Here is a 108,559-nt window from a genome sequence, read left to right as displayed (position 1 = left end):
GGGGAGGGGGATGTCTTAATGGGTGAAGGATTAATATGATCTTCCCTTATTATGCATATATCTTTCCAAGAAGATATGGGCATGTCAAACTGTGGTGTCGTACCGTTAATCTGCTCTCTCCAGAGAGATCAATTTAAAAAAAAATAAATTCCATAAAATACAGATTATACAAATTAAATCCAGAAGGTTTGCACTCTCTCAGCCTATTAATTCAAAACCCTTGTAAATCCATGGGTGTTGATGGAGATACTTCTCACTCACACCCTATATAAATCATAGGAGAACTGGAACCAAAAATGTTAGCAGAAAAACAAATAATTCTTGTTATCACAAGCTGATAAAGAGTGGAAACAAGAAGTATGGGACAATGGGGCGCAGTGCCTTCCAGGGACTGCTTTGTACTTTCCACAAGCATCAGCAACAGTGTCTTAAGGCACTGTGCAAACGCAGCCATTGTGATGACACACACCGTCCTTAACGTGATCCAAAGGCGGGAGAATGACAAGAACATTGTTGCTCACTCAATATGGTGATGAAAACTCCCGCCTACATTAGCGATCCACTGATTTCTTAAGGAATTTTCAAAGGATGAGAAAAATGCAAAAGACATTCATAAATTATTCAAAATCTCATTAAAAGCTTCTGGGGTTTGTTTCTCTTACATTTTTTCTTTGAAAGATGGGGTTTGTTTTTAAAGGTACTTCTTCATGGGAAGCTCTGAGTGCCCCATCCTCCTTCTCATTCAGGTCCTTAAAATGACTCATCTTCATCTCTTAGCTTTCCTTCCTTCCTTGTTCCTGAGCCATTCAGAAATGCTGCTGTTTCTACCTACTTTGTATTGTCTTATCCAGGGTGACCCTTTGTATCTAAGAGCTTTCCAGCTATTAAAACTAGGCTTCCTGTTTCCTCTCTTCCTCTCTCTCTTCATTCTAAGACCACCAGCTTGCGCCTTTCTTCATTTTGGCTACAACATTTGAAAGAATAGAATTTAGCTCAGGGATGTCCTGGGCTGAGCTGGGAGCCTGGCTCTGCTGAGCTCCATTTTATGCTGCCACTCAAGTTTTATCCCAGTAATGGGTGCATTATTCCTCTTTTTGCTCCCAGAAGGGGTGTTACAATCTCCAGTCCTTGTCCCCTGGTTGAGCAGGTTTTCATGATGCAAGGTTGGGACATCTTGGCAGTGGCAGTGGTGGTGGTGGGATGTAGTTATGGCCAAAGGCACCAGAAGCAATGGTGCTAACAGAAAGCCTGACAATAAGAAATGTTAGCCTGAGATTGCTGCTCTGCCAAAACATGGATCTGTTTCTGCTGAGACAACGGTCCCCACACATCCAGAAGCTAGCCCTACTTCCACCCCTTTCTCTCCAGCTTGTGATTCTCTCCAGCCACTTAAACCTCAATGCAGTCAGCATGGCAACCCACTCATGTCGAGGAAGACCATGCCCAGATCTCAGTAAATATTAACCCTTTTCAAATGGCCACGTTTTACGGGGTGGGGAGAGAGGAGAAGGGTGAGAGAATGAGGGTGCTGGGATGCCTCCCACCTCCGTAAATACCATTCAGTGCAGCTCAATACAGTTTTGACCTTATTTTAGTCTTTTTCATAAGGCACGAAAGTATGAGATCACAGCTGTTTTGTATGAAAGCCTGGCCTGAGAGGTGGACTTTGCTGTTAGCAATATCAGCACTCAGCTTCCTCCTAATTTTTATCTCACTCACCAGTGAATTCACCTAGTAGGGAAGTCTGTAAGAAAAATAAATTATCTCAATTCCTCTGCTGGTATAAACTGATATAATTCATAGCAGTTAACATCAATAAAGGTCAACCTTTTTTGCTAAAACTTTAATCCTTACTCTCATTTTCTTTTTTTTCCTTCCTCCCCCTCCCCCCCCCAAAGGCTACCCTTCAAAATGCATTTGCTGAGATCATATTCTTTGCCCATCAATGGCCCAGTGTCAGCTCCTCCTACCCTCTTTGAATCACTCTTCAGAATCCTTCGGTTTCAGGACATGAAGGTCAGGCTTTTTGTATCCACTTTGAATGCCCTCCACAGCCTGATCCTTCTGCCTACCTGCCCTTATAAAGCCTGCACTGTCAGAGGGTGCCTGAGTTCCCACCCTTTATGAATAGGAGCAAGCAGGAGAGCCGATTGCCCTCTACGCATTGGGAATCTCCAAATGAACAATGAAGCAAGTCAAACTAACCATCCAAACCAAATCACAAACCCAACAGATCGCCACACAAACTCTGCAGGATTTCCGGAAGGGTTTGTTATGGTCTGTGAACCTGAAACTATTTCTAGCATGAAATACCCTCAAAACACAAACCTGTGGCAAAATTGGCCTAGGAGAGTTTAATGCAGTGAAGAGCAATCTTGACAATGTGTGGTGGAAATGGCAGCAAGCTATCCATTTTTAGCAATTTTCCCTTTTTCTGTCTGAAAGTCAAAGTAAAACTCAGAAGATATGAGCTCATGCAAACCAAAACTGGGAGACAAGCTGTGGCCACAGAAACCACACCAGAAAGAGCTGCAGATCCCCAGCACAAACTCCCCTGCTTCCCTCTACCCCAAGAAGGACACCCGGCTGTGATCAGAGGGCAGAGCTGGGCAATCCCCCTGCAGCACCGGAGAAGAGAGGGCCAGGATATCCATAGGATGCCACGGGAGCTCACCTTCATAAAGCTTAAACCTGAAGCCCTGGTACTGCCAGCTGTGTGTGACATGGTTCCTGGACAGGCCACTGGCCTGACTTTTCTTTACCTGGAAATTAGGAAACAGGGATGGAGCATGGGAGGGAGGGAGGGAGGGAGGAACCTGGTCTAGGCCAGCTCTTAGCCTGACATGGGTCTTAGGCTAATATCCACACCACTGGACTTTCTTTCCTTCTAGACAAAGGACGTACATAAATTTAAAGCAATGGAGGATTTGCTAAAAGGTCTTCTGAATGAGTCAGATCAGGTCTGTTCTGTTTTCTGTTCTGTCTGCTTCTTACAAAGGCTCTGGCCATGTTCATTGCCAGTGCTTTTTTTTCCCCCTGTTACTACATCATTTAACAGGCATGAAGAAAAATGTCATTTGGTTGCCCTTTAGACACTAGCCAGAAGTGACAATAAATTTAATGCAGAGTTTTGGGATAAAGCAAAAACTATTTCTGAAGAATGACAGTATGTGTAAAGCGTAAAGCTTGAAGCTTAGCAGCTAAATTCTGAACCCATGTGATATTATGCTGCCCTGTGTCATTAACAAGCTGCCAAAATGACAGCAAACTGGATTATCTCCTTCATAATGTAGTCTGTTCAGCACAAAATAAATGACTACTGAATTTTAACAATGCACAGCACTATTACAGTGAAACTGTGTTGTGACCAGAGGCAATCCTACATGGAATTACCTTGGGAAATGAAGCTGCAATTAATCTTTTCTAGCTACACATGTTACCCCAGGTTTTTCTTATCAAAACCATCTAATTAACACTGTGTTATTTCCAGTTTCATACCAGCCTAACTTCCTTGATGTTATTGGAGTAATACCACTATTGACGTCGAGCAACACAGGAGGGAAGCAAGGCATATTCCCCAGCGCAACCGCATCGCCATGGTTTCTCCCACTCAAAAGGTGTCTCCAATACACTTTCTGGCCACCACCTTCCAGGAGAAATTCAAAGTTTAATTCTGGTGCTCTCAGACTGCAACCCCAGAAGCTTACACTGTCAACCAAGCCAACAGAAGTATTTGTGCCAGAGGGGAATGATGACAGATCTTTAAACAGCCGCTCTCTGGTGTTTTACAAAGCCTGTTTTACACTGAGTCATAAAGAAACTGTGTAGAGATCTGGTCTTCTAGCTGATCATGAAACTGAGCACGAAAATCCAGCTGAGGTTTTTCCAGGGCTTAGCAGAACAGGATTCCTCACACCTTCAAGCTGAAAGATTTACGGAGCTGTTTGTTCAAGCCCAAATATAGCATCCTGAACTTGTTTCTACTGAGTTTCATCCTACTTTCTGCAGTCTGTTTTTCTAAGCTGATGAGATAATTTTAAATTCCACTCCTCACAATGATGCACTGCAGGTGTCCCAGCTTTGTGTCTTCCACAAATCAACCAAACGCCATCTCTACCCACCCTTGACATCACAACTGAAGACACTGAGCTGTGTTGGAGCCTCAGGTGTCCCCCCTTAAGGACATCCCTCCAGCTGCGCAATGAGTTGCAGATAACTGTGCCATCAAACTGCACCCTCAAAGCCACACTTCCTTGGTAGTGCAAGGTGGCACCAGAAATGGTGCAGATCCTTGGCAGCCCTGAAGGAGGGTCCCAGTGATGGGTGTTGGTTGGACCTTGGCAAACGTCTCAGTGGGCACCTGCTGGGCTCATTTGGGTCTGCGAAACAGAGTGGGGCAGAAGGATGGGCAGCATTGTACCTCAGACAGTAACTCTACCTTGTGTTGGACCCATCTCTGTTCTCTGGGAAGCCACAAAAATGTTGAGACCTGCTCTTCTCCCCATGGGAACAGGCACAGTAAACAGCGTCTCCAAAGACAACAACCAACTGCGGTTGTCTTCCTTTCCAGGAGAACGAAGGCAGTTGTTTTTGTACACAAGTTGGGTGCGTAATGCCAGGCAGGCCCAGGCAAGTGGGCTGTGTTGCATGTTCACCTGCCTTTTTGGCCCTTCCATGGAGGCCGAGCGCATATGCATGTGGGCTGCCTGTCACAGCATCAGCTGGGCCATGGCTGCTTCCAGATTCAGGAGATACAGGCTGCTGCCCGCCGAGCATGCTCCCTCAGCAACCCGGCCCCTTTGGCAAGGCAGGTGTTTTGCTAATTTTCTACGTGCACGTACACATCTCCCCATGGGCACTTGGCTTGTTTGGCTGCATCCAAACCTCCGGCACCTTGGAGGAGTCATGAGGGAGTGGCTGCCCACTTCACTGCTGTCTGACTCATTGGTGCCGACTATGTATGACCCCCAAATAAGAATTCATCATGCAGCAGAGTTGATGTGATCTGAAAGAGGATAAAGATGCCCAGGGTCAGCCAGAGGTGTTCTTCCTACCCCTGTCCCTGTTTTAGAAGAAACACCTGACTACAGAAGAAGAATCCAGATCCCAGGCCTTTATCTCTTCAATTGGAATTTGGAATAAAAACCCCAAAGAAGCTCTTGGATGATCCAGATTAAGGTCTCTGATACGTTTATTTAAATTATAAATCCTGGAGCATTAGAGGTGGTGTGTGAACAGGGCCTGGGGCAATAAGGGTTTTTCTATGATGGGTGCACTAATAAAACACAGAAGCCCAGATTTTCAAAAGCAGTTAGGTGTTTTATTAAGAATTAATATTAGATCCTTGTGAGTAGCAGAATCTGTGGCATCTCTCTGGGTGGCAATGAAAATAGTTGTGAGTTGTTTGGGTTTTTTTTTCAAAAGGACTCAATGCACTGAATTTAGAGGTGAACATTCAGTGTTCATCTTCACGATACATTATCGATGTCTTGCTGCATCTCCTCATGCTTGGGATAAGTCCTTCGTGTTGCTGTACTCAGTGGAAAATTGCAGCTAAAATGGGGGTAATTTGGCTGAAAAATATGCTGTGACTCCCCTGGTTTTGCATGGATACAGTACTGTTCATATGTATGTGTCTGAGTTTTCAGCAGAGGAATGGTTCTGTTACAGACTGAGCTGCTGAGCCAGCACCTGAATTCATGGAAATTCCTTTCACCCTTTTCGGTTCTTCAGCAAAGCTTCATTCACACTAGTGACTAAGAAGATGTTTTTACTTTTGCACATCTGTCGTTGATCTATTGAGTATTTTCTTCTAACAAGCAGTCACCAAAAGGGCATGTGTGCGTGCAGGACAGTTTTGCCTAAATAGTTGCCATGCTGCCTTGATGTCATTAGCAGAAAAAAGGATTTATTGCTGCAGCTCAGAAGTCTGAAGAGCTTAATGACAGATGTAAAACCCAGGGATCCTGATTCAGTTCTGGGGAAATAAAAGTATTCTTCATGCATATTTCACATCCAAGCAATTGTCCATCCCTTTTTCTCCGCTTACCTGCCAGCAGTCACCAGAGAAATGTATGCTATCCACTGAAGTAGAACCTACGTCTTTTGCATGTCAGGTGCTGGTTTGATGACAGACGTTTGGGATAATTCCTGGAGACTGAAATACACCCGAAAAGCTGAAAGGTTGTTCTGCTGGAGTCTGAGCTACGGATTTGAGGTGTTCTAGCTAAAATGCCAAGCGACTCATAACTTCTGTAAATTGATTAGCAAAGAGAAATCTGGACCACATGCACATAGACACACACAGACTTATTAGTGATGGTATCAGAGCATTCTCTGGTCAGCACAAGGCCAGAAATAGCTGCACCACTTTAAAATGACCACGACTGAAGGAGCTATGCTGGAAAAATATCCCCTAGAAACTTGTTGCTGAGGGACTAAATGGATATTTATTCCCTTTTGGTACCAGAAGGCTGGAGAATTGCATAATGGCACATACTGAAGAGTTTCTGAAGAGGAAGTGAGTCAAAGTTTGTTATTTTCAGTGCAGCCAGGATTGTGTTTTCTGCCACTTGTTGGGGGGGTTAGGTTCATTTACCCAGCATAGCTGGGCTACAGGAATAACAGCCAGGATCTGGAGCAAACGTCTCAGTTGCGACATCCTGGCAAGAAGCTTGTTCTAACAAGTAACTATTTTGAGAAGAGGAAGAAAAAAGAACAAAAGTTGGCAAGAAGAGCTGCAAGGGCTGCACTTCACGCAGATGCTCCCTTCTGCTCCCTGGGCCCTGCAGATCTGGCCGTGCTGCCTGGGCTCCTGCTCCCTCTGCTCTGCCAAAACAACCTCGCTGTCCATCTCTAAGGCACTCCTGAACACCCACAGTCTTTCTTAACTCTGGTGCTTTGCTTCACAACACTCCTTGAGCCTTGGTTCCTTTTCAACTCCTGGCATCCCCATGTGCCGCTCTGCACAGCGTGGTTGCGTGCAGCTCTCCTCTCTCAGCTGCAGTTTTCCCTGCACCGTTTATCTGCTAATGCCTCAGGGCACAGGTGTGCTGAGGGGTATTGCACCATGTACCTCAGGCAACACAGCTGTCTGTCACTACCCACAAGATCTGAAATATTCCTGTAGGGCTTAACTCACCAGTGCCAGGTCTCTCTTTTGGTCATTTACATCTGGGCAAAGGAAACAGGAGGTGGCTGTGATATGTGACCAAATGTGAGCAGCCGTGAATTGACAAGGGCCATTTGTCACCGTTATTAATCCCCGAGTCACACCACTTCCAGATATTTCCTGTATCACGGCTATTTTTATTTCTTCACAACTAAAGACTGTAGACTTCAGTTTGCTCCTGCTCACATCAGGCTTGACTCAAGCCTCTGACAAGCAGAATTGCACCAGACCTGCCCCAGCATGGGGCGGAAACTGCATCCCAAGTTTTGCATCATTTTGCAATTATTATGAAATGTATGTTGGTGCTGAAGTACTAAACAGCACCAGGAACTAATCTGATATATACAGACTTTCAAAGACTGACCATGAAAACAGACTTAATCTATAACCTTGAATATTTCAGAAAAATTGGATTCTAGGTTCAGTGCTGACCTTTTTTTTCTTCTTCTTTTTTATTTTTCCACTAACTCACTTAACACTATCTAACATCAAAAGAAATACTTGCTAGCATTATCCTGAACAAAATCTCTGCAGCTGAGGCACAGCAGACATGAGGCAGTGCAAAGTGCAGTAGCCTGCAAGTGTGAGAGCCATCCAGACCTTTGACATTAGCCTGAGGTTTGTTAAATCACCTACTTAGATGCATGGCAAAATGCTTCACACTGAAATAGCCCTCAGTTGCTTGCCACTGGCAATTGGTGGTATAATAATTAATGTTTGTGATATTTATGTACTTGTAAAATATGAACAGGCAGGATTTGGTTAGCACTGGTGGGAGTGTACTAGCAAAATTTAACCTTTCTCCCAAAATCTTACGGTATGGTTTTAAATTTAAATTGAGATCTTTACTAATTAGCATTTCCTTGGAGATCCCTTGACTGCACAGTACAAAAGTGAAGACAGAGAAAATCAAGATAATTGTTCCCTCGTATAATGGGCTTCAGATTAAGCAAGCCAGGCACACACTGAATTGCAGTGACCCAGAGCCCTTATCTAGCTCAAACAGTACAGCACAGCTCTGACTAAGAAAGGTTTCTAAAACTCAGGCTTGTACTTGGTGAGACAATGTTAAAGAGGGTGCCAGGATGTGCCTCAGATATACCAGCGTCGCTGAGTCACAGGAAGGGATAGCGGAGCCTTAGTGACTTGCGTTTATAATCCTGTGGTTACACTCGTCTGCTCAAGCAATATTCTTCCTTGCCTCAGACACAACAAGTGACCACTTGCCAGCTACTGACCATAGGGAGAACAATGTGTCAAAGCGGGAACCCAAAAGGAAAAGGGAATATTTTTGCTCCATGCTGCATATCCTTTGAGAAAAGAGGCTTCGGGAACTTGGCTGAAAAAAAGCCCTCAACATACGCTCCCAGGACTCAAAGGTATCGCATGGAAATCAACTAATTCTGCCTCTCACAGCTAAAAAAATTCTTTTTCCTCACCAAAAGGATTTAACAGGCCTTTAGAGGTTTGCAGTCAACAGAAAATAACTTTATAGAACTGGCAGTTTTCTGGCAAAATATTTTATTCCGGTTAACCATTCTGTGCATTCTCGGAATTTGGTGTGATATGGATATCATGTCTGCCTATAGCTCTGTTTTTCTGACTCTGGCCATCATATCCACAACACCAACAGCATACCCCAAGGACTCATTCAGCCGTTCAGCCCAGAAATCTCCCCACTCTCTCTTCCCTCGAGGAGCTCAGCAGCTAGATGTCCTCACTGGTTTTACCACTCTCCTTTCAGGGAATGGGGAGTTTTCTACCCAGATGGAGGGTTTGGGAAATTAAGGCTCAGGTAGATACATCATTATATTCGTCTGCTCAATATGCAGTGACATGAGAAATGCCCTTATGCACCACATTTCAGCATGCAGCCTTTCCTGAGAAGTTTCCTCATTTTCTCTTCTATCCTTGCCCATTTTCCAAATCCTTCATGCTGTGCTCCTCGGGCAGGAGTGATTCTTCTGCTCCTCAGAGTTTTGGAGGCTGCTCCTGCCCAATGGTCATGCCAGCACATCCCAAACACTGGCCCAAAGGGCTGTCATGTGCTTGGCTCTGCTCCCATCTCCACCCCACTCAGCACCACGTAGCACCATTGATGGCAGCAGGATCACTCTCCAAACAGGACAGCCTTCAGAGTTGGGTTTGTCACTGAGTCTCTTATGCATGCTCAACCTCAGATTTTTCTGATTCCTGAATTCTCCCATCAGGTCAGGGTTTCAAGGCATTTTGCTCTGGCCCCAGTGTGACCTGCTGTATGTTGAAGGCCATAGACTTGATGCTCTGCTTCACCCGAGCCCCATAATTTCTGTTTGTCTCCTTCCAGAAAGACATCCAGAGTTTGATTAGGGGACATTCAGAGGTGAAGACTTCATAGTTTCCTGAGCAGTTTGCTTCAGTGGTTAATTACTTTGACCATTAAAACTGCTACCCTCCATTTTTTAGTTGATCTTGTCTGATGTTAGTTTCCAGGCACCCATTTTGTTGTGCCTTCAGTTGACTTTGTACCTAGTGTTTTCTCCAGTCACCCCTTTGAACTTCCTGTTGACACCTTAAGTCTCTGCCTGTCAGGCATGTTTTCCAGACACAGTGCCATTCTTTTTCCTGCACTCATTTTGAAATTTTCTAGCTCCTTTCGAAGGTAGACACAGTGCCGCCCAGTGCAGTAATGCAGTGGCAAGAGGAAGACATAGAGACACGAAGCATCTTTGTCTTTGTGATAAAGCTAAAGCCACTAAGCCAGCCTGTAGTTCCTTTGCAACATTTGCTTTAGGTCTTGGCCTTACCCAAAGCTTTCTCAAGGAAACCAGAACAGGGGAAGATGTTGACTTGGCTATTTATGTGAAAGCCCCCGAAGACCCGGTCACTAAGGATCCTATATTTGTGTTTACACTTGGCCCTTCAGATAGGACAGTCGTAGCATCCAAGGGAAGAATTTGGGCCTGAGGGAGTAATTGTACACTCCTAGTGCAAGGAGTATACCTAGTAATTATGTATTCCCAAAGTGTATGACGCTTGGTAATCATACACAGCAGACCCAAAAATACCATTTAACACGTGTGCTGGTTTTTAAGACAAAAATAATGGTCAGTTTACTTTGTGATTACATGGTCCTTACCACATACACTCTCTGCCAGTATTTGATACTTACTATGTCATTAAATGGTCAGCAATTGCTGCAAAGACTGCTTAGAAAATTGTTCCCTGCAAAATGGAGCATTATTTAAAAATCATTAACATTTTTCACCACAGCATTTTTCCTAAGGGAAAATATACAAGTCTTGCAATTTGACTTCAGCTTACATTCTTTTGGAGATGTGTTGTGTTCCTGTTGTTCTGAGAAAGCATAATGATGCTGCTCTCAAACTCCTTCTGTTGGCTTTAATCAATGTTTCTCTCCATCCATTTTCCTCTCTAAGCCCTTTCCTCCCAAGCCAGAAATAATAATTGAAAGCTGATTGTAATTTTAAGCCAATAATATCCCTGCTCCTCATGAAGCCAATGGATGTGGCAAAGTTCCCATTGACTTCAAAAGTCCAAGTTCTGTTTTAAGGATCCTTGCCATGCGGATGGAGTAACTCCACCAAAGTCAACAGGGTTGCATGGAAAATGCCTGGGTACAATAGCAGCAGAATCCATCCTAGCAGTAGGAGGATCTCCTCCAATTTCTTCTGACCCAGGCATATCTACACATGCACGCACACACACCAGAGTGGAGCGTTCAGTCCACGAGCTCTCTTTAGCTTTGCCAGCACAGTATGGTATTTTGTTTGATTGCTGGGATGCAGCACAGAAACATGAATCAGCCCAATCTGGCATGACTGCAAATTGAAGAAAAGGTAGCCTAAAAGAAACAAAGAGGCAACTTTATTCAACATATTCTGGATCGAGACTTACAGGGCTCTAACTAAAGTAATTTTACAGCTCCTAATTTAAGTACTAAATTCCTATTTAGCTCTTCTGCTTCTCCTTGAGTTTTCTATTTATTCCAAGGAGCACTGAAAATATTTTGGTAGTGATTCATAATAACGTGACACCAGTTAAGTTATAAGACTGGAATTCACTCATTTTCAGAAGACCAACAAAATGGTTGTACATTACTGCGTTGTCAAAATAAGACTGTTAAGAGGCTGTGGTAAAGCACGCACCCCATGCTGGCTGCCTTCGGAGGGGAGAATTTCATCCTATTCTTTTGTAGATCTTCGCCAGCATGGCAATCTTCAGGACAAACTGTACCCATAAGCAATGCGTGCGTGAAAGACATGACTCTCATTAGTTCCTGTGGGCATGGTATCCATCCCTAAGTCTGCAAACACAATCTGTCGATTTGTAACGGCTCCTACAGCATCTTGTTTTCAGGCCTGGTGAAAGCAATGAGCGGTTTCTGAAAGCAAAGACCAGACAGTTAATGGCAGCTTCGGTGGAAAAGGAAGATATGAACACAGCACCTTAGCCACAGAACTACTTGCTGACTGGTGGGTGCAAACAACTGATTTTAATAGCTACAATGCTGGACCACATGGGATAGTTCAAATGGCAAATGTCAGACTAAAAATGTTTTGTGGACTGGATTCTTTAATAATAAAAAAGTATTCCTCCTCTGAAAGCCACATGCTTTCTTTAGCCATTTTCCTTTTGAGGAAAACCACCCTTTTTCAGATGTTTCTCAGCTGATGGATTGCTACATCGCCTGTCTTAGAAAATGGGTGCATCTTGCCTGTGCATGCCTCTGTCAGAGGAGTGAGTTTTAAAATAGCTGTCTCTATTAAAAATACCTCCTGATTATATAGCAATGCAAAGATACTTAAGGGGTTCAAAGTAACTGTTCACCTCAGGCATCTTTGTCCAGGTCCGTGTAATACCATAAACTGTTTTCCCTGGAATCTGTTTTTTAATCGCTAAGGACAAGCACTGGTTTGGGGAATCCAGTACGGCCACAGAATGACTGCTCTCAAATGCTTTTTACCAGCTGAGACAAAACCTAGGCTTTGGAGCACCTGTATTTTATAATATTACTAAAAATACTATGTGAGCCTTTGGGTTTCATCCTTTGCCGGCTCATACCATCCCAATTCTCTCTGCTCTCCCACAGAGAACAAAGTCTACCCCTGTTTAACTAGCAAGAAGCTCCAAAAAGCATCACTGCAAGCTCAGCCAGCAGCAAAGCCAGCAGATCTGCTCTGAAAATAGAAGCAGCGAAGAGAGGGACGGGTGATGACTCACGGCTTAGCTCTGCTCTTGTTTATAGTGGCACAAAACAAGAGTAACTCCCTTGAAATTGGTGAAGTTAACACCCTTTCAAGTAGCTACGCTTCTTGAGCAATTTTAGATCAACCTACACTGGTTCGGCATGATTCAGCTTTGATATTGGATTGAATCAGCTGGTTTACAACTCAGCGCGTCTCCAATGCATCCTGATCAATTAAGAGCAACGAGTGCAACTGAGCTGAAGTGTACTGGTGCAAATAGTGCCACTCAAACAGACCCATTATGCAGTCTAGGACTCCCCCAAAGAGAAGTTCCCCTGCAGTCACTGGATGGATATCTGTTTAAATCGGGTGGTAAATAGTTGGAAGAGAGCTTGACTGAGGGAAGAGTGAGAGTGATTTGCTGTGTTTCTTACATTTCCATGGCATTACACAACACAATTTTTGCAGCCTGGCTAGATCCTTAGCTGGGGGAACTTGCTGAGCACAAGGGTGGTTTGAGGATTTTGCTTGCTTGTTTGTTTTCCTCTGAAAAGCAGGAGGTTTCTCATTAAGAGTTTATGGGAAATTCAGTTATACTAAAGATGTTTCCATTTTAGTGAAAATATTCACCAGGGGAAAAATATTTCTCAGCCATCTGTATTGTGTGCTTTAAGTTCCTGAAAAAGAGAAAAGAAAGGTGCTTGATGTCTTATGGGAAGTCCCAGAAGAGGAATATATAGCATATGCAAAACAACACAAAAAAGTTTGGCAACAGACCTAGGGCAATCAGAAGCACATAAAAAGCTCTAAACTATGGCCAAATTACTGAGTTATCCACCATCGTTAAGCCCATGTAGAGGCTGATGGAGGTATTCTGCTGATTCAGTAGTGTACGATGCTCTGGCCAGACCCCCCACTTAGATTTCTGGGCCACCTCATAGCAAGCAAGAGAAGTTATCAGACATTGTTGATTGTCCACAGAGGAGTGGAAATGAAAACAGCTAAACATCTGCTATTCTTCACGGCAACATTACAGCTCAGCTATGCAATTCACCTAGCTAATTTCTATGCAAACAAAAGGGTGTGCCAGCATTTCCAATATTATAAATCAAGGTTACAAACTGAAATGCTGTTAGAAATGCTATAAATAAAGATAAGTGTATGTGGGGTGGGGGGCAAGCTAATAAAAATGATCCTGCATCTGTGCGGATTTGTGTTGTTACTCAAACAAAGGGATGGGATTCAACAGGCACAGCAGTTCCTTGCCTGTTGTTGCCTCTGCCCATAAGTTTTAAACAATATCCATATTTAATTAAGCATTCTCAATTATATTTTCCCAAGTGCTTTTGAGAAGTCTGTTTATTTCATTTATCCTTGGCACCTTTATCTTCCAGCTGCTAATTTCCTTATTACCAAGGACTCTCACTCACAGGAGGTCTAGATCTCGACTGCTTCTGCATTCAGCACATTTTAAAGCTGATGTGGCAGGATACTATCCATTGAGATATGATGGTATTTTTTAAAAGTTATTATAGTCAGATTATGCTTTGAAAGATGTATGTGGGAAAAGTCAATGCCCAGGTTTCGTCCCCTTTGGAGCAGCAGTGAGTAGCATGTAAGCACTGTGCTGTGCCTGCCTCCGCACCTCCTTTTGGGCCCATCTGCATAGTAATTTGCTGCCAGCAGAAAATGGCAACTTGTGGCCCTCCCTGGATTTGGCTACTGCACTGGGGAGCTGAAGCCTTGAGAAAAAGGACACGTGCTGCACCTATACAACTGTGTGTAGAGTGAGGTGAGGACACCGGAGCTGGGGCAGAGCAGCTGCTTGCAACCCTCGGCACAGCTTGCTTAGCCACTGTGCTGGGTGAAGGGGTGACCCTCACCCAGAGTCTGGGCTACATCACATGGACTGTCTCTGACATCTTTGTGGTGCCGCAGCAGGGGAACAGAGGTCCACAGAGAATCAAATCCTCATATGTCTTCATAACTTCTACTTTTGTTATTTCACACACCTTTCAGCTGGAACCTAACCCCCCTGCTAATGCCCTTTAAAGTCAGATATATAAGGCATATGAAAGGCAAGGAGACCAATGACATCTTGGAAATGAAACTGCTTTTACAAATTTAAAGTTGCTTTCATTTTTGCTAGAGCACTGTGCAGCCAACTCTGGCCTGTGATTCCAACTCCATGCATCAGGGCACATCTGGAGGTCCTGGGGTGAGCACTGCTCCACAGCCAGTTCTTGTCTTTGTGCGCACGGGAGAGAAGAAGATGATGGGGGACTGATGAGACATCTCAGACAAGGGAAATGTTGCTACCTGAGGAGCATGGGGCAGAGACACCCCAATGTCTCTGCAAGGAGTCAACCTGGGTCACCCAACCTCAGCTTCTCACAGGCCACCCGCATTTGGGGCTATCTGAGCCCAGATAAGAAGGGCTGGCAGCTGTTCCTGCCCCAAGGGCCCTGGCCCACGAGTGGGGCAGTTGCAGAACACCAGCAAACAGGATGCATCAAGCATAAGATTAGTGTAGATAAGAGCAAGAGATAGTCTAGTTCTCCTCAGAGGTACAATGTCTTTGTTCAAAACAATGACGTTTTGCTCAACAGACTGTACCGTTTCAGGGTCTATGCTGGGATGACTGAATAAATTCATACTTTAAATTCAAATATTTGAAAGGAATCACATACTAGATACAGACAAAATCATCTAGAAGGTAACAGATGCTTTTTATGTCTTTAGTCCTCTTTATGGCTCTTTCCATCAATTTCAAAGCTGTTATCACCTCCTTGAAATTCAGCAGTGCTGGAGGGCATGATTGGGCTGGGGCTGAATAACAGGATAGAATTTTGAGGGGAATGAAGATGTGAAGCAGTGGGAAGAAGCTATTCAATCTGCTCTGCTTCTTGCATATCTGCAGGTAATGGATGTGGCTAACACTGATCAGAGGTAAGGGAAACATATTTTAAATATGTAAAATTTATATTAAAAAAATGTGCCATAAGGTATATAATCAAGAAGAATTGTTTGCTGAAATGTATGGTTAGCACACCTGAGATGTAATTGTTTTGTTCAGTGTTATGCTGTACTTGCAATACCACTACAATCCATTCAATTGCCCAAGGGAAACTTGGGAAGGAATTTAACGCTATCTGGATGAACACACAGGAGAAGGATTTGCCCTCATGAGCTGGACATTTTTTATTACTCAGGACTAAACTGCAGCATCACTGACATTTCTTTAATTTTAAAATGCCACATACTAGGAAAGTGCAAGCATAGGAAAAGCTACCTGATAGATATTGCATATGTCTGCAAAGGAAGGCTCTTTCTCTTTTTAATGAGCTAAAAAAACCCAAACCCCTTTATAATCCCAAAACGGGATTGCACATCTAATCTAATTATGCACTAGACTCTGGAAAATCCTGAGAGTTTCCTGTTAGGCTGTTTGGCTTTACCCCTCATCTAGGCTGAAGCCTCTGAGCTCACTTTAAGGCTCTGTGACACCATGGATCTGATTCAGCGAAACGCTTAAGTATACACTCAGCCCAAGCACTTTGAGGACTTGCATCCTTGTTTGGCAATACTTTTAAGCACTTATAGAATTTTAAGCATATACTTAAGTCCCTTCAGCTTCATTGAAGCATAAGATCTACTTAAGTACTTTGTTTAATGAAAGTATAAGTGATTAGAATATCATAAATGCAAACTGATTTTTCTCTGGTTTGCATTGCTAGCTTCTTTTCTACGTAGCCTGGCTTGTCAGATCTGTTTGTTTATACTCATTTTAAATGCAAAGCTGTGTGGGGGAACTCTACAATTAAATTCTCCAATCTGTTTGTTTGCTTTTCCCTGCAGATGTGGGGGTTCCCAGCTCTTTTGGAAGTGCTGTGCTGCAAAGGATTTAGCACAATGCTGAAGCAGAGCAGGGCTACATGTCAGGTTCACTGCACGTGGCCGAAGCAGAGGAGTAAACTAAGTTCTGTTTCAGACCTCTTAGGCAAGATTTGTGCATCTAGCTATTTATCTTTGGCTCTAATCTTGCAAGCCACGTACAAGCAAATAATCTTCATCCACTCAAATATATCCTTGAAGTTGGTGGAAGCAGCCGATGCACAGAAAGTTTGCAGGGACTGATGGTCATAAGAGCAAAGAGAAGAGACAACAGGGCAAACCCAAACCAAAAGAGATCATGTCCATCTGCCACTGAAGTCAGTGGCAATTTACTAACACTGTCAGCAGAACCAGACTCAGTGCCGGAGGAGGGGCTGGACCCTCTGCTGACTGTGCCATCCATATAAACAACCAGAAAGATTGCTTTCCCAGACTATTGTGGCATGAAATAAATGAGCTCAAGCAAGACCATCTACAAATCTTCTTTGCAGTCGCTTTTATAAGGCTGGGTAATTATATAGGAATTACTTCTTGGCCTGATTTTTGTTATATAAGACAAAGACGACAGGCAAGATACAGTACAATAAAGCTGACTGTGAATGAACAGTTATTAAGAGCTTCGGCACTCTTGTTAGTGTGCGATGTCCTTACAGGCTGGCTCCGTGGGTAAAAGGTTACACGGAGACATCAGAGGACGGTGGAGCCATGGTGGCTTGCTTTGACTCTCAGCATATATCATGTTCTTGCAGTGCTGGCCGGTGGCTATACAGACTGACTCAGGGCTTTGTTCTCAGTGCCAACCCTATCCCAGCGCTTTCTTCTGGGAAAAAAGAAGTCATAAAATTTCAATTGGCTTGAGTAAAACAGATAATAAAAGAAATGGAAACAGAGAAAGGCTGTTATTGCCAAGTTTTGAAGGAATTGATAGAATGGCACCTGAAAAATACAAGGAAGACATTCGACTCTTTCAGAAAACATGTTTTATACTGCAGAACTGTTGTGTTACATCTGTGAGAGAAGCCCAGGCTGCACAGCCTATGTGTGAAATTATCTCCCAGTAGTCCTTCCCCTTAGTGGAGGAGTCCACCCTAATTTCTCCCTGACAAAAAGACAGCTTGATTCCTAAAGCTGCAGGATGACATGCCAGCTGCTGGGAAATCTGCCAGCTTCAGTGAAGCAGGAGGGATTTTGGCATTGGATCATGCCCCACCGGAGAGCAATTCCAACCTGCAGCTTGGCCAGAGAGAGTTTTAAAGAGGGATCCTTTCTTAGGACATACTTAAGAGAAAGGCCATCCTGGAGGAGGTAAAGGCAAGTGGTAAAACTGTACCAGGTTCAATAAAGTATGTTGACAAAGACATTGATCTCAGCACTAAAATGAAAAGAAGATTAATCTAGCTTTAGTGATGCTAATGCATTGGGGAACCAGTTAGTACAAAGGGACTGCATAAAGCCGTAAAAGCTCTCACTATACAGAATTCTTGTTAGAAGGTTCTTTCAGGAAAGACCAAAACACCCAGGAAACCAGTAGCTTTAAAACAGATAGAGGTACACAGACAGGTCAGCCAGAGGAAGAGAAATACTACTTTTTCTCTTAGCTTTGAAGGGTTTTATCCTTTAACAGAGCTGGTCAGAAATACCAAACAACACCTGTAAAAGGAAGGGCAGCTAGGCACAAGACAGGCATCAAGAACCCCCAATTGTACAACCATCATCTTAGCTAGAATACCTTAAACCTGATTTAATCTCAGGCATCTTGAGTAATTTATCTGAAATATCCATATAAAGTGTTTTGTGGCCTAATGTTTCTTTCATAGTCAAAGGAGAGAGGATGATTCAGCTCATCTCTCTCATGTGCAGCCTCGAGTGATGGCTGAGGCAGTCCGGTCAGGGAAGGGACTTAAGCCCTGCAAGTTGGGTCAGGGCTATTTTCCTGTCTTACATTCTTCACAAAGAATGATACTACCTCTTTGTCCCACTCTCCCTTCGATTTTTCTACTTGATTATGGAGACTCTGAGACAGGTAGAAATCTCCAGCTATTACAGTAATACATAGAGTAAGTCCTACAGGAGAATTGCTCTTGCCTAGGACAGAAGCAGTCGAGGACCCCAGAAATGGGGGCTGCTTGTTTCTATTTTGAACAAAACTTTCCAGTGGGCCCCTTGGAAAGTTATGATGTTCACCAGCTAATGTCCCTGCAATATTGTGGCCACAGTTCCAGGGGTCTCAGACAAGTCCCATTTCTTCAGGGGCATCTTGACAATATGGAACTGAAATATGTTTAGCTTCACTCCCTTATTGATATTCCTTATTAGGCATGTGTATTTTTTTTTAATATTTTTATTTACACTAGTGTCTGACTTCACCTGTGTGAATATCCTCTGTGTATTTGTTACATAGTGGTAAAAAGAGGGCCTAAATCTTCAAATGATGAGAGGAAACAACACAGAGTTTTCTTCATGCAGAAAGTATGGAAAACACCCGCTACTATTTTCATGAAAATGGTGGGAGGTGAGGAGAATTTCTAGAAAATTACACTTTGCCTGGATTTGGTTAATATTTACTTTTTTTTTTTTCCCCCCTTCAGAAAATGTTGGTTTTCTAGCAGCCAGCATTTAAAAAAAAACAACAAAAAGAAAACCAAAAAAACCCATAACAACCAAATCCAAGCAAATGCAAAAAGAACATAAGCTCAGAGCATCCATGCCTGGTGTTCAAACTCACAGAATTTAAATTTTCCCCTTGGCCACTTCCACCGGTAGCCTCACCTGTCACAGGCGGTTTTAATTCCTTGTGGTAACCTGAGTAGCAGCTCCAGCCCCACACCCTTTGGCCTATAAAGCCAAAGCAAAATTGCAGCCTAAAATCAACCTCTTGAGTATGAGAGCAGCCTGGGCTGTGATTTCTTTATTTCTGGGCAGTAAATTCAGATCTGTTAGAAGCTTTTTTCCTCTCTGAGACTAGAGAATCAGCATTTTTTAATACTCTTCTTTCGGCTGGCAGTGGGGCAGGAGGTAGAAGTCCTCAGGCAGTGTTTCCAAGAGGAGACAGCTGTCCTTTCCCTGACACCCTTTGGGGACAGTGGGAGAGCTGTGGGGACTGAAGCCCAGCTTCCCCTCCAACGTATCTGTCCCAGCTCTGCCGCTGGTCCCCTGGGGCCGTAAGTCACTTAAAAGACCTAAATTTCAGAAATGCTGGACACCCGCAAGTCTCCAGTGGGAGCTGCCGGGGCTGCTCATGCTGGCAGATCAAACATGTGAGGTCTGCGGCAGTGGTGTGCGTCAGCCATATGCGGCTGAGGCCTTGTTGTGGGGTCTGTCTGATCAGCATCCATGGCATGCTAAGTGAAGCCCTGAGTACTCTTTCTGCTATTGATAAAGGGAGGTTTTTCACCAGACAGGGGTCCCAAGGCAAACCCCAAAAATGCCTGTGTGGCGGCGGGACACCCTGACGATGGCCCACGCCGACCTGAGGCAGCGCCTGCGGGGAGGCCTCAGTGCGCCCCTGTCAGTCCCCACCTTCACCTCGGCCTTCTCCCAGCCTGTGGGGCTGCGCTTGTGCACCCCGGGGTACTTCCACTGCCAGTGGTTGTCGGCTCCCTGGAACAAGCTGGGATACCCAGGGCTGTCCGCCACCCTCCCTGCAGCTGCAGGTTCCCCTCAGCATTTCGCAGGGTGTGTGGTGCAGCTACAAGCAGGCAGCGGCCATCAGCGCTTGCGGCACGGTACCTTATTTAACCTTGGTGAGGGAAACACCAGCACTTTCCCCTCTCAGCATTTGTTTTCAGTTGCTAATCCAGGAAGCACACGTCCTTTCTATTTACTTAGAAAAGAATGAATAATAACCACGTTTCTCCTCGGCTCCTTCCCCCTCCCTGGTCCTCTTCTCATCCCCCCCAGCTCCTCACTATTAAAATGGAAACCCCTGTGTTACAGACATGGCCAGGCTGCTAGAGCACTTAAGCAGCACCCTGTGAGCTGCAGCCATTTACTATGTGTGATTGTTTCTGCGAGACCTAATAATTCTACCATTGTTATTATAACACTGTGCACTAATACAAATGAGCTTGTAAATAGGGGTCCAACTAAAATAAAACCATTATAATCACAGCCCAGGCCGTAAATCACAGACTAGTGTGTTCTGCTGTGGTTTGACCGAGAGCCAGGCAATAGTCAAATAATCAAACTGCAGATGTTGGGATAGCAAATCTGCTTAAATTTAAACAGTGGCAAAGGTCCAAACAACAGGGGGGGCAGAAAAGAGTCCTTTGCACAATGTAGGAATTCCCCCCACCACCACCCCTTCTTGTTAACTGGGTCTGTAAAGTAACCAGACATGTTACCCGATAATAGTGCTGTTCCTCGGCAGCTTGCGCACACCAGTGCCTGCTCACAGGCACGGGAGCTGTGCAAAGCAGCTGCAGAGTGACTGATAATTAGCGCTAGCTGCCAGGCTTGCTGAAGCATCCTCTGCGCCAGCCCCATGGCCACTGCCGATGGCGAGATCAAGCCCTCCAATCTTACCTAGGGGAGAAGCCCAGGGGTACCAAATAAGGTACTGTACCATGAACTTCATCAGGGTTACCCCAAAAGTCAATGATATGCGGTCACAAATTGACCCTCTCTAATTTCTTGAGCTTCTTGCTATGACTAACCTCACTCCCTCCTCCGTCTCACTCTCGGATGACCCTATTTCCCCATGGTGCAGCCCAGGATGCAGCTGTAATTTGAATTCTTGCTCAGGGGTTTCATGGTGGGCACTTACCCACACTATGCCAGGCCAAGGGCTCATGTCCCTGCCCCGAAGGACCCTCAGTTGGGGTACACAGAGAGACCTGCCTACAAGCGACCCACTGAGGGTCATTTTACTGAGCAAAAAAGCATTCAAGGGGCAGCAGGAAGACCGTGCTGAAAACGTGGGGCAGCTGAGAAGAGGAGCCACACCAGGCTGTCACACTCTGCCAGCTGTTTCCACAGCTGTGGGAGATGCAGTGCGGTTGCTTCTCCTTCTAGCCAGAAACCAGGGTCTGTGTCGGTAGTGCTCAAACACAGGCAGTGTGTTTTCGTTTCGAGAATACATGAGCCTTGGCTGTTGCCCCATGACATTTGAAATGATGTTATAAGCTTCTTTAGGAAAAGTATACGGTCATTTATTTCTCTGACAGCCCGAGGCAAACAAGTTGGATGGGTCCTGTTGCTCACCACGTTGTCACATGTGGTCGCAGGAGGGCTGTTAAATGTGAGAACCTCCTTGATGTAACTTTAACTTACCATGCAGGAATTTTTTATGCTATTTTTTTTTAATGTAATATTTAAGTGGCTGCTGGGCAACAAGTCATAAGAACAATCAATCACACAAACAGATGCCATGTAAATACTTCTTTTAAGCAAGTAGCTCAAGAAATCATTGAGGGGATAAAACAGTGATCTCTCCAGGGGTAAATCAGCAAAATGAGCTCGCCAGCCTTGGATGAAGGCTGGACAGGATACAAACCAGTCATCCTCCTGAAGCTGCTGCTTCTCTGTGGCACTGACACAGCAGCTGTGAATATTAATGTTATTTCCCTAAAACCTTGTGACTAAATTCCACTAGCAGGACAATTTGCCCTTCCTGCTCAGGAAATATTTGCTGTTAAAACGACTCGAAGGCAACATGAACCAAGCATGTTCCAGCTCCAAACTCCAGAGACCCCAGGAGGGGATTTTGGTTATGAAAAGCTCATTCACTGATTTGAAATCTTTTCCTTAGAATTTGAGTAACGAACTTGGACGAACATCCTCTTTCCTCCTTTTTTCCACTCTTGGTTCTTTTTAAAGGACAGTTTATCTCCTGGAGGCTAAGAACTTTTTTGGCCCAAGTCTCCCTTCTGGAGGGAATACAATGTCTGAAGCAGAAAAATGTGCCACTCCAAGTACATATTGCAAAATTAACACCTTGGCATGCAGTTCTTGCATATCCATTCTGCTGGATCCAAATCTCCACAGGTTTTCCTGCTCTTTTTGTCAAGGGCACCATTTTTAAAAAGTGCTATTCTTTTCGTCTCAGACTTAGAGTAAGCCCATTGCTCAGAGGAAGCCTGCAGAGAAAACCGGGTTTCCTTTGATGCATTCCTAAGTGTCTTGGTGAGAGGAATCGTTCTGGTGTGTGAATCAACTCTGCTTCCTCTGCTTGTCAGAAAAAGAGCACAACCTTGTACTGCTGATATATGCCATGCTGCACGGGATGTGGTTGATCGCTGCTGCTGCTCCACAGAGATCTGTTTCACAACGTGTGCAGTAACCAGATTAAAATCAATGCTGGAGGTTGTTGTGAACATTAAGCGTTAAATAAACTCCAACATTGTACCATAATTCCTCATGAATGATTAGATCATCCTGCTGGGAGTGCTACCATTATACATAAGGCAAATGTCACTGGGTGCCTCATAAATTTAGCACACAAGTACTAAACATATTTCGTCTGATTCACTGCTGCCTAGCTTCAGTTTATCCTAGTATGAGGCAGAGGAGTTACATCGGCATAAATGTGCAGTGAAACACTGGTTCCCTTCTCATTTTAAGGGATCAGCTGTTTCCACTGACTGTCGTAAGACCAACACTAAGTAGATTCACAGTTGCTCTACTTCAGCTATGTTGTCAGTTGTGGTAGATCATGCAGGGGAGCCAGTCCCGGAAAAAAATATAGGCTGGTATTTCTGGCATAGAAATTGCATCCCCTAATAGTGAAGGTAGGTCTAGACTGCAAAAAAATAATGTGCTCTGGAGTTGGGCTGACAAAATCAAATTAGCTGATTTAGGTTAAATAACCCACAGATGCAAGGCAGGTTGGCTTTTGACACAGGATAGCTGCTCATATGCAAGTCTACCATGGAGCTCATGTTGAACAGGAGCTACACACATGATCCAAAACCCAGATTGTCTCCAATTTCCTGGCACTTCAACCAGAGCTCTCCTGTCACCCTCGCTGAAACTTTCCTGGAGAAAGGGAAGGTTGGTGTGACAACATTTTGGTGTGTTGCACAGCTCCAGTTCCAAATATGGTGACTTTCCCTCGATGTTTCAGATTTTCCATGAAAAGAGTAATTTCCCTCAAAAAGAGCTTTCTTCCACCTACTGTTATTCAGGGTGGAAATAAATGTCTCCTGCCTCAAAAACATTGTTGGGAAAACCTTTAAAATCACATCCCATTGACAAAAGCACCAACACTACAGCAGAATGTGGCCTCTGAAGCTCCCTGGTCCTTGACTTTCTTACCAAAGGATTATTCCCCACCATCCCCCGCCAGCGCATGTTGTCTAAGGTATTTTTAATGAGGTGTCGACTCATTCCCTTGGGAAACTTTTCTGCAGTCTGACAGGTCTCATTGTTAGCATTCTACCCAGCCTAAATTTTGCTTTACCAGACTTTGTCTCAAACTATTTCCCTCTTTCCTTGGTGTATTTTGCATCTTTCAAATATTTGTAGGCAGTTATCATATCCCCTTTTTAGCTGTCTGTCAGCCAAGTTAAACATAATTAGCTTTTTTAATCTTCCTCCATAAATCCAGCTTGCTTTCTTGAAATCCAGTCCCCTTCTTCTACTTACATTTCTTTTTGGTATGATGAAGCTACATATTTTGTGGTTGGTTTTCACACGCCATTACTGATACCAGTAGGAAGAGGCAACAGAAAATCAGACAGTAGATCAGGGATGGTTTCTATTCTAAGTTAATTTTTTGCTCTCTGTAATATAAACTTACCTTCACTGTCAAAAAATTTAGGGTTTCCTTTGAATATTTATATAAATTAATTTTACAGAATTCAAACCCAGTGCAGTATTTTCAAAGCTAATTGCTGTAAGGGATTAATTAGGAATTTTATGCACATTTGTGGGTAGACTGTGCAACAGTAGAACATTTCTGGAAGATTAATTTACCTGTCATGAAAATTTGTTAACTGATGGGGAAAAAAAGATGTTTTTTTTTCAAAAACAATTCTAAAAAAGTTATCCAGGACTGTTTTTTTGTTTGGCACGAGTGTTTGGCTAGTGGTCCAGTGTCCCAGCACTCACTCTCTGAGCATTGGCTACATGATGCCAAAATGCCATTTTTCAGATCTATGTAAACGAGAGGGGAGCATTTCCCAGCATATGCATCCCACAGGAGTAGATGGAAGCTTAACCAGAGAAATGGTTTGCACGCCTATTGATTTTGGCCACAGGCAATATCTGTTTACTCATTCAGTCATTATTTAGTATATAGCTAGATCTCTGGGGAGAAAGGGGCGGGGGGTTAAGTGCACACGGTGGACATGCACTGGGTATTCATATTCTCCAACCATTTTTGAAATTTCTCCTTGAGATCAAAAGACTTCAAGGACTTAATAACACTTTCCATTTCAGACATATTCCAGAGAGACACTATTGAAATGCTAAAGAAATTTGTCCATATGGAGAATTTCAATCCTGCCTTCAGGATTCGGGCTGCTCAGTTCTCAAGGTGAATCTGAAAATCTTGGTTCCATGTATTCGTAATAAATGACTGAAACGCTTCCCTAAGTAATGCAATTGATTCTTCATCCATTGGAATGCTTGTACCAAGCTTGGTTATTTTCTAAATGATAAGCTGTAATTTAAACAGATGCGAGTCATGTCTGGTAAATCTCTATAACTTCTGTTTAGCAAAAAGGGCAGATTAGAAGCTAATCCTTTGTTTGCCCTTAAGCATATACTAACAGCTCCTTCCTTTCTTGCATGTGTACAGATTTGTAGATTTTCACTTTGTCTCCCTCAAATACCACAGCTATGGCAAAAAGTGGAAAGAGGAATCCAACTAGTCAAAATGCCTGCAGGGCAAGTAGCAAATGAAGCAGGAAAATCCCTGCTGCAAGAAAATCCCCTGAAGCAGGGGTAGAAGCATGCTCAAGTATAGTCCTCCTTCAATTTTAATATCCTTCCTGAGGGCAGAAGTCTTTGTTCTTCAGGCCTCTTATTTACAAATTCCCAAGTCTCCTCTAAATACAGCTGCAGAATGAGTGATCAGTGTGACTGCTTGAAGTTTTTGAAATTTTGGAATTTAGACAAAATGCTTCATTTACAATTTTAAGCGAAGCTGGGAAAAAAGTCTCATTTTTCCAGCAGCTTATATTGTTTTCACAGCTTTTCCTGTGAGAACGTGTCTGTACCCAAAATCACTTAGATAGCAAATGTGCTATGTAGGTCTCCAGTTTCTTTGATTTAGCTCACAGTAAGTTCATAAAAAATACAAGCGTGGAAAAGTCGAGAGAAAGATCGAAGTCCGAGCAGATGAAAATCAAAAGAGTGGGAGCTACTTTTGTTATTACAATAGCTGAAAATACCCTGAACAGCAGATTTCACTCATGGACAGAAGAAATATCCTAGCTGATTTTCATTTCTTTTCCTGTCAGTCTCACCTTTGTGCCTGGTAAGATCGTGGAGCAGATCCTCCTGGAAACTCTGCTGAGGCACATAGAAAACAAGGAGGTGATTGGTGACAGCCAGCATGGCTTCACCAAGGGCAAGTCATACCTGACTAATTTTGTGGCCTTCTATGAAGGGGTTACAGCAGCAATGGATAAGGGAAGATCAACTGATGTCATCTACCTGGACTTGTGCAAAGCGTTTGACACTGTCCCACACGATATCCTGGTCCCTAAATTTAAGAGAGATGGATTCGACAAATGGACAACTCAGTGGATAAAGAACTGGCTGGACGCTCGCACTCAAAGTGTTGTGGTCAATGGCTCAATGTCCAAGTGGAGAGCAGTGACGAGAGGTGCTCCTCAGGGATTGGTACTGTGACCTGTACTGTTCAACGTCTTTGTCAGTGACATGGACACTGGGGTAGAGTACACCCTCAGCAAGTTTGCCAATGATACCAAGCTGTTTGGCAAGGTAGACACACTGGAGGGGAGGGATGCCATCCAGAGGGACCTGGACAGGCTACAGAGGTGGGCCCAAGCCAACCTCATGCAGTTCAACAAGGCCAAGTGCAAGGTCTTATATCTGGGTTGGGGCAATCCCAAGCACAAATACAGGCTTGGCGGGGAATGGCTGGAGAGCAGCCCTGAGGAGAAGGACCTGGGTGTGCTGACTGACGAGAAGCTCAACATGAGCCAGCAACGTGCAATTGCAACCCAGAAGGCCAACTGTGTTCTGGGCTGCATCAGAAGTGTGGCCAGCAGGTCAAGGGAGGTGATTCTGCCCCTCTACTCCATTCTCATGAGACCCCACCTGGAGCACTGCATCCAGCTCTGGAGTCCCCAACATAAGAAGGACATGGACCTGCTGGAGTGTGTCCAGAGAAGAGCCACAAGGATGATCCAAGGGCTGGAGCACCTCTCCTATGAGGAGAGGCTGAGAGAGTTGGGGCTGTTCAGCCTGGAGAAGAGAAGGCTCTGGGGAGATCTTATTGTGGCCTTCCAGTACCTAAAGGGGGCCTACAGGAGAGCTGGGGAGGGACATTTTACTAGGGATGTAGTGACAGGATGAGAGGGAATGGCTTTAAACTGGAAGAGGGCAGGTTCAGATTAAACATTAGGAAGAAATTTTTCACTTTAAGGGTGGTAAGGCACTGGAACAGGTTGCCCAGAGAGGTTGTCGAGGCCCCATCCCTGGAGGTGTTTAAGGCCACGCTGGACGTGGCCTTGGGCAACTTGGTCTAGTGAGAGGTGTCCCTGCCTATGGCAGGGGGGTTGGAACTCGATGATCTTCAAGGTCCTTTCCAACCTAAACCATTCTATGATTCTATGACAGTGGTACTTCTGCAAGATCTGCCCGGTGCCATTCCCCATTGTCATCATGAACGCCACCTTGACACATCTGGCATGAGTAATCATGACATTAGGTGGAGTTGTGCTCAGCTAAGGACGGTGGTATAAATGCGCATAAAAACTGCATGGCTGTATACCTGTTATTTGTACCCCTACAAGGAGTTTGCAACCTGCAATGTGCTCTGCACAGGCAGCAATGATCAAAAAAGATGCAAGCCCACAGTTTTATTTCTTACTTCATCTTTTTTTAATAAAACTAATATTATAACATTACTCATTTTTACGAATAGGAAGAAAGCTGGATGAGCAGCCAGGAGCAGACTCTCGACTGAAAGAAATGCATCTGGATGCAGGCAAGCTGCCCTCCCCATATGCTTTAGCCAGCGGAGCAGAGGCCACTAGCTCAGCAGGTTATTGCAGGTCTGAGGTGTCCCGGTATCACTCTCCATTCTTGCTCTGTAGCTCAGCAAACAAGACAGCCTTCGTTCAGCCTAACGGGGATTCCCAGCACAGAAACCAACTGCTTAGTCCCCCCCTAGCCCCTCCTTCCTTCCTGTACTTGGCTATCGACTTTTAAAATAAATTGCCTGCCCCAGCAGAAGGTGTAAATTAGCCTTATCTAAGGGGAGCCAGTGAGAATGAATGATGGGATGTGATGTCCAGCTAAAACTCAGACCCTGTTATTGCCTGTGCAAACCCACAAATCAAATTCGCTTGGAAAAAATGGAGGAAAACACATGGTCCTGATGCCCTGGCCCTTGATTAGCAATGAGTTGCAGTGGGCGAAGAACAATGAAGAAAAAAAACAACCAACAGTGGAAGTGGGGTACAAAAAACCCCCAAGGGGATCCCCGAAGTCATTCAGCTCAAGGTATGTGTGGAGCAGAGGATGTTCAGAAGGGACGATGCAGCAGGCACTCGGGAGGTTTCCTGGGCGTGATGGCACTTCTGGAGCAAGAAGGTCTGGGCTGGTGGCGGAGGCTGCTGCTGCTGTGCCTGCTGTGCGCCTGTGCTGGGACATGCTGCATGGCCCATGGGGTGACAAGGAAAGTCAGGACAGAAAGATGTGTGGAGAGACTCCCTGCAATATCCATTTGCTTTGAGCTCTGGCTTTGCCTCTTTTCTTTCCTTCAAAGACTGTTTACTTTACTTTGGTACTTAAAAAGAAATCAAGCAGGTTAAAGGTCAGCTTTATTATTTTTGTTGGGTTTTTTAAGAAGTTTAAACCATAGCCTAAGGAGATTACCTATGCCATTTGGGAAAGAAAAACCTGCATATAAAAACCAGCCATTTTAGACGAAGGTGAGGATGACCTGTCCACTACAGCAGGGAAGGTTTTATGGGCTACAAAATTAAAAAATGACAGGGACCCTGGATGTACTGGAACAACCTCTTCAGCTTTTCTCTCCATCACTAAGCTTGCTGATTCAATTCCTTCTGAATTCATAATTATACAAAAGAAGATCAGGGCTACCATTATAATCTTGCCAAAATGTTCCTTCCTTATGCAATGACTCCTATAATGATCCTACCAGAAACAGGATTGTTTTCTTCTGGGGCAAAGGCATAGGGTAGGCTCTTAAGGGGCTATCTGCAGAAAAAGAAAAAAAAAAATCATAGGAGTTTTTGCCAGCAACTTGAACAAGAACAGAGCTAAGCTTGTGCTGAATGTTTTTGAAAATCTCAGCTTTGATTTGTTAATGACCATTTGTATGATGGACTACTGCAAGCCATTTATCTGCAGAAATAAATACTCAGAATAGAAGAAAACAGGACATAGCCAGGCAAGCTGTGGTTTGTACCAAAGCTTCAGATTTGCTGAAAGACAGATATATAATATTCCTTAGTTTTTTTCTAGAAAACCACTACTGAAGAGTTTTTGCCAGCCTCTTTGAGTTCATGTCAAAAAATAATACTGAGAACTGACCTTTGGGGATTTTCCTGGATAGTGTTTCATAGTCAGATAGAAAGCCATACCCCTGAGTCAGCAAGGAATGGGCAGACCTGCTTTTAAACATGTGAAAGTTATTTATAGCAGTAATTTACTGAATCAGGCCTCATATGAGAGAGATAAGGGGGAAGATTTCATAAAAAGACTAAACTACAGGAAATCCTGGTGGAGTTAGATTTGAAATGTCACATGTCCCCTCTCCCCACCCTCCCTTTGAAAATGAATTTATTAGTTGTAGCAAAACACTTCTTTATAAAAGTGGTGGTGGTTCACTGGAAGATGGACTTAATGTGGTTGCTGCCAACCTGGTGGTAGACTCAGGTTAACATGGAGTATGAAATCCAAGCAAAGCCTCCAAATATCAATACAGAACAGATTACTGGAAGTCTTTCCTAGTCTGATAGCAAGTCGGACTCATAATTTCCTGAATGCTGACAAGCACCAGGCAAAGAAGCAACTAGCAAGATCTGCAAGAGAGATCGAGTGCCTACATTTGTTGTTTCCTTATAGGAACTACTCATTCTCTAAAAAGCAAACCTTGCTAGGGTGTCTCAAGTAGGACACTCAGGAACCACGGTACCACTAGACATTTTATAAAACTCTAGCCTGAATCTACAGTGAATTAGTCCAAAACAAGAATAGGTATCTCTTAACAAAAACTTGCCTGTTCTGCTGAAAGACAATATCTGTAATCACTGGTAAGAAGACCACATTTGGTTATTTTTTGTAATTCTTCCCCACTCCTCGAAGGAAGCTGAAATGACCTTCCAACAATAGTTTATTTCTTCTTGACTTGATCTGAACAAAGGCTTTCTATTCACATGCATGTGAAAGAGAGTGTGGATATTTTTGTGGTGAAAGATCAAATCTCTCTTTTGAACTTTGCAGTGGACAGGCTAATTGTAGCATCTCTGAGGCTTTCACTGTCCTTTCAGAAAGCAGCCAACTAAATGTTTGTTTGGAGCGTTTACCCAGAGCAAGAAATCTATATACCAGGGCAGAGGACTAAATTAATCTAGTCTCTTCTGCTGCTTCCAACACATTTCCTACTGGTGAGCAGGTATGGCCTCACAGTATTTCTGGGAATTTGCCACTAGATAAGCAATGTTCAATGCAGGCTGGGTGGACAAGCTGTGACTGGTCATAAGTCATGAAATTTTTATTTCATTTCTCAGGCTGATTTGAGCATTGTTTCTGTAACTGGAAGATCTTGCTTCAGCTTTTGACCAGGGCTTCTTCAGAAGGAACAGTTCAAGGAGGGGAGATATATAAACGAGATGCAGGAATTCCTTTCTCAGCAGTACCAGCTTTGCCAAAAGAAAAGCCAGATAACTTTATGATGTACAGTTTTAATTATGGTTAAGTGACTGTATTGACAAAAATGGCTTTTCTGCCATTTGAAGCAATCAGGGTGTCTCACAACACATGCATTTTTTTAAGTATTTTTAGAGATGGCCTCTGTGGCAAGGGTGATTTTGCAGGTGTTCAGGGGCATGCTTGTGTCAGAGGGGAAAATATGCAAATCTTCCCTTCTTTGCATGGCAGAACTTTAACAAAAGCTGTCCCTGACAGCCCCATTCAAGCACATGATGGACTCTGATCCCTCTCTCACGCTACAGTTGTCTTTGTACCAGGGTTCCCTGGAGGGGCTCTAAGAGCTCTCCCTCTGCCTGTTATCAAGCAGGATCCTATCCTCCATGCAATACTGTAGTTCTGCTGCAAACGGTGACAAGGTGCAAACTTGTAACTCTTGTGAGCAAACCTAACCCCTTGTACTTGCCATGGGAAAAGTAACGAGGGAGGCTCCAGTAAATCTGCTCCAATTTTAGAATGGAACACCAGGAGGAAATTGATCTATTCACTCATCTCCAGCGCAAGAAAAACCTGTCCCTCTGCTCTTTCACCAAAGTGAAATGTAGCCCCCACTCTGCCTCATTTTCTGTAATTGTCAATAGTTTTGTTTCTTCCAGAGTCACTTACCTAAGTCATTGACCAATCAGAGCCTTAATTTGGAACTCAATTTGGAACTTTTCAAAAAATAGCATTTTGGCTCTGGTATGAAGCAACTGTGATGGCCACTGCCATTATTTCTTCATAGACCAGGTGACTTTGTACATGTCCTACCTATCTGGGCTGTTTGTGCCTTCTCCATTAATGTCAGAGGAGGGCAATTTCCATGCCCATGAGACATGGATTGATCTGCATGCTATTGCCACTGATCTGGTGGGACACACTGGGTTAAGACCACATTAGAAACTTGACCAACAACACCGCTTCACTTCCCTTCGGAAAAAGCAGATTTATTGAACTGTAACACAAGTGCTTGGCTGTCAGAAGCTTTGCAAGTGTCTTGTTTGCAAGGGGCTGAGGCTGCCTGCCCTCTAAGCAGTACTCCAAGTCATCGAATCCTAAGAAATTAAAAACATTTTGATTTCCTAAAAAAATACCACTAACAATAAATCCTGTTTCAGCTAAAGAATTAGGCAATTTCCCCAAAATCTTGGAAGCAGGGACTGACTTACACATTGTCCCGGTGTGTCAATGATTTGAAAGACCCCTGACAGCCAAGACAAGGATAAAGATTTCAAAGTTACTCGCTTGGAGTATCTCCATTTTGAAATGTCCAGACCGAGGTCCAGTAAGCCTTATCCTTGTAAGCACCAAGTGACCACGGCTCAGGCTGAGGTCATGAGGAGCAGAAGGTGGCCATCAGCTTCAAAAATTCATGTGTAGGCAGCTCAAAGTGGCTTCTCAGAAACAGGTATTTCTAAAACCACTTTTGAAAATCCGGAACTCTTCACGCGGGGAAATCAAATGGTGAGTATGTGCGACCTGAAGCCATCCCCACTGAATCCAACCAGAATTTCACAATTATATTAATTTATATATATATATATATAAATTTATTTTTTAAGGCTGGATGCTTGTCTAGGTTGGGCCATCATCAGTTTGCACTATCTGGGGATCTAGTACTTGACCACTACCCATTGCCTCTTTCCACTCTGACACAATTTTTTCCTGGGAGCGCAAGGGAATTAACTACCTTGGGGTTTCTAAGGGCCGGAGCTGACTGAACATTCCTCATGGCACTGAGTTGTATGGGAATTTAGCAAACCTCTCTTCTCAGGCAGCAGATCCCTTGTCTCAAGAAATCTTCTGATTAAACTGTCAAGCTCTGGGACGTGCAGCTAAAGAGAACAACAGAGTTTGAAGGAACATTTAAAGAAATATTTTTGACAATTCCCAGTGAGGCCAGGATGATGACACACACTCTGGTCCTAGCAAACTCGCCTGGCAGGCAGCTAGGGCTTTATATGTAAATATAAACATATATTTACATATTTTCTAACATCTGGTTTGAATTGTTTTTCCCTTTGGTTCTATTTAAAGTATGTCTTGTCCTATTATCTCCAAGGCTGAAGTTTGGAGGAGTCTGTTAATAAACTCTATCGCTGCAGAGCCACAGGACAAACTCTCCCTCCTCCCTGGCTTTTCAGCCAGTTCCTTTACAGCTGTTCCTTGCTTGTATTTCTAAGTGCAACAGTATCTCCCCAGCCTATGAAAGGAGCACAGTTTTCTAAGTGGATTCCTGCTGGCTAGGGTATAATCTCACCACCAACTTCCAGGGATTTATATTCGGTTGGTCTAACCCATTTGTCCTAGCAGCCCAGCTTTTTAATTGTTCCTCGGCGTGGTGTCTCTTTCAGAGAGCGCCCTGCCATTAGCTCAAGGTCCCGTCCCCAGTTTCTGTGTCCAGGAAGAAAGGTTACCTGCTGCAAGGCTGGAGCCACGGCCGCAGAGCAAGATGGTGCCTCCGGCTGGCGATCCAAACAGCCTCCAAAGTGGAGGCGAAGACATGGCCAGGGGTTATTATGCAGTCCACGCAGCAAAACTAAACAGGACAGTGAATGAGATTTGGACTACGTGAGAGAGTGAGGGACATTATTTGTGTTAAACAAATAGAATAACGTGAAAGGAGAAAGGGCAAAAAGAAAATGTCAAGGCTGGTTGATGGCAGCATATTCAGACGGCCTCTGACAGAAAAGGCTTCAGCACTGAGTGCGCATTGTGAGAAAGCTCAGTGCCAAAAACCCCAGAGTCCACGATGGCAGTAGAGCTGCTTTGCTGCATGAAGAAGTAAGGTGATGTCCTGACCTGCAAGTGCACCTGTGGCCAACACCCACAGCTGAATTTTCTTTCTTTGATGGCAGTCAGCTATCTAATTCCTTCATGGTCCTGGGCCTGGTGCACTTCCGAGCGTGAACTCTAAGCTTACCAGACGAGTCAGGATGAGGAGCCTTCTGGTGACTCACAAAAAAAGTCTTGTAAAAAAATGCTTTTCCAAGGAACAATCGAGCGTCAGTGCAAATACATGCACTGTCCTTAATGTACAGTGCAGGGTTCTCTGTGCCCAGGTGATAGGCAAACCAAAGGTTTTTCTGCACTGGTGAAATTCCAGGCAATATGGGGCAGGGGGTAAGGGCTAAAGAGAGATAGCCAGAAACAAAATGCTCAGATCACCTATCCATCCAAAAAAAGTTGCTTCTCCAGCCAAATTACTCAGTCTTTTATGAGAAAGATGTCTTGGTTTGGCAAGGAGGAAAAGACAGCTCCACCAGACAATAATAATAATAATTAAAAAAAGAGCCCTATTTGAATACTGAATACCATTAATCCAGGGGAAACACAACTTGTTCTCTTCTGTGGTAAAACTTTCAGTTGAAACCCTGAAACCAGTAACCCTGGGACAGGTACCAGAGAGCCTGGGCTGATGCTAGCAAACGTCAGATTTTCTGTTGGCTCAGCATAAGCATTCCTGCAGCTTTGTCTCCAGAAGCATCTCATTGAAGTGAGATGTGAATCACTCAGATAAACGCTTAACTAAACTGATAGGCTTCTCATATACACCAAATTTACATGAGTATTGGACTGGTTATGACTTACCCTGTAGCTATAACTGAGGCTCTGGTGTTGCAAAGTTTATTATTACACATGCTTATGGAGTCACTACCAAATTCCTCTGTAAGCACATCTGTCTGCAATAACTGAAAATGCCACCTCTTCACCTCAATTTATCACCTTACTTTCACAGTCGCTGAAGTCTCTGAACGGAGACCAGGCGGAGCTGTGAGAGGAGTCACAACTACAAATCCAATGCAAACCTCTATGGCTAGAAACTGTGCTGTATCACTTCGCTCTGAATTTTGCTTCTCTTGCCAGCACTATGGGGTGGCTGTGGGCAACACCTCAAAGGCTGTGAGAGCACTGGAAGAGAGCTGCCTCCCGCTGTGTTGGCACCAGTCCTCTCCCTCTGAACCAGTGACTTGGGGCTGGTGAGCTTTGAGAAGCAGCGTCAAGCTCTCCTGCAAGTTTTTGTGCTGGCCTCTAAGCGCTCTGCTGCTGCACGGCAGGGCCGGGCAGTGCCGCTCACATGAGCTGGCCCCTGGACTTCAGCGAGCCTACCACAGAAGGGAGAGGGATCCCTGACACTATCACGTTACGCACACGCACAGGCTTTGCAGGATCAGAAATTGTTAATTTTTAGAGGTAAAGGAAGGGTTATAATGGACAAGACTATTTATGGCTCTATAAAGAAAACACCGCTGCTTTTGTCACTCGACTGCGTAGCTCCCCAGGCTCCTGTCTGGTTTCCTTGCTCCTGCCTTGCCCAGCCCATAAAAATTCAACAGCTCCTGAGAAACACTGGAATCCCCATGTAGCAAACATAAAAGAAGACCAGGTCTGGCTACAGACTCACTATGTAACTTCAACTAAGGCATATCACTGTACCTTTATCTCCTTTAATAAATAGGAAAATTAGACGCCCACCTTCCCACCCCACCCCAGAACTGTGCGCTCTCAGAGCTGTACAAACATGTACATAACTGCTTCTCGGTCTTTGCCACATAAGCGCATCATACCCAGCCATCCAGAACTTTCTTTCTAGAAGTCATTATTTTTAAAACAAAACAAATGGTTTGCCTTCACCTTCACTTTTCTCCTAGTGTGTTAGGAAAAAAAAAAAAAAAGTAGTTTCATAATTGCTGTTGCAGAAGAGACTTGCATTACATTTTCCACCACCCAGCACCCACACAGTTAGACCTTATTCACCTCAGGTACAAGCACACTCGTGCTGACTTTGAATATATACCTTACAATCTCTGACTCAGCTAGCATACAGCAGCTAATCATTCCCTTTGTAATGTATTAACGGCTGTTTGCCTTTCTGCATCATTGGCTTTTTCCCATTATTCCCACTGGTTGTTAAGTGGTGATGATGAATAAATCTAGCACCTACAGCCATGGCTTCTTGCTTTAAAAAGCTCAAGAGAGAGAAAATGAATGAAAGCCTTTTTTTTTTTTTTTTGCATGATTTCCAAACCTTGTATCCTAATCCAAACCGCCTGTAATTTAAAAAGCAGAATATACACCACAGGTATCTTGGCTGGCTGCATCAAGGGTGAAGTTTAATGGTGTCTTGCTCAGAGCCAACGTTAGGACATTGCCAATCATTTCCTTTATTTTAACAAGTCCCCAGCACACACAGCATACGTAACACCCAGTTTCCCTTATGATACCTACCCGCTTTCCAACAAAAACAATCTAAAACCTTCTGGTTATCAAGGGGACTCCAAAAAATGAAAATTTACTCCCTTTTTCCCTCTCACCAGCTGATTACACTGGCTGCTCAAAGCCATCTGACTGAAACAAACCCACATTTGACAGCAGCGGATGGCCACCAGTCTTTTTGGCCCAAACAACCCCTAAATTATACCAATAGGAACTTTTAAATTGTTAACAAACTGTCTTTCTCCCCGTCAGAGAGGGGAAAGGATGGTGACCGTCTGTCTCTGGGCTGCAAATAAGTTGTGCCGTGTCTGGTGAGCCAGTCTGCTCTGTCGCACCTGCAGCACACCTGGCCCACAAACCCCATTCATCTCCAGCAGACAAACCCCAGTCAGCTATTCTTCTCCACCAAACACTTCTACAGCTGAAAGCTCTGGGTGTTTTGCAGTGCCAAATGCTTCGTAGCACGGGAGTCTCTGTGGCCACCCACATTATATTCAAATGCAGAAACGAGCCAAGAAGCTTTGCATAAACAACTTGGTACAATGTGCTGAGATGCTGCTGTATTTCTGCATGACAAGTTCATTACCGTTTGGCCTCGGCTTATACTGATGTACAGTGAAAAAGAAAAGGGAGAGAGAGAGAGGCTTTTCACAGTTACATTAATTTCATTTTATTTAATAAAAAACAGTATCAGATTAAAAATACAAACACTTTGGGTGATTATCCAGCGTTTTCCCCTGTGTGCCTCGTAGAGCTCAAACCAACCAAGGATTGGGAGAAAAAACAAAAAAACAAAACATAACACCAAACAATTTTGGCTGGAGCTGTAAAATAATGTTGCACCAATTAAATTACACCAAATATATTATTATACCTTTGAAATGGCTTTCAGACCAATAAATAAAAAAAAAGACAAATTCAAATAAAAAAGTCGACTTTGTATTACAAAAAAATTAAATAAAAATCACAACACTAATAATAACAATGTGCAGTCAAGTTTTTTTTTTTTTCTTCTCTTCTAGGAATGATAACATGCCAGTAAACATGTAACATGCCAGTAACATGCCAGTAAATCCCTACATAACATTTCCAGTTTGGCAGCAAGCAGTCACTCACTCATTCACATTTGTAGACAAGGAAGCAGGCCTGGGCAAAAGCCTCGGGAGATACAAGCCTTCGGGGTGCTCCTCACTTCCCTGCCATGGCCGGCCGAGTTCCCTTCCCTTCGTCCTGAAACCTCTATAAACCCATTCAAGGTTTAGTACCAGATCTGCAGGGAAGGTGTCAATCAGCGGAACCCCACCAAAGTGAAGCTCCGTCATGTCAATGGGACAGCGCTGATTTACACCAGCTGAGGATCTGGCTCTCATGCTCCGGGGCACGAGTGACAAGCCGTGGCTGCAAAGCACATCCTTGTTTCACAAAGGCCACAGAGACTATGTCAAGTTGTTTTAAAATGCAGCGTGGCAAACTTGTTAACTCAATAGACTGCAAAATGGGGTGTTGATTTGGGATGGGCTAAAGGAGCACATGCAGGGCCTGTGAGAAGATGGGACGTCTGAATATCATACAGAGAGGTACACATCTGTAGAGAAATGACCCGCAGTTGCCTTTCCTGAGCAAATGGACATTGAGCCAAATTCCACTTGACTGCCTGAGAGCACGTCTCTCATAGATTTCATGGTATTGATGCCGTTTACTCCAGGCCCAAATTTGGTCCAGTGTTTCACAATAAGTGAAAGTTCTCCATCGAGGCAGATTAACTGATTTAGGAAATTCAAGCTCATTCATCTTTTTGCTAGGCAGCCCAGTTGATTTTTAGGAGGAAGCGGCAGATTAAAGTACCATGATACACTGCATAACGAATCTGCAAGTGAAATAGCTTCCTGTCCCAGATGCCAATGATTTATGGGGTTACCCCTGATTCCCAGGGAATCCCCAGAGGAACTCTATTCCATTTCCGCATGATCTCTAGGATTAGGGACAGAGTGGACCAAATTCTGCTTTCAGTTCCAGTTACAGGGTAGGAGTGAGAACAGAGCTTGCCCCATGCTCCTCTGCTCTGGGTATGTGTGTAGATATTAAGTTTTGCAGCTGTGGATCGTTTGACATCATAGGCTGAAACCTGCCACTTATTCGCACCAGTGCACCTCCAAGAAAGCCAGGGGCTATGTGCTCATGGAAATGAGACTGAAATGGGCCTTAAGATTCCAGTTTGCCCAGGCCTGTCAAACACACAGTGCCTTTCCGACATAGGCTTACATTCAGGTAATCCAGTAGACCCATGTGGTACCTTTATGGGAGTTGAAGCCTTCAGTCTGGAGAGTTGGATATGTCTGAAAACACAAACACATATCCTTCTCGGGTTTTTTTCAAACTGGTACCATTGCACACACAGTACCAGCTACACTATAAAGAGAGAAGCCTGCAATTTTATGCAAACTCTGTTATCAAATCTACCGTTATCATTTCATCGCTCAATTCTTTCTGCTCCATTACTACCTACCTAGAAACATTTTCATTTGGAGAAAGGCATCTTCCCACTAACTTTCTGACCTCTATCCATTTCCTACATGCTACAATCTTTTCCTTATCTAACATTCTGGTCACAAACTACCTGTCACCCTCAAATACTATAAGCTACCAGCAAGGTGGCACCATTTGCTGACAGTGACTGTACTCTAGATTGGAGGGTCAGTTGACCCTTGAAACCCTTTGTTAGATCCGTCTTTGTCTGGGAATTCATCTGGTTGGCCATTTTGAGAGTCACAAATTGAACACATGGGTTGAAATGCCTTAAAAGGTCATTTAGCTGCTGATAACATCCATTCCTTCCTGTTCCCTTTATCATTTCTGTGACCGTTTTTGCTGGTATGAGCAGTAGTTGGCAACAATTTTATGGCCCCCTGCTCACTGAGGAGCAATGGCTGTGGGAGGGGCCAGATCTGAATGTCTGCTCCACCACTTGTCCACCTACAACATGTGAGGTTACTCTGGGGTGAGCCTCTCAAATTATCTGTACCAGAATGAGTTCAGAACCTCTCAGGTGACACCAGTGGAAGGGACCATGGTGCCCACCTAGCCTGGCCTCCTGCATAATGCAAGCCAAAGATTCCCAGTGTGCAATGCCTGTATCCACATGAATAATTTCAGGAGAAAATAAAAGTTCTCTTTCTAAAAGACATCCAAAATTTACTTGTAGAATTCAGCTCATCTCGATAAAGCTAATCTGATATGAATTACAAACCTCTCAAAATGTGTGTCCCTCACTTCCAGTTTTAATTCTGTCTAGCTTTGACTCTGAGCCGTTAAATCTCGATGCTTTTGCCTGTTAGATCCTGATGTGCTTTCATCACATATACAAAGACCAAAGGTTTTTCTCTGGTAAGGTAGGTAATATTTTGAGGACACAAAATTAAGAGAAGTGTGAGATGGCTTCAGGGCTACTTTACTAGGAGTTCAGCTAAGTAGGTACAGTCAGGTCCTTTGAAGCAAAACCTACCATTGTCAGCAAATCAGTGACCTGGCTTACTCCATCATAAAGGTACACAGAAAAACTCCCTTCCCTCCCTTTCCATCTTCTCTCTGCTAGTTGAGCTTGTTGCAGATCTCTAGGGCTTTCTTGTAGACCTGAGTCACATCATCCATGTCTGTGAGAAGGGAAAAACTGCTGTCCCCCAGACGGTTGCGATAACGTTTTAGATACTGTGGCCGTGGGCGGTTCTGAAGTCCTTCGAAGTCTTGGATCTGGAGGAAATTTTCAGCAGAGACACAGCTCCGTATCCTCTGTCTGTTTGGCCTGTTCTCTTGCAAATCCAGCAAGTCAAAGGAGTCACTGGACAAAATACTGTCATCACTAATCACACTGGAAGGGCGACTGTAACTTCGAGGTAATGCATCCCCAGGCAGGACAACTTCTTCCATGGCCTCCAGCGTTGGTGTGTCAGGGCTAATCAAAGCAGATTCAGTGCTGCTGGTAGAATACTTGCTGTTATGTTTCAAGATGCCCTTACGCCTGCAGGAATGGCTGTAAGACCCATTTCTGGATGGCTCTGTGACCCCTGGAGAAGTGTCACTGTTTACTGTCTCATCATTATTGTCCAAGAGTTCAGAAGATTCGCTTCGTTCTGGAGAGGAGTAATAGCCAGACTCCCTCTGCTGAGTCTTCTTTAAGATTCCTTTTTTTGGCATTAGTGAAGACTGCTTAGTGCCATATTTGCCCGCTACCTCTCCCTCCACAACACTTTTAATGGCTACGCCAGTCCTACACAACTCTTGCTCCAGCTTAAAAGCAGAGGGTAACACTGGGCTGACCACTCCTTCAATGAAACCTGCACTGTGAGATCGATGTTCACTGTTGCTCCTTTTCTTCAGGATGCCTTTGGGTCTCTTGGAGATGGGTTTGGATGCATTTTCAGCTCCTCCTTCCTGGATGGACTGTGCAATGTCATTTTCCTTTTTTGATTTTTTCAGAGACCTTTGTCTCTCTAGTGTGACTTCAGGACCTTTGGGCTTAGAAAGGCACTTCATTTTGGTATCAGTCTCTGGTTGGAGGCCAGTAGATCGGTGATGCCAATCAATGAACCTTGCCAGCAGTGGGGACTCGGAGTCCCTCATGGCATCACAGTCACAAACACTACTCTTGTAGCCCCAGTTAACCCACCAGTGGTTGGCAATGTCTTCAATGGTTGCTCGGCGTTCAGGGTTTACCATCAGCATCCATCGGATAAGACCACGAGCATCTATGGAAAAAGAACAGAATAGACAATATTTAGAATATGGGCACTCTTGGTTTTCTCAGTTTAAAATGGAAATGCGAAGCTAATCAAATAAGGACAAATAATGCTTCTTACTAAAGAAGAAGTGGAAGGGGGCAATGTTTGGCCATCAGTCTGTGTGAAAATGCATTTGAGAATTACTTCTTATCAGAGGAAAATTATTCACTCTGAGAAATGTACACTGGGTTACCAAAGAAAGTAATATTTGTACCATATTAGTCAGTGAATAGTTCCATATTACTGAAGGAAGTCACCAACCTATCAACTCTAATAACTACAAAACTTAGAGGAAAACAAAGGGGAATTGGGATATTTTAAATGATCTACACAATACTGCTTTTGTATTTACTTTTTTCCATAAACAGTGTAGTCTTCTGTACATTTTAAAGGTATATTTTCACAAAGAGAGCAAGGCAGAAAATCGAAAGGGATGGCAAACAAATGATACAAAAGAAATATTTGTTTAAATATATAATATATACATCGATGTTTAAGGCTGGAAGGGGTCATTATAATCAATGACCCAGATTTAGTTGATGCTCTTCTGTCAGGTGACTGCTTAATGTGTTCTCCTCTAAGCAGAAGTAAATGCGAACATACTGGCATGAATTCAGATTTTGGCCTGCCTTCTCGGATAAGAGGCTGTGTCGCTGTGACCATTCATCTTCTCTCTGCTTGTGATATACCACAGTGTAGTTAGAGGACTGATCTGTACCAGTATGCTGTATCGGTTTACAGCTTGTCTGAACAATTCCACTTGCAATAGCTAACAGACCTTCTGCTGTCACAGATCTAGTTAAAAGAGCCCGTTACAGCTTCCCCAAGGCAATAAAATGTATGTGCTATAAAACTTTCATTTCAAAAAGGCTTTTGGTAAATGCTGTACCCAGATGGGAATTGATAGCAGATGAAGTCAGTAGGGGAATGAGGGATTTTTTTAACTCGTCATTCTAATATGACACCAAAACATGCTGGAAGGAGCCAGGCAAACCCTCCATTCTGAACTCCTGTCAGCTCAATACTCAGCCCTCGCTCTTTCTTTATACCTGAGGTCTGTGTTGGCTCACGATATTCTCCACTGCTGATCTGCCTGATGAGATTTTTGTGATCGAAGCCATCAAAGGGCATCGTTCCATATACCAGAGTGTAAAGCAATACACCAAGGGCCCAGCTGTCAACCTGAAAGACAGAGACAACGCACGTGAAGCCCAGGAAAGCTGATCCCCACTGTTCGCCCTGCCATTAGCACCACAAGAGCAGCATCACCTCCAGCTGCGCCTACTGATGGGCAAGCCGGTATCCAATATCTGACTAACCACAGGCAAAGCAAAAAAAAAAGCAAATGAAGGCAGCTTGAGAACTTGCGATATGGGAGAGACCCAAGCGAGACCACATGTGGCAATGCTAGCATTAATACTAACCCTCAAGAACATTATTGTCAAAGACAACCCCATACCACCTCTAAAAACTGACCCTTCTTACCTCTGGGCCTCTGTAAGGTCGTCCATTAACTATTTCAGGGGAAGCATAGAGTGGGCTTCCGCAAAAGGTCTGCAGAAACTTGTCTTTGTGATAAAGGTTGGAGAGTCCAAAATCAGCAATCTGCAAATAGAATTGCATGAGGCATCTATAGTATTAACAATATATTAATGCAACAGAAAATCCTCTGCCAGGAAGGACTTAGCCGTATTTGACCCTGCTGTAGGGTAAGGATCTTGATGTAGATAATTTCTCAAGTTCCCTTATCAACCCATTATTCTATGATTATTTTTTTTACTTTTCTCTCTAAAGACCATTCAGAGAAGGAGAAGGGTCCCTAAGTAAAATCCTCCAGGTTAGGAACAAGGATGCTTTGATTCCATTCACAGACGGGTCACTGACTGACTACACAACCATCAGCCAGTAATTTTATCCTGGACTAATTGCTTATACTTGCAAAGACAATCTCATACTGGGAGGCACTGGGCCTGATTGTTCTTCATCTTGTGTAATCATTAATACCAAAGGAAAGCAAGCAGAAAGTACTACCATTCTTATCATGCACATGCAAGCCGAAAGCCAAGACCTTTAAATCCAACAGGAGGAGTGAGGCAGGAATGTCACAAGAAACTAAGCACTACAGAAGAGTCATGTTTGAGACCATCTGGAACTTAGCTACGCTTGAAAGACAGGGAAAGTGAGGAACTCGCTAACTCTTCCAGATTCAGGGACTCTGGCTGAGGAGTCTGAGCTGTTAACACAAGACACAAGATGTCTATCATGAGATAATAAACACAAGTCTGGTTCCTAACTGGAAACAATGGGCCCAAATCCGGCTTTCCCAACACAAACAAAACTTCCCTTGAGACTGTTGGGAATTTTGCCCATGTAGGAATTGCAGGATCAGGTCCAAATATTTTGTTTACTTCAATTCTCTGTTCTTGTTCTTACAAAACAAAGGCTGAGGATAGCAACACTAAATACTCCCACAACCTTTGCATTTCCTTTGTTTCTCCAGCACAAGGCAACACATTTCATTTTTTATCTCGTTTGAAACCCAAACATTTCTTTTTTCCAGAGATAATTCTATTACTGCCCACTATCAATATAAAAGACATTAAGCACAGGCATAAAAAAGGTATTATCAATTTATAGCTATAATAGACAGGGGTTTTCTCTGGCTTTTCTTCACCTTATTCAGGTCTTTTCTACCAGAAAGAAATTAAATCCCAGGAATTTTCACAAGAGAAAAATCAAGAAAACACAAAGTGAATGAAAAAGAATGGATTTACCAGCAGCATCATTCACTCTTGGCTTGCTAAAATGTGTATCATCAGTGCTGTTAATACCTGTTTAATTGCAATGTCTAGTGAACTCTTGGGAAATATATAAACTTTGTCTCTACTATCCAAACTCCTACAGCTACGCCTAAAAATGTCACAGTCGAGACCAAAATGAACAAAGTTGGTGAAGTATGGACAGAAGTTCCTGATTTTCTTTCTTTACCCCAAAACAGAAATATATATATGCACACCTTATCTATAAATACAGATATAGATGGGTATAGATACTTTTATGTTAAAAATAGAAACTTAATTTAAAAAATATCATTTTCACAAAATTTTTAAAGTTGCAGAGCAAATATGAGATTTCACGCTTCACTCTGTCTTATTTTGATGTTCTGCTTGTGCAGGTGTTCCACTGACAATTTGGACTCATAATACCCTGCTCAAAGAGCAGCTGATTCCTGTTCATTAATGTTAATTCATCTCACCATGTCCATTCATAGTTTGAATTCACTCAGTCCCCCAAACAGCATATTATGAACCCACAGCAGAAAATTCAACCCTTAAACAAATGTGGTTTGTAAAATCTTCATTGTATGGCTGGAATGTCATTGAAAACAGCTGGTGTACAATTGCAGTCTGCAAACATATTCTCATGGCTCAGATTGCACTTAATTGCCCTAAATTCCACTTTCTTATCAAGTCACCCTGCCTGGCTTGCAGGAAGTTGGTTTTAAGCCTTATGAAGTGTGCCCTGTCAATCTGGGGAAGAATGGGATCGTTTCAGTGTTAAAACTTCGTGCTGGTCATCGAGTTTTATTTTAGTTCAGGATGCAGCTAAGACAAGGACAAATACTGCACAGTGTGATTCCTTAAGAAAATACATTCCCTTAACACCATGGAATGTATAAAATGCATGTGGATGTGCATGAATATATATATATATATAGGGATACAAATACCATTGCTCACACTAAGAACTCTCAGACTTGGACATTCATGTTTTCATTTTGACCATTCAGGAAAAGAGTATGTTACAGTCCACTCCCATACTCACAGACTGATGTTTATCAGCTTTTCCCATTAAAACTGTCATGCCCCGCAAAACAAGATTAATAGAAGCCAGCATTACTTCATGTTCTTGGCACTTAAATGGACCTAAGGCATCAAGTCAAAAAAACTTCCTAAATTGGGAGGAGCGGGGAAGCGGACTTTTATTCCCCTCGCTTCAGAAGGTATATGTTTCATATTTACTGTTAGCTATGATAAACCAGATGTAATTTATTGTTTAAGTGTGGACTATAAATTCCATGAAGTTCACACTCACGGAAATTGTCAGTTCTATCCCACTTAAGAATCTGTCTCTTTGTACTGTAGATAGAGAAATAATTAGGTCTCTTAAAGCAAATGAAACGTATGTGCAGTGGGTGAGACTTCCAGCATGGTAAATCCCAATTACATATACTTACTATGTATATATGAAACCCTCATGGGTTTTTAGTGGTTAGTCTGATTGGTGTCCCCTTACCAGCTCAAGAGAAAGTGCAGTTAGTAGGATTATGTTACTATTATACTTGCATTTTTCTCTCCTTCTGTCACTTTGGGGTTGTTCATACAGTTTACGTCAACTTCTGCTAGACATCTCTTTTAGGTGCAATTCCCAGCCCAGGAGCCACCACAGCCCTATGGTGAACAAGGAGGCCCCCTCCATCGTGCCAGGCTGCATGACAGATGTGTCCCTAGGGATAGGTTGTGGCACGGGGCAGGGACACAGTATTTGGACAGACCAGCAAGAGGCACTAATTCCCTAGCTGCTGCACTGGGCAGCAGTTTCTCTCCATCTCCCTGCATGCAGTTTTGGGAATTTGGGCACTAGGGGAGAGCTGCAGCGCTGCACCAGGGCCATGTGGTCCTCATCAGGCCAAACTGTAGGAGCTATGGGCAAACAGAGGCAGCTACATCCTTGCCCCATTGATATTTCTTCTAGTAAATTCACACCTACAAGGAACAAAAAACTAGCATCTTCAGACCTTTTAAAACTAATTAAGAGAAGATGACATCACCAGAAGGCTTTTTTTGAAGACCACCAAATGCAGATCGTAGAATACCAGGTTGGAAGGAACCTCAAGGATCATCTGGTCCAACTTTTCTTGGCAAGGAAGATGCCTAAAGCTGGTGTGAATCTCTTCCCACAAAGAGCTATCTAACTCGCCAACTCAAGGCAGCTCTTTCGGTGCTTTGGGGCTGCCTTAGCCCTGCTGCCTGTCTGACCCAGCCCACCCCGCTTTGTGTTGGGATTATGAACGATGATATCCTCTCGATGGGATGAAAATACCAGTGAGAGGATGCTCTCACCACTGCGTGGTGGGGGAGCAGTTGTACCCACCCCCGGGAACCTGCGGCAAGCAGAAGGGGCAGCTCCAAGTTACCCAGAGCTGGAGGGTGGAAGGCAGCAAGTACAGGCAGCTGAAAGGAGAACAGAGTAAATATTAAGGTGAACTGTGCTGTTAGCAGCTGGCACATCAATGTGAGGAAGGAGAGGCTTGTACGTGCTGCAGAAACCCTAATTTCATCACTGTGTTATTCCTTAAAAGAACACGGCACCATGAAAAAGGTAAGAAAGCAAACAACATTTTTCTACCCTGGGAGGCTGCAGCGTCTTGGTAAGGTTTAGCTGTAGGGTTGTGCCTCACTGTTGACCTGCGCAGACAGGCTAGGTCCCAGGAGAGACATTCCCACTGTGGTTTCTGCCAGATAGTTGGGTGTTTATCTGGGGAGCAAGGGAAGGTACCGTTTGATTGATTGGCTGGATGAGTTCCTTGTACCCCATAGATCTGCATGCATGTTCAGTCTCTCAAGTGTCTAAAACTCGTTTTATTCACTTGTGTTTGCGGCCTTTAGGGGTTTTAAGTAATAGTTTGTAGGAAATATTACCGCATACACCAAGTCCCTGAAAAACGTAATTATATAGCACAGATCAGATCACTTTCTTCCCCTTCATCACCCTCCACCTCTGGCCTGTGGACCTGCAGAACTCTTCAAAATGTATAATTTTTTGTCAGCTTTCAGACACTGGTGCTTCTTAGTTGCTGTACTCCAACATATAACTCCATTTCCAGAGACTTTTACTCACTATTGTAATTTTAAAAAAAAAGAAAGTTGATTATATCTCCATACAATCCTTCATGACCTTCATTTAATTAGCTAAAATTTAAGAACCGTTTCCAAGTTAGTGTAGTACCATGTAAAATGGCTTGGGGCCCTTTTAGGTTGACTAATAATTTCTAATGGATTACTTGTCCTCTTTATTTCCACTTCTAAAAGTATTGCTGAAGTAGCTAGCTATACATGGATCTATTTTTACAACGTCTCATCTTTTTCTTCACATTACTATGACATGTTTGTGTATATCATAATGTATAGATCACTGTCTTCTTCAGAAACATGTATTTAATTGCACATTGCACCCAAGAACAAAGAGATTCCTTTCATTTTCTCATTCTTAAAATTAAACTGCCAATTTTCTGAGTGCTTTGTAATCCACTGAATGAAATATAAATACTGGGAAAGTACAGATAAGACTATCACTCCATTTCTAGAAAACGCCTTCCCCTGAGCATTTGAAGCCATCAGTCAATACCAAACCCCAAACTGCATATTTCTCTTTTCTGCCTGAATAAACCATATATAAATACTCTCAGAATGAGGACCTGATAAATTTACTCCTAATAAATAATTTACAGCTCCATATGTGTTTCCTTGCCAACGGTTACTGTTTAGTCAAACAAAGAAAAAGTCGGAAGTAAAATTCTGTGCAAGTAGCATAGAAACCACAGTAACATTCAAAGCTTCAGTATCAGAGAAATAGTGGCAGTGTGCTCAACATCAAGTATTCAAAGCTCATCTCAGTCACGAGGTGTAAAAAAAGAGCAGGGAGAAAAAGGAAAATAATACAAAAAGACATCTCTTGAAGTAACCCGAATTCAAACCTATTGATAATAAGACGTATGAAATACCAACGGCTCACCAAGCTTGGTCTGTGGGTATAAATAGCCCCTTGCTAATAAATAAAGACCCTTCGCAGAAACAGTTGCCAGGGGACAACAAGGGAGCTTGCAGCCACCTACCCACGCCGAGGCAGCCTTGTCCCTCAGAGGCATGCCTTATGGATTGCAGAGAAGTAACTGAGGAAAGGCTGGAAATACGCAAAATACCTACACGGCAGCTTAAACACAACGCGGTTCAGGAAAAAGAAGCCTTCAAGAAAGAGATGTCCAAATGATTGGAAGGGATGTGGGGAGTTGCGGCTACCCAAATTTCTTCCACAGCAATGCCACTTGCTATGGCAGTTGAAATGCAGCTGTGGTTCTCAAGCCCTGGGTCACCTCCCCGGTCCCCGTCCCTGCCCCGTCCTCCTGCTCTGCCCACAGGATGATTAGACTCCCATAAAGGAGAGAGGGGAGGGAGTGGAGCCTTCTGACAAAGCACAGCTCCCTGGAGGCTTGGGGAAGTGATTGGTTTTGCATATGAGGACCACAGTGCGGAGATCCAGGCCACCACAGCTAGCAAATTCCCCAAATTCCTCTTTTCTCTCAAGAATTCTCTGATTAGCTGGGAAGATAGTTTGGTGTGTAATGCGGAAAGAAAGGTCATCCTGCCTGCGGAAGCCTGTTTCATATACAACGTCCTAGAAAGGCTACTTTATGTTTTCAGCGCTGCTGAGAACAGCTCGGGCTGCTGCAGCCAGTGTCCCTGTTGGAACAGGAGTGGGGAGGTTCGCTCTAACACTGGATGTTAACAGCAAAACGTCCAAGTATTGCATTGGATGGGCCTTCTGTAAAAGCCTATTTTTAGAAACCACATATTTATCTGCCTTTAATCCACTAGTTGATCCAAGTTAGCTTCTGTCATCAGCGTTACACAGATGGCAGCTACCATATGTTACTTTCCATTCCCATTGCACATCAGCTTAAAATGAAGACAATCTCTCCAGTGTGAAGCGCAGAAGGCAGTGCATGCAGCCCCGTGGCTTTGAGCGGCAACAAAATTAATATCCAAGCTATTTAGATATTTGGCTACGCAGTGAGCTCCTTGATTACTTTGTTAATTAAGCAAAGATGCCCAAGCATCAGCAGAAACTCTTTAGTGTCCCTCCCTCCGTTTGTCTGCCCATAGATGAGCGCACCCAGCCACCCTCACATCCAGCTACCCAGGGAGGAACAAAGCTGCAAGTGAAACAGGTTCAGCCACCTGGAAACTACGCTCATCTCTGTATTATTTGTCTTTGTGCTACAGCAATTAGGAAAAAAAAGAAGAAGAAGGGAAAAAAGGTCATTCCCATGCTTTCACTGGGGAGAAATGACATGGAAATGACATCACTGACATCACTATCCAAAGTATACGTTTGTGTCTGGAGTTCCAAGGCCATTTCCTAATGAAGCACATGTGCTTTACTAGGTTTATTTTGAAACTCTATTTGCTTATTTTCCAGCCATGATCAAAAGGATATTCAGAGTGTTCTGTAGGAGGCACTTGAACCCTGTAGACCAGGAGAGTTTTTTCCTAGCCCCAGCAGCAGCCAGCAATACTATCATTCGTACAATAGACCCGACTGCACGAAACGCTCTGCTGTTTCCTGCCAGTAAATAAATACTGCTTTGGGAATTGTGGCCCTTGGGTGGCAGGATAGGGCCTTCTCCCCCAAATTATGCAAAGCTTCATTTAGCATGTATGACTCTTCACCAGTGGTGCTCTTTCCCCAATCTCCAAAACCCCTGAGCCTCTTGCCAGATGCTGTTGCTTAGTAGCTGTTGCCATAACACTGGCTCTTCTAATACTTTGGATAGAAATTTTACAAAACATGCAAATCCATTCTGAGAAGCTGAGAAAAAGAATCCTACCTTAATATTAAAATTGTCATCAAGAAGGATGTTTTCCAATTTTAGATCCCTGTGGACAACACCGTTCTGAAACAAGGAAGGAAAAAACAGGGGGGATAACATGAGAAAATATTGGGAAAAATAAAGGTGAGCTGGCAGGGTGGTCTTTGCATCTACATTTCAGGGCTGATTTCACTGTCATAACACTCATGGCCCAGTGACTAGTGACAGGCGATGTATTAGTCACTTGGTGTGCAGTTGAGGGAAGAATGATTGGAATCTGTCCTCCCACAAAGCCTCTGAAACAGCAGGGGGGGTGGGGGGTGTCTTTTCCGAGCTTAATTCCAGCCTGGATCCTGCCCCCACTGCGTGAAAGCAATATATTCTTCCCAGGCACCAGAAAACAATATCTGTCAATGACGTTAGTCCTCACAAAAGCCCTCGTTCCTCCAATGTGCAGCCACGTGGATCAGGGGAGTTATAATCCTCAAGGACTGTAAATGTTAGGGATGGAACTGAATAAGCTGGGTTTAGGTCAGTGCCTTCTTTAAAGAAAATTGGAAAAAAAACAACTGCACAGAAAAGGGCGCTGCAGCTTTTCAGTGCGGCACAGAGAGGACTTTGAAAACCGTCCTTGTTTATCAAAATTCAAGTGGAGATTAAAGTGTTGAAGAATTCAAATTAAAAATTGTTAGCTGCTCATTGCCTTCAGCCTCATGCAAGTTTCGGCTCTGTGCAGTTGGTTCATAAGCAGGGATAAAAGGTGCGTGATGAGAGCCAGTCAGCTACCTTGGGTTTAATTGCTTAAATTGTCATTCTAGTGGGTACCATGATGGATAAATTCATTAGCAAAGGTTATCTTTCTAGTGCTTCTGCTACATCTGGAAAAGTTGGGTTTGTGTATCCAGAATGAGTACATGCTAAAGCTCATACATTAACACCCGTACCTTTCCCTTTCATATATTTTATCTCCTATTCTAAAGTTGTTCACTTGCATATTCAAATTGCAAACTATAATTAATTTGATTGTATTAATAACAATGTTGTAGAAGTTCTGTGAGGTGCCCTTTCTAGTTTATGTTGTTAATTATTTTTTTTAATGTCAGGAGAATTATTGCCAAGGCAAAAATGCAATGTAGGTCTAATGTAAGGGAGGGGCTGGTATCTGCCATAACACAGAAAAACATCCTCAGTCATTAAAAACAGGCAGTGAACTACTGTAGCAGTTTTAATGAAAGTTGTGCTGATATAATCACATGCTGTCATACTTAATAATGAATGCTGTTGCCCCAGACATGCTTTGAAATATATGTCACTACTCAGCCTTCAAATAGCATTTTTAATATCAAATCCTTTGCTCACCTTGTGGCAGTAATGTACAGCAGAGACTATTTGTCGAAAGAAGTGTCTTGTCTCTCTTTCGCTCAGTCGCCGCCTCTCACTGATGTAATCATACAACTCTCCTTTACTTGCATACTCCATGATGATCACAATCTTATCTTTGTTCTCAAACACTACACAGGATAAAAGAAAAAAAAAGAACACAAAATACCACAGTTGATTCAATGCATTTGAAAACTGACACTTGAACTAGTGAAGACGACTTAGGATGACCAAACACATCCTATGCCATCACCGCAGCCTGGAGAGACATACTACCAACCCCACCGCAAAAAGCAAGCTGCAAAGCTAAACTTTTCCAGAGGAATCACAGAATCATAGAATGGTTTAGGTTGGAAAGGACCTTGAAGATCATCGAGTTCCAACCCCCCTGCCATAGGCAGGGACACCTTTGCTAGACCAGGTTGCCCGAGGCCACGTCCAGCCTGGCCTTGAACACCTCCAGGAATGGGGCCTCAACAACCTCAAGGAAGTTTACAACATTTCAGAACAAGAGAAGGAAGTTGAGGCTATTGTCACTTTCATACAGCTACATGAAAGAAGGTCTTTGCCTCTATAACATGGGCTCACAGGATGGCAAAGTCAACTTGATCCTAATGAGGTCAGGTGGGCTTTTGTCCCAGTGACATCTGAATACTAACCCCAGCTCCAACAGGGACTGCCTCTTACCAGTAGTCCTCTTGAGGCCAGAGGACTGAAGGAAACATGAGCTATCACATCATTTGGAAAGGGTTAATAAAAGGCATAATAAACCTTGTCTTGAACAACTGGCTGATGCAGAACTGCCATTTGGCTTATAACGACTGTTGGTTGGCTTTCACCTACCACCAAAATCCAACAAGTCAATTGATGCATGCATCCACTTCCAGCCCAAATCTGTGCAACAGCATGGTGTGCACAGACACCTGAGCTAGCCGTGGCTGCAATGTCTCCAGAGCTTGTCAGTATGGCTCTGCACCCCACCTCGTGCACCCAATCCACCCTCAAGCTTACTTATCTCCTGCCTCTTCCGCATGTCCCGTTGCATGCTGTAGATACATCATTTGCCACTTGCGCAGAGCTGGCAGCAGTGCGCAGCTCTCACGTAGGCAGTACAAGGAACGTTCATCTAATACACATCACAACTTGACTGTTCTTTGGGGCTGAGGGTACTCTGTGCCACATGCTGTCAAGGACTTCACTGGGAGTTGCAAATAACTGAACACTTAATCTAGTAAAGCAGGCTGTGAGTAGTCTCGAATTGCCATAATGCCCTGGCCGCTAAATAGCCTTTCCCTTCTGACACTGAAAATCCTCTGCAACGCACTGGAAACTTCCTGCACCTGCCATAAATAACCACTGCTCGTATTAAAACATGGTGATTTTCCTTCTCTTTTTATCTGTGGCAGCAGCCTGCTGAGGCCAGTTCACACTGGCAGAAAAGCATCTGCAAGTTAATGAGGTTACAGGGGTTATTACAAACGGATGCTAGTTTTGACCAGCCCTACTGGAATGATGCCTTCCCGTATCTCTTCAGCAAAGCTCAGCTAGTAGTCTCATAGTGTTTTTCTTTTTAAAACAAAAAAGCACACAAAAACAACCTTCAGCTTTTGCAGTGAAATGCGAAGCAGCCTCTCTCAACACGCGGATATTTGCTGCTCTTAGGCTTTGTCTCATGTCCTCTCACACCTTGTCACTCAAGTCTACAAGCCAAAGCCTCTGCAGTTCCCTCTAACACCCCTGAACCCCAGCCAAACAGCTCTGATAAAAGGGAGAGCGAACAGCCAGATAAAATTGGCCGCTTACTTGTCTGCTGGCCTCACTGTACCCCGAAGCAGAGGCTCCTGCCAGTGATTACATCCTATGTGCATCCTCATTAGCAATAAACTTCGGAAACTGGAAGAGCCGTCTCTGGATGGATTATACTTACAGTATCCTCTCCAAGAATGACAGACTGATATTGTCTGGGAAAACTGGAACATGCCCTGTGTCATATAGGGAAGTGCTGTGATGTGTTACCAATAAAGCAGTAATGCACACACTCATTTCTCTAAGCTTGGAAAGGCTTGTTAGATACATGGTTGTTTAGGAAGACAAAAAGAAATAGCTTCAGTAAGCTGAGAAAAATCACTAAAAATGCTCTTATTTAAGCGATTTGATTTAAAACAAAACAAAACAACATCAATCCCCCCCAAATCTCAGCTGATTTAATGACTTAAGGTTTATTATACTACGCACATATAGGTGAAGTCCCCACGTGGCACCACTGATCTCAGTGGACTCTCGTGCAAGTGCACACCCTGAGCAGTACCAGCCGATGACCACCCTGAGCTCAGGGAGACGTTCACCTCCCCAGAGGGGCACAGATGGGGACGAAGGGGCCCTCGGCTCTTCCTGTTCGCCCAATTGCTGATACCCTACCAGGTGTTCAGTGCCGATGATGACAATAACAGCAATAACAGCCCTGCTGCAATGGAACGTTCTTCCAGACAGTGTTTTTATTTAAGTTTTGCCTTCAGCACTCAGTCATGAGAGCTTTCTCAAATAATCCTTGATGTTCTAAAGTTTTAAATTCCAAAATTTAATTTTTCTGGACTAAAATTTGCCATTTTAATACAAGTTCTGATTGAGCCACATTTTCCTGCATTTCTACAGAAATGAAGCGGAAAGCACTTGGTTTGGAGGAATGTGCATTTGAAGGTACTTTCCATTTCAAATTTTCTCTTATGCACTCTAGGAAACTGAGACAATACCTTAAAACTGAACTTAGGGAAGCATAAATCACTGTTCCAAATTTTGAATTTTTGTCAGAAAACTGCACTACAGTCAATGAGAATAGAAGCACCCCAGTAACTCGTATGTGAGTTTCAGTTTGCCAACATACTCATGTCAAATCGGCACATTTTTTTCTTCATGAGGGAGAATTATGAGTAGAACGCTACCCTTAGCCTTAGATGACATTACAGAGGCCTCCTTGGCATCATCATAGCTGAGCGATTACAGAATTGAACCGCAATGTATCTGTTCACCAAGGAGCAGAGGTGAATGGAGAATCTTTTTTTTCCAGGGAGGCAAGAGGTATTTTTTTACAACTGCATCATTTCAGTTTAGAGCATCTCCATTGTATCAGCTGAACCTCATGAGGGCAGGCAGCTACTTTTCTGCGGAGAGGGAACTGAACAGCAGACAAAAACATCTTAAATGGGAGCTGCCACGGAAGGAATAGGGAGTGGAAAGGCAGTAGGATTTATGTCTACACACACACAGTCTTAAAGAGGAATGTAGTGGTCAAAACAATCAGGCTCGTGACAAGGTGGTATTCTGGCAAGTCTCAGACTATCAGCCACGTACACCATGAATTTTCACAGCAGCAGTCAGGATGCCAGGCAGGCTTCATACAGACACTTCTGAATTTCCCTTCTGAGCACAGTAAGCAGTTTCATAAACATATGCTCCAAGAAAGCATTGTGGCCAATGGCTCGAAGAAGAGAAAAGGGCATTAATTAAAGGCTGGACTGACTTACTGCAAATAATAATGAGGTAATAAATATACTGCCCTGTTAACACCTGGGCCGTAACCTGCGGGCTGATGACGGACGGATTGCCTCCATATAGCTTCTGGGACTGCTTGGTTCACTCTTTGTTTTCGTTGTGGATGATTTATTACCTGCCATCCTACTGCATATTCATTCTGAAACTCACCCCCGCCTAGAAGTGTGCCTGAACCCCGGCTGCAGCTACTGCCAACAGAGAAGCACGGCTCCTGCAAGATACTGCCCCCCAGGAATGCCCTGCAGCTTGCTACTGATGGGACAGCCATGTCGTACGAGCCTGCTCCTCAACCCTGACCAAGGTCAAGGGAAGGAGGGAGGTTATGTATAAGAAAGGTGGGGCTGCTCTTGCTTCTTTCAAACCATCGACACTCTGCAAACAGAGCTGGCTAAGTAAGATAAGTGGAGAACTGTCAGTATCAACACCCAGATAGATGGGTGGAGAGATCTTCTGTCAATCACAAATCAAGATATGGGGGTTGCTTAGATATGAGGCATGAGCTCCATGTATTAGAGGAGACAGCAGCAGGATAAATGCTTGCTACGACCTGCGCGTCATTTATTTCTGAGCCACTGTATTTGTTTCCACCACTCTGCAAGCGGAGTTACGCTGGGAGAGCTGCAGCAAGACCTCGGTGTGGTGGGAGGGATGATGCACTATCTCAGCCACAGCAGTCAAGCAGTGCAGGGTAGCAGTGGCTGCAAAATGCTAGCACTCCTTTGCAGACAGAGCCTGCAGGGTGAAGTATTGACTTCTGAGATGGCTACACTTTCACCTGGCCACAGGGGAGAAGGGAAGGACAGCACTGTGAGAGCACATCAGGAACCAGGGAGCAGGAATGGGATATAGCATAAGGTGCGAGGAACAACATGCAAGAGTATTGTGTTCATGTACTAAGACATGGGGGACAGCAATGTGGAGAAACAGCATTTTCCAGTAGGCTACAAGCTTGGTTGGGCTTGGTCTGTTCATCCCAAGAGCCTTAGAAGGGGCTAAGAGCAACTACTCCACCCAAGCAGCAACGGGTGCTTAAGATGCAGTGGTCAAAGAAAGATTTCTTACAGCTTTTCTTTAAACTCCCTCCTTAACTCTAACGTGTTTGTTTGGTTATTTCAAAAAAAAAAAAAAAAAAAAAACAAAACACCAAAAACACACACAACCAAAAAATGACAGACAGTTCTACACTTCTAGGCTGATAATTGAAACCAAATCTGCTGGCTTCAGAGCTCATTGAAGAATATAAATGTGAAAACTGGGAAAGAACTTCACTTCTCACTACCAAAGACATATCTGAGACAAAGTACATTTTGTAACATCAACAATCTGTCTCTTTCACAGGCTGTTCTACTATAGCAATAATTCTTGGATATAATCTCTCCACTTATTTATATTTAGAGGCCATGAAATGATGAACTCAGTTTCTGTCTACAGCTTTCCATTTTCCAAATAGCACTGGTTGCGTAGGGACCTCTTGCTGATCAGCACTCTTTTCTTTTCAATCCTACCGCTAAATTCTTCCCTTTAGCTACATCAGAGTCATCACTGCTGAAATTCCACGGGACAAATTTAACACTGGATGAACATACTCATTACCCATCTTAAATGCTCCTGAAAATGGACTTCACCCTAAAAGTGTTGAAAGCCCACACGAGCATGGTTTTGTAAACACCAGGCAAAAAGATTTAATAGTACGTTGTACACCTCTCTATTAGGACAGTTTGCTTTGGACTTATTTACTACTGAATTAAAAAAGCAAAAGAAAGCACAATGCTTTTGCCCTTCCTCCAAGCTTACAGGATGCTAAAGTCAGACAGAGTGCCGAGGGCACTGGATTCCCCCCCACCATCCCTTAATGGACTACCTCCTTGTGGGTTGATTCCATTTGGTTTACATGTAACCCTGGGGTAAGGATTTTAGTTTGTTAGTTTAAGAGGGACGGCCAATCTCTTCGCACTGGAACCATTTGAATTCTCCTCATGCCTTTGCTCTCTATCAGAGCAATCTCCTAAATTAGTTCCAGTATGTTGACATTCCTTCCATCTGGTGTCTTTCCATTCAGCGGTATTTTTATTACTCTCCTAACAGCCGCAGACAGAAGTACCTTTCCACTGCTACAAAATGCTCTTTTATTAAAGGTCAGCCAAATCAAAAGAACAAGCAAGTTTGTTTTTAATTTTGAAGATGCAGACTAGAATAACCTTTTCATTCAGAAAAGTCATGTATGACCCAATTACTTCACTTGTGTAATAAGGCACGAATTATTCTTCAAAAAGAGATGAGGGTACTGAAAAATGTTTTTTACCTTAGAAATTCAGCCTGATGTGTATTCTGTGTTCTCGACTGCTTTGAAAACTTTACAGCCCTTTGGCGTTTTTGGTTTGTTTTTGTTTTTTTTTTTTTACTATTATTTTATGATTATTTTTAATAGACCATACAGCAGACATGAAAATATCCAAGGTCCAATGTAGAAAACCACTTGTATGCATGTGCATAAATTTATACATATGCTTAATTATAATTGAAGATAGCAAGATATAAAGTATGTCTTTTAAAGCTAAGCTGTGTTAAATTGTTTTCCTGAATTATGGCCTTTTTCAGCTGAATTGCATCTCCTCTTAAATTAAAGGAATGTAGTTAAGATCCTGCAATAATCATTTTAAATCAGACAGCATGCTAGAATTTACTCCCAAGTGAGGAGATTAAATCAGAATGAGAACTATTATCTTTGCTGAGGTTGTTTCTCAGAGAATGAGATTGAGCATATGCAGATTTTGATGCACCTTTAAAAAGGAAGGAAAAACGAGAGTTGCTAATTTGGCCACAATAGCATGTTACATTAATTGTCTTTTGTTTCAGCAAAGAGTACAAGAGCTAGTTCCCCCTTTTTTTTTTTAAAATTATGATTACAAATTACTGAGGAACTTCAGCCAAGCAAACATTTACATTGCAGTGGGAGGACTGTATAAATGGAAAGACAGAAATTTATCTGAATTGACATCTGAATCGAACCTGCCAGTGATCTCATGCATTTGAGTTCATGTGATGTCTGACAAAGTGTTGTTTAGGCGATCACCCTGAATGACAGGAAATTCATAAAGGTGGGGTACAGTAACTAAAGAGTTAAGTTTGTTTACACTTGTTTCATTACTATCGCCAGACACTTGAAATATTACTTTATGTTCTTGGATGTTATCAACTGAAAACAATGGGAATAAAGCACTCGAAGGTCAAAAGCCTACATAATTAGAGGAAACCAATTAGAAATGTGGATAAATGGTGTCACTGCTGAAGTACTTTGTCTTGGCTAAATAAAAAAAAAAAAAAAATCATTCCAGCTTTCCAACTTTCATCATTCTTGTTTAAAGCCCAGTTGTCCACGTGATGTTTTAAGGGACTGTTGACTTTTTCAGGTGTTTTGCACACAGAAGAGATGAGGTCATTAGGCACCAAAGTTTGCTTTGATTACGTCTGAAAACCAGGAGATAGCAGAGGCTGGGAGAGAGGCTGGGACTGCCTCCCCAGCCCCGTCAGCCAGAGACACATAACTCTGCCCATGCACAAGCCCACAGGAGGTGTGAGCTGCCTCCTTGGTCCCCAGTTGCCCAACCCATCCCAGGTTGCACACTGCAGCCAACAGCAGGGGACAATTCCCTGAGCTGGCATTGACGGGGGACAGAGTTTGTCAGCAATGGCTCACACCCGCGCACCTTGCCTGATGCCACTCAGGCAGATTTTCGGCAAAGCGGCGCTTTTGTTGATGACATGGTGACTTGACTGACACAACTCAAGGAGCCCTGCACTGGAGACAGGCCTACGCGTGCCTGAAGCACCAAGCATGCATTTGCTTTCTGTTGCATGAAGTCTGGCACAAAGTGTGAGACTGAACATGTATTTGGCAAGAAAGGTGAGCATTGTGAAATACTATGCCACCACCATTAAGCACTGTCAGACCTTCTTCCATTTGGGATTTGAAAGTACAGAAGAGATGAACCAGTTTCCTGATTAACCAAAGCATGCAACCTAGATCAACTCATTGTGGACTGGTAGATACATGACAAAGAATCTCTGTGCTTTTTCTTAAGAGTACCAAAAATGCAACCTAAAAAAAAAAAAAAAAAAGTAGGAAGTCCCCCTCACATGGGAAATCCATTTGTTGTGCCTTGCTGCTGTGAAGGGTCCAGCACTGTTCTACGCATCCTGGTCCCAAACCAGCAAAGCATTTCAGCATGTGCTTTCCTTCAGTTACTCGTTCACATTAATGCCATCATGTTCCATGGACACCAAATTGTGATCCTAATATTTATTCATTCCTCAGGGAATATCTTCATTAAGCTATTTCTACAAACATATTAGCTAATAATCTGTTGATTTTTAAAGGCATTTTGCAAATGGGTGGACTTTTCTATAAGGTTATGCTGACCAAGGACAACTCTTCCAGCACAGAAACACTCACGTAGGCACTGTATTTCACACTACAAAGACTCAAGAACTCACTCCTGAATGTACCAAGTGTAACTTCACTCTCATGATTGGTCCAACACATGTTTAAATGTTTGCAGAATCAGGCCTGATGCTCTTTCCCTGGTTTAACTTTTATAAAGTATTGCCAGATGGGATAGATTTTGCACTCAGGCTACCCCTAGAAAAATATGTTAGCTCTCAAAGGCTTTATTATCAAATCCTGGAGTTTTCAAGGCAAAAAAGAAATAGGGCAGGGGAAGGTGGGGTGGGGGGGAGACAGACAGATGAATGGACAGAGGCATTATTCTATAAATTAAAATTTATGTGCTGAAATCAGAACACTGCTAGCAAAGCCAGCTTCATTTATCCAGTCCCTTTCAAGGAATTTAAAGTCACTTGAAAGAGCATTTCCCTCACAGCCGCCCTCGACAGATTGCCAATTACAGCCCTGCTGAGAGGATGGAATTTCTTTGGAGTCACAACTGTAGGTCTGCCCTCACAGTAAATGGCAAGGTACGTGCCTTTTGATTAGGTTACAAAAAAATATCTCTAAACTGGAAAGCTTTGTTTCCACACTTCTGAATTTGCTCAGTATCAAAAAAAAAAAAAAAAAAAAAAAAAAGATAAGCTTGTGTTTACATCAAGTTGACAAATTCAGAGGTTAATTGCTTTTAAGCAGGCAGGTCAAAAGGATACCTAAACAAGGATCCTACTTAAGGAAAACACATGTTTGTAAATGCAATTCAAAGAGCTTTCAAAGATATGGGGAGATACAGCATTGTCCATGCCAGGTAGATCTGTGCAACCTGGCACCTACAGAAAGTGCTGTCAGACGTGCAGTGGCAGTCTGAAAACCCACAGTAAAAATTCGTGAGAGAGGAGAAAAATATCTGTGGGGTGGCTTCAGTTTAAAAGTTAAGCATCTGATCTAAGTTAGTCAGCTAGACTCCATCTATAGCCAACAGGAGCCTCCAGTATGTCATTTATCCCACCTATCTGAAAAAATATCTCCCAGGAGGGAGCAAACCACCCTGCGTAGATGCTGATCTCTCTTGACTAGAGAGGGAAACTAGATTTCCAGAGTACACCAACTGCCTAAATGTTGGACGTCTTAAATTTGGTGAGATTAAGCCCGTCCCTGAGGATTGAATAACTTCAACATTTTGTGTCAGAGGATAGCAGTATTACCACTCTTTATGCATCACTCAAGAGGAACAGCCATGTGTTTAAAATTCAACTTCAAGAGGATACAAATACTTCAGTCCTAGATGCAGTCCCTTAACTTCACTACAAGTACACTTCAGCTTAAAGTGAAGCACACACTTACGGATCCCTGAGCTCACATCCCGATGTCTGGGCAGTCTGTAACTGCTCCTCTGGATTCAGCTGTGCAACCACACGTTTTCTCAGTGCTACAATATCTAAGTAACACTGTCAGCTGCTAACAGTCAAATACTGACTGACTGCTTGGAAAGGCTGGACAGGCTGTAGAGCTGCTATAGCTCTGCTCTATGTAACTCCTTCCAATGGACACAAGTCCAACCAAGAATCTGACTTCCACTGCCCATCCCTTCAGGCCAGGAATTAAACATAAGAAGCCATGAAAGGCTGCTCTGCTTTGTAGAAAAAAGAAAAGGAAGCAAACCAGTAACAGAATGGAAAACTTCCCAGAAATGAGAGAAAAAACTGCCTCCAGGTTTGCCACTGCAAAGTCCTGCTGCTGGCTGTCAGACCACAAGAGGACCATATCACCTGCTGTAGGCGCTTGCCTCCCTGCAGACAGGATGAACACTCCATCACTGAGTTTGACCGGCTCCGCTGCAGAAGCACTGCTCCTCCCCCCACGGGGCCAGAGGGGAAAGTTTTGCTCCCACAGGACTTTATTGTCTGCTTCTTAAAAAATGCTGTAATCTTTTTAACTTTTACAAACGTTTTAACTCAGTAAAAACTATTTAAAGTAAGGACGAGAAGGGCAATTGGTCAAAGGACCTCAGCATGCTTAATCTTTTTTTCTTTCTGAGTTCCCGTGCACATTTGAAATAACTTTTGTTCCATTTGCAACCCACATGCTGACACAGCATCCCTCCCCTTTTCTGTTCCCAGATCCTGTTATGAGTTTATTCAATAAAAAGACAGATATTCATCTCTTTTCAAGTAAAAGAACATGCTTTTGAATAACTCAATATGCGATACTGTAACAGTACTCCAAGCCAGCTCGTTTTAATCAGTCATATCAACTCTCAGAGCAGAGCTGCCATATACATATCATCACCTTGTGCGTTTACCTCATGGGTGTGTAAATATGTAGGGCTAAATTTCGGCTGCCTGTTCTGCACATAGGGGAAGAGGTGATCCCCGGGGATGAGGCTGCCCAACCCAGGTCCCTCCAAACCTCTGGAACCCACAGCCTGGATCCGCCATGCGGCTGCCCTCCTCATGGCAGCAGACCTCTCAGCCAGACGGTGTCTTTTAGCACGTACCCGGCCTGAACATCCCAGCTAGAGCTAGAGCTGGGATGTTACTTGAGGAAGGAAGGAAGGAAGGAGGAGGAGATTTTACTACAGAGTGACACTCTATAAATATATAAACAAACAAACAGGCAAATCGGGGAGGAATGCCCCTGGCTTCCTGCTCCTTGCTGTGGGAGCAGGGAGCAGCTCCCGGAGGAAGGAATTAGCAGGCTTCCCAGCTGTGTCCCAGGAAGAAAGGAGTTAGAGGGAAAAGACAGGATGAAGAAACAGGAACCATAAGCCAGAGACCAGACTGACAGGAAAGCATGCAGAGGTGGATAGGAAGGGGATGCTGGGATGCAGGGTAAAAAAAGCAGCGATGACAGAACCAGCAAGACTGACCAGCAGGTAAGGGAAGACCGAAGGCCTAGAGCAGATGAGAATGGTCTTGTGCACTCCAGCGAAAATAAAGCATACGAGGACTGGTTTAGAGGCTGGGGACATAAGCAGACATCGGGCTGGAGTGTGAGTGAGGGTGAAATTAAACTGAACTGTCCAACGGGAGCAAGGAGATGAAGTGATACATGCAACAATTTCCCACCTGCCATGGACGCAGTGCGTAAGTCACACATGAAGGAGCTCCCCCAGGCAAAGGCTTATGCATCTGTGAAACACTGGTGGTTCAGAGAGAAGGTAGTGCTCAAAACAGGGTTACACTAGGAGTAAGAGTCTGTTTGGTGCACGATCTCAAGAAACATGAACATCAGGTCTACAAGAATGTAACAGCAGTCAGGAAGGAGAATCGCATTCACTAACCTTCATATATGGTGATGATATGAGGGTGGCTGAGGGATGACATGATCTCAATCTCCCGTCTGATGTGAACCATATCTTGTTCGTCCTTAATTTTGTCCTTACGAATGGATTTTATTGCAACCTATAAATTCAGGAAATCAAGCATTATTCTTGGAACTGAACAGATGCATATAATCCATTAAGGAGAGTTCAAAAAATAAATACAGATGTTAGATGTTGGCAGAACATGGAATGACCAAAACAAAGCTTTAAAATACAAACCTCCATGCCCCAGCACTTTCATTTTATAGCAATAAATACACTCCCATTACAGTAGTGGGTGACATGAGGTTTTAGGGTCTTCAGGTCCTCTGAAGACTAGCACTTCACTGAGGGGAAACGCAGCATCTTTTGGAAGGATCTCTGTGTTAGCCTAAGTACTCTCTGTCTGAGGCAAATGGCAAAACTCCCAAAAGATTTTGATGGGAAGTACGTTTGCTTAGACATGATTGCGCCTGACAATTTCAAACAGAAGCTTTGGAGACAATTTCTCTGAAAGAAGGTTGAGATCTCTGATGGAATGGAGGCAGGGAACCTAGGGTGCCAATTACAAATTTTTATTTGTCCACGTCAAAACATTGAGGATCACATTAACACGGGTTGTTCCATGGTTCTCTAAAGCTGGCAAACTGCTCAGGAGTTATGACTTATTTAAAAATCGGAAGAAATCAATCTTTGAAATTCACATCTAAACTCGTCCTCATATAAACCCAAGGCTTTCAGGTCCTACACAGCACTTATGCAATCACTGCAAAACCATATCCTTCCTGCATCCTTCCTCAATCAGCAACCTTTTTTCAAGCACATCATGTGACTGGGTATCTTTCCAAAAGGCAGGGTGGGAACAGAGGAAGTGATAGCTGAACTTGCAATATAGGTTCAAATTGTAACAGCCCTTGTGAGTGTGTGTATGTGTGTTGCCTGTGAAAAAAGGGCTTATCTGAACAACACCATAAATAATTGCAGAGGTCAGCTCATGCCCTATGAGAAACACACAAGCCAACAATGGAGAGAAGCTGGTGGGAGAGGGAAGGTGAGGGCATTGTGCATACTGAATGGCAGCACAGCCTTTAGTATACTCAATATTTGCTGTGCTTTATTTTTGTAAGCCAGAGTTCAAGGAATAAATTACTAGCTAGTTTAAAATCAACAATACATCTTTGAAAAACATCACTGACCTGCTGAGATGACCACCCTTTTATGGGTAAACAAAACTTTTGTCATTCTATGCAGCCAACTACTGTGGACCTCTCCTGGGAAAACATTTGTAAATCTGTGATTTATGTGATTTTCCTAGTTCCTTCAGAAAAAAATAATTTCACCGCCTACTTCAGTAATTGCAAGTGGCATGACCGTTATTGTTTTCATTATATGATGTAGCATCGAGGATATTGAAGAAAGAAGGGAAAAACTTATAATATTATAAAAGTGAAACATACATAAACAGGAGCTAGTTTAAAGGATCAGGTTTCCTACAAAGCCTTCAACTCTGAAAAGCAACATTGTTCAAAAAAGCATTAAGCACATGCCCCATCCCCTTGATTTCCCAAAGATTTCAGCACATGCTTAAAATTAAGCTCATGCTCAAGTGCTATACTACTTTGGGACAGCAGAACAAAAAGTAGAACTCAAGGGACAAACCAATTTGCATGACAAAACCAAAACCATTCTTTTCTTCCTCTCAATCCAAATATTTGGTATAGACATTTTAAAAGTAACCACATAACTATGGTCTTATCTACATGGCACATATTTCTAGAAAAGGTAATACAACAGTTTTTAATCGAATGAGTGATCAAGATAATCTCCAAGCAATTCTAGAGATGGAGAAGGCAACTAACACTAAAGATTAGGTTGGATTTTTCCCCCTTCCCATGTTTGCACTGGGACAGGCTGCAAATGCAAATACACCCTGTATACAAGAAGGATGTGGGTGGCTCTTGGAGCAGCATATGCATTCCTGCAAGAAATAAATATAGACATGGGTAAAAACACATTTTTTATTAAAAGACAGCCTTGTACTTGGCGCTGAGGAAGAATTTAAGAAGGGTTTCATTGTCAAATATACAACGGGGAGCAAATTCTTCGCCATTCATGGCTGGTAAAGTAATAACGGCACCCCAGAGGGCATGCCAACCTCCTACTAACTTGACTCTGTGCTTCACAGACAGGACTTTTGTAAGTCTACATGTAATTACTGCAAATGGCCTCCATGGAATAATTGCACATGTGAAAACATGTATTTTTAGATACAAAAATGCAAATGTGATTGAAAAGCACGGCAGCACTCTGTGAATATATGTTTGGATTAATCTTCAAATGCAAACAGATGTGTTGCTTGGGAACATATTTTTCAACAGGACCAGAGAGTTTAGTCTCACAACTCATGTTGAAAAGCAGTTAAGGCACCTAGGAACCTTAATTTATAAGGGCTATTCCTAAAAGTTTAACCAAATTTTGAAGATGGTACTTAAGCTCTCTTGAAAACATCACTTCCCAGTTGCAGGGGTAAAATTCAGCAGCCCAGCCGAAGTACTTGGGACTTTGTCAGTGACATCCAGGCTGCAAGACCTCACCCCAACATAAGGAGGGAACGCACGTCAAACACATCTCTCCAAGACTTTCTCCTCCCTCCCTCAGCTACTTCAGATCACAGTGACCAGCATTTAGAAGCAGGGAACGACACTCGGCAGGTGTGAACTATATTAACTCCAGCGGTGTCAACAGATCCTGCTAAGCATCCACCTGCCCGCGCTCAGACCATACCCTGCAACCCTGACAAACTGCAAGTGTGCTGTGGGGGAGGCGATGCCCCTTAGCCAGGGCACACAGCATGTTACCAGTATGAGCACTCCGTACCGGAGCAAGGTTTCAGACACTCGCATGTATGAACAAAATAATATCACTGTCTATTAACACAGCAAACGAGCATGCTCAAATCACAGTGCAGCTGTTTATTAATTAAAACCTGGCCAGCAAGTAGTGAAACCGCACTATTTATCTGCTTTTAGGAGATGAGGAAATCAAAACAGAAAGCCGATGTGACTCTTAGAGGAAACAAGGACAGTAGCATCTCAGAAATTGCTGCCTGCATCTCCCTCCCAAATGGTGCAACACATCACAGGCGTGCCTTGCTCAAAAAATCATCCCATTGCTAAAGGCTGAATTCTGATACCTTTCCCCACGTTCAACTGCTATTTTTCCCCTCAAAAAGAGCCTCAGAGAAGTGAAAGGTTCGAACACATCTCAATAAATACGTTTTACCCCGTGCCACCTGCCTGGTGGCCTACATGATCCCCAAGTGGACAGGCTCCACATCTCAAAGCCTATGAGGAGTGCACAGCCTTGCCGGTGACCTTCTATAAGAGGCCAAACAGCAAGCGATCACTGTCAGCAGAGTCACTGTCAGAGGCGGCATCCCAAAGCAGGATTAGCGGAGCAGCAGGGCAGCATTTGCTCCAGCTCCCCCTCTGAGTAAGGGATTTCTGCCAGCCAAGTGTCTTTCACCTGTACCCGTCTGCTCAGATCGTGTCGCCAGGGTACATGGGCTTAAGTTTACTAATGTGAAAAAACCAACACAAACAAGAAAGCAGTCCAGTATCTTTTTTAGTATTTCACGGAAACATTATGAGTCACGACTGCATTTTAGGCTTTGGGTTTTTTTTCATCTCTTTGAGCAAAATAAGATCCCTAGCTGTATGTTATGGAAACAGGCTGTAAAACAAGTCTCTCTTCTAGGTATTCTAAAATATCAACAATGGAATTTCTTTCATGAAATGTATTTTACTCAGCAATACACTCCAGAAAACACATTTTCGAAGTATGCTTATGCTTTTAACACCAGACAGAGCCGGCTCCGTTTTTCAAAACCCCACTCACAGGACTGCTGCCAGACATGGTACATGATGAACCTGAACAACTTAAGCCTAATAAGAAATAATCTTAATTGAGAAATACCTTATGAAAGAACCTGTTTGTTCATTCTTTAGGTCCTTTTTTCTTTCTTGGTTGCCTGCTCACTTTCCCTGCTTTCTCTGAAAGCAACAGCCCCACTGTGTGCAACATCAAAATTTATTAAGGGTCACAGCCTATGAATCAAGAGTAGGGCAAACGCAACATGCTTTTTTACATCACCTACATTAACTACTCCAAAGATTCCAGTTCAAGATCTGCAAAGAAAGTGCCGTTAGTCCCTTTGGTACACTCAGAACACTGTACTTATACCTCTACCACACTTTCTTAATATATTTGATTGGATTTAAGACTTAGATAATTTAATTATAGTATTTTTAGTAACTTTACTAGTGGAGGAATTTGTACTTTTCCTAGCTTCTTGTCATAATGAGAATTTCAGATAACTCCAAGGCCTTGCACTCAGACATAGTAACATATAGGATTCTTAATAATGAAATCTAAAGCCTCTCACTCCAACAAAAAGGGTTCAGGTTCACCCAAAGCCCCTACAGACAGAGTATCCAATCTGGCAAAACACTTTAGCACATGCCTAACTTCACACACGTGAGCAGTCCATTGGCTTTCTTGGGATAGCTCACACACATTAAGTTAAATATATGCATAGGCACCAAGGTCACGGCTCAAAACTAGGCCATGTGATGGCCCCTCCGGGGACCGATACTGGCTGTACACATCAGTTAACATCCTCGGTATCTCTTCCGCAGCTCTGATGGCAACATGGTCCCACAAACAGAGTTAGAGAGGGAGAAAGGAGCACCAGAGATGGACTGAAACCACCTCCACCTGCACTGCCAGTTCTGGTACCAGCCACTGCTTAGAAGCAGGTGGAGAGAATACCCTCTCCAAAACGTAGGGCACAGGGGAGAGAAAGCAGGGGGTTGTGAACCTCTACTATTGCCAGGCATTTCTAAACATCTTTGCACAAGTACAGCCCCTGCTCCACCACTGCTCTGCCTTCCGGAAGCAGATTGGAAAAGAGGGAGCACAGCTTTTGGCTTCCCATCCCTCCATGAGTCAGCTTGCAGAGTTTTCTGGGCAGGAAGCGTGGAGAAATACGCTGTTCTCTGCAAGGCTGCAATAAATTACCTGTCTTGATTTGCTGGAAAGAGGATATATACTCACCCTCTGAACTAGTGTAGTGATATTATTTTCCAACACACTTTGTGCTTCTTTGCTTTTGTTTGGTACAAATAACTTGAATTGAACCATAAATACTTCAAAAAGATGACAACTGCAAAGGTTTCTGTACGTTTAGTCCTATCTGTAAGAGAAACGTGTCTCCTCCTTTACGAGTTTCTTGGCTGCTGGGCAGAGCAAAAGGGGTGGAATTTTCTTTTTACAGAGGCAGATCAAGACCATGGCGTACAGAAAAATATCTGAAAGTTTAAACATCTGGCAAAGGGCACAGCAGACAGTAGGTGCCCACTTCCACATCATATCTTTGTGTCTGCTGCTGAGTCACTCCTGGCATCATCATCTATGGGATGAGGAACAAAGCTGTATTTTTCTCAAAGTGTAAAACTGTTTCTCTTGATTTCAGGAAGTAAGTTCATGTGTTTGTCTTAATCTAATGAATGCACGTTTGCCTCATTTCCAGCCAAGATGTGTGAATGTAAACAAAGGTAGAATTAGCCACAGTGTCAAAAGTCACAGATTTTTAGGTCGGCTAGTGCCGTCACCGAGGCTGACCACCTGAATGACACAAACCACTGAACCTTCCCCAGCAATTTCTGCATGCAGTACATTCAGTCCCATTGAAAACAATCTTCCACTCTTTATTATCTATCAAGGCTATTTTTAGGACCACAGTGAGATATGAACAAACTGCTTTTTTTCCACCATGAGGGCCGTGACTTTTAATCTGGTTCCAGCACTTGCGCATACCACCCGTGCTCGAGCAAATTCCAATGGGCTTTTGCAATACTATTGTGGACAGTTGGGAAAATTACATCAGGACAGAGTGCAGGCCCCCCCCAAGGAAGGGAAATCAGCTTGCTGCCACCAGGATATATGTCAGAAATGCAGCTTAAAGAAAATTATTTAAAACTTTCTTCTTTGGGTGAAGAGGGAGGGGAGGGTTAAATACACATAAAACTCTCCTTTCTGAAAGCTGTGAGCTGAGGCCATCTCCACCCAGCAATGGGAAGTGGGTGAGCCCAGCCGGTTTCACAGCTCTGCTTCCTTTCTTTGAGACTCCGAGGTGGGAAGTGCAATGCACCAAGTGCCAACTGGGGTGGGGAGGTAAAGAATAGGTGGATCAACCAGGGGGGCAGAGAAAGGCAGAGAAGAGGATGTTTAGGGGTGGGGAGAGAAAAGGCACATTGTTCTTTCTCCAACTCCATGGGGCTGAGCAAGAAAGAATAAAGTCTGGCATCAAAATATGTTTTTTCCAGGGGAGTCTCTGCCTATGGCTCTTGGCCCAGACATCACCAACCCAAGAGGAAGAGAAACAAAGCTATGAAATTGGGTGGTCCCTGAGGTTGCTGCAATCAAATGATAAGGAGGGGGATGCTGATAGTGCAGTTGCATTGAAATGGCACTTCCAGAGGTTGCACAAAACAGAGAAAGGAAAGGCAGGGATGGGCTGAATAACTGCCTATCTGGCCTCAGGACCTTCCAGGTGGGAAGAAGGAGCCATGGGAAGCAAGCATCCAGACAGTTCTGCAAAGGTATCCTCATGCAGACTTCTTGTGAACCTCTTCCCACATGATTATTTCTTTGCTGTGTCCGTTTGCTGGAAAAAAAGCTGTCTTGAGACTCCAATTCCAGGCCAAATGCAGTAATAAACAGTATCATGCAGGACACGCAATTCTAAGAACAAGATTCTGCACAGTCATAGAAAATTCTTCATGCACTCACGGAAAAGTTGGGCAAAAGGCCATGGTGAGTTGAAGCAAAATTTGTGCCTGGCACTGTGCATTTTGCTAACACATCTCTGAGAGCTCTCTGTTTCGGAGAAAGAGTAAGGTCGACACAATACCATTGTTTTGGAGACTGTTAACTTGTCAGATCCTAAAAGCCAGATCATCTCCATGGTGACACTGCTTGGGAGACAAGCATGCAACAAAATCCTTATTATCAATGGCCCAACTCTATTGTTTGATAGGTTAGCAAAATATGCAGGAATCGGGAGAGTTGCTCAAAGCCATAACCGGTGCCATCTGTACCCAGTGAGACTCTGCTGATTTAAATCTCAGGGCTTCTGCTCATTACTCTGTTCCATTGCATGTTTGTTCGTGTCATGGATGTTACCAGTGAGAAAAAGCTGTTATTGCTGTTGCAAGCCAGCAGCTGCACACATAAAGGGCGAGGATGCACGCGCTGCAATGCACCTTTCAAGTTCATTTGATTTTAAGAGGCAAGGGTATTTTTTACAGCTGCCTCACTCTGTGTGGCACAGCAAACACATGCGCCTCTCTGCTTCATTCCCCTATTCCCAATGTATCACCTAAAATAGATCATATTTCTAAAAACCAAAGCTGATTTACTGCCACTCTATCACTCACTACCTGTAGAAAAATTCACTCTTGCACCAAGGCACTAGAAGTCCCAAGTCAGTGTGACAAATGTTAAATCAAAATGTTATTTGCATAAGCTGAGGCAATGTGTCAGTGCCTCTTGGAGAACCAAGGTATGATTACCTTAGGTTTAATTTTTCTTTTCTGGTTCTGCTGGACAGAGTTGCTGTTATCATATCATAAATGATGATTCATCAAGTGAAGAGGAATTAACTAATCACAAACACTAGGCAAGCAGATTTTATATTCTTTCTAGTTCTCCCTTTATGCACAAAGAAGAACGCATGTGGAACCAAGTTTTAATAAGCAGTAGAAGGCACCAGATGAACACATTTATGCTGTACATATACAAAGTGGGTGCCAGGAGGAACACGTACAACACCCTTCCTCTACTTCTTTCCTCACCCCCACATATGGTGCCTGTTAACAGGATTTGTGAGCGCATTTCCTGAGTAACTACTGCCTTACTGGAAAATTTACATCCCTTCATTGTTTGGTACCCGCTATCCTCAGCTATGTATATGAAGCCTGGCATATTTACACCATGAATCCCCTGACAAATTTACTTGGAAGACCTTTCTTCATTTAACACTGGCCTCTAATCATCCTTACTACCAGACAGATCTTAAAGCTCTGTATTAATCATTTCAGGACTGATTTACCCCTAGGAATAAAAAAAAAACATTCATCTGGTTTAGCATAGATCTGATTTCCAACAGCATTTAAAAACTCAAGTTAGCAACCTGATTATTGATTCTTCATTGTGAGGCAGTGAATGTGGAAAACAGGGAGAAAAAGGCAAGGCTGCAGAATTCAGAAATGGACAGTTTACAGATACATGTCAGAAATCTACCAAAAAAACTTCTCCCTCTCTTCAGTAATACCCTTTTTCATACAGCATTACTGAAGTCCCAAGTCATTGGACCATCCAGTTTTAGAAGAAAGATCCTGCAAGTAATCACCATCCCTAGCAATAACGAAGTGTTTCCCATAGGGCTGCCTCAAGTTGCCCCTCCTCACCCCTCCCCACTGTCCTAATAGCACATTACCGCAAATCTGCATCCACTTCAATCCCCCCCGGTCCACAGTGAAATGAATTTGCCCTGGTAGCAGCAGAGGTTGCAAACAATTTGCTGAAAAGCAGAGATCTGACCAGACAAGATTATTAAAGACGTTTGCAGCCGTGGCCTGCCAGGACTGGACTCCAAAGCTGGCATCCTGGGAGAGTCCCTGTCACGTGCAGACTTCACCTTCCTGGAAAAAAAAAGAGTCAGACTGCTTACATTTTTCCTAATTCACTTCTAAATGTAACTCCATATCCTTCTGAATATCCAAAGATGCAACATCTCATGCTTTAAAATGTTCATAATTCAGCCTGCAAAAAAAACAGGCTTATGATCTAATTCCGAAGGACTAAAGAAAAGAGAAAAAAATGGCCAAGTTGAAGTTTTGGGGTTGTCATGCACAGTTCAATGGAAGACCATCTCTTTTCCTAAGTCCAATAACTCAGAAATATCCCATCCAACTACCTTCAAGCTTTCAAGGGAAGTTCATGTTTTGGCACATAAGAAATTATATCTGGAAAGAAACTGGGGTAGGGGATTTCCCTGAGGCAATGGCAGTTCAAAACTGCAATTAAAAGAAAAAAATGCTTTACAACCTCAACTATGGATCGTTCCTCCTTAATAAATGTTAACCAGCACTGAATGCCACATTCACTGAAAAGATGAAAACTGCATTTACAGTTAACTTCTGGTGAAGTTGCCAAGCAGATGTTTATTTTTGGCTTCCACATTTACTAAAGCCAAATGCTACACTGAATTGGGATTTCAAAACGTCTAACTTCTTTTCTTCCAGGTTACAATTTTGTTGGAACCAAAAAGGAAAAAAAAAAAAAAAAGAAGGGAGAAAAAGAGCAGGAAAAAAAAAAAGCTGACTTCACTTTCAAGTAGGAAAAATCCTGGTAGCATCCGTTTCTATCGTGTCTGTTTATATCATAGTTTAAATAAGGTTAGAATTGTGCAATCATTATTGATCAACTTCCAAACACAGCACAGCTTCATCCAGCACATGTGCAAAAGAGGAAAATTCACGGGAAGCAAATCCTCTGTCAGTCAGTCTTTCAACTTCTGCAAGTCTGTGTGCAGACTGTTTAGCACTAATTAAATTACTGGCAAGTCAGGTTAAAGAGGAGTGAAAGAATTCACAAGCCCCGAGTTTACTGTTCTCAGTGTTACATGGGTATTACAGATTCCCCCTCCAAAAACTGCAAGATAGATTTCCCATTAATTTTGAGGCTTGATCTCACAGCTACCACAGCTGCTGATGTAATGCAAAATGCTAACCTGGGGCAGCAGAGAGGGACTTTCATTCAATGTTGTTTTTTCATTGTGAATAAGCAGTGAACCACACTGAAGTAATCCTCCGAAGTAGGAGTGCACACTGTTCAAGGCACTGATTTGGGGATGAAATGCAAAGCCAAGATCCTGGCTACTTTGTTAGAAAAAGCCCCTTATGACTTTCTTAAGAAGAGAGGTATAAAGCCCTGGTGCCTGGATCTAGTTCCAGTTTGAAAATGACACAGTCTCCTGTAATTCCTCCCAATAATTTAAATTGGAAATGGGGTTATTCACACCCTCTAAGCAACTGCTGCAAACTATTGCAACGTGCCGCTAAGTAATTGCTAAATAATGGTAACCTCAGCAGTTACCAGCATCTCTAAAGTGATTTCGCACATGTTTAGGTGAAAGGTGCTCTACCAGTGCAAGGCTGTAATTCACATTAAACAAGGAAGGGGGTTAGACATTGTTTTGAACTCTTTCTTAGAACTAGGTTTTTCGAAGAAGCCACCTGATAGTGTAATTTTCATTCACTGGCACATTCTGCTTGAGGAAGTTGTGGGTAAATAAATGTAACTCAGCTTATTATCTCTTTCACTAAAGTTTCTGTGAGTTCAGAGAAGCCTCAGAACCACTGAAAGCTTTGCATATCTTTACAATGCCTCTTCTGCCACCAATGCAAAATCACCTGGTACTGTGTGGATCTTTTAATTTTGCTCTCCTGTTTCTTCCTTTGAAGAACAAAGGAAGTGCTATTTCACCATGAGACTTACAATAGTACATAGAAAACTTGGAAGAGTCTTTCTTCTTTTGAAGAAACGTCCGTACCTTCAGGTGCCACAACGCTCACAAAAACCCAACACCATACTGCTTGACCACCTCAAATTTCTAATTAACCCTGTGGAATTTGAAGTGCGGAGAGATTTTAAAGTTGAGTTTATAGAGTTTAGGCTTTTGGATTAACATTGAAGAACAGGGATTCATTGCACAACGATGGTGGGCAACATAGATTGTATCACGGAAGGTACACAGATGTGTGTGAACAGCACAGTTGGGAGGATTAATGAGACAGAACTATCAGAAGCACCTGTATCTAGTATACTTTTCTACACTGATCTAAGGTGGCTCAAAATACAAACACCACTTCCTGGTCGGAATCTAGTGAACCATAAACCCACATCCTATTTGGAAAAATACTCTTGGAAAACAAGAAGATTGGCAATCGTGTATCAAAGCCTCACCCAGGTTTTTTTGCTCCAGGGCTTGCAGATCACTTTGCAATATTAAATTTGTTTTTGTAAAAGCACTCTTTCAGTATTACATTGTTCTGTCTGGACGTTACCTATTTAATGGTCCCTTTTTGGAAGGGACTGTCCTAGAATTTACGACAGAACGTGGTAGAATTGCTACAGAGGGAGGAAAGGAGTTTGCTAACATTTCTTCCCCATCCGTCTCTGATTTCTGAGAAATATTTATACCCCTGAAGGTAGAGGAACCTCCTGTTGTTCCCTTCTGCTTATTGAAAGTAAATTACCAGGGCCACCCTAATGGCTCAGTGGAGAGAGTAACACAGGAACAGGAACACTCTTGCTCCCTGCAGCCAGTTGGGCTTGGAATAGATGTGAGAAGGCGAGGAATGAATTATGCTTTCCTACAATTAAGTTGCTAGCGATCAAGCAATTTTGCAGCCTAAAACACGTAATTCTAGCTTTCTCTACTAGAAAAGGAGTTCACAACTGCAGGCAGTTGTTATAAGTAGTTATGGGGAGGGTTAACTTTGGAGGGGAAAAGCAGCAAAGCCATTTTTTTTCTAGATGGAAAGCTTTTGGCAAAGAACTCCCCCAGACCCTGTGATCTCCAGGAGTGTTGTCCCCTTCTTCAACATGCACAAACACCTTTTTTGGCATGTATTTTGGCCGGGGTCAGTTGAACAAGGGAGAGTTAGCACTCAGATTTCTGGGATCCCCTTGCCAAAAGCTAAGCTGTTAGGTAGTGCAACAGCAGCAGCACAGGCTTCCCACTTCACCCTGCCAGTGACCTTCGCACAGACTTGGACATACCACCTTCCTCAGAGTGAGGAGCAATTCCCTCTCACGCTGCTTGGTCCAGAAATTCATCTCAGCAAATACCACAAATCATGTCAGACCGAGCAGGACTATTAAAGCAGTGCTGCGCAATGTGAATTGCTGTCCACAAGGGACTGGAGCAAGAGACTGCCTAACCCACTTTGTTTAACTTTTTACTTAAACAATCCTAAAAGGGGAAGCTGCATTGCTACTCTGGAAATTACAGCTTTAATCTCATTTGAACCACGCATTCCTCAGTTAAACTGCAGAAATAATTTAAGAACCGACTCCCAAATAAGACATTTTTCTACATTTCCTACATTTCTTGGAAATACATTACTTCTTACGCTGTGAAGTAAAAGCAAGCTTATTAATTTAACCAGGTTAAAGTTCTTCCAGTAGCCCAAATAAACTCTAACGTCAGGCTAATTACATGCATTTCACCAGTTTTGTATTTTCACATTCCTCAAAGCAACAACACTGTAACATTGACCGTTTCCAACTCGGCCCCACAAACCATTTGCAGAGATTACATTCATCGCTCACTCACATTGCGCTGCTGGTGGCAGGAATCAATAGTGCTTCGTTGAAAATAGAGCAAGCTTCGTTTCCCCTTAAGGGTAACAGCTTCCCCAAGTTTGCTTTAATGCGCATGCTGCAGCTCAGAGGTGCCAACATTTACTGAGTTGTTTAAACATCGTTTAGTTTTGCTGGGCAGATAAGAAGAATAACTTGGGTGTACAGTGAAACAAAGACATATCTGTTTGTGCCAAACATTCAGTTTATGGCAATACTTCATAGGAATTATTCCCCATAACTGAACTGTCATATCCTACAACTACATCCCAGGCAACCTCCCAGCTGAGCTCACTACGGCTGCTGTCTGATGTGCTCTACATACAAACACCCAGAACTACCCAGATGTTCTCTATGTAAAACATTTGGTTTAAAACACGCAGCGCTTCTTTCCAAAAAGCCATTACATTTGTTTAATGGACTCACACAGTTCAACTAAAATATCCTGGAGCAGACATTTGACTGCAACTCTACTCTACAAGCCCCATCTGCAAAAAGAAAAAAAGAAAGAAAAAGTAAATGAGAATGCTTTACATGATTTATGCTGTCTTTATGATCAGCCAGTTCATAAAATACAAGCCCTACTCTACAGACAATAACACAAATCGCTTTCAAGTGTATTGTTTAGTCCTTGTCTGTGTTAAACAAATATTTCAATTGAAACAAAGGGCCAAATTCTACTCTTTGGTTTACAACAGTGTTAATGTAACTGAGAGCACCATTTTACCCACGGACATCACAGGGGATGCAATTTTTTGTTTTATGCTCAGAGTGAGTGAGTAATGACATCCAGTAATGATAACCAGTTACATTCACGGCTGCAGAGTTTTCCTTTCATCTGAGAAAGGCTGGAAGGAGTACACCATGAAATCCTTCTCCCCGGTAAATTCCTCAGGAGCAACGCACAACCTACAACGAGGCACTTCACAGGTCCCATTACTCCATGTTTTCATCATGAAACGCCAGACAGGACGAACTGGGAGAATACATTTGTTTCACCAAAACAGACAGGCGGGTAGAAAACACTCAAACTGTACACAGAAAAAAAAATAACTGGTGTTGAAAAAGATGGCTAGTTCCTAGTCTAGATGTAAATACACTGCACAGTCCAGCTGAAGGCCCTTGTTCCTCCCAGGCTGTGAGGACACAACAGTGACCAAGTGGTACCAATTAGTGACCAACGGTGGTTCGCAGTAGCAACCAAGCTCCAAGACCCAACAGCTGGCAGGCTTTGGAAAAAGCGGCACCATCCCTTCTGAAGCGTGACTACAGCCATGAAAGAGGACCTTCGCTTTATGAGCAACCTCCCCAAGATGGCTACACCAATACAGGTAACGGCTCGGCTCAGCACAGTGCTGGAGCTGTGCTCGACCTCAGCTCTCCCCCCAGCTCTGCCACAGACTCTCCAAATGAACCCCAGGGAAACAATTTACCCCCTAGCTGTCTGGAGCGCAGCTGTGACAACAGGCTCCTACAGGAGACGGAGTTTCAACTGATAGATGACTCTTCTGTTATTTCACCTCTTTTTGGTACCCCAAAGAGAATAAACGGGACAAGGAAAGAAGCACGAAGGACGCTGTGCCTCATGGATAGGTCTCGTTAAAAATGGGTATTTCTGAGAAGGCAATGTGGACGTCTCTCAGTTGTACCACTTCGTAGGTCGGCTAAGCCTGTATGGCTTCCAGCAGGTGTTTTTACCAGCATTTTCACCTTCCGCTGGAGCAGGGCTATCTTGTGCTCCAGGCCATGGGGTATTAGAGCATGCACCAGCCCTACTAAAACCCCTGCTGAGTACAGCACTGCGCTGGGCGCCCCCAGCCACCTGAGGGACTTCACTCCTCCTTCCCTGCCAGGGAAGCTACCAGATTTGGTTTGTATGATGGCAAAAACGCACAAATAAATGACATGCCTCAGGAGCTGTTTTTCTAACAAATGCTTCGCCCTCTTCCTCTGTCAAACTTGTGTGTAAAAGACTTAATCTTTTTGCATCAATGACAGCAAAACACCGTTTAACGAAAAGGAACATTTGTTTAGTTACCACACAGCTCAACCTGGTATTTTTATCCAATCCTCACTGATACCTTTTATGATCAAAAAAATATTTGCACTCAGTTTTAAAATAACACTTGTACTTCAAATAAAGGGAGATATCATTCACCATCAGGGGTTTTGTGGAGATTAGAAATAGTAGCAGAGATGAAATGCCTTTTTGTGTATGGGAAATATGATATGGAGGCTTGGAGATCTCCATCGACAGCAGGACCCAAATCTTTCTGATCTACCCATGAATGGCTAAATATAGTCTCCAAACTTGGCATGGTATCTTTTCACAGGAACAATGAATTCCTCCCGCCCCCCCCCCCCCCCCCTATTTTTTAAGCCTAATATCCCTTAACTAGTGTCTTTATTCCAAGGCACCAGGGCTCAAGCCCAAGTACGCTGACTCAGCTCCGCGGCACAGTGAGACATTAGGATAATTGCAAGTCCCTCAAGCCGCCAGACCTCAGAACAAAGACACTCAGCTCCTCCAGCCTTTCTGCTTAAGTCGTCCCACATGCCGTCCACAGGCCGGGGTAGCCAAGGGGCTCTGGGATTGCCATGGGCTGATGTCCTCCAGGAAGGCAAAGCAACAGGGATGGAGTGGCCCATGCCAAGTGCTGATGCTTCATCACGGAGGCAGTCAGCCCCACGCAAGGTGCAGGAGACACTCCTCTTCACCAGGCTGGCATCTGAGGGGCCAGAGGTGTGGCTGAGGTGAGGTGGGAAACATGGGCAAGGAGAGGAGAACACCAAGGAGGCACCCAGAAATTAAATTACGTAGGTTACATGTTAACCTAGGCAACCCCAGCTGCCTTCTTAATACTTATAAACCACAAGACCTGTGTTTATTTTGTGATTTTTGCATTCGCCTACAACTGGCCAGTACGGTTTTGAGCATGCCAGCCATGCCAATGCCCTTTCCCATAGCTACCACGTGGCTGGGTTTTTTGTCAAATGAAAGGAACCACCCATTGAAGTATTTTATTGTTTTCCTCCATTGGTAAGAACAGAGCCCGAAAAAGATGACACTTGAGCAAGACTTGGGACATGCACCCCATTGTGGGCCAGTGGCAGCTTTAAGGACTGATGTCTCGTAAAGCACCAGAGCTAGAAGCAAATCCCATCTGTCTTTGGAGACTTAGGGAACACTAAGCATTTATACCACACAATAGTTTAACAGACTGAATTGAGGGTTGGTACGTGGTCTTTAGTTCAAAATATAAAAAATACTGAGCTCCAACAAGAGTATTAAAACAGCACAAGAGCAAGGGACAGCTAAAACCTCACCCCCTCCATCCTCCCCACTTTGCAACATGCAGCAAAGGTTACGGGAAGGCCTCCACATCTATCGAACATCTGGCATTTTTGGTGTGGGTCCAGGATGTTTGATGGGTATGGCCAGACACCGTAGGCTCACGGAGTATCTCACCCAGCCCCCTAGTGTTCAAAGGTCTAGGATCTCCTAATTTATACAACGTACCATGTTGCCTGTGAAGACACAGTGATAAATATATTCTGTTTAAAAGCAGATACTTCTCAAATCATAACTTGCAGATGCTCAAAGTCTTTCATGTGGGTAAGACAAATGAGAGCCATAGAGACTGATTTTGTAGCCAGGGAGTACAGGAAGCAACAGCAGGAGAACACTATTGAAAGCCTGGATACACTTATGGCTTTAATGAATTGGTCATCAAATATAACAACACACATATGCAGTTTTTACCTTGCTTTCTAGCTCATTCCCCAACCCCCATCCTCAGCTATTCCCCATATATCTAGCAAAGTGGAAATTATTTTGAGTTTACTTTATTAAATGGACACACATGGTACCCACATCTGCTGGAAGATATTTGAGGGAAAGCTGACAAATATCATTTGCATATTTAGTCAGAGACCTTTTCATCTGCAACATTTCCTCTGACATACGAACTATCCCAAGTACATCAACCTATCAGTGCTAATGACAAGAGTTCTTTTTACTATGAAGTGTCAGGTGCACACCTGGGCAATTTAGGGACAAATCCTGACTTACATAGGAGGCAAGAAGACACAAGATCAATACCGTCTGTAGGTCAGAGACCTGCACACCAGCACGCCCATTACTAGTGGCATGCAAACCATCAAAACTGTACACCAGAGGTAGGCGCTGGCAGCAGCCTCCACCTGCTGCCCAGGTCAGGAGCTGCTGAGGTTCCGGCAGAGGAGTTGGCAGCTGCCACCACCACTTCTTGCCATCCACACTGCGAGCTCCTATCCCACCCCAAGCCCAGAGGCAAACCCGGGCTTCTGGCGCTGGAGCATCGTCCAGGGCTGCAGCAGAAAACATATGGTTTGGTCTCACTTTACACAGGAAGAGCGTACAAGATGACAATGAGGAGAACAACAGTGTCCTGCTGAGAGGTGCATGGTTGTACAGTAAGAGGAGACGCTTTGGCGTCAGCATCCTGGTTCACATAGACAGATGGTACGTAAGCGTGGTACAAGAGGCAGAGACCCAAGCCAGGGAGATGCCCACATCAAAGCAAAGGTTAGCAGCCAATTTCCGAATCCTTGGTACAGGGGCTTTGGAAACAAGTCCCATCCCATATGCTCTGCATTTGGATTACCATGGCTGTACATACGTTGACCTGTCTGTGTTCAAGGCTGATATACCTGGAACTGGTCTTCAACCCACATTCGGCATTCTTCCTTGGCACTGTTGCAACCACCACGTGCCTCCTACCAGTTCCCCACTCCAGGAAAGACTCTCTAGTTATTTATTTACCAGACAAAACACAGACTAACTACGATTACAGTTCTGTAAAGAATAAACAATTGCTCGCAAGAACTGCACATTCCACACGGTTTTATTCAACATGTATGACCCCAAACTACAATATATACAATAATTGTCTCCACATGGCAAATCCACATTGCAGTTCTTAAAAAAAAAAAAAAATAATTTTTAGAACACATGCCACCAAAAAACTTAGTATATTTTAGCCATATCTAATGAAAGACTCTGTACAAGCAATTTCCATTCTGCTGTGTTCTCTAGCATCTGGTGCTGTGCAATCATTTGTAATAACACTTAGGCATTTTATAGCATTTTTAGCTGAAGGCTCCATTATAAACATTGGCTTAAATTCCATTGTAAATTTCACATTTAGAGGGATCACACTAGGTATGTGTCAGGCCAAAATGTGCCCCATTAATTAGTCTAACTTCCCTATATTAAGTATTATCCCTTCAGAACCGGATACACTGAGACACAATGAAGTTAATTGACCTGCCCAAAATTGTTCAATCCAATGGGGGAAGGAAAAAAAAACCACAACAAAACAAAACAAAGAAACAACAGTCCCTCAGAAACTTCTAATTTCTTCACCTGTAAGAGAGTCCAACATCATTGAAGGAGTATCACTTGATGTCCACTCCAAGCTCAGAAAGAACATGCTGTTCTTTAACTTGGTAAAAGATTTGACAAGCTAACATCTTCAGATGACCCCTTACTGGCTAGTCATTAATTCAGACTTGCATATCACTGAACTATACTCCCCTGAACAAACGTGCTTCTCCAACAAGAATTCTCAGTGCAGAACACAACTATTTTGTGATAGTGCCTTTCCTCTAATGACCTACATGCTATAATCAGTTATTTCCATCTGCAGCCCTTGATATTGGAGCCGTCTTTGGCATTTCAGTTATACAAGTGTTTACATGAAGACTATAGTAATTTTATACAACCAGGTGGTACCTCCTATTGTAATAAGCCCAAAATATTCACTACATTAAATCCAGTGTATTTTTCTTTTTTAAACCAGAGTCTCAGAACACATCTAATAATCAAGAGTGGAACAAATAAATTAACAGCAAAACTATTTTCAAGCCCATATACTCTTTCCAACTTCTATTCATTCCAGATCTAGAATTTCCATGCTTTGGTACAATTTTTACAGGGGACCCGAGTTTCACTAACAAGCCTTCAGCACCATGAAAACGTTGTCCAGATTTAGTCCCATTATGAGTCCCTAAAAGAATTCAACTTGCACATTTAAAAAAAAAAAAATTAGTTTTTGGCAATACATTTTGCAAGAATCCTTTTTCAAATGAGGAACCTCTGGCCCCACACAAGTGCTGCACAGCAGGAGAGGTGTATGCAGCACCCACCGCAGGCTGCCCAGCTTCTGCTGGCAGCTACCAGCTCAGAAGCAGGGAGCAAGGCAGCACTCTCTGAGCGGGTCACAGCACTGGCACGCAGAAAAAAGCAGGAGGCAGCAGCGCAAGTAGAGTACAAAAGGGCCGGGAATGGAAACTGAAGTCGAATGTCATACGGGGACAAAAGCCCAGGGTAAAGAGAGAGTCCAGGAGGCAGGAGAGACTGAGCCCTGGAAGAGGCAGCTGTCATCTGTAGGACCTTCATGTTACATACCCTACATGTCTAGAAAAATCAGGTATTAGGTTCTGCACTCAAAACTAGCTGATATCACTGATGATTTTGGCTTTAATTGGCAAGTTTTTCCTTTCTCATGTATAAAACGGGGTAGCGATACAAGCCATTGTTACTATTATTCAAGTGTATTATCATAGCTGTGGAAGCCACATTCACAAATCAGGATCCTGCTGTGCAAAGTACTGTACGAGCACTTCACATCACAGCAGTGTTGTGTAGATACTTCCACTGGTGTCTGCAATAAAGGAAGATATCTTAATAAGAACAACAAAGAACCTCAAAAAAAATAAACAGTTCTGCATCAGATTTGGACATGATGCTGCAGAAGACACACACTGGGCAATCAAGATAAAAATCAATATTAAGTAGTAACCCAGGTGCTACCTGAAGCAGAAGTTTCAGGAAAAAAAAAGGAAATATAATATGTCATTAAAGATAAAGAGAATTCACATGCATAAGAGGGAAGAGAGAGATACCGACTTTTTCTACAATATCAGCAAAGCAGACAAGAATTGGGACAAACGTCCCACCTGGCTTTCACTGTCCTCAGTAACCAACGAGCATGCTTTTATCTTGTTATTTGGAACCCCTAAAAACCACACCGCAAACAAACAAATGGTTGTGTGACCAGCAAGGCCTTAATTACTGACATGACAGAGCTGTTATTGTTGGTATTCATGTTTTGGTTTTGTCATGATACAGAGAAATACAATCAGCAAAGCCAAGGTCCTCCTTTCATGTAAACTGTTGCTGTTTCAGGGTTTCCAAAACCCCGTGCGACTCTCCAAAAGCATCATGAAGCAGAGCTGTTTCAAAGCAAAGATCTTCACTGGAGTTGCAACTAAAAATATTTCTGTTGGTCTAAAGTTTGGGGGGTGTTTGTTTGTTTTGTTTGTTTCGAGTTTTTTTGTTTTGTTGGTTTGGTTTTGGTTATTTTTTTTTTCTCCAAGATTTTAATTCAGAAACCAGCTTCATTTAGCAACATCCTTCTACCTGCACTTCTATGCAAAAGAGACAAATAACATGCACCGCCGCATATAACACGCCTGCACAAATATGTACCGCATGCCTGGTTTTCTTGTTGGGCTGCCGCTTGTCATCAATTCCCAAAATAATTAACTTTCTGGAGGAACGGCTGGAGGAGAATAGTGCTTCCTCCACCTGCTGGTGAGGAGGAAGAAAAGATATCCTGGCTCTCAGGCAGAGAGAAGGAGATGAAGGCAGAGGGGAGGCCCCTGCAGCTACTCCCCATCACCTCCCAAGTGGAGCCTAAGGAGGGAAAGGGAGAAAAGCTCTTGGCTTTTGCAAACTGCAAAATCTCTCCAGAGGAAAGACGGTAACCAAAAGGAAGCGCAGATAATACAGGATGCTTCATGAGAGGTTCTAACAACCAACCAGCAACGTTAGCAAGCTCCAGGTCCAGCAGTGGCAGGGAGAGCAAATGACTCCCAGCAGATCACCTCGAAGGAAAGCACCCACAGGGAGCTGTGAACCAGCCAGGGTATTGAACCCCTGGGTTAGACTCTGCTGGGAATGCTCCAGGCAGCCTAACAGGGCTTACCTGGTGTCTTCCAAGTTTTAGATAGCTATTAGCTCCTTTACTAACATTAATTTAATTAATATTAATGCAGTTTTGTATTCAGGCATTGCTTTCTGTATAATGTCAGGAAAAGACAGACAGATAACAAGACTGAAAATGCCTATCTGTAATTTAAAGTCACATTATAAAGAGTATTTACTCCAGTGGAATCATTTACTCAAAGGAGAACCCAGCAACACCTACCGTCTTCGTGCACCGTCCATGGGATTGGCCAGAGGCAGTCAATACACAGATTATCTAAGGCTGACATAAGTGTAAGTGTGGATTTCTTGGCTAACAAACATTGAACGCATAACATGAACAAAAGCTCAGTTCTTTGGTTTAACATGTGCAAGATGACAAGTGGAGAAAACACCCACAGAAATGTCAACATGAGTGTTACTTCACAGGCTTGCGATATCATCTCTTCATCCTTACACTTACTAACAGGTGCCTTAATTTAAAATATCGTAAGTTACACAGTGTATACTGAGCCAGTACTAATGAAGGAAGTCTTGCTGGCAAAATTAGGCACCTCATACGTCATGTGGTGGGCAGTATTTTAACTGCTTCATGCAGCATGCAATACTGTCTGTAGTCAGTGCAGTAACTAATACACAAATTCACACAAGTTGTTTCCAATAACAAACTAAATGTATCATACAATCTACCCCAGAGCTTTATGGCAGGAAGCTTTACGATCACGTTCCACTGAGTTAAGAGGAAAGACAAAGAAACTATAACAACGTGAATAAACCTGCAACCTGTTAATAAGTGCCAAATACCACTCTCATACAAGTCAACAGAAATCCTGCTATTGATTTCCAATGGCACAGGACTAAAGTACATCTGTACCTTGGATCAAACTGTCTTCTCACCTTGGTTTTGCTCCATTAACTCAAATCTGCCAATTTCTATTTCACTTCTGAGCTCTCTATTTATACAGAAGATGACAAATCCAAAGTTTGTGCTTCATAGTAAAAGCCTGGCTAATCATGCAAGTATCTTTATCAGCTAACGAGATTGTTAACGGACAAGAGAAGCAGAAAGGCCAAATGGGAGAATCGCTTGGACAAGGCTGATGACTGGGAACACAATGCTGCTGCCAAGGTCCAGCTTCGCAATCTGTTACCATACAGCTTCAAATACCTGCTTACCTCTGAGTAAAGAAAAAGATGATTAGCTAAACCAGTAGCAGAATAGGAAACAAACAGACTGGACTAGAGTAACCTTGGGACTCTCGCTACCTAGCTGCCGGCTGTGAGATGATTTGCATTGGACATGGTGCAAGAGTCGTGCCAGCCAGCCGCATTGCTCGCTCTGTGCATCCCCTGCTGGACACACGGCACCATCCAGTCCAACCTGCTCATGAAGGCTGCCCACTCATAAGAGCTGATGAGAAGAAAGGGAAGAGAAAGGTGGGGGGAGTGAGAAAAGCTGAAGGAAAACTGCCCCTCTCTGATCAGTCATCCTGTTGGTGCTCTCGTCTTACGCCTGGAAAGCAATCCGGTGTTCACTGCAACAGCCAGACGAGGGAACTGTCAGAAAACAAGAAGCGTTTTCCATTCACTTAGGTCTGGCTGGATTCCTGACAACTAGCTTTTATTCTGTAAGCAGACAAAATGTGGATATTTTGCATACGCTCACAGATGTTAAAGTTCAAACAGACGCATTACACCAGAACTTGCCTGCAATCTAGTTAATAATTATGAAGTGCCACACGCCAAGGCTTGTATTACTACTGTATAAAACTCACACCCTGGTAAGGATTTGTTTAGCTTTTACATACCAACTGATAGAGCGAGTGTAACATTTTTATTGCATTTAAGATTGCATGGGTATTCTGTTTATCACCCTCTCCATTTCAAGATGGCATTAGCCATATAAATTCAGTTCAGACTATATCATCTAAGTATCCTTAGCGGTACAGCTGAAGTCCTTGACAGTTAGCAAAATACGGAAAGACCAGGTGTGTTGTTAACTTGGGGGAGATACACAGCTAGGCTACATCCTTTTGTCTGAGGGGGCCCTTCCCAAAACCAAATCTCATTAACAATATGGTCACCTGTTTTTTTTAATTGATCAAGTCTTTTAAAAAAAGGTGTTTTCAATATATTTGCTTATTTACTACATTTTGTAATGCAACTCAAAAATAATCTCCTTACAAAATAATAGTTAGTATATAACATAGCCCTGGAGCTTTTGTTAGCCTGAAACTGTAAAACAGCCAAGACAGCAAACTTTAAAAATCATGGACTGGGAGTGAGCATGTGCAGAGATGTCCATCTCTGGTTTCTCTTTAGCCAGCCTCCAAATGAGCTAATAAACTGAAAGCATACATGATACGACTCTACAAGTTGGCTGAAACTCTCATTTTCACTGTCGACACAAAGATCTTTAGCTGCAAAGTAAGCGTCCCTTACTAAAACTATGTCATCTGCAATTTCATTTTCTGTTTTACAGTTGCTTCCGTGACTGGGTGAGTATTGAGCTTCCAGGCAACCGAAAGGGAAAGATAAATGAGACAGAACCTGTAACATCACTAGGGAAATGTCTTGCTTTTAGATGAAGTCTAGTGAAAGCTCAATTAGTCTACTTCATATGAAGAGCAGCATTAAGACCTCTTTAGAAAAGCATCTATTTCTCTGGGCAGTCTTTTAATGCAAAGCCTGCCTCTCACTCAGTTGCCCTCTGTGAATAGTTACATATTTCAGGGAAGGAAAAATGACAGTAACTCTGACTAATGTGTACGTTTCTTCAATTGCATTTCTGCGTCCCGCTGGAGCACTGCACCAAGGAAGAAACGCTGAAGCTGAGTTATTGCTGGACAACCTCCGGGCTGCTTGAAGTCTCAAGCCAGCCAGCACTGCTGAGCGGTGAAACGGATCGTAAAAACCGATAGGTGTGGGTTGCAGTCCCTGCCATTATTTTATTTATTTATTTTTTTAGGTGTCAGCAAAGTTCAGGTCACAAAAGTATGACTGAATCACGGCATTTTTAACCAGAGAACCAACTCCTCTGACAGTACTCTGTGAGCGGCTTTGGTTAGCCGGGGGATGGGAGGTTAGCCGCCGAGGGATGTGACAGGTTTTCCCTAAAGCGTGAATTTCCACTGGGGAAAGAATAACTGTTCACCGCGGACCCACGTGCAAAAACAAAACAAAAACAATAAGCCACCCTATTTTTCCCATAACACATCCTTTTAAAAGGTAACGATGTGTTACTAAAATACCACCACCATCACCACCCCAAAAAAAAAAAAGTTTCTCTGTCGGATTTGCACTCCGAACAAAGCCCCGGACCCTTCGGGGGCGGAGGGGGGGGGGTAGCGGCCCCCGGCCCCCGCCGGCCTCACCGAGACAGCCCGGCCCCGCACACACCGGTGGGTCCCGCTCCGAACGGCTCCCCGAGGGGATGGATGCACCCAGCCGGCTCCGTTCCCAAGTAGGTGTGGGGAAGAAAAGCGATATATACGTACATACATATATAGAGATAATAAAAAGGCGAAGGGTAGCCCCTCCGCCTGCCTTACCACTCTGCCAGAGAACCTCTCGATGGCCCGCTTGACTTTGCCATAGGTGCCTTTGCCCAAGGTCTCCTGCAGCTCGTAGCGATGCTTCAGGTTGTGCTTGTGGTGATGCCGCTTCACCCCCTGCTGCTTCCTCGCCGCCGCCGTTACCTCCGGGGACGGAGCCTCCCCGAGCGGCTCCTCCATGGCCGCTGCTGCCGCCTCGCCGCCGACGACCGGCCCGGAGCCGCAGCGGGGCTGCACAGTGCTGTTGCTGCTGCCGTGGGCGGCCGCCTCGGCGCCCTCCATGCCCGGCGGCGGGCGCGGGGTGTGAGCGCCCCGCCGGCCTCGCAGCCTCTGCTTCGGCCCCGCGCCCGCGCCGGCACCATGGGGCGCGGCGGGGCGGGGCGCGGCGCGGAGCGGCGGGGCGGATGGGGGGGCGGTGGCGGCGGCGCCCCGCGTTCTCCTCCCCTTCCCCGCCGTGGGGCGGCCCCTCCGCCCCGCCCCGTTCTGCCCCGGCCGGGCCGCCCCCAGCGCTGTCGGCCGGGCGGGGGCGGCCTCACCGGGGAGGGAACCAGCGGTGGGGAGCGCTGCCCCGCGGGTGGCCGAGCCGAGCCGAGCCGAGCCGAGCCGAGCCGGGCCGGGCCGAGCCGAGCCCTCCTTTGTGCGCGAAGGAGGCGGCCGCTCTGCCGGCGCGATGGAAGGCGCCTCAGCGGGTCTGACCCCCGGCGCGGCGGGGAGAGCGGCCTTGCCCCCGCCTCACGGCCGCGGGCCGGCCGAGCCCCGGGGTTGAGCCGCAAGCCCCGGGCCGGCCTCCGCGCTGCCCGGCTGAGGCGAGGCCGAGAGCAGGCCCCGGCCCTGCGCCTCGGGGGGGTGTGGGGGTGTGCGCGCACCTGCGAAGCCCGGGCGGGAGCGTGGGTGGGTGGGCGGGGCGGGGGGGGAGGCCCGTGTGAGGAGGCCGTACCAAATTTAGGTCTGGAAAGTTTTTCCAGAAAACACACTTAATTTTCCCCGTTGGCAAAGCGGGTGAGGGTTTCCTGCCGTGTTTCCACATAACTGGAACTGGCAGAAAAGCAGGGGCCCGCCCGGCCACTGCCTGTCCTTGGCATGGGCAGGGGCCGTTGGCTCGCTCCAGGAGGTTTTGGCCTGTAAGGAGCCGTCCTGGGCCCACGTCCTGCGGTGGTTGGCATTGACGCAAATTAGCACCAAGTTCTAGAGCAGAGGGAGCCCTCACCTCTGCTTTTGGGAGTTTTGAAATACAAATGCGTTGGGTTTTACGCTTCTCTTCATGTTAAAGTAAGGTTATTTCTTTCACAAAGACGTCTTGAAAACTTAAACCAATGCAGATATAGAAACTGTTGCCCAGGTTAAGACGAATCAGAAGTTTCCCTTAGAAAAGGAGCCGCCCCCAAGCCTGTGGCTGTGAAAGGCAGATGGTCTCCTGTAGCAGAAATGGGAAATCTGTGTGGGGTGAAATCGCTTTGGCGTGCGACAGTATGGCCGGTTTGCTGGACGGACACAAAGGCTTTCACGTTAGAGTCCTGGCTCAGTGCTGCTTCCCCACTTGAGGTGGGGTTTACAGCAAGGGTAAACATGCAGGCCTTTTGAAATCCTGGTTGCACAGCAATGTCGAGGCACAGGATTCAGGAATTCGGTAACCCTGTGCTTCTGTCTCGCTGTGGGAGTGTTAATGCAGAGGTTTCTCTGTGTGCTGAGCCGATTGGAATGGCTGGCTCCTGTGAAGGCTCAGGTTCGTCAGAGGCAACTGACTCATAGGAGCATCAAGATGATGGGGTGATAGCCAGGCACCAGCTTTGGTGGGGGCTTTCATTCAGTTCCTCTAGCTCACTGGGCCAGTGTGTAAGGCTGGACTTCCTTGAGGTTTCTTCCTGAGGTGGTGAACACACTGCTCTGAGGCTGTAGCCTCAGCCCTTCTGACTTGTTGAACTTGAAAACACAAGTTTCTTTGTAATTACCGTCTCCTCACCCTCGTTTTGGGATCAGCAGAAGTGCCCGACCGGCTCAAGACAAGTCTGTCTAGTGCAGGAGCCAGCACCACGCCACACATGTTGAAGAAGATAGAGAGTCCTGTGGCGGCCAGAGAGAGGTGTCACCTCCCACGTTAGGTGCTTGACCTTTGGGAGCCAGGTACTGGTTTTATGCCCTGGGGCATGAAATTTAACATCTCTTTCAGAGAGTGCACCACAAACTGGCTGTTCCAGAGCAGAAAGGGTAAGGGAAGCCTCACTCTGTTACTATACAAAAAAAAAAAAAAGAGTGCTGTATCTTCCTGTAGCCCCTTTATTTTAGTTGTTGAAAGGACGAAAATGCTGTAGCCTTCTCTTTATAAGAAAAAAGACTGCATCACTAGCTTTCATAGTTTTGTTTTTTGTTTGTTTTATTTTAGTGCTCTGAAGCACTATTGCATTCCTGCCAGCTGGCACAGAGGAGAGAGCGGTGGCTGGGTTACCTGAATGTACTGGAGAGGGAGATCTGCTAGTGCACTGGCTGCCTTCTGTGCCCCCAGTTTGAAACCCGCTTATGTAGCTCTTCTCAAACCCCAAGAAACATCCACGCGGAGCGGACACCTGCTGCAAGTAGGGATTGGCATGGGAATGGGATGGGGATGCAGCAGCACCGAGAGGCAGGAGGGAGCTAGGAGAGGGGCTGGAGAACAGGAGGGGTGCCCCTGACTGCCGGGAGAAGTGAAAAATTTTCTGTCATGGCATGCGTTCACCTCAGTGCAACTTCACTTAAATAGATTAATCTCAATCTTGCCGAGTGCCGATGTTACAGCTGCCTGTCAGGATGAGAGTAAAAACTGCTTGGTGGGTTTGCATGTCCAGTGCAAGCCCTCGTCCCACCAAAGATGAGAGTAGCCAGGGTCCTGCTCTGATCTATGCCAGCCGACTGCGCGCTGGACTGCATGAGCAGCTCAGAAATGGCTCGGTGCCCCCACAGGCAGCTGGGAAGAGTGTCCAGTTATGGTTTTCTAACTGTCTGGAAGCACCCTTTAGGCTGGAACTCATTATAGCATATATCCAGGTGCGTTATACCTCTTGAATAGCCGAAAAGCATGAATCCCAGTGATGAAAATAGGTTTCATTATGTTATACTCGTGACTGTTGTTAATATTCCCCAGAGCGTTCTCCTCTAGCTGCTTGGAAACATACATCACCAGTTCCATAAGGAAGTCTGTCATGAATCATTGGTATATATTGTGATTTGAGAGATATAAGGCATAATAAAATACCAGAAGCTCCAATATGAAAAATACTGATTTTATGATGGAATAAGCACAGTGCTATGTAGCATTAGAAATACCACTTTTCCTTTTAAATTTCCACGCTCTTAAATCTGAAGCCAGATGGCATTAAACAAATTAAATACATAAATTAAAACTGGACACAAGAAACTCTCTGTGCTCATACATAATAGCAATGGGAATTGAAAATAATGATAAGTATAGAAGTACACATAATATTGAATGTATCACTGATAGATGGAGATACTGTCTTTTGATTTTTAGCATATTTCAGCTTTGCAATCAGTGTTATACTTGTCACTATGGGAGTAAAAATCACTAGAGCAAAGAGTAAACCAGCATCCTTCACAACAAATATAAGAATACCAAGAAGTGAAAATCACAGAGGGAAGGCAAGACAATGTTAGAATGGACACAGAAAATCTTAAATAATGACTTTTGTAGGCAATTTGCATCGTTCTAGCTGTTCATGTCAGTGTAAAACATGCAGTGTTTTGTTGTTTCTGAAATAAACATTTGGTGAGAATTTCAGCTCTCTGAGTTAATAGACACCACTAGGGAATTCTTCATTTCTGACAGTATTATTTTATGTAAATGCTTTTCCTTATTCACAGAAAGGAATTATCCTCCCATTGAAACCAGCAGACTTCTGCTAGCCAGCTTCAAAGGAAATAGGATTAGGCTCTAATTTGCAAAACAGTATTGGAGGATACATTGCACCAAATCTAAACTATACAGATAATCACAATAACGACAATAAAGCCACTGGTTTCAGTAGGCCTACCTTCCTGAAGTCAGTGTGAGTTGGAAAACAATCTTAAAAGAATGCAACATGCTAGCAATATACATTTATCATAAAACTCACTACATTTTTAGGATTAATTTTTGCCATGAACTTTCAAAATGGCACAACTTATTTGTTATCTGGCATAGAGACACTCCAGATAAAAAAAACACCGGCTTAATAGCTCTCGGTCAAATGTTTACATCTCCTCAGAAAGTCTACACCACCTGTAATGAAAGATAAGATTCATAGAGCTGAAGTTAATTCATTCCATGTATTTAGCTAAATTAAAAAAATAAACACTGGATTTCAAAGATACTTGCTACAATATGCATTTTACAAACTGAGGCCGGGTACTTTCTGTGCAATAGTTATGCATACTGCAGCTTAACTTGGTGAGACAGTATCCTTTGTGCAAACCAGGACAGTGCACAAACAGACTTTTTGCTCGTAAGCACTCTTCAGTGTTTGCAAAGTGCTTGACAGTGGTGTTACCACCCTTACAAAGGTGGGCTTCCAGGAGGCTGTTGGAGAGCTGGAATGGCTTCTCTGGCTGTTCCCTACAGTGCACGATAGAGGAAAGAGGAGAAATGCATGTTAAAGGGATTCCTGGATAGAATGGACCCGTATTCTCTGAAACTAATGTGCTGCTCTCTTAGGTTTCAGTCCCCTCCATTGAGCTCTAGTCTGTATGCGGAGAAACACATAACCATAGTCTTAAAGTCAATTGATTTGCTTTGGCAGCTCGCACTTGATGATCAAGCTAATTATAGGGGTACGCATTTGCTGGACCAAGCTGAAGTGCTCAGCACTGCCCAGTCTGCAAATCTAAAGATGACATAACTGCGAATATTTGGAAGATGCTGGTAGGCAAAACTAGGGGAGATTGTCTCAACTGAACTTTCTCCTCTGTATAAGTACCTGCTGAGAGAGAGCTTTTTGGCTGGCTGAAGTGAAAGCATGTTAATGTGTTCCACTCAATGACGGGGATTATCCTTTAGAAAGAGGCGGCTGGCAGAGGCGGCTGGCATCCATCTGTTTCCTGCAGCAGGTATCTGCATATTATCTGCCCTGGCAGATCACATCCAACCCTCGAAATCGCGTGTTTTATGAAAATCACAGGAGTCACGCAAGTTCAGGATTAAGACTGTAACACTGATTTTCTCTGTAGTGAGCTGTATAAAAAACTTTACCTTGACAAGGAGGGGTCTGTTGAGATGTGTCTTGTTTGCATCCCACAGATGTCAGTTCACTATTAAAACAATATTTCAATCAAGTAATGACCAACCTGGCCCAAACCCACACCCTGGATCAGGATCCAAGGCCCAGATTCAGAGGGTATAAATTCCATCTAAATCCATGTGTCTTTTCTTGTTATTTGATTGCCTCAAGGCCTCTTGAGGTGTTCATGCAATAGGAAATACAGAGACTTAGGTGGAGTTAAGCCCTCTGAATCTGGATCCGTTACAGAGCTTTATGGGCAATGAAGAAGCTGAGGAATACTTGTAATGTCTGTTGGGAGACAACTCTGGAATTTAGGCTGGGGTTCTTTATAAGAGTATAAGACTTTCAATAGGAGAGGAGCTGTATGTCCATAAAACATCTTTTAAAATTCCATTTCCAAGCCTCAAGCCTTTGCTTCACTGGCTTTCACTAAGAATTTAGACAATGAACATGTTATCATTTTTTTTCCTGTAATACTAGTTATTTCTTCTACTGCTTGGTACGTTTTATTGGAATATCCATAGCACAGAGGATTCCAATCGCCTTCTGAATTTACATCTCCCAATCTGAAAATTCATTTACATATTTACATATGCATGTGTGTGCCTGTATGCTTATGTCACATGTTTTTATCCATGTAAAATCTGCTTTTCTACACTCATCAGTTCTGCATGATACCTGAAATCCTCACCGCGATTGCTAAACTGGGGTACTCAGCACCACGGAGAAGTGAGGAGAACAACCCAAACCACACAGGAGAGAAAACTGGAATGTGGAGGCTGAAGCTCAGGGTCTCTTCTGTTGCAGCATTTCCAGAAGGACTGAGCACACACAATTCCTTCTTCTTCTTCTGTTGCTTTCCTATTTCTCCTTCAGCTTAGATATTGTTTCAGTAAAACTCCGTGATTGTGTGTTTACTTGTTTACTTTGTTATTTATATATTTTTTTTATTAAATAATTGAGCCATACAGTCCAAACTACCAGCCCCCTCCCTCCCCCCACCCCCCCACCCTTCAGCACATTAATCTTTTCGGGATTAAAGTCCACATACATCAGCAGGCTGCAATAAGGAAAACCCACACTGCAGCTTTCATCGTCGTGAGCAGGGAGTTGCAGCAGGCTATGGTCACTGGATTGCACATCTCACCACTGCAGACTGCAAAAAAAAAGAAGTGAAAAAAGTAATTAAGTCACTCAGCAGCACGCTCCCCTCCTATCACTTCCCTTCTTCGTCTCCGGTTCCCTCCCTTCCGCTGCCTCTGTGGTTTTGCCCTTATTTTGAGAGACTGGCTGCATCACTTTCAACCACGGGCACATTAGGCCACATGCTGGCAGCCAAATCTCCAATGGGCCTATTTTGCCCACCGCCAGATCCCACACAACAACTGCTCTTGGCATGGTTTAAACACACACGGCTTCTCCGAGGCATCACTGATGGTGGTCATCCCCTGGCCACCATTTCACAAAGCCTCTGGCCCCAACTTCCCTAGCACAGCAGTGCGCATGGTGGGGCAACCAAAGCGGTCTTAACCTTGGTTTTCAGTGCTGCAACCCCAAACCTTTTAGCCGGAAAAGAGGGGCTGACTTTGGTGGTGACTGTGGGTTGTGGCAGAAAAGGGTGGAGGCTCGTGGCCACCAGTTGGGTTGGGGAGGCAGCCGGAGCGGAGAGGGTGGAAGTGAGATGCAGCTGAGGTGCTGAGGGACTCAGGGGCATCCTGCCGGGGAGCCACATGCTGCAGGGGCCTTCATACAGGGCCCTGTTCGTATGGGAACATAGAATGGGGAAGCGTGAACTTTTGCCATTTTGACCCCTTCATCCTGGATGACTCACGGATGAGATGGGCAGATACATCCCTCCAGGACTGTGGGATTTCCTGCCCAGTCCGGTCGAATGGAGATGTCACAGCCACTGGGTAGATCCTACAAGGAGCGGCGTTCTGGCCTCGGTTGTGGCTTTTGCGTTGGTGTTCATTGTGCTGATGCCTGTGATGAAGAAAACCAAAAGTATGTTTTGCACAAGATGTTTGTTTTGATGTTGAGGTCTGTGGATCTGTGTCTAGATTGTGTCGCTCTTTTCATGCAGCTATTGCAAGCATTACCGTTTTTCTTGGAAATACAAGAATAAGGCTACCCCAATAATACAGGGAGTAAAAAAGACATATGTTGGTGTTTTTTTTTCTTAAATATATATACATATTTAGAGTGAAGAAGGTTAAGCACAAGATGTTATGCCAAAACTCATGCTGCATGTGGCATCAGTGTGTTACTGGACACTCGTACCTTTGGAAGCACTCATCTAAACAAGCATTTCCCCAAGACTATCACTGACCAGCAGGTATCTGGGATAATGACAGCAAATCCTGCCCAGTTACTGAAAATGGGCCCTGTGACACTTAGAACGTAACATCTATCACATTATGATAGATATACAATGATGTACTTCATCAGAAAGAACAGCATTCATTATATTCGACTGATAACGTGCATCGCTCCCCTGGGTATGACACCAGCTTGGCAGTGTGGGTATGCGGTTCAAGTCTAGAGGAGAAAAAGGCACTGTGTGCTGCCTTACCCCTGTTAGGAGAAAAATCTGTGGGGAACAGATGGCAAAGTGGGTCTCTATTCCCTCTTTCCCACGTATGGTGCAAGCTGCCAGCAACCTCCTTCCCTCCATAGACAAAGGGGAGCAAGGGCTGAATCGTGCCTTCCCAAAAGGCAGCCCTTTCCCCTCCTGGAAGTGTTTTGGGGAACGGTGGAGAATTCCACCCTTTGCCATGGACTCTGTGATAGGGATGCAATCTGGCCCTGAGAAATCATCTCCTGCTCCCCACCTCTCTCTAAATTCCCAGTGAAATACCAGAATTCAGCATAGTGTTCGTCATGGCCGCATAGCTGTAAGACTGGCTGTAATTTTCCTTCACTGATCATTAGTTTGTCAAAGTCAAAACAATACTAAATTAGAAAGTAGATTCAGCGTGGAGGCTGCCAGCTTCCTTTAGCTTTATTTTGTTTACTTTTCATTTGTCTGCCGCCACTTCCTGGCTTTCGAAAATGGTGTTGTCTATGACTTGTAAATAAAATTAGGTCAAATAATAAAAACTGTTAATGGCAATATAATCATTTTATGGCAAGTGATTAGAAAGATGTAAACAGAACATTATGACTTTAGGATGTGTACCAACGATACAGCATGACTTCCACAGGAAAAAGACATACCCAGAAATCTGGGACAGCAAACTACAAAGAGCAGTTAAATGGAAAATGAATCTGTTCACATATAGATGCCCAAGGATCAAATATATTTTTCCATTAGATCTTTTTTAAAACCCATCCTTTATGCCTTTTTGCTAGCAGATAGAATTCTCTAAATCAATAGCAAATTGGCTAAGCGACAAACCTGATCAAAGCCCCATTATGCATGAAAATTTCATTTTGCTGGCTAGGGAATTGCGAGGGGGGAAGGTTTCGTGGCTCTCTTGTGTCTTCTTTGTGCTTCTCATGCAGTATAAAGGGAATTGCAAATTTCTGAAACCCCCATAGCAGGTGTAGGGGAGCAGAGGACACCAGCCCCTCGTGCGTTGGTGTCCAGGAGGACAGTGACCCCAATGCCATTCTCATTGCCAGGCCCACGGCAGGGTGAGTGTCAGGGCTGGGGTGTAGGGGTTTAGGGGTGGGGAAGAGACCTTCTTGCTATGCCAAGATGACAGGTCATTTTCTTTGGAGTTGATCTGTGACAGACAGTCACAGTTCGACAACCCCCAAAAGGCAACACAGATCTTAAGAGAAGATGCAGCCACAATGCTACAGGGGGAAGCAAGGCAAGACATTGATGCCACCAGCTTCTCCATATCAATGCAAAGCTCACAATGCTTTGAGTCATACTAACTGTAGGAAAGATCTACCTTCCCCAGCAAGTCCACAGGGGCTTGAAGAGATGCTTCTCTCTCCTCCATGAGCTATGGCAAATCAGAAAATCTGGCCCAGGGCCTAAAAACACTTTTAAAATTGTGTCTCCTTATCTCTCCTCCAGAACTGGAATACTCTTTCCTGCCTCACAAGAATTATACAAAAATAAATCTTCTCGGGTCTGCAGAATGCTTTGCTGACACTAATTGTGTTGTAAGAAAGAAACAGATTTATTTTTAATGGAACAGGACACTCATTTCTAAAGAACATGTTTGACGGTCTGTTACCAAGATGAAAAAAGTATTCAAATTTAATAAGAGGAGCAACATGACCTCTGCATACTTCCCATTGCTTTAGCAAGGCCAAATCCTTCTCACTTTACCTCAGCTTGTGCTAATCTCCGCGAGGGCTCCATGCGCAGAAGCCTTTGCTGGCACTGAAGCCTACGAAGATGACATCAGTTAGGCTGCATAGAATCAACCAGGTGCTGCTTCAAAACAGCTGGCAATTGCTAATCTTCTCCCTCTTCATTCATCCCTCCCTCACCATGATACTGTGAAGTCTTCTGTCTCATCCCTCCCCGCTTCTGTTCCCTTCCCTCAGTCCCCAACCCACAGTCACTTGCTGGGGCAGATGCAGCAGGCTTGTTGTGAGCATTTCCCCCTTAGGACCTAGACATGAAGCTCAAGAATGTCACTCCATCAGGTCTTTCATCGCCTTTTTGGCCTGGCTTGATAAAAAGGAGGGGGTTTTGCTTTCATGCCTGTGCGCCAGCTGGCACCCACAGAATGTGCGCGGGGTTTTCCAAGGAGCCAAAGGGGTGTCGGTGCCCAGATCTCACTGGCTTTGCACCGTGACGCACATCCTCTGCTCTGTGTCGCTGCGGCATGAACTCTTGAATGTGCAATCTGAACATTTGCTTTCTGTGAGTGGTAATGCCAGAGAAAAATAAAAATTAGTGCTGGATTGTTAGAGAAAGCAAGCATAAAGTGGCGTGGGGCACATTTGTTTTTAAATGGCTGAATTCTCCTGGGACACCCCCACTTCTGCAATTTTCAGCTCCATTGGAAATGTGTAGATCAAGTATCTAATAGAGGGAAATGAATTGGCTGAGGTTGTAATTTTACAAACATATTCAGTGGGGAAATGCAATAGCTAGTTTTCTAAGATTTCAGCCTGACCATTGCAAAGGCAATACTTACGAGACGAGAAAGGAAGAAAGAAGCAAAGCAGAACCTTTCTGTAGCACCACCAAGTGGTTGAGCATCCGTAGAAAAAAAATCTGTCTGCAAAACAAGCATGCAGCAGTGCTTCACAGCAACATTTTTCAACTACTTTAGACTTTTAGGTGGTATATACGATTTTCAGCAGGCAAACCTGGATGTAAACCGGCATTAACATAACTGAAGCTGGCCAGAGCATGGGTGAAGACAGTATTAGATGTGTTGCACTCAAAACTGTCAAGAAGACTGACAAAACCTTAATGCTTATCTGTTGTTGTGAGTAAGCAGATGTCTGGAGCTGTGAACCAGGACTTGGCCTCATTAGGAGTGCTACAGACACAGAGTGATAGACAGATCTTTCTTTGACAAATTTTTCACAGACAGATCTTTCTTTGACAAATTTTTCACTGGGAAGTGCTATCAGGAATCAGTGGTAGGTGAGATCTTTCAATGCTTTTTAAACAAAATGTACTTGTCTTCTGAAAAAAAAAATCTGTGTGAATTTATAAATCAGATTTGAACAGCTGTGAAAGGGGATGTGATCAGAAACGAAGACAGGGTCTGGTTCTTTGTTCCATGATGTAAAATTGCCCTGTGCCAGTGATAAATGATCAGTGAAAGTTTTCCATATGACATGTTATAAGCTGTAGCAACCTTCAAGGTTGCTACTCAAGGAGGAGGATTCCTTTGCCTTGAGTCTTCTTATGATGGAGAGGGGCCTGTAGCAGTGTGGCTGCCTGAGCTTATCCCCTCCACAAAGAGACTTGCAGGCAAAGGGATTGCCTGGGATCTCGCTTTGTAAAACCCGGCTCCCAACACAGTCCTCAAGAGCACACAAGCATCTAGCATAAGAGCTTGAGCCACTCCTATTGTCCTGGTCGCGGCTTCTTTGAACCCACCAATCTGACTCATGGAAAGACTAAAAGTACCGCTCCTGAGACCAGACCATCAGGCTACATCTTCATAAAACTGCTTTAAGCGGGTTTCAACGCAGGAACAAAGTCCTCGCATCTGCTGTAATTAGCCTTTAGAAAGGCACACTGTGTAATATGCCCCTCAGCTATCATGTCCCCCTGTAATCGCTGCATTCATCAATTGTAGGTATCATTAGGTCTCAGCTAATGACCCCCACTTGCTTCCTGGCCGAAAGGGAGGACACTCAGGCTTGTGTTCATCACTGACCTTTTGCAGTGCCACTGCAACATTAGCTCCTTTCTGCTTCTGGGAATGGGGGGACCAAAGGCGTCTCTGCCCTTCACAGGGGCTGCTCAGGTGAAAAGAGCCCCAGGAGGAATAAAAGGCCACCTTCTTCTGTACCAGCTAACGCTTCTGTAATTAATAAAGCAGGTGCTCGGTGGCCATTCTGTTTGCCTGCCTGCAAACTTGCAAAACAGCCAGAGATGCCTGAGGTGCCGCTGTTTGGAAAAGCAGCAGAAGACCCAGCACTCCTAATGACAGAGGCATGCTTTCAAAAATACATTTCTTAGTATAACAGGCAAAGCTGAAAGGGGCCTGAGGTGAAGTCTGAGGTGAAGCGTTGCAAAGTCCCATTTCAAGAACAGCAGCTCCCAGTGGTATGGTTGTTGGACTCATCCTCCAGCAAGATACCGCAGACATATAGTGGGAATATTTTTATTTGAAAAGAAGAGAAGGACCAACAGCGCAGGACCCACCATAAGGAAGCTTGTGAGAGCTAGATGTGATTTTCAAAGGTGGTGATTATGCGTGGCTGCCACAGCATTCAATGGGAGCAGTGGCTATTCAGCTACTCGGAGGCTATGTTGACCCCGGGGGAAAGTACATAAATTGAGTCAAAACACATGGCGGTGTCTAATTTCCAAGGGATTATCATAATCAATAATAACTCTGTGCATTTGTGCATGCGTGTCTGTGATATAACAAACAGCAGCATATATATGTGAATATATAAACAATAGTATCTACGTATATGTAAGTACACATGCAAGCTCATATAGCTTAAATAGCTATAGTAGAGATCCTGTCAATATTAGCCATCAATACTAAACATCCTTTCATGTTTCTCTTTATGCTTGAGGATCTGAAAGCCAAAGTTGACAAGGAGTTGAAATATTGTTCGCTGATAGCTCTAAAAATATAATCACAGTGGAGCACGTCACTACGTTCAAGCCGAAGTCAAGCTGCCTGCATTAATACAAAGCTGGGCACCCCATTGTAGCTCTGGCCATCTGCGTGCACGCTATATTTAAAATGGAAAAAGGCCTCTGGGGAAAATGAACCAAATTCACCATGGGTACAAACAGGCATGGCTCCTTTGAGGTCTGCGGAATGTATTTGCTTACACCAGTAATGGATTTAATCCAGAGACCGTTGTTTTTTATGAGACCTCATTTTTCTTTGTGTTTATGCCAGTGTAACTCCCCTTACTTCGGTAGGAATAATGCTAATTTATACCAGTGTACGTGGTGGAAATTTTTATTTTTGCTTTTCAGCACAGATGCTGGGTAACAACTTTCATAGCCTGTTTCCTTTCCTACTTTACTGTAGTTTTTCTGCAGGTGCTGTTCCTCTGATTTTTCTACATTTACTTCAGATTTCCTTAGTCTCAATGAGAAGGCAGCCAGGCCTTCAGTGCCCACATCCGGTACCCACTCCTTGGAGTGGATGTTTTTTCCCAGTGCGTATCGTATTCCTGGTGCTGAGGAATTGCCCTGTTGCCTTCAGCGGCATTTCCCTCCTGCCACCATCAGAGCCACCACCGTTCCAGCCGGGAAAGACTGCACCCTCCAGTAGTTCATTAATGCTACTTTTTAATTGTCCAAAGACTGGAGACAGAGGGGTCCTGCTTCATGTGGATGAGGTGTCCCTTCTCTTCCTTATCAATTGGCTGGACAACCTAATTTTCCCTGGAGAAATAGCTTGCAGTTAATAACTCAGGCCATGTCAATAAAACTGGGTAGAAAATAATAGTGTACAAGTAGCACGCAGCATTGGAGAGCATCAGAGCCGATCAAAAGGGCTTAATATTTAGCGGTCGGGAGAGTAGACCAGAATGAAGATAATCTTAACTCCCCCTGTGATGCAGGTAGCAAAAAGCACACATCTACCTCTGCCTCCTTTACTGTCAGACTTTGTCTCGCTGGACTTAACCGTGCGCTGAGTGCCACCAAAAGCAAATCCCTATTTCCTTAAGTTTTGCGTTCTTGAAAATCGGTGGCAAAATGGGTGAACGGATTTATGCTACTGACTTTATCCAGGCTACTAAAAAGAGAGCAAGACAGAAAAGGCTACCTCAGCATCACACCGAGGGTGTGGTAGGAGAGGTTAAAGTACAAGCTGCCTTTCTTAAAACGCCTGTCCTCTCATCGACTGATGTCATTTCCCCCAATAGCTCGAGCATTAGCCCTCTTGTCGGTTGAAAAATGAGTCCCCGAGGAGCCTAAATTAAAGACACCCGTACAAAAGTGCAGGGCCTGACCTCTCGCAGCTGCGCCGGGGCTAATACTGATTCATTGTGCTGCTCCCTGTTACCGTCCAAAGGCAGAACAAGGGGGCAGGGGAGGGATACGGAGGCATTTTGGGATCCTCGTTAGCTCATTCATAGACACCTGGTGTTCCGCCTCCTCCTCATGCATCGGTGAATCCCACCCCTATTGTATAAAATATCCACTTCTTTAGAGATCTGAGCTGCTTGGGCTGGACAAAGACCAAAATTAAATCTGCAGCTGCCCAGGAAGAGGCTCTCTCCATCGGGGGTTATTATCGAGGATCTCTGATGAGTGAGCGGTGCAGGGAACTCCCCTCGCCGCTGTCACTTCCAGTTACAGGTTCGGATGGATGCATCCCCTCATATATTTCTTCCTTCACATAAATAACGCTAGCCACTCCGTAGCTGATGTGGACTGTCATGCCTCCGCTGACCCAGTTTAGCTCCAGAGCTTTAGGAGAGGTATGTGACCGGCTGCGCTCACCACGTTTTGTTGGACAACACTCAAAACTGTTCGCAGACTGCAAGGAAACACTTAGTGTCACAGGGTGGTGAGGCCAAAACACCCTTGTGGCAGCTCCTTCACCCTCAGTGAAGCTGCATCAAGGGTAAATTTGAACAGACAAGGGCCAGCCCCTATCCTCAGTAACCCCAGAGAGAGCCTGGAATTGCATCATTAGCGTCCAAGGAGTTGTTTTGGATCTTCATGGGCACAAGCACGAGCAGAATCTGGCACCGAGTTTAAAGGAGCAAAACAGAGAGAGGTTTATGTCAAAAAGGAACAGCGGCAGGCAGCACATATAGGCTATACAGTCCAAAGTTTTGAAAGGAAAAGAAACATAAAGTTAATAGGAAAGCTTTGTGGCTACTAAATACATTTTATTCTTCAATACCCTGTGGAACCGATCAGTCCCTTGGCTTATAAAAATAGATGCAACAGGTGTTAGTTTGAAGCCTTTTGTGCCTCATGTTAAGGGCACTAATGAAAAGTTTATGGTCAGTGAAACCTGGAGGAGAAAGCAGGATTACAGTGGAAAAAAATCTGCCCCGCTACACTAGAGAACATCTGGAGCCATGCCGTTGACCAGGGGAATTTAAATCTGCATCTCAAAAGCTTTCCATATCTGATCACCATTCCCACTATCGCTGTCTAAATAGCCTCATGCTGGTAACCTGACCTATTTAGTCGGTGGCTGCTCCTTCTGTTCTTTACATCCAACTCCTTTCTTTCAAGGCAATGCTGAGGATGAGTGTTGTTATCTGATTTTCTCTGATTTCCTTCTTTACTCTGATGTGTTTCCTGTGTTTTCCTTGGGCACATCAACTAAATTGCAGCTCTTTAAGACAGCCAAAGACAAGTTGCCTCCTAGGGACTGACGCTAGCCAAGCTACAGCGTGGGGGTGCGAACATTATGCAAATAGCAAGATACGGAGCTGAGAGCGGGCTTTTCACAGCCGCCTACGGGAACTGCATGACTGAATCCCCTTAGGGTTGCAGTGAGGTTTGGCAACCTTACTCTTCCTGGATGCCTTTGAAGAAGCCTCAGCACAACGCCGAAGTCTAAATCTTGCGTGAAGCAAGACGCGCTGTTAACTCCCCCAGGACTGAGACTGCTCATTTCTATTGCAGAAGCTGAGCTGGAGGCTGCGGAAGGATCCCCAGGCACGGCTCCCATTATCCTATGTAAGGATATAAGGAAATACCAGGAGAATTTCAGACACTGTCAGAAGATATTATCAGAGTCTTGGAGCTCTGTCCAAATCTGTACAGGCAAATCAGCTAGCAAGGTAACTGCAATATATCCCTGTATTTGGGAAGATTTGTACATGCTATAATAATACAATATTTATAAAAAATGATCAGTGTTCTTCTTCAGAGATCCACGTGCACTTTAGCAAATGGTGTGTGAATTACTCATGCAATGTCTTCGATCGCCACAGAAAGCCTGGTCAACAGCAGCCAGCCTCCCTATGCATCGCTAGGGCTGCAAATGGGAAATTTTGCCCCAGTTGGAGAACAGCATGAGATTTGGGACAGCAAGAGGCAGTTAGTCAGCACGTTTAGCCCAAAGATGGCACTTGTTCTACATTACATCTTAAGTAATGCAAGTTCTTGACGGATTATGGAATTGTTTTTACTTTAAAATACAGTTACACTTTTACATGAGAAGGGACTCTCCATGTCTCAACAAACCAAGCTGCAGAATTAGGGGCTTCAGCAGTACCTCTCATCCTAAGGGTGCCGCAGTCTTCCTTTGCCCTCTGCTGCTGGAGCAGTGCACGAGGGTGACACGGCACCAAAGAAGCTCTGCACCCTGCTAAACCTGGGTGCTCTGGGAAGGTCTCCCGGACAGCTGCTTACTGACATTTAGACATTTAACATCATTAGAGCACCATAACGATGTGCCATTTTCCTCTTGTTTGTAAGTATGCAAGAGTTTGTTTGATAAGTAAAAACCCTACTTTAAAATGGTTTAATTTTGACCTTGAAAAGAGTAAATTGAGTTGAACTGCCTTGAAATAGAGTGTTTGTCTGTAACAAATACTCCTAATGAAAGGAGCAGGAGAAGGCAGGGAAAGAACAGACAGACCCCACAGTTCCCTATGAAGGGTTAATACAAGGTAAAGCAATATTGTGGTGGAAGCACAGGAAGCCGCAAGAGTCTCCACAATATCAGGACTCGTATTAAAGAAAACAGCTATTTTGGATAAACTTACTGGTAGAACCTACATCGGAGATCTGCCCAAACCCCCAGCCTTTTTCCCTGATAACTGCAAAGGAGACTCAAAAATACAGCCAGCCAGAGGTTTCATTGTCAAAAATGTGCATATAATATCTAAGATCAAAATGTACAAGAATTTCAGCCACACCTTAAATGTTGCTGTTATTTTGAAAGCAGGTTGATTGGTGGTCTTGAGTCTTTCACTGCACTTAGGATCTTCCCCCAGAGGGAATTTTCCTTAACTTCAAGGACTCACTCTCCCTTACTGTACTGGGAGGGATGTGGGAAAAGGATTTCTCCCGCGGTAAAAGCATTTCAGTGAGAGCATTGATGAGGAATGCCTGGGACTAAAATGCAGGGAAACCTGCATAGCTGACAGCCTGGAACAGAGGGAGATGTAACAAGGCAACTTTTAAAAAAAAAAAAAAAAAAGAGAAAAGCTAATTACAAACTTGTGTAAAGCATAAGGCAAAAAGAAAAGAAAATAGGGAAAGAACGGCAAGGATCCTGTGGCAAAGTGACCGGTGGTGAGCTGTCATGCCCAAAGCCACTGGATGAGGCCTGCAGCATTTATTGCTCTCTGGAAGTCATTTTTCAAGTCAAGGAGCAATACTTCTCCAACATAAATGAGAAATTCCAGTCAGCAGAGGGAAACTGAAGCCCTCAAAACAAAAATAGCATTGAAGAGGGACTAATAAATCACCTAGTGACTAGATTTTTTCATTTGGAGTGGAGAACTCACTCAAACCAGGTCCCTGTGTCAAGTCCATCCCTATAGTATTAACAAAGCATTTCAGGATGTGTGTTTATCTTTACTTGGTAAAAACTTCAGAGGTACATAATCACTTTGAGTTGGGGCTGGGAGTTTTGACTGTGCTGGTGGGAGAGAGAGCTGCTAGCCTGAGCCCCCAAGATCCCTTTGCCTGTATACACCCATAGTAAATCTCTGCCTCTGCTTTCTAGCTGCAGAGTGGGAGGGAGGGAAGGAAAGGAGCTCCTCTGGGCTCCTCTGCCCAAATACGTACTAAACCCCACTCCTCAGTACAGGCTTTTTTCCAAACGGTTTAGGCATGAAGGAAGTTTGGGCTCACACTCAAGATGCAGTATAGCTACACCGTCTGAAGCTCCCTGCCCTTTTGCAGGCAACAGTACCGAGGTCAGCTGGATTCACTGAAGAACATGGCGATGTACATATGCTTGTTGCGTTCTTGATTCCTTTTTGCAGGAATCACGTGCAGATCACCATCATCCTGAGACAAACTTATGTCCACGTTTTCGTAGAATCGTAGAATGGTTTAGGTTGGAAGGGACCAAAAAGATCATCGAGTTCCAACCCCCCTGCCATGGGCAGGGACACCTCCCACTAAACCAGGTTGCTCAAAGCCCCATCCAGCCTGGCCTTAAACACCTCCAGGGATGGGGCATCCACAGCTTCTCTGGGCAATTTGTTGCAGTGCCTCACCACCCTCAGAGTGAAAAATTTCTTCCTAATATCTAATCTAAATCTTCCAGTTTAAAGCCATACCCTCTTGTCTTATCACTACACGCCCTTGTAAAAAGCCCCTCTCCAGCTTTCATTTTTGATTTATTTTTTCATTTTTGTCATTTCATTTTTGTCCAGGAAATGTTAAAATCAGGGCTGTATTAAACACCTGGCTGCTTCTAAATAGTTCAGACAAAAATGCAAACACTGAACTTCACTTGCTCCAGTGCATCTTTTCTCAGTTAACTTCTCTTTTGCCAACGCAAGAAAGCACACCTAGTCCTGAACTTGGATTGCACAGTCAAGATGGTGAGCATTGAGATTAATTTCATTGCTCTTCTGGAGGAGGATTTGTTACAGTGACACAAAAGAAATTGAAAGGAACAATAGACAGCACTCCCAAACCTTTTTTTAATAGGTGTGCTTCTTTTTTATAGTTCGAATACTTTCACAAACAGGGATTTAGCTCTGTGCAACCATTTGAAACAGCAGCTTTGTTACTGAATTAATTTTATAGGTAAAGCAGTAAATTATACCAGTTCTAATGAATGTGAAACAGCAAACCTAAGGAAACTGAAAAGCTTTGTGAAGGTCAATGAAGGCAAATCAGGATGTGAACAAATGTCGATGTAGTAGGACTCTGGGATAGATAAAGCCTTTACTCCAACTGTTTGAGGCTAGGGGACAGACCTCCTCCACATGCACAAGAGTTGCATTACTGAGCCGTGTTAAGTAGAGAGTCAGCACGCATGCTGCAAGGGGAAGGACTCTAAGACATCAATATCAGACACATACTTACTTCTCTGCCAAAAGTATTTGCAGAGCTTCTACTACAACAGCAAGATTACACGTGAGTAGTGATCCCCCAAACCGGATGAACAAATGAGTGAAATCTAAATGCAACCCCTCACCCAACCTTTGGTGATTCCTGAGGGCTTTAGTGAAAATACACTAATTGTAGAGTTCAAACGCATAATTTCTGTCTTGCATTATGGAGTTGCCAGCACTTCTGGAGCACTTAGCTGCAATGCTTAAAGTCCTTGATCTTCTTCTGTGACCTGAACCACAAACAATTTTTGAGGGTATTTAACAAATAATACCGCTATCTATTGCCAACTGCATTGTAAGTATTCCCTGTCCATACTGAAAGAATGGACAGAAGAAATAGAAGATACTTTGCCCTGAAAAAGTTACAAACTAATAAAGCTCCCCAAACACTGGAAAATATGTAATGGGGCTGGAGGCTGGAAAGCAGTAGGTATCTATTCTATTTGGTCCTTGCAAATTTTGCTTTGTAACTGAATTTCTTCCCTTCCTTTATCCCCGTCCATCACACAGCTTATGCAATTACTATGGAAATCAACAGAGAAGGATCTATCCATGTCCATGGGCCTTGGATCATATCACATGAAAGATGTGATCCCACAGAAGATGGGGAGGGGAAGGTGCAGAAAGGCCTAAAAGTTAACATTATAAAAATGTCACAGGTGCGGTGGTTGCCATCAGCCACCCGAACTGGTTGATCTCTCTCTGCTGTGTGCCACATTGCTTTAGCACACCTCGTCTTTGTCCCTCTGCTGTCTTTGGTTGATCAGCTCCTTTGGGCAGGTAGTCTCTTATGTGACTATACAGTGGAGGGAGGGGACAGTGACATAAAGGACAAATGTAGCCTGCACCCTCACTTCCTACAGCTCCACAACTAAATTTTTTCCCCATGTTGTTACAGGATAACCCAAAAGTGAGTGCGTAATAATACACTCTGAAGGCTTTAAGATGTCCTGCCCCTGACTTAATCAAAGGAGGTTCCCCTGAACCCAAAGGAGGCCACAAGGAGTCACCCTCCTGTCTCTGCAGCTGCTGCGGCTTTACAACCCCAATGACTTGGGGAGGAGGTACAGGGCTTTTTCCAGTTGTGCCACCAACCTGCAGTTGCTGGAAGGCTGTGGCATTCTTTTGGGATGCTGTAATACAGTTTGATCACTGAATGCATTTAATTTTCATGGGTCTAAGAGGTTATTATCACCTCAGTTAATTATCTGTAAGGATTCAGACTCCAGCAAACATTAATTATCCTTCCATCAATCTCAAGTTCATGAAAACTTGGTAGGGCTATTTTTAGCAATACAAATGTCTTCTTCCAGAATGGAAAAGCTGTTCTTTTTCTTGCATATCTTATTTTTAAATGTTAAACACATTAGATAGAACTGAGAGTTTTTTCCCTCTCTTAGAAACCATCCTAAGAATGTGTAATACTTCATGAAATTGCTAAGAACAATACCATCTTCAGACCTGGGTGTATGATGTTAGAAATCTGCTATGGGGATGAGATAAAAACTAGCATAATGGGGTGCTTGAAGTCCACATTTAATCCTATAAAATATGCCATTGTGGGGAGGGCTTTGGTGCCCAGAGCATTCTACTGGACAGGTGCCTAAATAAGTCTTCTCATTCAGTGCCTGTTAGGATAGTGTTTGAACCTCTGGGCAATGGTGCTATACGCATGATGTGGGAATAACAACAGCTTCATTCACTCAAGGCACTCCATCAGTCAATGTCCTTTTTGTTTCTAGCTCTGAGGGTTGTGATGGGATCTCTGAAAGCATCAGCTGAACGGGTACCAGTGTAGCTGCTCTGCCTGAAACTCCAGGCAGCTGGAAACAATAGCATGGGGAAGGCTGTCCCTCAGTTAGGTGTTTACTCTGGAGCTTAATGATGAGCATTGGGCTGCCTATACTGTTAATGTTTGCAATCTTCTGAACAGAAACAGCTAGTAAATATGCCCTGAGGCCCCATAAACTGTATTTGTGTAAACCATAAACCCTACAAGCCTGTACTGTCTCCTTTGATAATGTTCTTATGCTGCTGTGTCCAGACTCTGAGAAGGGGACTTTGAAAAGGAAAGGCTCGCTGAGTATGGGAAGATCTGTTAGCTATTAGGTATTCTGGTAAACAGCTCTGATGCACTTGAAGGAAAGAGAGGATTTTTGGAGCTTTAGGTACTGGAAATCATTGCTGGGTATATTACACATTTTCTGTGTGGCTTTGAGCGAAGTACTTTGGCCCTGACTTTGTACCAGGAAAGGAAACGGGAGTGTAGCTACCAACTTCAGTGGGATCTGGATCTGGGAGCATGTCTCTCCATAATTTCTAAGCTTCCCATCTGGTTGGAAATTTTCTTTTAAGATCTCACTCTTTTCAATTTACAGACCTCAAGAACTCTGCAGAGGTCATCCGAGCGAGGCTTCCCAGGCTGTGCAGCTGGGAGGCAGCCTGCTGCCTTTCCTGGGTCTCTGGCTCCTGGGCAGAACACTGCGCAGGCTGGATCCTGCTCCCTTGTGCAGAGCATTTTGAGTTTCTAGGGCAGGGAAGTACTTGGCAGAAAGGTTTTTTGGCCTGAGTGACACCAAAGCATGAACTGTCCAAACACACTCTGTAATGCTTTGGTTTTTACCTGCCACTAATAACCATGTCACCTCATTTATTTCGATCAAGTCTCTTGCTCTTGCAGTGCTTTCTGTAAACAGGTGACTCTGCAGTGGCTATCATCTCAAGCCCTGGTTTTCTTGCAGCTTCAAATTATTACTGTAAAACAAATAGATTTAAACATCATATTTTGCATCTGCCTGACGTGTATATACTGATGGTAAAATATATACTTGGTAAAAAGGGAGAAAGGAGGGGAAAAGAAAACTTTGTCAGAACTTTGAAAGTCAGAGCACTAAAAAAAAAAAAAGAAAGTTTCAAGGTAACCCTCATTCTTTCTCTGCTCGTTGTTTTCCATCCTTACTCATAATTCTAGGACTCCATCCCAGCCCCATCCTGAGCAGTATCAACAGGAAAGGATTATCCACAGGAATTTGACATATACATCTAGAAAGTGCCAAAGGAAAATCTTTCTGAGTGGAACAAAGCCAGCCTTATTTGAAGTAGCTTCTTCCGCTAGAATTGTGGAAGGATACATGGGTGGGGCACAGGAGTTAACTGAGTAATAAGCATTTCGTTGAAACTAGTTTTTTCTAAACAGGATATTTAGTAAAATGAGAAATTGCTTCTTTTGCTTTTATTCCTCTCACAGTGAAACTGGAATCACTTGAGAAAAGATTTGTCCCCCAAAGCTAAGCTGAGCATCTAGATAGCACCGTCTCAGAAAAGATTTTGAGATGTATTATTTGTATATCTATAGCAGTCACAGAAACACCTGCTACATAAGCTCCAGTATAAAAAGAACTCCAGAGTTCAGGGATCTCTTTGTCTGAGGTCTAGCAGGCTACAACTGTGATGCTGCATTAACTCTGAATAGCTCTGGGGTTTAATATTTGCATTATAAACGCAGGAATCATCCAACTCTGCACTTGTAAACAGATTTCTGAGTTCCCTTTCTCAGTGCATGAGCAAGCATTGACTCCTGAGAAGATATATTATATTGGAAGCTTGCAACATATTGTATACTAGAGATTCTGGAGAGGTTTTGCTGTGTGAGCAAGCAGAAAATATACTTTTTGCTTTGGTGTCCGAGGCAGAATTTCTCTGTGACCATCCTTGGTCACTGTTAGACCAAAGGGATTATTGGGAAAAGAAATTGTTTTGTATGCTGTTTGATCATCTCATACCCGAATTTACAAATAAGTGTTGATAAAGTCCTGCATGTAAATATTCTGACTCTGCATCTCTGACATCTGTGAATATATGCTCATGGTTAGCGAAGGATGACAGTGTCTAAAACGCAGGCAGGAAGGGCAGGGTAGGAGCAATGTACGAGCACCCAGAGGACCAACAGGGATTAGCATC

The 108,559-nt window shown here is 43.8% G+C and overlaps 1 protein-coding gene across 1 annotated transcript; it reads right to left on the bottom strand.

The window, feature by feature from the left end:
* Positions 1-36,199: 36,199 nt before the first annotated feature.
* NUAK1 (NUAK family kinase 1) lies at positions 36,200-86,006 on the bottom strand (the record flags this gene model as incomplete). Its single annotated transcript, XM_082479509.1, has 7 exons — positions 36,200-40,286; positions 41,369-41,501; positions 41,805-41,924; positions 48,988-49,053; positions 50,329-50,480; positions 61,626-61,746; positions 85,722-86,006. The coding sequence occupies 7 exons, from the start codon at positions 86,004-86,006 to the stop codon at positions 39,133-39,135; spliced, it is 2,031 nt and encodes a 676-aa protein (XP_082335635.1). The 3' UTR covers positions 36,200-39,132.
* Between the last annotated feature and the right edge of the window lie 22,553 nt (positions 86,007-108,559).

This window comes from Vanellus vanellus, assembly GCF_965231255.1.
Source record: "Vanellus vanellus genome assembly, chromosome: 1".
NCBI lineage: Eukaryota > Metazoa > Chordata > Aves > Charadriiformes > Charadriidae > Vanellus > Vanellus vanellus.
This window is presented reverse-complemented; position numbering and strand designations above follow the sequence as displayed.